General features: G+C 40.0%; 1 protein-coding gene, 1 long non-coding RNA gene and 2 pseudogenes across 2 annotated transcripts; 2 read left to right on the top strand and 2 right to left on the bottom strand.

Moving 5' to 3' along the window:
• The first annotated feature begins 22,869 nt into the window (after window positions 1-22,869).
• LOC131496464 (ankyrin repeat domain-containing protein 26-like) lies at window positions 22,870-117,522 on the top strand. Its single transcript, XM_058702023.1, has 21 exons — window positions 22,870-23,128; window positions 26,103-26,175; window positions 33,384-33,513; window positions 33,822-33,883; window positions 40,063-40,229; window positions 51,659-51,829; window positions 53,928-53,961; window positions 54,539-54,674; window positions 73,870-74,083; window positions 75,911-76,088; window positions 78,531-78,677; window positions 82,807-82,877; window positions 83,208-83,301; window positions 87,408-87,478; window positions 87,809-87,902; window positions 92,001-92,062; window positions 92,369-92,462; window positions 108,798-108,956; window positions 109,628-109,845; window positions 111,091-111,319; window positions 117,424-117,522. The coding sequence occupies exons 1-21, from the start codon at window positions 23,046-23,048 to the stop codon at window positions 117,511-117,513; spliced, it is 2,577 nt and encodes an 858-aa protein (XP_058558006.1). The 5' UTR covers window positions 22,870-23,045; the 3' UTR covers window positions 117,514-117,522.
• LOC131495919 (small ribosomal subunit protein uS8-like) lies at window positions 55,792-56,176 on the bottom strand (annotated as a pseudogene).
• Window positions 66,832-69,951, bottom strand: LOC131495880 (dnaJ homolog subfamily C member 10-like; annotated as a pseudogene).
• LOC131495977 (uncharacterized) lies at window positions 92,238-95,222 on the top strand. Its single transcript, XR_009254233.1, has 3 exons — window positions 92,238-92,462; window positions 94,734-94,786; window positions 95,134-95,222. It is a non-coding gene; the product is annotated as an uncharacterized LOC131495977 (long non-coding RNA).
• Window positions 117,523-126,388: the final 8,866 nt, after the last annotated feature.

The following is a 126,388-nucleotide window of genomic DNA, read 5'->3' on the forward strand; positions in this document are numbered from 1 at the left end:
ATGAACGAAGCAGGCAAAAATCTCTGCCATGAATGGAGCTTATTCTCCGTGGGGGGAGAGGGATATTTGATAAGTAAAATAACTAGTAGGGAGCATTGGCAGATGGGAAAGGGCAGCGGCTAGTCCGGACTGAGTGAAACACACCAGATTTCAAAGACTTATTACCAAAACAAAACAAACAAACAAACAAAGCGAACTATCTTATTATTGTCTTATATTGATTACATGTTGAAATGATATTTTGAATGTATTGGGTTCAATAAAATGTTCGTTTTCCTTTTTTAATTTTTTTTAATGTTTGTTTATTTTTGAGAGAGAGAGAGAGAGCATGAGCAGGGGAGGGGCAGACAGAGAGGGAGACCCAGAATCCCAAGCAGGCTCCAGGCTCCGAGCGTCAGCCCAGAGCCCTATGTGGGGCTCGAACCCACAGACCACAAGATCACGACCTGAGCCGCAGTCGGATGCTTAATTAACCAGCGCCCCTATACTCTTTAATGTGACTGTGGGAAAATTTCAGATTACGTGTGCGGCTCACGCAGCTTTTCTATCGGACGACGGTGGTCCCCAGAATACTCCGGCACCTTCTGTTTATTGAGCACCCACAAGCTGTCAAGCATTTACCTACAATCTTATTTAAGCCTCGGGAGCCGAGAACGGATAGGATCCCCATTTCGTGGCAGGTTTAGGGACCGGATGCTCGGAAAGTTTACGTAGCTCGTTTGAGAAAACGCTACTACAAGGTGGGAAAGGCAGGATTTGGTCCACCAGGGCCACACTTTGGGCCGACGCTTTCTGGCCAGTCAGCACGGCGGCAGCACTGAGGCAGCCCCAGCCGGCAAGATGCCCCTTCTGACAGGTCACTTTAGCTGGAGGCTCCTTCGTCGGTTTGGCCGAACCTTCCTGGGAAATGCGCTGCAGTCTGGGACTCCTCCTACACTGGCCTCCCTTCTTCCCTCGCCTTCCATGGGAGTCCTGCGTCTGGACCCTTCCTGCCCACTTCCGCACAGGCCCCCAGAGGATCTCCTGGACGTCTATCTCCTCCTAAAAGACCTCCATTCATGGACAGGTGGACATGTTAAACAAAAAAAAAGAGTATTTGCAAAGAGATCAACTTGAGGGATGAGAGGAAACGTGTCCCCATGAAAGAAACAAGATCTGGTTAAGCGTCTGACCAACTTCGGCTCAGGGCATGATCTCGCTGTTCGTGTGTTCTTGCCCCGCGTTGGGCTCTGTGCTGACAGCCTGGAGCCTGCTTCGGATTCTGGGTCTCCCTCTCTCTGCCCCTTCCCCACTCACATTCTGTCTCTCTCTCTCTCAAAAATAAATAAAAACATTTAAAATTTTAAATAAACATTTAAAAATTGAAAGAAAGAAAGAAAGAAAGAAAGAAAGAAAGAAAGAAGAAAGAAATAAAAAAAGAGATTCGCCAAGCCCAGCGTGTACGTGCACATTTATAAGACCAAAGCCAGCGTGACCAGGTCCGATCTGGAGGGAGAAAGATTTTCTACGGGAAAAATCTAACTGTTGAATCGACAAGGACATGAAGAGTGGTAAACGGCAGACTGGATGCGACAGAAAACTCAGGTTCCGTGGGAACAGAGCAGAGAAAAAAGCAACAATTGAGTAGTAGGAAAAAAATGGTCTAAAATAAGGCCAGTCTTGAAACCTCAAAAGGGTCACCCGATACTAAGAACTATTAAGGAAGAGACCACGCCTAGAAATAACCTGGCGACTTTTTAATGTTTTTTTCATTTTTGAGAGACAGAGCGCAAGTGGGGGAGGGGCAGAGAGAGAGGAAGACACAGAATCCGAAGCAGGCTCCAGGCTCCGAGCTGTCGGCACAGAGCCCGACGCGGGGCTCGAACCCACGAACCGCGAAATGGTGACCTGAGCCGAAGTTGGCCTGACGCTTAACCGACCGAGCCACCCAGGCGCCCCACCTGGTGACCTTTTTTGATTGAAGGAGAAAGAAAATATAGAAGTGTCTAAGGAGAAAAACTCACACCGTATGTAATGAAACAGAAATGACACTCAGAAACAGGCATAAAGCTTCTTCCTCTTCCCTGACACCGAAAAACAATAGCAAACATCTGGGCGTTTGAAAGCCAAGGTTTGGATGCCCCAGTCAAGGCCTTGCCTGTGCGAACCAACAGAATGCCGGCCATGTGAGGGTTCAGAAAATGCACCACTCACATACTGTTGATATTAAAAAAGAAAAATAAATTAGGAATACCAGAGGACCAAAGACAAAAATAAAGAATTAAAGACCTGGCCAGACTTCAGGCAGCCAAACGATGAACACTCATTTGGGCCCAAATAAAAACCCGAGCCATTACAAAAAAGGGAAGGGAGGGGAGTTCAGATATAGTAAAAATAATAATAAATAAATAAATAAATTAATTAATTAAAAGCAATTAACGGAAACCAGGAAAAACATAGTAAAACCTCTGGAAGGTTGTTTTCTATCACCATGAAACGAATACTCAAGACATGCTTGGAAATACCAAAAAACGCACTTCCTTTTGAAACTTCAGTCGATTCCCTCTGTAGACACCTGAGCTCAATCCCAAGATTTGTTTCGGCCTCGGAAACGTCGGGCCAGATGCTGGACGTACGTCTGCACCTCACTCCCCCTTGCAGACTCTCACCTGCCCCAGGGGGAATCTACAGATCACAGGGGATCGCAGAAAAGGGTTTTTCTTTCTCTGAAACTTGAAGCCCCGTGATCCCTCCGAAGTCATCTGATTCGGGGCCATCTGCTGTCCCGTTTTGCCCAACCATGTCGCGGAATGCCAACCAAGAATTCCTGCCCCCTCTGTGCAGGGCATCGTGGCAGTGACTTTCGTTCAGGAAAATCGTCTGCAAAATCAGATCACGTAGGGCGCCTGGGCGGCTCGGGTCATGATCCTGGTTCGTGATTTCGAGCCCGGGGTCGGGCTCCGAGCCTGCTAGGGATCCTCTGTCCCCCTCCCGCTGCCCCTCCCCCGCTCTGTCCCCTACTCTCTGTCTCTCTCTCAAAATAAATTTAAAAAAAGAAAGAAAGTTGGGGCGCCTGGGTGGCTTGGTTGGTTAAGTGTCCGACTTCAGCTCAGGTCACGATCTCACAGTCCGCGAGTTCGAGCCCTGCGTCGGGCTCTGGGCTGATGGCTCAGAGCCTGGAGCCTGCTTCTGATTCTGTGTCTCCCTCTCTCTCTGCCCCTCCCCCATTCATGCTCTGTCTCTCTCTGTCTCAAAAATAAATAAACGTTAAAAAAAATTAAAAAAAAAAAAGAAAGAAAGAAAAATCAGATAACACCAACAGCTTAGAGAGTGTCTTCTAAGTGCTGTGCAGGGTTTAGCGCTGGACATTTATACCTTGTGTACCCTCTACCACAACCCTACCCCTACTCCTTTTACAGGGGGCTGGCCTGATTCCAAGAGAGGCCAGTTCACGTGTCCAAAGCCACACGGCGAGTGAAGCCGCGCGAGAGCCAGGACCACAGGGTCTCCAGAATCCACACTCTCAACCGCGACACTAAGAGGCGTTGCTCTCCCCGGGACGAGAGCGCGTCCGCGCGAAACCAGGCACACCGTCTCATCCCACTGAGTTAAGACTCAGAACGGGTGTGTCCGAACGGTTCCGCCAAGTTCAAATGACCCCTTCGGATCTCAAAATCTACGCATCTCTTGGGAGTTTGCAGACCGATGCAGGCGCACACGCATCCGTAGTGCGATAGCAGAGGGTCGGCTTCTGGTACGCCGACCGGCCCTCCCGTGACTATGAACTATAGACCCTGGACGGGATATAAAAACCCAGCTGAATACACTGCCGAAAACCAGGAGCAGGCAGAGACCGGAGGGGCGCTGACACTTAGAAGAGGCAAGGGCTCTAGGGAAGTCTCCTACTCTTACAGCTTTGGCCCCACCCCTGGGCACCGTCCCCGGGGACTCGCACACCGAGGAAATCTGGGAGGCACAGGATAGAACCGATTCTCCGCATCATTTACCGCATCCAAGACTGAATCTGAAGCCGTCTCATGGGTGAGGAATTGGGAGAATGAGACCCCTTCTCAAGAGAGGCCACCAAGACTGACGCCGAGATAATCCAGTGTCAGGCTGAGCAAACAAGGGAGTCCGCGATCGTTAGGGGAGGACTCAGCTGTCCTAACCGTGCTCAGGGATGTGCCGGAAATCATGCGGGTAATGTGAAGGCAGGAAGTGCCAGCAGAGAGACAGAAACTTAAAAAAAAAAAAATCCATAAAATGGAAATTGTAGAACTGAAAAATATAAAATCACAAAATCCAGTCAGTTCCTTATACGGGCTTAGCAGAACGGAAAGGAGATCATCAGAGAACCTTCTACACAGCAGAAGTTGATAGGCACGTGTGCGTGGGAACGGGGTACAGAACACTCAGGCACGGAAGGGACCACACAGAGGCCTGCTGGCGCCCTTGTAGGCAAGGTCTCTGAAGGAGAGAAGAGAAAACATAGGACAGAAAAACAATCTGAAAAAACAATGGCCACAATTTTCCCAAATCTGATTAATGGTATTAAGTTTACAGATCCAAAGGGGCGCCTGGGTGGCTCAGTCAGTTAAGCGTCTGGCTCAGGTCATGATCTCACGGTCCGTGAGTTCGAGCCCCGCGTCGGGCTCTGTGCCGACAGCTCAGAGCCCGGAATCTGCTTTGGATTCAGGGTCTCCCTCTCTCTCTGCCCCTGCCCCTCTCATTCTGTCTCTCTCAAAAATAAACAAACATTAGAAAAATTAAAAAAAAAATTCTTCAGGCCAAAGGGAAATGATACCAGGTCTCTAAGTAGGAATGAAAAGCATCAGAAATGGTAAATATGTGCATAAATATAAAAGACTTTTCCTCTTAATTTGAAATACATAACAAGACCATAAAAGACAGAGATGGTAAACAGACCTATACAGTTGCAAGATTTCCACATAAAAAAAATTTTTTTAATACTTGTATTTGAGAGACAGAGACAGAGCGTAAGCAGGGGAAGGGCAGAGAGAGAGGGAGACACAGATTCCAAAGGAGGCTCCAGGCTCCGAGCTGTCGGCACAGAGCCCGACGCGGGGCTCGAACCCACGAACCGTGAGATCGTGACCTGAGCCGAAGTCGGACACCCAAACTGACTGAGCCCCCCAGGCACTTCTCAAGATTTCCACATTTTATGGGAAGTGATACATTAACTCTAGGTAGACTGAAAACCTGAGAATGTATATTGTGACTTCTAGAGCCTCCGCTAAAAAAATTATGTGAAGACAGTACAGCTAAAAAGCCAGTAAGTTAAAATGCAATTCTAAAATAAAAAACTAAGCCAAACAGAAAACAAGAAAATGATAAACTGAGGGACACCCGGGGGGCTCAGTCAGTTGAACATCAGACTTCGGCTCAGGTCATGATCTGGCGGTGCATGGGTTCGAGCTCCACCATCAGGATCCTCTGTCCCCCCCTCTCTGTCCCTCCCGGCTTGTGCTCTCTCACTCAAAGGTAAACAAACATTTTTAAAAAATAGAATAAAATGATACACCCAAATCGAACTATACCAATAATCACATCTAGTGTTAATAAACACACAAAAAAGGCTCAGCCTAGGGCATCGGGCTGGTTCAGTCGGTGGAGCATGCAACTCTTGATCTTGGGGTCGTGAGTTTGAACCTCATGTGGGGTATAGAGATTATTTTTTAAAAATCTGTCTGGGAATGCAGGCTGGTGCAGCCACTCCGGAAGACAGGATGGAGGTTCCTCAAAAAACTAAAAAGAGAACTACGCTACGACCCAGCAATTGCACTACTAGGCATTTATCCAAGGGATACAGGTGTGCTGTTTCGAAGGGATGCATGCACCCCCATGTTTATAGCAGCACTATCGACAAGAGCCAAAGTATGGAAAGAGCCCGAATGTCCACTGATGGATGAACGGATAAAGATGTGGTGTGCATACACACACACACACACACACACACACACACACACACACACAATGGAGTATTACTCGGCAATCAAAAAGAATGAAATCTTGCCATTTGCAACTACGTGGATGGAACTGGAAGGTATTATGCTAAGCGAAACTAGTCAGAGAAAGACAAAAATCGTATGACTTCACTCACATGAGGACTTTTGAGACAAAACAGATGAACATAAGGGAAGGGAAACAAAAATAATATAAAAACAGGGAGGGGGACAAAACAGAAGAGACTCATAAATATGGAGAACAAACCGAGGGTTACGGGAGGGGTTGGGGGGGGGGAAATGGGGTAAATGGGGGAGGGGCACTAAGGAATCTACTCCTGAAATCATTGTTGCACGATATGCGAACGAATTTGGGCGTAAATGAAAAAACAAATAAATGAAATTAAAAACTAAAAAAAAATCTGTAAGTGATAAGGACATAAATAACTAAGTAGCAGGGCCAGAACAGAGAAAAGTGTGAGATCCAAGTATACGGGGTCTACAGGAATTTCCCTTCTTTTAAATAGAAAGACACAGAGAGGTAAGAAGTGAGTGAACAGAAAAAGGTATGCAAACAGCATCAGAAGGCCGGAGAAGCTCTAATTCACATCAGATACAGCGGAGTTGGAAACAAAGGACGTCACCAGAGGTAGAGAGGGAAGTTTCGTAGAAACTCCAATGTAAGTCTGGAGGCCAGGATTCAAGGGGAGGTGAGGGGAGCGCTGAATTCTTTTAGGTAATTCAAATGATTCCTATACATTCATTAAATTAATTGGTTTCTCACATTTTAAAGAAGATGGCTAAGGAGATAGCAAGATGGAGAATTTAGATGATTAAACCATTACTGAGTGCCGACCATCCAATCCATGCCTGGCAACACGGATGTGGTTTTGTCACACACTGACTCTGGGTCTGGAGATTCCAGGCAGAGATGTGATTCTCAGTACTCAGTCTGACAAAGTGGATTATTTCATTATGTTCCTAAAGTATAGGCTAGGAGATCCTGAACAGTACCGTCCACTCTATTGCTGTGCTGTGAATGATCTCCATCTCCACTCTCCTCTACGGTAGCAACCAGCTCTGAGCGGCTCTCGAGCCCTTGAAATGTGGTCACGTTTCATGTGTCACAGTGGAAATCTTAACATTTTGGATGGATAGGATCAAAAATATGTTACTCACATTAGCTTCACTGTTTTACTGTTTTTGATTTTCCTTTTTCCAGTGTGTTTACTGGCAAAGCCAAAACTATGTATGTGCTTTGCATAATTTTTATCAGAGAACAGTGACCTGGAAGGTGGAGAATTGTGCCCTGTTGGAATCCTGAAAGTCACCCTTGTCCTGGGTTCATGTCTAGGCCAGGTAGTACATGCAGACAGAACGGGGGATCCTGCTAAGTCTGGGTCCTCCTTGCATCTCAGCTCAAAGCCCTGGACATTTTTTTTCTTTTTTTGCAATGTAAATACATATCTTTATTACTTAATTTTATACCTTTATAAAATCTATATTAATTTAATACCTTTCCTATTGTTTTTCTGATGAAAACATACATACAATGGCAGAGTAGAAAATCTTAAGATTTAGAACATATAAAATTAATAGAAGTCTCATTCTACCATTCAAAAAGAACACGATAACATTTCTGTTCACCTTTCCCATATTGACACAAGAAAATTTTCCCTTAGTTTTAGCTGAAAATTTTCTTTTTATTATCTTTTCTTAATGTAAATATTATTTTAATTACTATTTTTCATTTTATGACTTTTTCTATATGTACCATCCCTGATTCTAAACTCCTAGACTAATTTGGTAGAGAAAAGACATGTAATTAATGTAGCTGTTAGTGTTTTATCAAAAACACAGGCATGTGTGTTTCAGTGAAGAGCTAAAGGTAAACTCCTTGTCCCACACCTTTGCTAAGAAAATAAATATGCCTTCTGTGTAATTACTCTACATCAAATTGTGTTTATAATTAATGGGTCTATAACCTGACTAAATTACTTTAAGATATAATGATTACTTCTAATATTTCATCTGGGACAAAATTTAAACTTTGTTCTAGAGGTGTCCTGGGACTGAGGTTGGTAGAAATGGGTATGGATTGTGTTGCAAATAAAAAAATGGGACCTCTCTTTATTCTCAAAATATTCTCTTTTTCCCTCTTCACCCTGCAATTTTGACTAGTTATTATAATTGGTGTTGGAGGGGTCAGGTCATTTCCCTTCATGTAATTTATTTTCAAAACAGAGAATGACAATGTGTGAGACCAGGATTCAGCTTTTGAAACACAAGCACTTAATCTCCAATGGTGTCCCTGTCTCTGTAGAGACGCACCTGTCCACACAGCAGACGTTGGACGGTGTGCACCTGCATTCCCCATGAAAGCTCTGTTGCCATGGCGATGAAATGATGTAAGATGCCCGTTTTTCCAACTGCCAGTCTCTGAGCTGAGCACTTCAAATCTGATAGCGAGTGAGTTCTCAGATCTATACCTAGCGTCTTCGAAGATGGGCAATCTGATTTGTTGCTGCCGTGGTATGTTCATAAAGATCTTCTTAACACTGTCTGCTACTAACTGGACAGTTATCTGTTGCTCAAAATATTTTTCCATGGTTTAAAATCTCCTCTATCTGGTCGTTCGGAGTTATGAATATGTTTTATAGTTTTGTTTTATCTCTTGATTTTCGGTTATTCTATCAAGATAGCTCTCTTGATATTTTTTCTTCATTGAGAAAAGTGGCCTATATCCTGCACCCCTTTCTTGTCACCACTAGGTATTCCTAGGAGAAAACATATGGCAATGTCTATTGTAATGTAGGATCTTTTAAAACTCCAAAAGTATGTATTCAAATTATTCATTACAGAAATGTAGAGTGAATCCAGAATGGTTGATATGGAAGGTATCCATCATTGTTTTTAACATGCTTTCCCTATAAGCTTTATACCAAAAATGGGTACTGGGTTCAGTATTTGGGGAGATGTGTTCCTTCATTCACATAAAGAGTTGTCCAAGAGAGACCTTAACAATATGAGAGTTCCAACAATTTGTGGCCCCCAAACACACATTTACTTTTATCCTTTGGGTGTTATCCAGAATTACACTGTATACATTGGATCACTCTGGAGAAGAAATGATCACAGAGAGGGAAAGGAGAAGAGGAATAATTAGCAGGCCTCTGCAAAGTAATGGAGAAACCTGGGTAAAAGGGATGGCTGTCTACACCACCTTGCATAAAATCACATCAATTGCTCCCTCTCTGCTTCCTTCATGTTTCCCTCCCACACCTTGTTCCCACGCCTCTCCTGCCAGGAGATAGATCACATGCTACACGTTCCTACCCAAAGAAATAAATAACCACGAAAGAACACACATCCATTTCTGGAGGTGATGGGTATGTTTAGTACCTTGGTTATAGTGATGGTGTTACAGGGGAGTGCATAGGAGAAAAGTCATCGAGATGTATACAATGAATGTGTGCAATTTGTTGTAAAGAGAGGGAGACAGAGAACATAAAGTTAAGGCAGCAAATGTTAACAGTTGATGAATCGCAGTTAACAACTGATGAATTCGGTTGATCAATATATCAAGATGCTTTGTGCGGGGCTTGAATTCCTCCGCCCACCACCCCCACAGGTTTCAAACTGTATCAAAATTAAGAGGCCTAGAAGCTGTGAAGAAAGGATTTGTGCATTCCTACTTAGCGATGCAGGATGTAATCTGTCAACTGAGAGAAGAGGCAGAGCTGAAATAAAAACAAAGTTATTTATCTGGGGTCTCAGAATTGCAGTTTGGGAAAGACACATGTGGGCAGCAACCAAAAGAGTGCCTCTACCCTCCCCACCCCCATCCAGGGAAGAAAAGTAAGAGGTTTTTGAAGACAAAAGGGAATGCTTGTATATGTCATTTACTAAGAATTCTGATGACCAAGATTGGTGTTGGTGGCAGGAGAGTAAACTTGGTGACCGTACCTGGTTTCTAAGGCTATCACTAAGCGGGGTCTCTCACTATAGCAAGCTGCGGGTGTTTGGGCAGAGGCCCTGGAAGACATGCAGTTTGGCCCGGTTCCAACACTTGTGGTTCTCCTACCGGTGAGGATGTGCATAAGGCCCATCTCCTTACTGGCCTCTGGCTCCATTTGAAAACCTGTTGACATAAGTGACTCTTTCATTTCACCTTTCACAATGTAATATATTGAAGAAGATAGTATTAAGAGGCCAAAAGTGAAGCTTGGGCTCATGTCCGTGTTGTGTTGAAAGCAGGCAACCCAAACTCTAAAGCCCTTAATGCAGTGGCTGGCACACAGCGGGTCCTCAATATATGGTTCTAGTATATGGGGGGGGGGGTGTTGGCTACCAAGCAACCATTTCACATTCTCTGGGCTCCCCAGGGACTCTCACTGGAGATAGTGGGGTGGTGGGATTGTGGCTGAGACTCCCCTTGCCCAGCAAGAAGCAGGCGTAGGTCTCAGGCCAGGCCAGTAGGATGCTCCCTCCTTGGAACGGGAACCTCCAACCCCTGGAGCTCCTTCCACCTGAGTGGTGGCACCCTAACCACTCCGTCCTTGCCAGGCGACTATTCCCAAGGGTCTCTCTTTCTGGAGCTACCTTGCTTTCAGCCCAGTCCTCCAGGCCCCCCTTGGACTCTGGGAATGCCCATTATCCTTCCAGCTTCTTTTCTTTTCCCTAGGCTAGTGAAAATCATCTTCTCTGGCTTATGGCACTGACAAATGGAGACAAGGGACTCTGAATCTCCTCAGCAAGAGGGCTGCTCTGAGCTGTCCCCAGTCCTAGTGACCGGAGGGCTGAAACCCGGGGGGCTCTTGAGGGCAGGATGCAAGTCCTTTAAGTGGACTTCAAGGCCTTAACAGGACCTTGGAAGACTGCCAGTCCTTCTTGTTCATGCCACTCCAGCCCCACTGGCCTCCTAGCTATTTGTCCCACCCAGCGGCACCCTCCTACCTCAGGGCCTTTGCACTTGCTGTTCCCTTTGCCTGGAATGCTCTTCCTCCAGAAATCCCCCAATCTACTCTTCTCTTCTTTGCTCAATGGCATCTCCTCACGGGGCCTCCCTCAAGCACCCTACTTCAAAAATACACCTGTCTCCTTCGCCTACTTCAGTTTTCTCCAGAAACTTCCAACATACCACATCATCTGCTTATTTATTTTTCTGTCTACCTCCCACGCCCTGTGAGGGCAGGCTTTTGCCCATCTTGCTCACTTCCGTATCCTCAGTACAGTAACCTGGCATGTGGTAGGTGTCAATAAACGTTTGTAAACCCGAGTTGCCGTCTGGGTGGACGCGGTCAGGAACTTGGTGGAACGAGCGTTGGTCGCAAAGGGTCTTGGCTGACTCACTCCTGGCAGACAAGTGCCCTATTGGGGTCCTGGAAGGATCCCTCTCTGCCACTCTCGCAGTGACCTGCGTGTGGGGGAGGGAGCCACGTAAGGCCTGGCCAGTCTGGGTGGAGAGCCACTGTATCTTGGAAGACCCAATGATGATGATGATGATGATGATGATGATGGCAGCTTTTATGGTTGCTGGTGTTTTTTCCTAGGTCTCTGTTAAGTGCTTTATATTCACTATCTCGTTTATGTCTGGTATCGTTCCGAAGAGGCGGTCCTATTACATCCATTTTATACGTACACATATATTTTAATGTTTGTTTATTTTAGAGACAGACAAAGCACGAGCGGAGTCGGGGCAGAGGCAGAGGGAGACAGAATCGGAAACAGGCTCCAGGCTCTCAGCAGTCAGCACAGAGCCCGACGCGGGGCTCGAACCCGCGAACCATGAGATCATGACCTGAGCCGAAGTCGGACACTCAACCGACTGAGCCACCCAGGCGCCCCTATTACATCCATCTTAAAGATGGGAACCATGGGGCTTGGAGCGTGTCCGTAACAGGCTCCACCGCCTCAGGCCACTTCCCTGCAGCCCAGCCAGGAGCTGCTCCAGGAATGAAGGATACATTTCCTCCCTGCCCAAAGGAGGGGGAGTGGTAGCTGGGCCGCCGGGCGTGGGAGGCGGGGCTTCCCGCGGAGGCGGGGCTGCGGGTGGTAGGGGCCCAGAGCGTGCGTCGCCCCGAGGACCTTCCCGCCAGGGGCCAGGCTGCGCGGCAGCAGGGCAGGCGGCGGCTCCTCCTCCCCCCTCCTCCTCCCCCCTCCTCCCCCCTCCTCCTGCCCCCTCCTCCTCCCCCCTCCTCCCCCCTCCTCCTGCCCCCTCCTCATCCCCCCTCCTCCCCCCTCCTCCTCCCCCCTCCCCGCGGGCGGCGGCGCGGCGCGGCCTGACGTAACCGGGCGCTCGGCCCCGCCCCAACGCGGCTGAAGCCTCGCAGCCAGAGAGCCGGCACCGCCGCCGCCTGGGCTTGGAACGCAGCGCGAGCGGCCATGGCCTCCGGCGCCGCAGCTAAGCGGGCGCAGGGCGAGCGGGCGGCGGGACGGCAGCCCCGGCCCCGTCCCCAGCGCTCGGCTGACCGTGTGCCCCCTCGTCTCGTCCCACAGGCCGACACTCGACGGAGGCTGCTGCGCACCGTCAAGAAGGAGGTGGGTGCCGGGGGCGGGGGCGGGGGCTCGGGGCGCGATCCTGGGGGAGGGTGCTTCCAAGCCCCCCGGGGAAGGGTCTGGAAGGAGAGGTAGCCGGTTTCGGCGGCGGGACGGCCATTTCCGGTTTGGGGCTCACCTGGCTGGGTATGTACCTCCCGCGGAACTGAAGGCGGCCGAGTTTGGGGGTGGGGGTATAGGGGGACTCTGGATGTTTTTATGCTGCGTGCAGGGGCGGGTGCAGCGGGAGGGCCCCCCGCGTGTGGGGCACCCCTGGATATGTGTGGGTAGGACCTCCTCTTGTGGTTGGGTCTCAGTCAGGTGAGGCCAGCGCCTGGGGGTGCTGACTGGGCGTATTGGGTGGTGGGGGGCTGAATGGAGCTGCAGAAGGGAGACCAGACTTCGGAAGGGGGGAAAGGTTCACTGGAAAAATGCCCCTCATCCCAGATCTGCCCTTTCCCGCAAATTCTCAATGCTTGGAGCCACCCCCAGGAACCAAGAGACTCCCCCCGCCCCCATCCCTGAAAGCCCCTGGCAAGTGGGTTACTCCATTTGTGGGCTCGTCCCCTGCTGTTTTGGCAGCTGGGTGTCCCTTAGCCCCTACCCCACCCCCACATGCAGTAGAGTGAGAAGCAAGCAAGGTTCAGCTGTCCCTCTGCCCCTTCCCTCTCCTTGGGGCCAACTGGGAACCCAGTCCAGCCTTTAGCTTCTAGCCCTGGACTGCCCGCAGAGGGGAGAATCCATAGTGGTTGGTTCCTGGGAAGCATTTAGATGCTTGGACCGTGTGTGTGCGTGTGTGTAAAGCATGCACACGCCTGTGTGGGCGAGGACATGTGGCTGTGAGTGTGTGCCTCTGAGAATGTCTGTGCATCGGTCTGGAGATATCCAAGTACATCTTCTTATTGCGTGTACACGGGTCTGTGTGTTTATGTGTTTCCGCGAGTATGAGGTGCATCTGTGTGATGCATGAGTCTCTGTGTACATGGGAGAGGCCGTGACCGTGTACGTGTGATTGTGTGTGAGTCTGTTGCCTTCCTTACGTGACTTCACATCCTGGGACCCCGCCACTGCTGAGCTGCCCCAGCCCTGTATCCTGAGTCCTCAGCCTGAGACCACAAGTGCCCGCAGCCCTTGGGGGCTGGCCTCATTTCTGCGCCTGTGGATGTGTGTTGAGGGTGTCCACCTCTGGTGTCAGCACTGAGCACCAAGAAGCCCCTCCCCGCCTGGTGGCAGACAGCCACCAAAGGACAGCCTTGAAGCCGGGACCGGTTGCTGCCCCTCCCTGCGCAGAAAGCTCGGGCATATGTGTCTGCGTGTAGGTCTCTAGGTGTGGCGCGTCCCGCGTTGTTGAAAGAATCAGCTCCAGGGCTGACTGTACATTATAGCGTTTCTTCTTCTTTTTTTTTTGTTTTGTTTTTTTAACGTGTATGTATTTTTGAGACAGAGAGAGAGCATGAATGGGGGAGGGTCAGAGAGAGAGGGAGACACAGAATCCCAAGCAGGCTCCAGGCTGTGAGCTGTCAGCACAGAGCCCGACGCGGGGCTGGAACTCACAGACCGCGAGATCATGACCTGAGCCAAAGTCGGACGCTTAACCGACTGAGCCACCCAGGCACCCCTCATTCTCGCATTTCGGAATAAGGTGGGATGTGTGGAATTCCTCAGAAAGGCCCAGATGTTTCCAGTTTAGCCCTCTTAGAGGCCCTGTGGGGACCTGAAGAAAGCTCTGTGTAGATAGACCACCTTCCAACAAAACATACAGACCTACAATATTCTGATGACTATGTTAGGGGAGGGTGTCTCTAGCACCTCCCCGAAAAGCCTTCAGGTTAAAAACCTGCAGACTCTTTGCTCATTGTTTAACCAAACCTGGTTGTAATATGTGCTCTCCAGATGTTTGCAACTGGAATGGCTGTGTTTTCAAGGAAATGGTTGGCTGTTCAACTGGGAGTGGGGGCCACAGGCAGAAGAATGTGTGAACAAGGCATCTGCCTCTGGGCAGGGCTCCAGCTGGGACCCTGGTCCCAACTCTGCCAGCAGCTCCCTCGATGCCCTGGACAAGTCCTTTCCCCTCTCAAGGACTCAGTTTCCACACGTGGAGAAGGAGCGTCCTTGGAGGTCCCACCCATGTCAGTCTAGTTTGGATTATTGGCCACGGGGAGGGGGGGTGGGGTGGTGGGGTGGGTATACTTTGCCCCTGGTGACCAGAGGTGTGGGCGTGCATCCTGCCTCCTGGGAGCAGCCGAGTTTGGGGCATGGAATGAGCTTTCTGCCTGACAGGAGGCCAAGGCCATCGCCTGATCAGAGAGACTGTGTGGCATCCCCCTTGGTGCCTCAGGGGGGCAGGGAAAGAACCTCGCAGATTTGGGCAAAAGGCCTCTAGCGCCCATTCACTCCGGATCTGCAGTCAGAAGGCACGGCTTACAGTAGTGAGTTGGTGGCTGATTCTGAATCCTGTCTTTCTTGGGGCACATCGTTTCAGGAATCAGAACTTCCATTTACTGGAGGCTACTCTGTGCCGTACCTTGTGTGGACAGGTAACTTTCTGAGGTGAGTGCAACTGACCCCACTTTAGAGACAGAGAAACCGAGCTTGAAGGGGAGGCGTGAGTTGCTCAAGAGCATACGGCCGACAGGGTGCGGAGCCAGGGACTTCACCCCCAGGTCTGTCTGGCACAGAGCCAGGTTTTTACCTCTCATAACCCAAACGTGTCCATCCACGTGTCCGCAGCACTGCAATGTCAGCACGGGTGGTGGATGATTTCCATCGCACGGATGTGAAAACTGGCCCAGAGAGAATAAATGATGTCCCAAGGGCAGAGAACAAGTAAAGGACAAGTTCAGGTCTTCTGTTTGTCAGCCCTTTGTTCAGCCCGGGTGCCCCCTGAGGGCATGGCCACAAGCCCATGTCCCACCAAAGCCGACTTCCTCTCTCCTTCCCTTTCTCTGCCCACCTCTTTGGGGAACATCTCCCCCCCAGTATCAGAGAGCCAGGCTCCAGTGGAGTGGCATAGGGAAGCTCTTTGCCTAGAAATCGGGGAGTCAAGTCAACTCTTCCTTCTCCCATTTTCTGGGTTCAGAGGAGCCACATCCCTGCCTGTCACAGCCTTTCCCAGAGACACCTCCCACCCTTCTTTCTGGAACTGTTGGCGTAACAGTCAGTTGCTTTTTAATTTTTTCTATTTAAAAAATGTTGTACTGTTTTTATTTATTTTTGAAGGAGAAGGAGAGACAGAGCAGGAGTGGGGGAGGAGCAGAGAGAGAGGGAGACCCCGAATTCGAAGCAGGCTCCAGGCTCTAAGCTGTCAGCACAGAGCCCGATGCGGGGCTCAAACCCAGAAACCGTGAGATCATGACCTGAGCCGAAGCCGGACACTAGTGCACTGTACCATCTGAAAAGTAGGAAGAAAGCTTTAACTTGGTAGGCTGTTACCAAAGACCTTCTGTAAGTTAGTTTTGGAAGTTACAGGAAAGACAGAGATCGAGCAGACAGTGTTTGGATCATTAAGGTGCTCATAACAGAATAGAGCTGTCCCTGGGGTTTTTGAAACAGGAAACTTTCTGTGGTTTTTAAAAATAATTTTCAAAGGAATTCATTTTTATTCATGGCCATTTGTTCACTTCACAAGTAACTCTTCAGTGCCTGTTAGCTACTAAGTGTTATCCTGTTGTTGTAGAATACAAACGTTCCAAAACCATTCTCTGCACCCCAGGAGTTTGTTGTTACCACTGTCCTTTGTATTATTTACTCTATTTAGTGCTTTCTAGGTGCCAGAGTTTCGTAGAGCTTATAATTATCATTGTTATTTTGTATTGGCATTTGTTCCAGTTACCGTAAGTTCCCGGTGAGGAATCCGAGTTTTCAAAGACTGGGTAGAACCTACGGTAAGCGTGCAGAGTGAGTAGTTCAGTTTGCCAGGTAGAGAGGCAGAAGGACCAACATTGGTGTGTTTGACAGTGTTTGTAAACTATCACGATTACGTGTTTGGTGGAGTACACAGCAGTGCAGAGGCGAAGGTGTACGAGTGAACTTAGCAGGATTTAGGAGCAGCTGGGTTTTGCTGGTAGAAAACGTGTGCTATGGCAGTGGTTGGGAATGAGGTGAGTACCTAGGTAAGACAAGCTTATGGAAGTTTGTTAGTGCTATAGAAAGGAGTAGATCTTACCCGATAGGCCTTGGGAAATTTCTTCGGTAGAATGCTTTTAGCGGCAAATAATAGGTGACTTCTATCAGTGACTAAAGCAGTAGGAACCAGAAATGTTTTGATGGTTCAGTGATGTCATCAGGATGCCAGTCGTCTCTTGTTCAGTTTTGGAGTTGGTGGTATTTTTATTTCTCCTTTCTGGGGTGGCTAATTAGCAACGGTTCCAGGTATCATATTCTCATGGGAACACCCAGTGGGTGGGAAAGACTGCTTTTCTTTAGGTGTTTCTTTTCACTAGGAAGAGGCTTGCAGTAGACTTCCTCTAACATTTTAAAGACTAGGTTAGGTCACACACTCATTCCTCAACGGGTCCCTGGTAAATCAGGTACTGTGATTAGCTTAGAATAATCCTTTCTCTTTTTGAAGCCAGGGTGAGGCCACCTTCTCTGTGTATGGAGACAATAAATATCCAAATAAAGTTGTGATTCTCCAGCAAGAATGAAGAATACGGAATGGCTCTTAGAAGGAGGGAGCCAGCAGTATTTGATGCAGGGATTTTGGAGAATTTGAAGCAGAAGACTAATAAGATTAGATTTGAGTTAGGACACTCTGGTTGATGCATAAAATACAGATCACCAAGCCTTTTTCCTAAAGAGCCAGTGAATATTTTAGGTGATGTGGTCTCTCAGCTCTGCCCTTGTAGTGTGAAAGCAGCCATAGCAATATGTAAGTGAAGACATGGGACTATGCCCCAAGAAAACACTGTTTACAGAACCAGATGGCAGGTTGGATTTGGCCTGTGGCGGTAGTTTGCTGAAGCCTCATATGGAGGATCGCTTATAGGAAACCACATATAGAGACTGGGAGGCAGAGGAAGCTCCTGTTTTCTTATCCTAGTATTAGTCCATTATGAAACTTTCAGCTGTGTAGATTGAAAACGTCAGGGGGTTCAATTTACTCCGTTAATTTTTGTTTCTGGGCCTTGTGTCTTTCTCATTTGTTTTGGTTAACTTTTTTTAATCATTTAAGAAATACCAATAATATTTGGTGGCTTTTTTTTTCCCTGCGAAAATTATCAGTTAAGAACTCATGTTTGACTACGGCACTGGCAGGGGAAAGATAAAGCAGAGACCGAAACAGTATAGTTAATATGAATTTGTGATTCCTGAATATCAAAAGTTAGGGGGTGAGAGAGAACTCTCAGAAGATTCAGAGGTTTCCAGGTGGTGTGCAGGCATTTAAATTGGACGTGAAGAATGAGTAGAACTTTATCAGATGAACAGAGGAGAGCAGCAGGAATGAGGACACAGTAATTATGACTTCTGATTATTTTGGCAATAACTGCCTTTAATAGGTGAACTATATTTTTAATTTTCTAAGAAATTAAGGAAAAGAAACAAGCAAAACACTATAATCAGTAGTATGTTGTTATACTGGGTCTGATAGTTCTGTTTTTTTCTAGAACAATCCCTGTTACTTCTCTTGATTCCTATCTGCCAGAAAAAATGAACTAAGACCTAGTTAGTGGGAGAAGATTAACTGATTTTTCATATTTGAGAGGAACTTGTATATGGTAGAACATAGTGGCAACCACCAGGATTCTCTTTTGGTTTTTTTCTGAGTAAAATAGGATTGTTGCTTGTTTCACACTTTCTGACATGATTTCATCTATTCCTTTGAAACCTTTCTTCAAATGGGTATATAGGAATGTAGGAATTTTCAACAAATCCCAAGAAAAAGAGTTTCCAGGAAAAGTGTTCTGTGACATAACCTTCTGACTGTAACCACGTGTAAGACATCAACCCAAATAATAAAAATTTCATATAACACAGTTGTGTTGGAAGCACCCTAACGACACCCAGATTTGATTATTGACTAGAAGAGCTCACAGGACTCAGCATATACTTGTACTCGTGCCTGTGGTTTGGTACGGGGACAGGCTGAAAGGCCAATCACCACAGAGGAAAGGTGCATGGGGTGAAGGCCAGAGGAGACCAAGCGCAGGCTTCCAGGAACCCTTTCTCTATGGAGTTAGCAGGATGTGAATTCCTCCAGCATGCAATTAGGGCAGCACAAGTGAAATGTTGTCTGCCAGTACGAGGCTTATGGATACTCAGTGCCCGAGGTTTCATCAAATGCTAATCACATAGGCATCTTCTCCTTACATGTCCCCAAATTCCAGGTTTCCAGAAGGAAATCAAGTGTACGGCCTGAAGCACATTGATTGTACCAGCACTTAGGCAGAGTGAGCGACTCTTAACCAGCTAGGGAATGGTGGGAACCCTCCTGAGATCCAAGATCCCAGGGAACCACCAAGGGCCAGTCATTCAAGTAGGATGTTCGGAAGGTAGCCATCTTTGGCCCGCTGGATGAAACCTGTTCTGCATAGGAATTATAGCCCTGACTTAATTTTTGGTGCTGTCTTAAGATTTTATTTTGCTAGCAAGTAATATGATGGTTACCATGGTACTGGTTTCAGTTTCATCATCCATATGAGGTAGGTATTTGCACAAAAATTACTAGGGCAATATTAGTTCATTATAATCTTTTCTTATGTGGCTAAGCTTTCATTATGATTCTTAGATATGATCAACATAATGATTTTTGATTTAAAATTAGAATGAAATCTCGTAATTATATGGAAAACCCAGGTTTGATTCCTATATGCTGAATCCCTGTTCATAGTTATAAGATATTTGATCATATTCACCAAATGTTTTCTTGCCTAAGTATACAAATAACTTTTGTATTTTTGCATTTTGCTTTATGTATTTTCATATACTTCCATATGGGAGACAGTCCCCCTACTGTGTTACTTTGATCTCTATCTTCATTTTCAAGGTGACTGTATCATGCGTTAATATATGCTAAGAGTAGCTTCAGTGGATACCATGTCTTGTTGTTGGTGTTGTTCTATACATTTAATAAGCCTTACTTTTTACACAAGTTTTAAGTTCACAGCAAAATATAATAGAAAGTACAGAGAGTCTCCATATACCATACCCCCGTACACACCTAGCCTCCCCTGTTGTCAACATCTTGCACGACAGTGGTCCATTTTTCGTAGTATATTTTTTTCAGTTCCTTGGTTTAGTTTTGAGCGAGAGAGCATGCATGTGTGTGAGCAGCAAAAGGGCAGAGGGAGAGGGGAGAAAGAATCCTGTGGTGTCAGCACAGAGCCTGATGCAGGCCTTGATCCCATGAACTGTGAGATCATGACCTGAGCTCAGATCCAGACTTGGACGCTGAACCCACTGAGCCACCCAGGCACCCTGAGAACAGTCGTGCATTTTATATGGACACTAACTCATCATTTTCAGGCAAAATCTCTAATTTGCATTAGTGGTCATCCTTGGTGTTACACATTCTGTGAGTTTTAACAAATGTGTAATGATGTGAATCCACCTTTGTGGTATGGTGTGAAAGAGTTTCACTGTCTTAAAAGTCCTCTGTGCTGTGCCCCTTTATCCCTCCATTCACCCCAACCCTTACCTCCATAGCCTTGCTCTTTCCAGAGTGTCATATAGTTAGAATCATACAGTGGATATCTTTGAATGTTTAGAAAGTTAAAATTCCCTGGTAATTGAAGGTAGGCATTCAAGACATTCTTTGCCCTTTGTTTTGTTTTGTTGCTCACCAGGAGAGGATCTGATGACCTATGCCTTCCATGAAAAAAAGCATGATTGCTCTAGATGTGTGTCACCTAATGGGGAGGGTTGAGAAAAATGACCTCATGAACCACTACAGAGCACTCACATTGGGAGCATCCTCCTCTGTGATGTGCGGTGGGTGGAGATAGACTCTCTAGCAATGGAAAGAGACAGTCTCAAGAGGTTAGAACTTTACCTAACTGGAATAGCAATCTTTCCTTCTTACTTTGCCATTGGAAATAAGGCCAGGGAGAGTCTGTTTGCTGTGGTTTGGACATGCTGCAAAGGACAATAGCTATAGAGCCCACTTTGTGAGGGGGTGTTTCATCCTAAAACTGAACAGTCTCTACTGAAGGCTGGGGAATTCTGTTGATTTAACATGTATTTTGCTTTCTTCTTTAGGAACAGATAAGAATGCTGAGGAAGACTCTATAACCAGGTAGGATTTGTATGGATTTGTAAAAATGACATTTGTTGGGGCACCTGGGTGGCTCAGTCGGTTAAGGGTGTGACTCTTGATTTCACCTCAGGTTTGTGAGTTCAAGCCCCACGTCGGGTTTTGCGCGGACAGGCTCCGTGGGATATCTTTCCCTCTTTCTGTGTGCACTCACTCTGAAAGTATAAAGGAATGAAATGAAACGAAAAGGAAAAGGAAAGGAAAGGAAAGGAAATGAATGAACTGAAAATGATGTGTTTCTTAAGGGAATGCAGAGAACAAAAGCAGTTGTTGAGTGTTCTACCCTGGACTAGACACTATATCCTATGCGTCACATCCGTTCAGTTGTATAGTCATTGCATAGCTTTGCAAAGTAGCTGTGTTATTGTAGCCTACTTTTTATTTCTTTGGCAAGTGTGGTTTAGGGAAGTTGATTACTCGCCCCATGATTCCGTAGTTAATGGGTAGCTGAGGGGCTTTGCCCATCAGCCCGTGAAGCTTCCACATCCATTCCTTGGTTCCTCAGCAGCACTGAGATGAAGATCCGGATCCTAGGGCAGATCAACTCAGAATGTCAAAGGTAATGGTGTCGGAACTCTAATTTAGGGTTTTCTTAAGAACCCAGGTTAGTCCAAGCATTTGCCCTTATATATTTGACTACTAGTGCTAACAAAATAATTAGTGCAGTGGTAACTACTGCCATGTTTTTGCCATCAGAGATTTTAGGGTGGATGTCAGCTGTGGCCATGGTGTCACAGCTTTCACATAATAAGCAAGGTCTCTTCAGGCAGCGCCTTAGATATGGTGATATCTCCTCTTCTGAGACAAATCATTTTTCTGTAAGGGAAGGATATCTAGTTGTAGGCCATGTTATGTTAATTAAATTCAGCCTCTCTTTCAAGGATATTGCTATATGATTCTCTGTTGCCTAAGTTCCCAGTCTGGTTTCCCTTTGGGCTAGTACCCTTGACTAGTTCTAGGAAGCTTTTATTTTTTTTGGAGATGTTTTTCCCATGACTTTTCTGTACTGTGTTTTTGCCTTTTTACTTTCTCTCTGATTTTCTTGGTATTCCTTTTTTTTTTTCCATTAATTTTTCCACTTCTGCCAGCGAAGGACTCTCCATTTTTCCAGAGGTCAAAGCAAAAGCACTTAGAATCTCATGATTTAAGGAACCTCAGAGATTGATTCATCAAAATACCCTCTGGTACGTCAACCTACATTTAACCTCCTTGACCAATGGTTGTTTCCATGGAGAATTTGAAACTCAAAAGAGATTGAAGTGACCTATTTGGATATGATAAGTGACAGAAATGAGATTTCAATTTGGGTTCTTTTCTTTCTTTCTTTCTTTCTTTCTTTCTTTCTTTCTTTCTTTCTTTCTTTCTTTCTTTCTTTCTTTCTTTTCTTCGTTTTTTTTTCTTCACCTTGCAGGCAAAATTTAAATAATAGAAAGCTGGGGAGTGGGTCTAATGAATACAGTGAAGGAGGGTAAGCATCGAATTAGCAGAGGAGACCGGGTTTCAAGAAGAACAACACTGAGTTAGGTGGGAATAAGAGTTTTAGAAGAGATGTCAGAATATGGGGGTTTTTGCCCAGTGAGATATAGGTAAATGACAGAAATGAAGGACCCAGGATTCGGGGAGTTGTTTAGAAAGGCATATTCAAATAGAGAGTTCAAGAGGGTCCTGACCAGGTTTCTGCTCCTGTGTGTGTTGGTTTCATTGAAGGTGTGAGCATACCTCAGATTTTCTGATGAGAGAGATTAAAAATCATTTGCGCTGCTGGGACAGTCTGTTTACAGCAAATAGAAGTATGATATCATCGACTTCCACCCCAACTTAGGGAGGATGGCTTAGATCCTCTCAAGGAATTGGGGGTGGGTGGTGGAGATTCTGAACAACAGAGATGTATGGCCCAAGGCAAGCTGTCTCCTCACTCCACCTCTTTTCCTAAATCTGTGATGCCTTTCCCATGTACCTGTAGGGCTGGGCAGGGGTAGGACTGACTTGTCAAACCAGTAAGGGAGCTTCATCTGGATAGGTGATAACATGCCTATGTTGAGGTGACTGTGCGGATGACTGAGACTCCCAATTAGCTTGTTTTCCAGGAGCAGGACATGGCTCCTACCTTCGGTCATTTGAGCCCATCCTTGTTGTAGGAGTGTGTGCCTTCATAGGCTAAAGATTGAAAGGTTGGAGAATGCCACTGAACCGTGTCGAAGAGTGATGTAGGAGTGGGAGCTCATCGGGAAGAAAATATTCAGGCAGCATATAGAGAAATAGAGGCACAACTACCAGGACCATTTTGTTCGCAGTCTCTCTCCTTGGGTAGCTGAATGCCCCTGAAGGCTTGGAAGGTCTTGCTAGTTATTATGGACCTAAATAAGGCAAGACCAGTGGAGGAAAAGAGTTGGCCTTGGTAAGTTTTTGTCTTTTAATCTCTAGTTAGTACTTCCACTCATATCATAGAAACATTAACTTTGGTATATTTACTTAAACGGAGGTCTACCTGACACACAATGTAATATGTGATGCAACAACTCTGGATGTTCCACGATGCTTGCCATAAGCGTAGCTCCCATCTGTTAATGTATGATGCTATTACGATACCACTGACTAGATTCCCTATGCTGTACCTTTGAGCCTTGTGATTTATTCATTCTATAACTGGAATCCTGAACTTCCCTCTCCCCTTCACCCACTTTGTCCAACCCCCCACCAGCCCTCTCTTCTGGCAACAGCCAATTCTCTGCATTTATGGGTCTGTTTCTGCTTTTTCTCTATTTGCTCATTTGTTCCCTTTTTTAGATTCTACATAGAAGTGAAATCATAGGATTTGTCTTTCTCTGACTTATTTCACTTAGCCTCATACCGTCTAGGTATATCCATGATGTTGCAGATGGCAAGATCTCATTCTGTTTTATAGCTGTGTAATATTCCAGTGTGTGTGTGTGTGTGTGTGTGTGTGTGTGTGTGTGTGTGTATGTGTGTGTCTGTACGTGGTCTGTTCATGTATTGATGGACAATTGGGTTGCTTCCATATCTTGTCTATTGTAAATAATGCTATAATAAAGATAGGGGTGCATATATCTTTTCAAATTAGCATTCCATTTCCCTTGGGTAACGAAATACCCAGTAGTGGAATTACTGGATCCTATGGTATTTGTATTTTTAATTTGTTGAAGCCCCTCCGTACTGGCTTTCACTGTGGCGATACCAATTTACATCTCGACCAGTGCGCAAGGGTTGTTTTTTCTCCACACCCTGAGCAACCCTTGTTGTTTCCTGTATGGTGAAACTGAGCCAATCTGACAGATGTGAGGTGAGAAGTCATTGTGGTAACGTTTATAGATTTAATTTTCAACCATTTCAGAGAATTCCCTGCCTGTCACCCTTGGTTATGGAAACTCAGACTGGGTCTTTCCTGGAGATTTCACAGGTTAGCAGAGGTGGAGGCAAAATAGAGAACTGGAAGCTTTCTTAAAACAGGGTGCAAATTTTGAAAGACCTGTACTCTGGAAACCGTAAAACACAGATGAAAGAAATTGAAGGTGACGGAAAGAATGAGAAAGATATCCAATGCTCATAGATGGGAAGAATACATATTTTTCCCAAAAGCAATCTACAGATGTAATGCAATCCCTGTCAACATACCAACAGCATTTGCCACAGAGCTAGACAAACAATCCTATACATTGTATAGAACCACAAAAGACCTTGAATGGCCAAAGCAATATTGCAAAAGAGGAAAACTGGAGGTATCGCAATCTCAGCTTTCAATTTTATTCCAAAGCTGTAGTAATCCTAACAGTATGGTGGGTACTGGCGTACAAAATAGCCACATAGCTCAATGGAATAGAACCGAAAACCTAGAAATAAATCCACAAGTGCATGGTCAGTTAATCTTCCACAAACAGGAAAGACTATCCAGCGGGGAAAAGGCAGTCTCTTCACCAAATGGTGTTGGGAAAACTGGACAGGTCACATGCCAAAGAATGAACCTGGACCAATTTCTTTACCATACACACAAATAAACTCAAAATGAATTAAAGACCTAAGTGTGAGACCTGAAACCATAAAAAATCCTTGAATAGAGCGCAGGCCGTCATTTCTCTGACTTTGGCTGTAGCCACATTTTACTAGTTATGCCTCTTGAGCCAAGGGAAATAAAGCAAGAATAAAGTATGGGGACTATACCAACCTACGAAGCTTTTGCACAGGGAAGGAAACCGTCAAAACTGAAAGGCAACCTCTGGAATGGGAGAACAAATTTGGAAATGTTTTGCAAATCCAGTAAAGGGTTAGTATCCACAATGTCTAAAAAAATGATACATGTCAACATCACCCCCCTCCAAAAAAGCCCAGTTTACAAATGAGCAGTAGACATCACCAGACACTTTTCCAAAGACAACATACAGATGGTCAACAGACACATGAAAAGATGCTCCCCAAACTACAACGAGATACCACGTCACACCTGTCAGAATGGCTACACTCCAAGCCACAAGAAGCAAGTGTTTGCGAGGATGTGGAGACAAAGGAAACCTCTTGCACCGTTGGTGGAAATGCAAATGGGTGCGGCCCCTGTGGAAAACAGTATGGAGGTTCCTCAAAAAATTAAAAACAGAACTCTCCTATGATCCAGTAATTGCACTACTGGATACTACCCAAGAGAATACAAAAACACGAATTCCACGGGACACACGCACCCCTGTGTTTATTGCAGCATTATTTCCAATAGCCAGCACAAGGGTCCATTGACAAATGAGTGAATGAAAAAGAAGTCCTATATGTATGTACGTGTGTGTATATGTATATCCATACACACACACACGCACACACACACACACACACACACACACACACTGGAATATTACTCAACCATAAAACGATGAAATCTTGCCTTTTGAAATCACCTGGATGGAGCCTGAGAGTAGTATGTTAAGCAAAGTCAGGGAAAGACAAATACCATATGATTTTACTCATGTAGCACTTAAGAAACAGCGAATGAGCAAAGGGAGAAAAAAGGGGGGCACAAACCAAGAAACAGGCTCTTTACTGCCGAGAACAAACAGATGGTTCCCAGAGAGGAGGTGAGTGGTGGGCGGGGTGAAGGATGTGATGGGGATGATGGAGTGAGTGTCCTTGTCATGATGAGCATGGGGTGAGTATGGAGTTGATGAATCGCTGTATTGTACAACTTAAACTAATATAATACTGGATGTTACTATTACTGGAATTAAAATAAAACTTAGTAGAAAAAACAGAGGCCAACTTCTAATTATAACAAGAAACTTCGTTGAATAAACAGATAGCTGACCTTTCCCATAATTTTTGAAAATTTTGTTTTTAAAAAAATGAACATGTTTTTGTTGTATATTTTTGCTCTAAAGGCTTTCTGACAAACCTGGTCCTGATGATTCATGGCCTACATCAGCTAGCCAAGACTTAGATTTCGGTACCAAGGTAAAGTACCCTCCTGTGAAACTCACTTTCCTGCTCTGAATTTAGTTTTCTCCCTTATTTACTCGGAAAATTTAAGAGTAGCCTGTGCATCATCATTTTATGTGTGTAATGGAAATTTAGCAAGAACAAACCCCTTGACAGATACATGACACGTTGAATTTTTTGTTTTGTTTTGTTTTACTTTGGTAATTCCTAGAGGTGGAGGCTGAGAAAAGAATGGGCTGGAAAATATATAATGACTGTCAAATTATATTGGGAAAAGCTTTCCCATAATGGAGGAAATATGACATTTGGTTAAGGATAAGGATTCTTACTGTGATACTAACATGACTGATAATACTGAAGCCTAATGAAATCTTATTGGATCTAATTATCTATTGTAGGTTGCCCCTGCCCCGGGCAATTTTTATTTTGAGAGAGAGATACAGGATTTTCCTTTGTCTGTATCCTTTGTTCTACATTTAGACTAAAATAATATTAGAAAATGTAAAAACTTAGATGTTTACATTATTTCTCAACATTTACCTTACAAAGGTGTTTCCCTGTATTTTTGAAATAACTCCATGAAGAGTAAGTTAAAATTGTGCATCTCCCTGAAGAATACGTATTTTGCTGAGAAGAGTAGCTCTATGAGCAGAGGCTCTTCTTAGCCAAGTTGTCAAATTTCTAATTTCAGAAATCTTTGATATTCTAGCTTTTAAAAATATCTCCTCCTAATCGTTGTGTCAGATTCTAAAATTTAAGTTTCAGACACCTGATATTTAGTTAAATATTCATTTCAAAGCCCCTAAATCATTATAAGCTACTGGAGGTTAGGAAACACACTTGTTTGACTCCTGGAGCTCCTAGAATGAAGTCTTGCTTGTAAGAAGCAATGTCATAGTTGTTGAATGTGAATAAAGGAGTAGGGAAATGGAATTCCGTAGAATGGAATTTGAAAAGTAATGAAATACGCATGATATGTCACAATTAAATATGTGAATTTAAAAAGTAAGGTCAGTTTATATTCCGTTTTGGTGTTTCATACGTATAAACGCAAATGAATTCTATTGAGGAAATCAGGAGTTACATACGAAAGAAGATTACCGTATATTTTTAGTATCCTCCCATTGTGAGCTTAGAATTGCAAATAAAAATTCCTCAGCCTTTGTTTTTTTTTAACCCCATCTGTGTCCCATTACATACATCTTGTGAAGGTTCACATTTCTTTCTAGAATTCTCATTCCCAATTCTTTCTCCATAGTGACAGTTGATGTGTTAGAAACCTTTCTTTTTCTGTTTTTTCATTAGTCTAGTAATAATTTATAGCTTTTAGGAAGCAATAGATACCAGTAATTGAACAATTTATTTTATAATGACAGAACTTAAATATTAAAGTATTTATAACCAGATAACTGTAGAGTGATAAAAGTCAGTATTATTAGGGATATACTGTGAATCAAAGCCTCTGTTTTACGTATAGATTATATATATATATACCTTGAAAAGCTTTCAAAGAGTCTATTGTTCATAGTATATTCCCAATCCTACTTATGTACCTGCTGAAAAATGTATGTTGTTTCCACTTACCTTATTTTACTCACATTTCTCCTTTTCTTCCTTGTCTTAAGCTCATGCTTGATTGATTGGTCGTGTCTTCTATTGTTTCCTTTTTTCCTCTTATCCCCCCATACTTTTTAATGTAATTTTTATTTTTTAAAAGTTTATTTATATTGGGGGGAGAGAGAGAGAGAGAGCAAGTGGGGTAGGGGCAGAGACAGAGGGAGACACAGAATCCAAAGCAGGCTCCAGGCTCCGAGCTGTCAACACAGAGCTCAATGAAGGTCTCACACCCACAAACCGTGAGATCATGACTCATGAGCTGAAGTTGGAAGCTGAACTGACTGAGCCACCGACGTGTTCCCCCCCCCACCATGCTCTTTTTTAATGGTTTACCCCTACCCTAATATTTCCTTGCAGAAAACATTTCTTTAGTGTCTGTTCTCTTAGTACATCACTTTCTGTCAACTCCGTTGTCAACATATTGGTTATGGAATTCTCTCTGTGTGTGGTTTTCATCCATGACTCATTGCCCCACAAGGTTTATTCTTTTCTTCTCTTTCTTGAAAGAAGGTGAGCTAAATGTTTTTGTAATGTTTGTATTTCTCTTGGAAAGGGAGGGCGAGAGAGAAAGAATGAGCAAGTGCTCGTTGTTGTGATCTGAAAATATGCAAGGTACGATCTCAGTCCTTTTATATTTGTGGAGGGCTGTTTTGTGACCCAGGATGTCACTTATACTGGAGAATGTTCTATGTGCACTTAAGAAGAATGTGCATTCTGGGGCGCCTGGATGGCGCAGTCGGTTAAGCGTCCGACTTCAGCCAGGTCACGATCTCGCGGTCCATGAGTTCGAGCCCCGCGTCAGGCTCTGGGCTGATGGCTCGGAGCCTGGAGCCTGTTTCCGATTCTGTGTCTCCCTCTCTCTCTGCCCCTCCCCCGTTCATTCTCTGTCTCTCTCTGTCCCAAAAATAAATAAAAAACGTTGAAAAAAAATTAAAAAAAAAAAAGAAGAATGTGCATTCTACTGCTGTTGGATGAAAAGATCTCAATATATCGGTGTTGATATCAGTGTATGTAAATGTATATCTTAAGGCCAATATATATGTATGTATATCTGAATACATCTGGTCCAGTGACACATAGGATCTGTGTTTCCTTACTGATATTCTGCCTTGACGATCCGCCTATTGCCATGCGTGGAGTCTTAAAGTCGTCTACAATCATGGTATTTGTATGTATACATTTATTCATGTTTGTGATTCATCGATTCATATATGTGGGCGTTTCACTTTGGGGGCATAAACGTTTGCAATTGTTAGGTCCTCTTGATGGATAAACCCCTTAATTATGATAAAACGCCCTTCTGAATCTGTTACTACCGTCTTTGGTTTAAAATCTAGTCTGTCTGGTGGAAGTATGGCGACTCCAGCTTTCTTTTGACTTCTAGTAGCATGATAGGTTGTTCCCCACACCTTCACTTTGAATCTGGAGGTGTCCTGGGGTCTAAAATCAGTGTCTTGTTGACAGCATATAGATGGATCTTATTCTTTGGTTTTGTTTTGTGTCTTATCCATTCTGATTCCCTGTGTCTTTTGATTGGGGCATTGAGTCCATTGACATTCAGAGTGATTAGTGAAAGATATGGATTTCGTGTCATTGTGTTATCTGAAGGTTTCATGCTTTTGGTGAGGCCTCTGGTCCTTTGTCGTCTCTGCTGCTTTCCACTCACAGAGTCGCCCCTTAGGATCTCCTGCAGGGCTGGTTTAGTGGTCATGAACTCCATGAGGTGTTTTTTGTCTGGGGAAGCCTTTCTCTCTCTTTCTATTCATATGACAGCCTTGCTGGGGAAAGCGTTCTTCGCTGCATATGTTCCCGTTCAACACATTGACTGTTTCCTACCCCTCCCTTCTGCCCTGCCAAGTTTCATTGGACAGGTCTGCTGCTACCCTTATGTGTCTTCCCTTGCAGATTAAGCCCCGTTTGTCCCTAGCTGCTTTCAGAATTCTCTCTTGATCTTTGTATTTTTCCAGTTTCGCTATGACATGTCGTGGTGTTGACCGGGTTTTGTTGATTTGGAAGGGAATTCTCTGTGCCGCCAGGACTTGGATGCCTGTTTCCTTCCCCAGATGAGGGAAGCTCTCAGCTACAAGTTGTTCAAATAAACCTCTGCCCCTTTCTCTCACTCTTCTTCTTCTGGGACCCCTATGATGTGGCTGTTATTTCATCTCACCGAGTCAATTAGATCTCTAGTACCTGCCTCGTGGTCTAGTAATTTCCTTTCTTTCTTTCTCTGCTTCATCTTTGTCCACAATTGTATCTTCTGTTTCACCGATTCTCTCTTCTGCTTCTCCCATCCTTGCTGTCACTGCATCCCGTTTATTTTGTATCTCCTTGACAACATTTCGTTTTCAGCATTCAACGTGACAGTTCCAAAAACTTGATCAGATATATTGTTTCTGTCTCTTTTGAGCCCTTCTCTGGCTGTCCTTTCTTCCTGGAATTGTTTTTGAGGAGAATTCTTCCGTTTTGTCGTTTTGGCTAGTTTCTTGTCCTTTATGTGTTGTAATAGCTTGTTCTGTGTCCCACACCTGTGAGTACTACTATAATAAAAAGGGGTCATACACTGTCCAGGGCCTGGCGGTCGAACGAGTGTTTTTGGAGTGTGTTGTGTGCACTCTTTTGGTGCACCTTTGCTTGCTTCTCACACTACTTGGAGTGGTAGTTTGGGCCTTCCACCCGGTGTGCTTTGATTTGTTTGTTGATGTAATCTTGGGAAAAAGGAGAAGAGGGTGGTGAAGAATCCTTAGCCCAAACAAAGCGAGAAATGACAGGAGTGGAAAAAAAGACCAGGCAGTGACTCAAAGGAGCTCTAGGGCTTCATGCAGAAAGAGAAGGAGGAAAAGGAAGAAGGAGATCTGGAAAGGTATGGAGAAAATGCCCGATGAAACAAACAAACAATCAGAACAGAGGAACAAAGAGAAAAAAAAATATATATAATTAGCTTTGACTGAAAATCAACTCGAGACTACTAGGCTGATTCCAACGGGAGAAGAGGAAAGAGGAGAGTAGAAAGACAAAAAAGGGAAAAAGAGGAGAAAGGGACAGAAAAGGAAAGAAAAGATGGGCGCCTGGGCGGCTCATTTGATGAAGTGTCCGACTCTTGAATTTGGCTCAGGTCATGTTGTCGCTGTTGGTGGGTTCGATACCCCCACCAGCCTCTGCAGTGAGAGCATGGATCCTGCTCGGATTCTGTCTCTCTCTCCCTCTCTCTGTACCTCTCCTGCTTGATCACTCACTCTCTCTCTCAAAATGAAGAAATAAACATTAAAAAAGAAAAGATGAAAAGAACAATAATTCAAATGAAAACAAACAAACTCAGATACGAAACCAGAGGAGAGTTGTCTGTTGGTGCCTGGGACTGGTGGCTGTGCTGGTGTAGGGGAGGGGCTGTCTGGTCCCATCAGTGTCAGTGTCACTCCCATAGAGAAGCAGTTACCAGGCACAGAGAGGCAGGGTTTGGTGTAATGGGCCTGCCTCCACTGAGGCTCACTGTCCGTTCCCTGAAGCCCCACGATGTAGGTCATGGGGAGAGAAATGGCGACACCCCAATCTCTCCTGCCCACACGAGGTGTCTCAAAACTCACTGTTCAGGCCGTCCTCACGGAATAGCCTGGGGGGCCGGCTTGCCTTGCTGCACAGTCTCCTGTGCTCCCTGAGCACTGAGTTGGGATTCAAAACCCTGTAGGATCCCGCTTTGCTCGGACCTGGTTCTGGAGTAGCGCCACTCTGTGCAGTGGACAGAGGGCCTCTGGCTCGTGCCTGCAGGGTCTTTTTCCCTTGGGCAGGGCAATACCTCCCCTTTCCACCATACTCAAGGTGTTCTCTCCCAGGGTAGCCCTGAGATTGCTACCAAGCCTAGGGGCGGCTCCCTCCCCACCAGGCATGGGAGGTGGTAGCTCTTTTCTAGAGAAAGTCTGGCAACCTTGAAAATTCTGTTTTTTAGCCTCTAAGGCTGTTTTGCAAAGTAGAAACTGGCTCTCTGGACCTCTCCTTGGTCTGTGGTCCAGACAGGCTTTCTCATATCCAAATGCACTTCCCGCAGCCCCTCTCTCTATCTTCCTTTGGTTTCTCCACCAAAGGGCTTCCCCCACTCCATGCCTGTGCTGCCCATTTTATGTCTCCCAATTCGCATACACACCCTTCTGTCCTCCCGCCAAGCTGTCTGTTTGCACCTGTGGAGATTTTTCTGTCCCTCTGCAGCCTGTACTCCTGGTATTCCGAGTGTTGTGACCTCAATACTGCTGTGTTTGAGGGACAAGGGAAATTCTGATCCCCCTCCTCTGCCATCTTAGCTCCTCCCGCCTCCTTTTACTTTCCTTTTCACAACTTCAGAGTTCTGTGTAGGTTTGCATTATATCAGTTTAATATGTTTTATAGATATTTATGATGGGCTTTTTTCTTACTTGGACTGTATTGATCTGAATTTTCTGTCTTTTTCTTTTCTTAAAGTTTATTCATTTATTAATTGGAGAGAGAGACAGAGAGAGCACCAGTGGGGAGGGGCAGAGAGACAGAGGGAGAGAGAGAAAATCCCAAGCAGACCCTGCACTGTCAGCGCAGAACCAGATGGGGGGCTTGAACCCATGAACTGTGAGATCATGCCCGGAGCCAAAATCAAGAGTCAGGTGCTAACTGACTGAGGCATTCAGGCGGCCCTAACATGTTCTTCCTACGTCCCCTGGGTACTTTAAATTTAATACGCCCTAGTTTAAAGACATCGTTTCTGATGCTTTCCCTTTCCTCTTTCCTGACTCTTTGTAATCTGCTCTGTCATTTGTGTTCCCTAGTCTGATAAATAGCATCCCTGAAACAGGAAAAGTCCTGGACTCTGAACTTCCCTGAAATGACCGCATGCTGTCACTCACCACATTCGATAGTTTGTACCTGCTTACCATTTTTCATATGTTAGTCCTGTAATTCAGTCTCTCACCTATAATTTTGCAGTACTCTTCTGGTTTTGCTTCCTTGACATTCCTCCTACATTGCTTCCAGAGTGACCTTTCTAAAATATACTTGTGACAGTGTCATTCTTCTGCTTATTCAATGGATCCCCATTATCTGAAGGAGAAAATTCATGTTCTAGCATAACACTGCTCCCCCCCTTTTTTTTTTGTTTCGTCCTCATGTTCCAGTAATCTCTATCTATCCCATTGCCAAGAACTCTGTTCCAGTTTTGCCATATCACATAGGTGTTGTCACTTACTATGTTATTTCATACTTGATCCTTTTGCTCCTTCTAGAATGCCCTTCACACCCTCCCTGTGCACTTTGTGTGTCTTTTAAGATACAGCCCTATCTTCCCAGTGTTTGCTGAGCTTCCCAAATGTAAGTGTTTCTTCCTTTGTGCCTTCACTGTACGTTATTCACTTCCCTTGCAGAACTAGTGGATGGTATTTTTCTGTCCTTACCTGTTTTCATGCATCTCTACCGCTACTAGCATATAGAACAGACTCCGTGTTTTATTTCTGTTTCCAGCTCTGCCCCGGATCGTGGCTATGACTTGACAGATACAGGATGTGCCTGTCTTTCTGAGTGGGTGAGTGTGTGACCAAATGAATTAATGTGATATTTTTCTGAAGTTGGGTTTTTGTTTTGTGCTGTTTTTCTAGGAAGGAACAGCAAAGTCAGCAACGGAAGCAACGGAAGATGGTGTTGGTATTATTGAAAATGTGTCACCAGAGCAAACAGTTAATGGCAGTTTGACTTCTGCTGGTGGAGTGCATAAAAATGACAGAAGTGGTAAGCTAGTGAATCTCTGTGAGTTGTTTTCCTATGATTAAATTCTAGTTGAAAAAAATATGAAAGTATGTAGTTCCAAATATATTATCCTTTTTTAGTGAAGGTATTTTTCTGTTGCTATCTTTTTTTAGAAGTATCCCAAGTACTACCCCCTTTTACTTCCAGAAAATCTTGAACCCCCTGAACATCTTTTCTGCTATTGCTTTTATTTTATTGAAATATTCATGAATGGAGAAGGACTTGTGTATGTGTTTATAATTCATAGTAACACATGTTTTCATTAATTTATCTGTGACCCTATTCTGTAGATATCATGTCAGCATTAGAATTAGGAGAAGAGGAAGATGTAGAATCACCTTCTCTTCCTGAGGTACTTTCTTCTGCTTATTTTTAAGTATAGTCATGGAGCGATGTTAAAACATCCAAGAGATGCTTTGACTTTGACTTTTGAATGATTAAAATAACATCGCAGTCATACTTGTAGTGATATAAGTAAAGTAATGATGACCTGTTCTAAGATGACAACTAGGGAAGGAGGTAAAAAAGTCCTGATCTCTTAGGCCCAGGCTGCTGATGCATAATGCTACAAGCACTGTATTTGAAATCAAAGACATGGTAGCATCTTGGTTCCGTCACTTCCTAGCTGTGGGATCTTGGAAAAACTTGCCTCAAGGTCAATGACCTCCTTCCTAAAAATGGCACCAATACCCACCTCTTGGTTATGCGTAATGAACAAATGTGGCAACGTTTTGTAACCTGTAAAGGGTGGTATAGAAATAGAAGACAAAATGATCACAGTGGCTTTTAGTGACTTACTAAATATTGAGGATACTTTGTTTGGTGAATGTTTGTTTATTGTTGAGAGTGGGGTGGGGGGACAGAAGATCCGAAGTAGGCTCTGCACTGAGAGCAAAGAGCCCAATGCAGGACTTGAACTCATGAACCGTGAGAACATGTGCTGAGCCAAAGTTGGGCACCTAATCGACTAAGTCACCCAGACCCCCCAAGAATATTTGTTTTAAATGTGAAGATGTCTGAAGGCCAATAAAATGGTCGTAGGGTCCAGAAAAGAATGGGAAAGTAGGAATGGGTTTTTGATTTTCTAATTTGACACTATGTTAAGTTCTGGTAATCTCTTAGAGGAGACATCATATAGGTATACAGTTGACCCTTGAACCATGTGGGTTTGTACTGTGGGAATCAACTTACACACAAATTTTTTCAATAAATAGAGTACCATCATGTAAATGTATTTTCTGTTGCTTATGGTTTCTTTTTCTATTAATTCTTACTTTTGAGAGAGAGAGTGAGGACAGAGCACGTGGGTAAGTGAGGGCAGGGTGAGAGAGAGAATCTTAAGCTGATTCACACTGCCAGCATATTTCTTTCTCTTTGATATTGATTTGGCTGCTAATAATTTAAAGTTTTCTAATTCTCTAGTTATTAATCTTTAAAAAGCACTCAAATACACTTTAGTGCTCGTTATAAGGGATGGTAAGCTAAATAGTTTTTAAGATTTGTAACAGTAAAAATCATCTAACTTATTTTTTGGTCGATTTAACACGTAATGAATTGTTTAGTTCCAAAAACTGACAAGCTTAAGTTTATGAGTTCATATTTTTCTTCTGTCTTAGGCTAAGGCAAGTTAGTTTTCACTTCTTACAGGAAGTTACAATCCAGTGACTTGGGAACAGCTAAACATAGATGAAGAAAGTTAACAGTACAATTGTAATTATTTTCTCATTTTTCTTTGTCCGTACTTGATTACTTAAGGACAAGGTGTTTTTACAAACATGTATCCTGGCAGAAAAGACATGTGAAAATCAAAACAAGGAAATTACCATCCGTTTTTGCAACTGCAGAGAATGACTCAAGGACCAGAAATGAATAAGGAATGTGATAGGGAGCATGATATATGTCTATATTTAAGACATGCTTCTATGCAAAACTTTGAGGAAATGTGGATCAAATGAGGCAAATTAGACTGGAAAAATAGCTTAAAACTCATCACCAGTGAGTGAAAGCTGAAGTTTGGTGAAATTTGTTAACAATACAGCATTCCTACTCATCTTGAAGAAGAACCACCACGGGGTCACTCTAAGGAGGATCCAACTGAAAGGAAATACCTTCGAATTGGACAAATACTGTACTTGATTGTGAGGAATAAGATGCATTTGGAGTGTCTGTCTCGGTAGTATTTCAGGCATTTCCTGAACAAAAAGAGCCTAGTCTTGAAAATGTCATTCTCGGGGCGCCTGGGTGGCGCAGTCGGTTAAGCGTCCGACTTCAGCCAGGTCACGATCTCGCGGTCCGTGAGTTCGAGCCCCGCATCAGGCTCTGGGCTGATGGCTCGGAGCCTGGAGCCTGTTTCCGATTCTGTGTCTCCCTCTCTCTCTGCCCCTCCCCCGTTCATGCTCTGTCTCTCTCTGTCCCAAAAATAAATAAAAAACGTTGAAAAAAATTAAAAAAAAAAAAAAAAAAAAAAGAAAATGTCATTCTCTCTCATTCATACTCTGCGTCCCCAGAATATGCTTTCCAGTCATCTTCTAAGCTTTCTTTTTTTTTTTTTTTTTTAATTTATTTTTGGGACAGAGAGGGACAGAGAGAGACAGAGCATGAACAGGGGAGGGTCAGAGAGAGAGGGAGACACAGAATCGGAAACAGGCTCCAGGCTCCGAGCCATCAGCCCAGAGCTTGACGCGGGGCTCGAACTCACGGACCGCGAGATCGTGACCTGGCTGAAGTCGGACGCTTAACCGACTGCGCCACCCAGGCGCCCCTCTTCTAAGCTTTCTTTAAATGAAAGCAAATCATCCGGGACATATAAATCAAAACCACACTGAGATACCACCTCACACCAGTCAAGAGTGGCTAAATGATCAAATCAGGAGACTATGGATGCTGGGGAGGATGTGGAGAAACAAGAACCCTCTTGCATTGTTGGTGGGAATGCAAACTGGTGCAGCCACTCTGGAAAACAGTGTGAAGGTTCCTCAACAAATGAAAAATAGACCTAACCTATGACCCAGCAATAGCACTGCTAGGAATTTACCCAAGGGATACAGGAGTGCTGATGCGTAGGGGCACTTGTGCCCCAATGTTTATAGCAGCACTTTCAACAATCACCAAATTTATGGAAAGAGTCTAAATGTCCATCACCCGACGAATGGATAAAGAAATTGTGCTTTATATACACAATGGAATACTACTTAGCCATGAGAAAGAATGAAATATGGCCTTTTGTAGCAACATGGATGGAACTGGAGAGTGTGATGCTAAGTGAAATAAGTCATACAGAGAAAGATAGATACCATACGTTTTCACTCTTTTGTGGATCCTGAGAAATTTAACAGAAGACCATGGGGGAGGGGAAGTGAAAAAAAAAAACAACCTTAAAGAGGGAGAGAGCCAAACCATAAGAGACTCTTACAAACTGAGAATAAATTGAGGATTGATGGGGGATGGGAAGGAGGGGAGGCTGGGTGATGGGCATTGAGGAGGGCACCTGTTGGGATGAACACTGGGTGTTATATGGAAACCAATTTGACAATAAATTTCAAATAAAAGAAAGAAAGAAAGTAAGTAAATCAGACTATGGAAATGAGAACAAACCAGACATTGAGCACCTTTTTAACAACAATGAGGATTTTTAAAATGATATAGAAAATAAAAAAGCAAGGAACCCACTAGTTACATTTAAAGTGAAAGAAGGCCAAGAGAGTTTGACATGCAAATGGCAAAAAATATGGACCAAAATACCACCGATTGTAAATTAGACCTCAGTCTAGTGATTCAGAGAGCCTTTTTCATTTGTGGCTTGCCTGCTGCGATGTGATGAAGCACATGGTTCAGACAAAAAAGCATGATATTTGTGATGTCACAAACACGAGAAAACAAAACCAGTACAAGACTTTTTTCCAGAAGCCATTATATGCAGATAATGACAGTACTCATAACTATAAAAGTATTGATTCTGAATTAGAAATTGTGAGTTCTTCTTCAGCATCTAGTTTTCCAGCATCTGAAGTACATCTAAGTGAAGAATTACATCAAGATATGCAAAGGTTTAAGAATGAGATAGGCATGTCTCAAGTAGAGTTCCTGTCTTTGGAAAGAGAGAAAGTTCAACCTCCAAAAGAGAAGGAGGTCCGCCTTGCTGTTACTCTTGTTTTTTTTTTTTTTCTCTTTAACAATTATCTGATCGATTCCGATTTTCCATTCAAGAGAACAAGAGTGTGCATACAATGGAATTGTCTAAATAAGTAATTGTGTCTGGAAATAGATTATTTCTGCTATCTAACAAATAGGAGTTCAGGGAAACATTCTTGTGATTTGTTAACCTTAAAGTTTCTGTGTCAGTCTTCCAGGTAGTATAAGAACTGGGAAATTAGCTTAGCTATATAAGTACCATGTGACCTCACGAACCAGAATAACCATAAAGAAACTGCTTAAAAAACATAATTATCTCCAGGTTGTTGTTTTTGTTAATATATTGGCTTAAATATAAATTGCCTTTCCATAAACAATAAAATGAGAAAGAAGCAATAACTAAGAGAAGGAATACAAACACATTCCCAGCTAAAGCAATCTATGTATTGCTTCAGTATGTGTCTGTAGACTCTGGGTCTAGGGTTCTTGCTTGTCTAGCAAGACAGCAGTGGGATGCAGGATTACAATGGGAGAGACAGCTAATGTCCCGGAGAACACAGGAGCCCGGATTAAGGGTCCTTGCTCTGTTTTTAATAGGATCAGAAGGCTTCCAAACATGGTGATGGACGTGCACAAAGAGAAAATCAATCTGTGAACATGAACTCATGGGCATGAGGGAAAGGGGGTTTCAAGATATAGGGTGTTAGGTGTTAGGGTCAATATAAAACAAAATCCTGGTGCCTGGTAGATGGTTGTTAACAGCTGACCTGAGGCAGCTTCTCTGTTTATCTTAGCTAGTCTAGGGGAGAAGACAGATGCTACCTCAGGATCCACAAGGCACCTTTCTTTTGCTAATTAGCTCCCCTCTGGGCATCTTCACCCTGCAGCCTACAGCCTATAGCCCTACTTACCTGTTTACCTCATTTGGTCCTTCCTTCCTGGAAAGCAGCTTTCTGCCATAGTACTAAATTGGGGAGTGTGTCCTCCTGAATATCTAATCTTGTTTACCTCTCACACCTTGGTCTTGGAGACTTTGCCCCGCCCTCTCTATACCTAGATACCTAATATTGTTTACCGAAACTTGGGTGTGAGCATCCTATGGCTTTGTAATTTTCTATGCCTGGTTAACCCATCAGTGCAGGCTCAGGGAATTCCTAAGCTTATTGCCCACAAATATAGGCAGTCTTGTCTGCTTTACTCAAAATCTTGGAACTTAGAATTTCAACATGACCCCTTTGAGATAGGCTTAATAACAGCTATTTGTGTTATCACCCCTTTTTTCACATTTTTTAATCTCATTCTCAGATGTTTCTGTTGAGTCAAACCTTCACTTTATGTTCAATAGCGTATGATACCTTTTGGCCTGTATGATTTTTACCATGTAGGTAGCATAAGCCTTCAGCAAACCTTCAGTATTTAACTCTAAGGGAGAAAACTGAGTTTTGAGATGTGTGGACTTTGTCTATTTAGACAAAACCTAGAGATACCCTCCTTTAAAAAGAATAAGTAGCTAATCTCCTTGTCCCTTATCAAGGTATTAATTTACTGTGCCAAAGTCACACTTTTCGTGCATCTGACTAATTTAATGAATTTGTGGTCATTTCTCTGATTCAGCATTCAAGAATTATACCGTCTCTTTTGGTGCCATAAAATGCTAGCTAATGACACTTTAGGAACTTGGGACAAATCGTTTAACTTTTTTGAGTTTTACTCGCATTATCAGTAGCAAATGGGATTAAAGGTGATCATTACTTTTATACCCTCTCCCTATAAAGTTTTATGGTTATTGAATGTGAGATTTGGAGAGCATTACTAATTTCACAGAATTCCACCCTAACGTCCATTTCACTTTGTTCCTTTTGTGTTGTGGCAAACTTTGGTTCATAAATTTAGGGGACACTGTCACTTTTTTTGAGAACCTTAAGTTCCAAAAGAAAAAGAATTGTAAAAGGCATTCAGGGAAAGAATAGCTCCATGCAGAAAGGGGAAAGCTTCCTGGTATTGTTACAGGAGCACCTCCATGTCACATGTTTTAAATCTGGCTGTTGTGTTAAACCCAGGTGGTAAGGATAGAAAAGGACAAATTTTGTCTCTTGTCTTTTTATTTCTTTGTATCTTTTGGTCAGATGGGGTGGGGGTGGGTGGGGAATTCTCAGTAGCAACGTGTGGATATGAATAAGAGTACAAAATTAAGAAAGCCCTTTTAGAAATTTTGGTAACTTCTGCTTTTTTTAAATTCCATCAGAAATGAAGCCGAGTTTATAAAAATTACAATTACTTGTAATGATAAAGTAAACACAAAATATTTTCCTCCATTGAATTTATGACAAACTAAGTGTCAACTGATAAAGTTAATGAAAAAAATTTCTTTTTATTGACTAAAGTAACAATTACCTTTAGTATCAAGTTCCATTAAAGGTTGATGAAAAAAAGAAGCACAGAGGAAGTGACATAGAAGTATCAGAAAACATACATGATGCTGCGGCTGCTGGATTAATTCCACAAAGACAGAATGGAAAAACTGATAACCATCAATTGCCTATTACAGAAAATAAAGATTCTGATAGGTATGCCTATAGCAATATTTAAATAGTAGGTAATTGTTATTTTCCTGTGCAACAAACTTTCCTAGTTTGAGTTAATGTTCATGATGAACAAATTTTGTATTTTTCGTGGAGATATTTCATCCTACGTGCTAATGAGAAAAATGTAAATACCAGTGAGATAGTGATTTTTGCAGTCATAGTAATAATATTTTATTTTAAAAAATAACCCAAGTTAGGAAATGTGAGGAAAATGACCTTCTTAGACCCTGTGGCTGGATGAAATTGGTAACTCCTTTCTGAAAGGTGATTTAGCAGTGTATTTCAAAATTTCAAATATGTCGGGCACCTGGATGGCACCGATAGGTAAACATCCAACTTTGGCTCAGGTCATTATCTTGCACTTCACGAGCTTGAGCCTTGCATCACGTTCTGTGCTAACAGAGCAGAGCCTGGAGCCTGCTTCAGATTCTGTGTCTCCCTCTTTCTCTGCCCCTCCCCTGCTTGTGTTCTGTCTCTGTCACTGTCAGAAATAAATAATATAACGTGAGAAAAATATTTCAGGTAGGTCATCCGTTTATTCTAATGGTTTCATTGCCAGGACTGGGTCCTTCTGAAATACGTGATTTCTATAAGCAAGCACATGCTCCTGCACGTGCAAACACACACACACACACACACACACACCACACTCTAAGGGCATTTATTATATATTATTACATATACAAAATAGAACAGATATATTAAGGTTACTTATATAAATATGTTACATGTATATGTGAAGGATATTTATTATAGCATTCCCATATCAAACATTTGGAGATTGTCTAAATGTGTATTGACTTATTTTGAGAGACAGACGGAGAATGTGCACACTCGGGAGCCCAAGCATCGAGGGGGAGCAGAGACAGAGAGGGACAGAGAGAGAATCCCAAGCAGACTCCACGTTAACAGTGCAGAGGCCAACACAGGGCTCGATCTCACGACTACAAGATCATGACCTGAACCAACATCAACAGGCAGATGCTCACCAGACTGAGCCACCTAGGTGCCCCAGAGATAGGCTAAATATCAATTCATTAATAAGGAAGTAAAGTTTCACTTCTATAAAGTAATGGGGCATGTGACCATTTTAAAAAATGAATTTAGGGGCGCCTGGGTGGCTCAGTGGGTTAAGTGGCCGACTTCGGCTCAGGTCATGATCTCGCGGTCCGAGAGTTAAAGCCCCGCGTTGGGCTCTGTGCTGACAGCTCAGAGCCTGGAACCTGTTTCAGATTCTGTGTCTTCCTCTCTCTGACCCTCCCCCGTTCATGCTCTGTCTCTCTCTGTCTCAAAAATAAATAAACGATAAAAAAAATAAAAAATAAAAAATGATTTTAGGTCTATGTGTACTGATGGTTTAACAAAGTATATTTAAAGCATTTGGTTTGGTTTGGTGTCATGTCTTATGCACATTTTGTTAGAATACTTTTAATATCTACTGAATTGCAAACAGAAGTTCCCTGCTACACTGGCAGTCTACCAACAAAATTCCTAGTTCTTAGATTTTTGGTTTTGTTTCCCAGTGCATGAGTGCTCCAACGTCGGACCCTCAACTTAATCTGAATATTGTCAAGAGGATTCATGTGGCAACATGTCTCATATTCTATATAAACATTTCATGACCCCTGTGCTATAAACCAAGATGCTGGTAATGCAATGAATCGTTTTTATAAAGGTACCTTGCTTGCATGCCATTATCCTGCCTTTGTAGAGAATATATTTCAACATGAACCACACCAAATTTTTCAACAGTACCTTCATGTTATACAATTTGTACAATTCAGTTTACAAAGTAGGACTATTTTCTGCATTCCCAACCCCTTTTCTTCTGTGTATAAAATTTTAATATGACTCATTACTTTGGATAGTATAAAATATCCTAGAGTTGGGTGACTTTTTAAAAATGTTTGTTTATTTTGAGAGAGAGAGATAGAGCGAGCATGAACACATGAGTGGGGGACGAGCAAAGAGAGAGGGAGAGAGAGAATCCCAAGGAGGCTCCATGCTGTCAGTGCAGAACTCGATGCTAGAGAACATAGAGATCATGACCTGAGCCAAAATCAAGGGATGGATGTTTCGAGGACTGGGCCACCCAGGTGCCCTTAGAGTTCAATAATTTTTATCAAGCATGAAATACTGCCCTTGAAACTTAGTTTTTCTGTGGTCTTTCTAAGCATGAGAAAAATGGTAATCAGCTTATATAATATCATATATCTAGAAAATTTTTAAGGAGTCTTCTCAGTGTATAATTTTGTGAGTTATTTAGTACCTTGGTCTGGTATTTCAAAAAAGCAAAAAAAAAAAACAAAAAACAAAAAACAAAAAACTACTGTTACATATATGCAATTTTTAAGACTTCCAAATATTACAAAAATACTACCTAATCATTATGTAACAATTGAAAACTACAGCAATAATAGAAAATTAGATCAACCATGACCATTCCGCTTAGCTACGAAATCCTTCAAGAGCCTTCTTCACTCTTTGATCCTGATTTCCCTCCCTCCCATCCACTCTTGAATTCATTGTAGCAATTTTCCCTCTCCTCCAGAATTGTTTTTTCAAGGTTACCACCGATTTTCACTTTAATAAATCTAAACATAATTTCATACATCTCATTTTACTTAACCTTTCAGCAATATTTGACCCAATGGAAAACTCTCTCCTCCAAAATTCTGTCTCCATGTTGCTTGTAGGATATCACTCACTCACCTGATTTTCCCGCTGCCTTTCTAGTCTGTACACCTCAGCCTGATTTGCTTGTTTCTTCTCGTCCCCCACCTTTTAACCCATTGATGTCTTCCAGGAATTTGCCTTTGATTTTCCTTCTCTTGACTTTTACTATCTTGTATATTCTAATGATCCTCAAGTTTATATCTCCATCCCGGATCTCTCTCCATAATTCCAGGCCCGCATATCAAACTGCCTACTTGATATCTTTTTCTGGATAGCTATTGCAAACTTAACATGTCCCAAATTGAACTCCTGATATTCCTTCTTAATATTTGCCTTTCATGTCTTTCCTAATTGAGTTAATAACAGTTCTATGAGTTGCTCTGCTAAAAAACTTGGTGTCATCTTTGACTCCTGTCTTTTTTTCTTTTCCTTTCACTTTTTCCTTCTATTTTCTTTTTCTTTTTCATACACATCACATCTCATCTGTCAGCAAATCTTGTCACGTCTTCCTTCAAATATATCCAGAATCCAAACACATCTTCCATGACCAATAGACTGTCATCTGTTGTTTATATTGGTGTAATAGGTAACTAAATGGTCTTCTTGTTTGTTTGTTTCTTCCTTTTGTTTTTCCGATTTCTGTTAATTCTAAACACATTGGATCTAGTAAAACATAAGTCGGATTGTGTCCTTCCTCTGCTCCAAGCCGAATTGCCTCCCATTTCACTCAGAGTACATGCCCAAACTCTTCCTAATGCCGACAAGGCCTGTATATGATCAGGTGTCTCCTTCTCTCTCTCTGATTTGAACTCTTTTCTACCCCTTTCATTCTGTCCAGCCATACTGATTTCTCACTACTCTTTTTTTTTTCAATGTTTTATTTTTTTTTTATTTTTGGGACAGAGAGACACAAAGCATGAACGGGGGAGGGGCAGAGAGAGAGGGAGACACAGAATTGGAAACAGGCTCCAGGCTCCGAGCTGTCAGCACAGAGCCCGATGCGGGGCTCGAACTCACAGACGCGAGATCGTGACCTGGCTGAAGTCGGCCGCTTAACCGACTGCGCCACCCAGGCGCCCCACTACTCTTTAAGTACTTTGGACATACTTCTGTACTTGCTGTTGACTCTGTCTGGAATGCTTTCCCTCAGATACCTCATGGCTTGATTTTTCCTTTGTTGTTTGTTTTTCCTTTCAGGTTTTTGCTTAAAAGTCACTTTCTCAGCACGGCCTTTCTTGGCCATCCTGACTAGTACTTCAACTATAACACATCAAATGTGATTTCTCTGCTTTAGTTTTTCTCCTCTAATACTGTATATTTTGCCTGTGTAGCTTATTGTTATTGTATGTTTACTTCACTCATGAGTAGGATTGTTATCTGTTCATTGCCATGTCCCCAATGCCTAGAAAATGTTCTAGTCTATATAGTACTTATTCAATAATGTTTACTGAGTGAACGGAGTTTAACTTGTGTGTAATTTTTTTAACCTAATACTAGTCCCCACTTTGACAAAGTTTGGCGTGGGTTCATTCTGACAACTAAACCTGCCAGTTATATACAGTTTTTGGATTTTGGGGGACTCAATATTGTGTTTACTTGCTACTTATTCTTTTAGTTGTATTTATGTTAGTTTTCATTATGGTGAAATGTATCAAAGGAATAGCAAACTTCCTTTATATTTATTAAGGAAACTAAAATATGGTGGCAATTTTTTATAGGACTTTAAAAATTCTTGCCAAAGGATTATGAACCCTCAATATCTGAAATAAAAAGATGAAGTTGGAATTGATCACTTCCAAATAAGAGCGAGCTATGCTGGTTAGGTGTAGTCTTTTCTAACAGAGCAGTCTGCTATTCTTATACAGGGTTTGGGGAAGAGTGGAGTTTAAGGATTGGGGAACTTTCAGAAAATTAAATGGTTTGTCATCATCTGAAGCACCATGCTTATTTGGGTGAGACTGTTGTGGATTGGTTGGCACGCTGAAGCATGTGTATTGGAGTGATTTTTGTCCTTTATTCGCTGTCTTTCAGAAGGAAGGAGCTGAAATGGATTGGTTGGTGAGTAGGGCTGGTGCACATTGATTAACACATTTAAAACTGATTCTGGTGGCTTCTTGTTACCATAGCTACGTGTTAGGGTTTCTTTTTGTTTTGTTTTGTTTTGTTTTGTTTTTTCTAAGTTTGAGGTGGCTTTCACCAGATGTTTTCTACTTAAAGGTTGCTTCTATTGACTGGGTTCAAAATGAAAGCTATTTCAAATTCTATAATTACAGATTCATTTTTGAAGTTTGAGTCAAGAGGAATTGTTTGATAATTGCTTTCAGAAAGATTCTTCTTTTCTTGGATGTTATTTCCATGAGAAAAGTTATCTGTATAACAGTTTTTTTTGAAAAAAAAAAAAACAATTGTTAGTTTTGTTTTTGTTTTTGGTGCTCTTCGGGGCTCATGTTTAAGTCCTAAATAATCTGTGGGAAATTTCATTATTTTTTGGAAGTGTACATAGCTGTATGGTAATAATATTCTGTTGCATGCATTTAGTCCATGAAAACAGAATTATAATTTTCTTTTTGGGGAATCCCCCATTTTTTTCTATTAGGATTAGATATTAGGCTAAAAGTATACAAAAGTTAACAAATCATTTTTTAAAATTTTTTTAATGTTTATTCATTTGGAGAGAGACAAAGTGAGAGTTGGGGAGGGGCAGAGAGAGGGGGAGACAAAGATTCCAAATCAGGCTCCAGACTCTGGGCTGTCAGCACACAGCCCGATGTGGGGCTCGAAGCCACAAACCCTTAGATCACAAACTGAGCCAAAGTCATACACTTAATGAACTGAGCCATCCGGGCGCCGCAAACCATTTTTTTTTAAACAAAAGCATAACTAATCCGATGATTTTTATTTTTGAGCGATAGATAATGACATATGAGTACTTTTGAATTTTTGAAGTTTTTCCAGATTTATGAGATATAAGTAACACACATCTGTGTAACTGTAAGGTGTACCTGTATTAATTTGATACACTTTTATATTGTCAAATGCTTACCACAATAGTGTTAATACTTCCATCATCTCACATAAATATCATTTCTTGTTTGTGATGATCTAGTCTTGTAGCAACTTTCCAATGATAGGATACAGTATTGTTCACTGTAATCACCATCCTGCACATTAAATCCCCAGAATGTATTAATCTTGTAACAGGTAGTTTGTACCCTTTGACCAATATCTACCCATTTCTCAAAGCCTCCTAACCCCGGCAACCACCAGTCTGTTCTGTTTTTCACGCATTTTTTTCTTAATTCCACATATAAGTCAGATCATACAGTGTTTGACTTCCTGTGTCTGACTTATTTTCACTAAGCATAAAGCCCTCAAGTTTCACTCATGCTGCCACAAATGGCAGGATTTCCTTCTTGTTTGTGGCTGAAAATATTCCATTGTAAATGTATACCATATTTTTTAATCGATGGATCCACTGATGGATGCTTAGGTTGTTTCTTGACTATTGTAAATAATGCTGCAATAAACATAGGGCTGCAGATATTTCTCCAAGGTAAGGATGTCATGTCTTTAAGATATATACCCAGAAATGGGATTATTGGCTCATATGGAGGTTCTATTTTTAGTTTGTTGAGGAGCCACCATACTGTTTTACATGGCTGTCCCAATTTACAGTCCTACAGGAGTACAAGGAATTCCTTTCCTGTACATCCTTGCCAACGATATCTCTTGTCTTTTTGACAATAGCCATTTTAATAGGTCAAAGTGATATCTATATACTACAGTTTTGATTTGCATTTTCCTGATGAATAGTGATATCGAGCACTTTCTTGTGTACCCTTGGCCATTTGAATATGTTTTGAGGAGAGACGTCTTTTAAGGTGCCTTGCCCAGTTTTTAATTATATTTATTTTTAGCTGTTGAATTGTACGAATTCCTTACACATTTTTAGATATTGACGTTTTTCGTATTTGTAGCTTGCGAATGTTTCCATCCTTTCCATAGGTTGCCTTTCCGTCATGTTGCTTGTTTCTTTTGCTGTGCAGAAACATTGTTGATTGCATTGGTTGGTTTTGCTTTCATTGCTTGTACTTTGGATGTCCTATCCTAAATCACTGGTAAGATCTATGTCAAGGAGCCTTTATCCTGTGTTTTCTTCTACGAGTTTTATGATTTAAGACTTTATATAGAAGTCTTTATTTGCGTTTGGGTTGACTTTTGTGAGTGGTGTAAGGTAGAGGCACAGTTTTATTCTTTTGCATGTTAATATCCAGTTTTCTCACCATCATGTATTGAAGAGATTACCTTTTCTCTTTTGAGTATTCTTGGGTCTCTTAACAAAGAGACTTTATGCACGGGTTTTTAGTTGACTTTATGCATGGGTTTATTTCTGGGTTCTTGATTCTGTTTCATTCATCTTTGTGTTTTGTTTTGTGTGTGTGTGTGTGCAACTTCATACGGTTTTTATTACCATAACTTTGTAATAGTTTGACACCAGCAAGTGTGATGCTTCCAGATTTGTTCTTCTTTCTTAGGATTGTTTTGGCTATTTGGGGTCTTTCTTGTTCCTTGCACATTTGAGGAATGCTTTTCCTATTTCTGTGAAAAACGTCATTGGAATTTTGACAAGGATTGCATTGACTCTGTAGGTGGTTTCAGGTAATGTGGATATTTAATGATACTAATTTTTCGAATCCATAAACAACAGGGTATCTTCCCATTTGTTTGTGTCTCTGCTGTTTCTTTTACCAATGTCTTGTAGTTTTTACTGTACCTATCTTTCAGAAAGTCCTTGATTAAATTCATTCCAAAGTATTATGCTCTTTTTGATGCTTTGGGGAAGGGGATTTTTTCCTTATATTTCTTTTTCAGCTATTTCATTGTTATTGTTTAGAAATGCAACTGATCTCTTGATGCTGATTTTGTCATTTTTTTTTACTACATATAATCTATTGTCAAATTGGTTTCCATACAACACCCAGTGCTCATCCCAACAGGTGACTTCTCAATGCCCATCACCCACTTTCCCCTCTCCCCCACCTCCTATCAACCCTTAGTTTATTCTCAGTGTTTACGAGTCTCTTATTGTTTGCCTCCCTCCCTCTCTGTAACTTTTTCCCCTGACCCCCCCCACGCATGGTCTCCTGTCAAGTTTCTCAGGATCCACATGTGAGTGAAATCATATGGTATCTGTCTTTCTATGCCTGACTTATTTCACTTTGCATAATACCCTCCAGTTCCATCCACGTTGTTGCAAATGGCCAGATTTCACTCTTTCTCATTGCCAAGTATCATTCCACTGTATGTATAAACCACATCTTCTTTCTCTATTCGTCGGGCGATGGACTTTTAGGCTCTTTCCATAATTTGGCGATTGTTGAAAGTGCTACTGTATACATTGGGGTACATGTGCCCCTATGCATCAGCACTCCAGTATCCCTTGGGTAAATTCCCAGCAGTGCTATTGCTGGGTCATAGGGTTGTTCTATTTTTACTTAGTTGAGGAAGCTCCACGCTGTTTTCCAGAGTTTGCATTCCCACCAACAGTGCAAGAGGGTCCCTGTTTCTCCACATCCTCGCCAGCATCTGTAGTCTCCTGATTTTTTTCATTTTAGCCACTCTGACCAGTGTGAGGTGGTATCTCAGTGTGGTTTTGATTTGTATTTCCCTGATGAGGAGTGACGTTGAGCATCTTCCCATGTATCTGTTGTCCATCTGGATGTCTTCTTTGGAAAAGTATCTATTCATGTCTTCTGCCCATTTCTTCCCTGGATTATTTGTTTTGTGGGTGTGGAGTTTGGTGAGCTCTTTACAGGTTCTGGATATTAGCCCTTCCTTTATCCGATATGTCATTTGCAAATATCTTCTCTATTCTGTCCGTTGCCTTTCGGTTTTGTTGATTGATTCCTTTGCAGTGCAGAAGCTTTTTATCTTGACGAGGTCCCAATAGTTCATTTTTGCTTTCCATTCCCTTGCCTTTGGAGATGTGCCAAGTAGGAAATTGCTGCAGCGGAGGTCAAAGAGGTTTTTTTTCCTGCTTTCTCCTCTAGGGTTTTGATGGTTTCCTGTCTCACATTCAGGTCCTTCATCCATTTTGAGTTTATTTGTGTGTATGGTGTAAGAAAAGTCATCTAGTTTCATTCTTCTGCATGTTGCTGTCCAGTTCTCCCAGAAGAAAGAGACTGTCTTTTTTTCCCATGGGATACTATTTCCTGCTTTGTCAATGAGTAGTTGGCCATACATTTGTGGGTTCACCTCTGGGGTTTCTATTCTATTCCATTGGTCTGTGTGTCTGTTTTTGTGCCAATACCATACTGTCTTGATGATCACAGCTTTGTAGTAGAGGCTAAAGAGACAGAGTGTTAACAGGGGAGGGGTAGAGAGAGAGAGACAGAGACAGAGAGAGAATCCAAAGCAGGCTCCAGGCTCTGAACTGTCAGCACAGAGCCCAATAAGGCGCTTGAACCACAAACCACGAGATCATGAACTTAGCCGAAGTCAGAAGCTTAACTGACTGAGCCACCCAGGCACCCCTGCATCTTAATGTTGATTTTGTATCCTTCATCCTTGGAACAGCTTTTTGGTGGTATCTTCAGGATTTTCTATATATAAGAATATGTCATCTGCAAAAAAAGACAGTTTTATTTCTTCTTTTCTGATTTGGATGCCTTTTATTTCCTTTTCTTGCCTGACTGCTTTGGCTAGGACTTCCTCTATCCTGTTGAATAGGAGTGGTCAAGTGGGCAACTTTGCCTTGTTCTTGAACTTAGAGTAAAAGCTTTCCGTTTTTTACCACTGCATATGATGTTGGCTATGGGCTTATCATATTGGGCTTCATTATGTCCAGGTGTGATAATCCAGTACCCACTTTGTTGAGAGTTTTTATCCTGAAAAGATGTTGAATTTGGTCAAATGCTTTTTCCTCCCATGCTGGGATGATGATATGACTTTTTTTTATTCTGTTAATGCGGTGTATCAAATGTATTTATTTGATTTGATTCTGAAGGATAATTTTGCTGAGTAAAGTATTCTTGATTGGTAGTCTTTTTTCTCTTAGCACTTTGAATATGTAATCCCACTGCCTCCTGGAATGTAAGGTTTCTGCTGAGAAACTGCTAATAGCCTTATGAGGGTTCACTTGTAGTCACATAGTCTTTCCTCACTCTTTTTCATTCTTTTGACTTTGTTCTCTGCTGACTGGATAATCTGAGAGTTCCTGTCTTTCAATTCACATTTTTTTTTTGCTTGACCCATTTCCTGTCAGTGATCACTCTTGCTTTTTTCATCTCCTTCATTATACTCTTCAGCTCCAGGATTTTTGTTTAGTTAGCTTTTACTATTTCCAGCTCTTTGTTAAGCTTCTCATTTTATTCATAGAGTGTTTTTCTGATTTTATTGAATTGGCTTTTTGTGTTTTTCTTGTAACTCACTGAGTTTCCTTAAAACTGCTATTTTTGAATTCTCTTTTGATTAAATTACAGGTCTCCCTGTGTTTCCGATTGATTACTGGAATATTATTGTGATCCTTTGATGGTATAATATTTCCTTGATATTTTATATTCTTTGCAGTTTTGCATTGCTGTCTTTGCATTTGAAGTAGCAGTCACCTCCTCCAATCTTTAATGACTACCTCTTCAGTGTGTCCAAACCTGATTTTTTTGCTCCAGTGGGATGCTGGAAATTCTCTGTAGGACACCTGGTTTTCCAAAAAGGCTCTCTCATCCACGGGTGATTATCTTAGAGAGTGTTTTCTAGGGAGGGGCTCACCGATGTGGCTGAGAGGGAGGGGCTGGAGGCGCTTTATGGGCTATTGCTAGGTCCACAGATTAGACTGTAGTATGTCTGCCTGTTACCTGATGCACGGGTAGGCAAGACTTGTCCTCGGTCCCTTGGAATATAGTGCTAGATCCCCACAGCTCCTGCAAAGGCAGTTTTGCCCGTGGGTGGATGAGATGCCAGTTTGTTGTAGGTGGGGAGACGCAACAACGTACATCTTGTTCAGCTATGATACTGATATCGCTCTGACATATGGGTATTTTAAAAGTAGTTTTTCCCCTAAGATATTTCCCTGATTTCTTCTTTCATGTTATATGGACCTCCTGCTACTTTAAAACTTTGTTGAAATTAAGCATTCTTATATTTAAAAGCAAAGCCCAAAATAGAGCACACATCTAGTTATTACTCCCATGTCTCAGAGTCACTGCCTTTAGGAAATGAACTCTAACTTTTTAGTGTAACCTTCAAGTTCTTCAGAATTTCTTTCCTGACTGATCTCTTACTACTTGCTTCCATGTATTTTATGGTTTTTTTTCCAAGTTCCTATAAGCTTATACTTTTTCCTTTCAAGGCACCTGGATGCCATCTGTGTAATCTTTGTGCTCACATTCTAATCTCTAAGAAAATGGTTTTCTCCCGTTTCTTTCCCTGCTGACCTCTGCTGTTTATTTTCCCTCTTCAGTAAAGCCTTTCTCGTCCTCACTTACAGCTTTTCACATGTCAATTCTTACAAATCACATTGTATTCTAATTGTATATTTACCTGTGTTTGAAGCAACAGATGAGTATTTCCTTTTGTACGGTTGGTACTTCAGCACTGTTCTCTGAATTAATCAAATTAAGTCAGATGGGTAAAATTCAGAACTTGATGAAAATGGTCTTTTTATTCTTTATCAGTAAAATTATTAGAAAACATTGGCTTTTTTATGGCTTTTTAATGGCTTTGTTTTTTTTTTTAAGGAGGGAACCTGGTTTACATGTGAAGAAGTTAAAGAAAGGTGAAAATGAAAAAGGGACATCAAAAGGATCTGTGATCACACCAGTGTTGCAGAAGGCAGATTCTCTACCTGGTGGTCCACTACAAAAGAATGATGGCAGCCATTTCAGTGAAAAGGATCAGCATGAAAGCAGGTAAAATCTATAAATTCTTTATGTGCCTGTGAAGGAATTTTAGCAGTGATTACCTTTTGTGGAAATAAAATGCTGTAGTGCAGGTAGGTCCAAGCTAAAGCAAGAAATACTCAACATATCAAACACACTGCTTGAAAAGTTGTGATGAGGGTAAGTGACTTTGTCAAGGAGCAGTTTCAGTAGTCACCATGGAAGCATGGAAGATGAGTAAGTGTAAACAACTCCTTAGAGCATTTTAATTGGGAAAGGTAATAGAGAAATGGATGATAACTGAAAAAGAATGTGAATTGCAAAGGCATTTTCTTTCTCTTTTTATTTTAAGATGGGAGCTTTTAGAGTATGTATTCTGTTGGAAATGATCAATAGAGATAGACATGGTTAGTTAATTTAATATTGTTTGCATTTCCAAACATTAGGAAGTTTGTTGATTGTATTACATTATCTTTTAAAGATTATAGTAATTGTCTTTAGTACTCTTATTCATGTGATTTTGTGCAAGAAGTTGGTTTATTCTGAATTGGTTCCACAATGGGGTATTCTCATACAATTGAATATGCAGATTTAAAAATATATATGTATGTATGCAAGTGTATATATATATATATATATATATATATATATATATATTTACATATATATATTTATATATATATTTATATATATATGGCTATATAATTTCTTATATGTATGTATATGTATATTTATTATATGTATATTATATGTATAATATACATATGTATATGTATATGCATAATATACAAATTAGATGTATAATTTCTTATATATGTATATATAAGTATATGTGTATAAGTTCTATATGTATATATTTGTATACACACACACACACACACCCTTATCATAAATGTATGCAAACACTGAGGCCACTCTGAATAAAACTAATCCTTCCTTGATGCTTTTAGATATGCAGTGCCTTTGATAATATCACAAATAGCTATGATTTTGTTAGGGACTTTAAAGTATCTGGTTCTATTAAGTTAATATTATTTAGGTTCTGGGGAAAGGGGAAGATTTTGTTCATTTACAATTGGAAAAGAAACTAGTAATCCATAACAGATTATTCCTTTTGGACTAGAGAGCTCTAAATTACCAAAACCATGCTTCCTGTACCAACAGTGCCATTGACACAGATTGTATGCTCAATAAGTATGTGTTGAATGTGGGAATAAACAGTGGAATGAATGAATGAATGAATGAATGAATGCCTGTTGAGGAACTTCTCTAGAAGAAGCAAATCTTTAGTTTATTGAAAGTAGATTTCCCATCTTGCCAAGTATAAAGTCTCTTAAAAAATGTGTAAGATTCAGAAATTGTTATGTATCACTATGGCGAGAAATCGAATCATAATATAGATTCATTTGCTGTCATATTAGTTAGAAACACTGGAGTATTACTTTAACCACATAGTATAAAACACATGTTTGAAGGCACATTCCTGGGTTTGAATTCAGGGTCTGTTCTTGGCCAGCGACGAGGGCTTCTTGGGCAAGTCACTTCGACTTTCTGTGCCTCATTTTCTTCCTGTGTAAAATACCTAATATAATAACCTACTTCATAGGATTGTTGTGGGGCTTCAAATACCTTGAAGACATGTAAAGGGCTCATAGTAATGCCTAGAGAGTAGCTGCATAGTGAGTCTTCAACACGTTAGTATCATGATTGTTAAAAAGGGGTTCTTTCATATAGGGAGTTAACTTGCACTTTCCAAGTAGGTTTTAGTGCCAGTAAAAGCTTATTTTTAGTAAAATGACGACAACAACACAAACAATGGTATCATTCCTATCAAATAACGCAAGTAGCATTAGGATTTTCCTTTGCTTTTGTTAGTTATTACCTAACGTTAGTACTTTGTTGTGCTTGCTTCAGCAGCACATATACGAGAACTGGATACACCTAATCCTTTGTTAATATTAGCAGTAGAATGTTTTCTATGTTGTTTAATGTTACTCTGTTGTTTAATCCCCTTTGTAGAAAATTAGATTCAAATGCAGAGATTTTATATCAGAAACAATAGGTTTAGATACGCTTTGTATTTTAAGTATTTAATATTTGCCTGAAAAGAATTGTTGGGTTTTTTCAGACCTGCAAAGAAAATTTCTAAGAAAAAGAACAAGGTAAGCAAAAGAGACAATGTAATTTTATTGTATTTATTATTTATTTTATTTTTATTTTATTATATCATTTTGATACATATTTGTTAGGAATATTGTTCAGTGGCAAAAAATTACTTTATGAAAGATGTGAAAAAATAGAAAATCTTCCTTTGTTGTAGAGACATTTGCTGTGAAAAAGTTACTTAGAAATACTAGCTATGGATAACAGTGTCTTTTTGATAAAAATCCGTTCTTTTAAAAAGTCTCTATGGTTTCGCTTTTAAATGTTCATTCACTTATTTTTAAAATGTATTTTGAGAGAGAGCACGCACAAGTGGGGGGGGGGGCTGAGAGAGAGGGGGAGAGAGAATCCCCAGCAGGCTCCATGCTGTCATTGTGGAGGTCAACGTGGGAGTCAAACTCAGGAGCCCTGAGGTCATGACCTGAGCCAAAATGGAGTCGGATGCTCAACCGACTGAGCCACTCAGGTGCCCCTGTTTTTGCTTTTATAAAAAGATGGCTATTTATCACTTCTCTACACCTAGTATATTTTATAAATATGTGGGGGACATTTTGAAATGGTATTATTCATTGGTAGGTCAAAAAGCAAATTACCTCTATGGATGACCTTGTCGACTTCATTCAGTCATCTGAAACAGCTTCAGAGCATTGTGAGTTGCCTTACTCTAAGAATTTCATGTTGCTGATTGAACAACTTGGCATGGATTGTAAAGGTAGGAAGCCTTTTTACGTATATTGCTGTAGTAATATGTGCACACCTTGCCTACTACTGCACCATAGAGCACTGCTGTATTATAGAGCTGCTCATCTCAGAAATATGTTTTATATTAAAATAAAAGGAGCACTATTGTATCCTCTCAGCCAAAGAGCCATCATTTCTACTGTACCTTTCTTAGTGGGAATGGCACATCTAATGTGTTTGTTAACTCTGCTTCTCTTCTGTGCCTTCACCCAGGTCAGGTCATTATTTTTCTCCTAGATGAATGAAATAACCTCAGGACTGTTTTCCCTGCCGTTCTACCTCCCAGGACCTTGGTCTACACTGCAACCATAATTAGTATATGTTTTAAAAAATGTGTCTTTCATCATGGTACCCCCTTGCTTAAAGCATAGCTGTTACTTCTCATTGCTATTAGGTTAAAGGCCACAGTCCTCTGGCTTCATCTTGTATGGTTTTACATCCTTCTTTCCGTCTGTGTCTTATCCAGTGTTTTAGACGTTCTTCCTCTGAAAGAGCTTTTTGTTTCCAACAGCTTTAGTTAGGTAAACTGCACATATATGAAGTGTGTCATTTGATAGTTTTGGCATATGTTTACACGTATGAAACGATAACCATAATCCAGACAGTTAACATATTCATCACCCTTAAAAATCTCATGTCCCTTTATATTCCCTTATTATGAAGCTGCCAAATTGTTTTCTAAAGGAGTAGTATGGTTTTCCATTCCCTCCAGCAGTCTGTGTCAGCACCAATTCCTACATACATATTCATGGACACTTAGTATTGTCAGGTTTTTAAATCCTAGCCATTCGGATGGATATTTAGTATATATCTCACTATGGTTTCAATATACATTTCCCTAATAACGGATGATGGTGAGCATATTTTCATGTGCTTGTTTGCCATCTGTGTATCTTCTTTGAATTGTCCAAACCTTTGGTTGTTTTAAAAATTTGTTTGTTTGTGTTCTTAGTTGTTGAGTTTTCAGAATTCTTTGTATAATCTAGACACAGTTCCTTCTTATTTTGTTTTCTTTTTTTTTTGTGGTTGTTGTTGTTGTTGTTGTTGTTTCCACTGAGGCATTTTATTTGCACATATGTATTACATCCCTAGAAAAAGAATCCCAGGATTTCCCCTTCTGTGTGTTTTCATCTTGCTTCTTCATGGTCCATGACTGTAGCTGAGGTGGTCAGTATAATGAAACCAAACTGAGCAGATTATTCTGCCATTTTTCTGGATCTTTGCATTGTCCATCAATTCTGGGGCCAGTCACTCCATGCTTGCTTAACCTGCCTGTGAGTTTCACAACAATTTTCCCAACTCTGTGATCATCAATGATTTTAAATTCACCAGTGTAACCATGCTTCATCATCACAGTTAGAAAATGGACAATGTCTTTGGAGCATGGCCTAGTAAGAACCTGGAGTTTGCTTCTCTTTTCAGTATTGTTATGCTTTGGGAAGCATCTGCCACGACATTCACTTGCCTCATGATGGTGGCACAGAAAGATGGTGGAAAGAGCTAGGTACAGTTCCTTTCTCACCTCTCTTTTCTTTGCAAGGTTTTTCTTCTCCCACTCTGTGACTTTTCCTTCTCTCAACAGTGTTTTTGAAGAGCAGTTTTTCTTTTTGGTGAAGTCCAGTTTACACATTCATTTGTTCTTGTATGATTGTTGCTTTTGGTTTTCATATCTAAGAAATATTTGCATAGCACAAGGTCACAAAGCTTTTATCTCATGCTTTCTTTTAGAAGTTTTATAGTTTTAGGTCTTACATTTAGATCTATGACCCATTTTATATTCTTTTTTATTTGAGATACAGAGTATGGACACAAGTTAATTCTTTTGCATATGGATAGCTAGTTGTTCCAGCACCATTTATTGAAAAGGCTGTGTTTTCTCCACTTTATGCCATTGTTCCTTTGTCATAATCAGTTGGCCACATATGTGAGGGTTTAAGTATGTGCCCTATTCTGTCTCATTGATCTCTTTGTCCATCTTTGTACCAATATTATGCTGTTTTAATCACTGCCAGTTTATAAGGATTTTTGAAATCAGGTAGTGTTTGTCGTCCTGCTCTGTTCTTTTCAGGGTTCTTCCGCTACTCTGGATCCTTTGCATTTCCACGTGAATTTTAGATTCAGTTTGTCTGTTTCTTCAAACAAACAAACAAACAAACAAAAACCAACTCTGGTGGTCTTCTGGAATTTAAGTTTAGATTATGTTGAATCTACAGATTTATTTGGGGAGAATTGACTTCTTGACAATATTGAATCTTTTAACCCCTGAACAGAGTATATATCTCTCCCTTGATATAGGCCTTTTAAAATTTTCTCAGTAATATTTTGTAGTGTTTAATGTATAGGTCTTTCTTTCTTTTATGATATTAACTGTGATTGCTTTTTATTTTCAGTGCAGTTGTAAATAATATATCTTACATTTAATTTTTTTTAATGTTTACTCTTGAGAGAGAGACAGAGCATGAGTTGGGGAGGGGCGGAGAGAGAGGTAGACAGAATCTGAAGTTGGCTCCAGGCTCCAAGCTCTCAGTACAGAGCCCGACGTGGGGCTTGAACTCACCAACGGTGAGATCATGACCTGAGCCTGAGCCCAGTGCTTAACCAACTGAGCCACCCAGATACCCCAAAATTTTAATTTTTGATTCTTTATAGCTAATATATAGAAATATAGTTGATTTTTGTGTAATGATTCTGTATCCTCCAACCTTGATCAATTTATATGTATAGATATATTTAATATTAGAGAGAGTACATGAGCAGGGGAGAGGGGCAGAGAGAGAGAGAGAGATCGAGAGAGAGTGAGAAAGAGACAGAGAGAGAGAGGGGGGGAGAGAGAGAGAGAGAGAGAGCGAGAGAGAGAGAATCTTAAGTAGTCTCCATGCTCAGTGCGAGCCTGACATCAGGCTCCATCCCATGACTCTGGGATCATAGACTGAGCTGAAATCAAGAGACAGACACTAAACCGACTGAGTCATGCATGTGCCATGATTAATTCATTTATTAATTCTAGTAGCATTTTTCTTAATGCTGTCAGATTTTCTACATAAGCAAAGGTCATAAAAATTGATTTTTAACTATTTTACTAGCAATGATAAATACTGTAGACTTGTAGCCAATACATTCTCTGTCACAACTAATCAGCTTTTCCATTGTACTATAAGAGCAGCCAATAGATACTGCATAAATTAATGGACATGGCTGTATTTTGATAAAATTTAATTTACCGAAACAAGTAACGTGGCCCATAGGCTGGAGTTTGCCAACTTCTATTTTGTGACCATGTGATTGCTAATAGAGACAGTTTCACTTCATTTTCTATCTGGATGTCCTTTGTTGCTTTATCTTGTTTGATTGCATTGGCTAGAACTGCTAGTATAGTGCTGAACAAAAGAAGTCATTCAGTGAATGTCATTCCTGTCTTCTTCCTGATCTTATAGGAAATGCATTCAGTTTTTCACCATTATATATAACGTTAGCTGTAGAGTTATCAAGACTTGTTTTGTTTTGTTTTGTTTTGTTTTAAATCATATTGAAGTTCCCTTGTATTCCAGGATTGCCGAAAGTTTTTATCTGGAATGGATGTTGAATTTTGACAAGGAACATATTTTATCTACGGAGATAGATACGGTTTTTGAATCTTAAACCAACTCTGCATTTCTGGGATAAACCCCATTTGGTAACAACAAATTATCCCTTAGTGTATTGTTAGATTACCCCCCACACACACACATTGCTGTAGTTTAATTAATTAATTAATTAATTAATTAATGAAATATAATTTATTGTCAAGTTAGCTAACGTACAGTGTATACATCGTGCTCTTGGCTTTGGGAGTATATTCCCATGATTCATTACTTACATACCACACCCAGTGCTCATCCCAACAAGTGCCCTCCTCAATGCCCATCACCTACTCTCCCCTTTCCCCCACCCCTCCATGAACCTTCAGTTTGTTCTCTGTATTTAAGAGTTTCTTATGGTTTGCCTCCCTCTCTGTTTGAAACTATTTTCCCCCTTCTATTCCCCCATGTTCTTCTGTTAAGTTTCTCAAAATCCACATATGAGTGAAAACATATGATATCTGTTTTTCTCTGACTGACTTATTTCACTTCACATAGTACCCTCCAGTTCCATCCATGTTGTTGCAAATGGCACGATTTCATTCTTTCTCATTGCCAAGTAATATCCATTGTATATATAAACCACATCTTCTTTACCCATTCATCAGTTGATGGACATTTGGGTTCTTTCCATAATTTGGTGATTGTTGATAGTATAAACGTTGGGGCACATTTGCCCCTATGAATCAGCACTCCTGTATCCCTCGGATATATGCCTAGTAGTGCAATTGCAGGGTTGTAAGGTAATTCTATTTTTAATTTTTTGAGGAACCTCCGCACTGTTTTCTGGAGCAGCGGCACCAACCATGCATTCCCACCGACAGTGCAAGAGAATTCCCATTTCTGCACATCCTCACCAATGTCTGTTGTTTCCTCAGTTGTTAATTTTATCTACCCTGACCGGTGTGAGGTGGTATCTCAATGTGGTTTTGATTTGTATTTCCCTGATGATGAGCGACGTTGAACATCCTTTCATGTGCCTGTTGGACATCTGGATGTCTTCTTTGGAAAAGTGTCTATTCATGTCTTCTGCCCATTTCTTCCCTGGATTATTTGTTTTTCGGTGTTGAGTTTGGCCAATTCTTTCTAGAGTATGGGTACTAATCCTTTACCTGATATGTCATGTGCAGATATCTTCTCCCATTCCGTTGGTGCCTTTTAATTTTGTGGATTGTTTCCTTTGAAGTGCAGAAGCTTTCTACCTTGATGAGGTCCCAAGAGTCCAGTTTTGCTTTTATGTCCCTTGCCTTCAGAGATGTGTTGAGAAGAAGTTGCTGTAGCCAAGGTCAAAGAGGTTGTGGCCTGTGTTCTCCTCTAGGGTTTTGATGGTTTCCTCTCTCACATTGAGGTCTTTCATCCATTTTGAGTTTATGCACGGTGTAAGAAACTGGTCCTGTTTCATTCTTCCGCATGTTGCTGTCCAGCACTCCCAGCACCATTTGCTAAAGAGCCTATCTTTTTTTTTTTTTTTTAATTTAAAGGAGGATACCTTTGTTTATTGAAGAGTCAAATATGCACTTGGAGCAGCTGAATCAAAACATGAAAGTAAAGGTTAAAAATCAGACATTGGTAATATATTAAGCATTTTTTTTTTAGTTTTCTTTTTTAATTTTATTTTTTAATATATGAAATTTACTGTCAAATTGGTTTCCATACAACACCCAGTGCTCATCCCAAAAGGTGCCCTCCTCAATACCCATTACCCACCCTGCCCTCCCTCCCACCCCCCATCAACCCTCCGTTTGTTCTCAGTTTTTAACAGTCTCTTATGCTTTGGCTCTCTCCCACTCTAACCTTAAAGAGCCTATCTTTTTTCCATTGGATACTCTTTTCTGCTTTGCCAAGGTTTAGTTGGCCATACATTTGTGGGTCCATTTCTGGATTCTCTATTCTATGCCATTCGCCTTTGCGTCTCTTTTTGTGCCGATAGTATACTCCCTTGATGATCGCAGCTTTGTAGTAGAGGCTAACGTCTGGGATTGTGATGCCTCCAGCTTTGGTTTTCTTTTTCAACATTACTTTGGCTATCTGGGATCTTTTGTGGTTCCATACAAATTGTAAGATTGTTTGTTCTAGCTCTGAGAAGAATGCTGGTGCAACGTTGATTGGGATTGCACTGAATGTGTAGATTGCTTTGGGTCGTTATCGACATATTTACAATATTTCTTCTTCCAGTCCATGAGCATAGAATGTTTTTCCATTTCTTTGTGTCTTCTTTAATTTCTTTGATATGTTTTCTATAGTTTTCAGGATACAAATCTCTTATAGCTTTGGTTAGGTTGATTCCTAGGTATCTTATGGTTCTTGGTGTAATTGTAAATGAGCTCAGTTTCTTGATTTCTCTTTCTGTGGCTTCATTATTGGTATATAGAAGTGCAATCAATTTCTGTGTGTTGATTTTGTATCCTGTGACTTTTCTGAATTCATGTATCAGTTGGAGCAGCTTTTTGGTGGAGTCTTTTAGGTATTCCATGTAGAGTATCATGCCATCTACGAAAAGTGAAAGTTTAACTTCTTCTTTGCCAATTTGGATGTGTTTTATTTCATTTTGTTGTATGATTGCTGAGGCTAGGCCTTCCAACAGTATGTTCAACAACACTGGTGAGAGTGGACATCCCTTTTGTGTTCCTTATCTTCGGCGGGCAGGGTAGGGGGGAAGTTCTCTGTTTCTCCCCATTGAGGATATTCACAGCAGGCTTCTCATATATGGCTTTTATGATGTTAAGGTATGTTCCTTGTATCCCAACTTTCTTGAGGGTTTCTTATTAACAAAGGATGCTGTATTCAGTCAAATGTTTTTCTGTATTTATTGACAGGATCATATGAATGATCGTATCCTTTCTCCTATTAAGGTGATGTATCATTTTGATTGATTTGCGAATATTGAACCAGCCCTGTAGCCCAGGAATGAATCCCACTTGATCATGGTGAAGAATTCTTTCATATACTGTCGAATTGGATTTGCTAGTATCTTGTTAAGAATTTTGGCATCCATGTTCATCAGGAATATTGGCCTGTCATTCTCCTTTTTAGTGGGGTCTCTATCTGTGTTGGGAATCAAGGCAATGCTAGCTTCATAGAAAGAGTCCGGAAGCTTTTCTTCCATTTCTTTGTTCAACAGCTGGAAAAGAATCGGTATTAACTCTGCTTTAAATGTCTGGTAGAATTCCCCTGGGAAGACTTCTGGTCCAGGACTCATATTTGTTGGGAGATTTTTGATAACTGATTGAATTTCTTTGCTGGTTATGGGTCTGTTCAAATTTTCTATTTCTTCCCATTTAAGTTTGGGTAATGTGTGGTTGTCTAGGTTTGTGTCCATTTCTTCCAGGTTGTCCAGTTTGTTGGCATATACATTTTCGTAGTATTCTCTAATAGTTGTATTTCTGTGGTGTTGATTGTGACCTCTCCTTTTTCATTCGTGATTTTATCTATTCGGATTCTCTTTTCTTTTTGAGAAAGCTGGCTAGGGGGTTATCAAGTTTATTTATTCTTTAAAAAAAACAGCTCTTAGATTCATTGATCTGTTCTACTATTTTTTTTTCAGGTTTTTCTTTTGGATTCTATAGTGTTTATATATGCTCTAATCTTTATTATTTCTTCTAATGGCTGTAAGGTTTCTTTGCTGTTCTTCTTCTACTTTCTTTAGGTGTGAGGTTCGATTTTGTATTTCGGGTTGTTCTTATTTCTTGAGAAAGGCCTGGATGGCGATGTGTTTTCCTTTTAGGGCTGCCTTTGCTGCATCCCGAAGGGGTTGGACTGTCATGTTTTCATTTTCATTTGCCCGTATATATATTTTTTAATTTTGCCTTTCATCGTCTGGTTGACCCATTCTTTCTCCAGTAGGATGTTCTTCAACCTCCATGCATTTAGAGGCTTCCCAAACTTTTTCTTTTGTTTGATTTCAAGTTTCATAGTGTTGTGATCTGAAAATACGCATGGTATGATCTCAGTTCTTTTATATTTATGGAGGGCTGTTTTGTGACCCACTGTGTGATCTGTTTTGGAGAAGGTTCCACGTGCACTTGAGAAGAATGTGTATTCTGCTACTGTTGGATGAAAAGTTCTGAATAGATCTGTCAAATCCATCTGGTCCAGCGTATCATTCAGGGCCTTTGTTTCTTTACCGATTTTGTGCCTAGGTGATCTGTCCATTGTTGTTAGGGAGTATTTAAGTCACCTACAATCTCCATATGATTATCAATAAGATTGCTTCGGTTTGTGATTAATCAATGTATGTATTTGGGGGCTCTCAAGTTGGGAGCACCAACATTTACAATTGTTAGCTCTTCTTGATGGATAGATCCCTAAATTATGATATAATCCCCTTCGCCATCTCTTGTTAGAGTCTTTGGTTTAAAATCTCATTTGTCTGATCTAAGTATGGCTACCCCAGCTTTCTTTTGACTTCCAGTAGCATAATACATGGTACTGTATCCCCTAACCTTCAATCTAATGGTGTCCTCCTGTGTCAAATAAGTCTCTTGTAGACAGCATATAGATGGATTTTGTTTGTTTTTTAATCCATTCAGATACCCTATGTGTTTTGATAAGGGCATCTAGTCCCTTCACATTCAGAGTGATTATTTAAAGATATGGATTTCATGACATTGTGTTGTCTGGAGTTTTCATGCTTGTGGTGATGTTTCTGGTCCTTTGTAGCCTTGACAACATTCCACTCACAGAGTCTCTGATCTCCTGCAGGGCTGGTTTAGTGGTCATGAGCTCTTGTAGTTTTTGGTTTTCTGGGAAAGCCTATCTCTCCTTCTATTCTGAATGACATCCTTGCTGGAGAAAGGATTCTTAGCTGCATATTTTCCTATTCAGCACTTGGACTTTTTTCCTACCGTCACCTCCTGGCCTGCCAAGTTTCAGCGGGCAGGTCTGCTACTACCCATAAGTGTCTACCCTTGTAGGTTAAGGCCCGTTTGTCCCTTGCTGCTTTCAGAATTCTCTTTTCTCTTTGTAACTTGCCAGTTTCACTATGATATGCTGTGGAGAAGACCTATTCTTGTTGAATCTGAAGGGAGTTGTCTGTGCCTTCTGGATTTGGATGTCTGCTTCCTTCTCCAGATTAGGGAAGTTCTCACCTATAATTTGTTCAAGTAAACCATCTGCCCTTTTCTCTCTCTCTCTCTCTCTCTCTCTCTCTCTCTCTCTCTCTCTCTCTTACGCTGGAACTCTTATGATCCGGATATTATTACATTTCATTGAATCACTTAGTTTTCTAATACTCCCGTCATGGTCTAATATTTTCTTATCACCCCTTTTCTTGTCTTCGTCATTTTCCATACTTTCATCTTCTATGTCACTTATTCTCCCCTCTGTTTCCTCCATCTTTGCTGTTACTGCATCTAGTTTATTTTGCATCTTATTTACAGTATTTCTTAATTGCTGTGACTATTTCTTAGTTCCTTGATCCCTGCAGCAATAGATTCTCTGCTGTCTTCTATGCTTTTTTGTAAGCTCAGCTGTTAATCTTACAACTATTATTCTAAATTCTTGAACCATACATTGTTTATATCTGTTTTGAGCAATTCTCTAGCTCTAATTTCTTCCTGGAGTTTCTTTTGAGGAGAATTCTTCCATTTCTTCAGTGTTCGGTACTTTATGTGTTTTCCTAGTTGTCATGTGTCCTGCACCTGTGAGCACTACTATTTTTAAAAGGGGTCATATACTATCCAGGGCCTGGCCCTTCAACAGGTATCTTTGGAGTGTGTTTCATGCTCTCTGTTTTTGTGACTCTGGTTGCTTTATTTCCCTACTCATATTGGTGGGTTGGCCATTCCAGCAGGTGTGCTTAGATTTGTTCATAATGTAACCTTGGAAAAGAATTTAAACACGGGGGGTGGTGATGGAAGATGCCTTATCTCATACAAAGGGAGAAATGACAGGGGCAAAGGAAAAGAGAAGAAGACAAAAAATTGGCCAGGCAGGGGAGAGAGAGAGAGAGAGAGAGAGAGAGAGAGAGAGAGAGAGAGGAAGGAAAATAAGAAGGAGATACAGAAGAGGTACAGAAAGAATAGATTAAAAATCTCCATGACCTGGCAAGTTGTCCCCATGGGCCCCTGGAGATGTTTGTGTCACTCTGTAGCCCGGATTCCTAGATTTCCACATCTTCTTGCCTCACTGCTGTGTTTGAGGGATGTGGTCATTTCAGGTCCCCCTACTTCTCTGCCCTGTTGACACACCCCCCTCTTTAATGTAGTGTTAGACTTGATTTGTGGATGGTTTCTTCAGAAATTGGACTCCCATGCTTATGACAGAATTTTCTTTCTTATAGTATCTTTGTCTAGTTTTGGTCTCAGGTAATGCTAGCCTTATAGAATGAGGTGACAAATATTTCTCCTCTCCATTTTGGGGGGAGACTTTGTGTAGAATAGATAACATTTCTTCCTAAAGTGTTGGATGAATTTACTAGTGTAGCCCCTTGGCTCTGGAATTGCTTTCTGTGGAAAGATCTTTATCTAAGACTTTAGTTTCTTTTATACATATAGAGTTAGTTAGTTTATCTGTTCTTTTTTTCCTTTATTTTATTTTATTTTTTTATTTTATTTCATTTCACTTCATTTCATTTCATTTCATTTCATTTCATTTCAGTAATCTTTACACCCAACATGGGGCTTGAACTCACAATCCAGAGATCAAGAGTCACATGTTCTCCCAACTGAGCCAGCCAGGCACCCTTCACTCTTGATTGAGCTTTGATAATTTCTGTCTTTCACGGGATTTACCCACTGCATCTGAGTTGTCAAATTAATTATATAAAGTTGATAATATTACTTTGTGATTTTTTTAGTATCTGTGAATCTCCAGTAATGTTAGTTACATTACTAATCTCTGTTATATTGTTAATACTTCCCTTGTTTCTCTTCATTTTGGGATCAGTCTTGGTAGAAATTGATCCTTTTTTTTTCACCTCCTGAAAGCATTTGGTTTCATTGATTATTCTCTATCGTTTTTCTGCTTTTTTTCATGTGATTTTTGTCTTTATTAGTTCCTTTCTTCTGTTTGGTTTGGGTTTAATTTGTTTTGGTTTTCTATTTTCAAAAGGTGGAAATGTCATAGATTTCAGACCTTTCTTTTTCCTCATCCTCTTCTTCCTCTTCTTCTTTTTCCTCTCCTTCTTCTTCCTCTCCGTCTTCCTTCTCCTCCCTCCTCCTCCTCCTCTCCTCCTCCTCCTCCTCCTCCTCCTCCTCCGCCTTCTTCTTCTTCTTCTTCTTCTTCTTCTTCTTCTTCTTCTTCTTCTTCTTCTTCTTCTTCTTCTTCTTCTTCTTCTTCTCCCTTTCCCACTCTGTCTCCCTCTCCCTCTCCTCCTTCTCTCCACTTCCCCTTCCTCTTTCCTCCTCCTCCTCCTCTTCTTCTCCTCTTCTCCTCTTCTTCTCCTCTTCTCCTTCTCCCTTTCACTCTCCATCTCCCTGTCCTCCTTCCCACCTCTTACTCCTTCCTCTTCCTCCTCTGTCTTCTTCCGCTTCCTCTTTCCTCCTCCTCCTCCTCCTCCACCTCTTCTTCTGCTCCTCCTCCTTCCCTCCTCGTTCTCCTTGTTGTTGTTGTTGTTGTTGTTGTTGTTGTTGTTGTTGTTCTTCTTCTTCTTCTTCTTCTTCTTCTTCTTCTTCTTCTTCTTCTTCTTCTTCTTCTTCTTCTTCTTCTTCTTCCTTTCCCTCTCCATCTCCCTGTTCTCCTTCCCTCCTCTTCCTCCTTCCTCCTCCTCCTCTGTCTTCTTGTGCCTCCTCATTCCTCCTCCTCCTCCTCCTCCTCCTCCTCCACCACTTCTTCTTCTTCTTCTTCTTCTTCTTCTTCTAGATAGTGTAGAAATCTATTGGCATTATTTTACCAAAATTTTTCTCAATTGTGAAAAATTATAATCAGTTCTTCAACCTATAAAGAAAAAAGAAGAAAATCTCTTTAATATAATACACCATGAAAATAGGCTATCTGCTTGCCACATTGTGTGTGTGTGTGTGTGTGTGTGTGTGTGTGTGTGTGTTTAATTACACTATGGCCACAATCCATTTCACACAATTTTTAAGACAGGTAAATAAATACCAAATTATTTCCTTTCAGGCCAGCCACAAAACTTTAAGGAATAGACCCTAGACATGTATGTACTTGACAGTGCAGGCTCCTGGTTGAGCCAGGCAGGTTTAGTATCATTTCCAGGGGTCAGCAATCTATGGCCCGTGGACTGAATGTGGCTTGGCTTGTTTGTGTATGGCCCTGAGGTAAGAAAAGTTTTAGATTTTTTAAAGGGTTGTAAACAAAGCAAAAACAAAGTACTATGTGACAAAAGTACATGGTCTACAAAGCTTAAAATATTTACAGTTTGGCCTTTTACAGAAAAAGCTTGCAGACCCTTCATTTATACCAATGTTGTACAGAATTCAGATGGTGCAATTACAATTCCGAGATAGTGTTCCTTTATTCTGACCCAGAATGTAGCAACATCCTACAAAGATGTTCTTCTGATGTCATGGGTTAGAATTCCTTTTCTCTTTTTTCTTCATCTTCGCATCATTAAACTTCATCCTTATCTCTCTCTCCATGAGTGTGGAGATTTTTCAATTTTTCATTTAGTAAGGCAGCAATTGCTTTTGCATCTCTGGCATCTATTTGCTCTCTCCAAATGTTTCCCTTTGCTTTTTCATAGGGATAACATTTAACAGTCGGATAGGCTCTGATGCCAGCTTTCTGGCATGTTTGAGCCTAAGCCTGATGGTCTATTTTTCCAGCTTTCACTTTTCCTTTCATCATCTTAGCCAAGAGCTTAAACTCTGGAGAAAAATTTTGGCAAGGTCCACACCAAGGAGCATAGAATTCAATCACCCGGTGATTTTTCCCTTGTATAACTTTTTCATCGAAAGTCTGAGTCATTAGATTTGTGGATGCTTGAGGTGGGAATCCCGTACCCCAAATCTCTCTTCTAGCCATTGTAACTGTGATACTGAAAAGCTTTATTTGGTTTTGTGTGGGGGGGGAATCTTATCTCAGGGTATCTCTGAACATTTTCTTGGGCACAAAAAGAATGATACTGTTGGCAGTCTATACTGCCAAAAGTAACTGTCCAGTTAGTGTCCAGGCCATTCTTTTCCATTCTGGCATTAGGACTTGACATGGATGACACCATGGGAGTAGAAGTCAACCATCCAGACTTCATCACGGTTTCTTTGTTTAGCTAGTTCATTGAAAGTGGTGGGTGTCAGGGAGGTCACTGAAGGTTCCTAGGATCCTCTATGAATTCCAAGATCTGTTGTTCAGCAGAGTGATGTCCTTCTTATTCATGAACCTCGGATTGGTTGAATACCACTGTTGTTGGATCTGCCTGAATGTTATACATGTTACAGGGTCCCTCGTGAACCGTACCATCTAGTGTACCAAACTAAAGCTGACCACGCAGATGCTTTGATGCTTTTTATAACTCTGGCAATAAAGCTTGACATGGTGGACACCATGGCACAAACAAATCAACAAGCCACGGTTCCTGTCATCGGCAGGCACATTTTGAGGTCCAAGTGTGGCAACATGAGAATTACCACTTTCTTTGGCAAAGGCTAGTATATCATATAGAATCTTCTTGGGGCGCCTGGGTGGCGCAGTCGGTTAAGCGTCCGACTTCAGCCAGGTCACGATCTCGCGGTCCGTGAGTTCGAGCCCCGCGTCAGGCTCTGAGCTGATGGCTCAGAGCCTGGAGCCTGTTTCCGATTCTGTGTCTCCCTCTCTCTCTGCCCCTCCCCCGTTCATGCTCTGTCTCTCTCTGTCCCAAAAATAAATAAAAAACGTTGAAAAAAAATTTAAAAAAAAAAAAAAAGAATCTTCTTTCCATGATGAATTTCATATTCTTTGGTCCCTGGTCCTTTAATTTTTTTTAACGTTTATTTATTTTTGAGACGGAGAGAGACAGAGCATGAATAGGGGAGGGTCAGAGAGAGGGAGACACAGAATCCGAAACAGGCTCCGGGCTCCGAGCTGTCAGCACAGGGGCCCGATGCCGGGCTCGAACTCACAGACCGCGAGATCGTGACCTGAGCCGAAGTCGGCGCTCAACCGACTGAGCCACCCAGGCGCCCCTGGTTCCTTGTCCTTTAAATACTGCTAGACATGGCTGAAATACAGAGAGATTACTACAGATGTCTGGCGCAGAGGGACAGTCAGCCTTGCCAACTTGAATATGATCACTTTTGAGTAGAGTTTTTAGTTCCCTCAACTCAGGATCATTTCGATTTTCATGTTTTCCGAAACTAAATGATAAGAGCTACCGATGATGAGCCGATCGATCCGTTAGTGTATTTGCCAAAATTAGCTCAAAATCTGGAAGACTATGCACGATTTCCAAATATATTTCTCGAGCATCCAATGAATTAAGGAACAAAACGCTGCTTTTCTCTCTGTTATTTAATGTGTTCCAGAGGAAAATAGGCAGTGGTACTTGTCATAATATCCAGACTTTTACAAAGTTTGTCCTGGGTGGCACAGTCCATCCATCCTACATTAACCAGACCATCCAACATGCCCGGGAGCCTGAGTCATGTCTATGAAGTTAAACAATCTCCTCCTTTGCAACAAAAAGTGATCAGCTGGCCAATACCAGCAGCAAAAGCAGTTTCTATGGAGTGAACACAATTTCCTGTCCATAATTCCATCACTGTGTTTCTAACGCGCTGCATGGTGAAACTCACCAAACTTTCCTTTAATCTGTCCCTGTGATATTTCACTGTGGCCGTTCCAGACCTAAAAAGGAAGAGGCTGGGAGATCCGTTGACTCCTTTCATTCGGCAAAGCATTCTATCATCACCACAGTTAACAGCACCAATTTGAAGTAATCCATCTACTTCTTTAGCACAGTCTCTCCATGTGGGAGCTAATTCATGGCAGTGTGAACATCCTGGGGAGTAAAAGTTCACAAACCACAGTTCTCCAGAATGAACAGCAGCATCCAATTCTCTTCTATTCAATGTCATGCTTTCAAGATCATCATCATAAATACCAAAATCATAACAATCATAATCCCAGCTTTCATACGGGCCACCTTCTGGATCATCTGCAAGTCCCTTTTCTCCGTATTTGTCATACTTTTCCCACAGATCTTCATCTTTGAGTACTTCATATGCTCTATTTATTTTTGAAAATCACTCTGTACGTTAGGATTGTTCATTTGGTTGGTAGGTTGGTTGGTTGGTTGGTTATTTATTTATTTATTTATTTAGTGTTTATTTACTATTGGGAGAGACAGAGACGGAATGCAAGTGGGTTGGGGCAGAGAGAGTGGGAGACACAGAATCCAAAGCAGGCCCCTGGCTCCAAGCCATCAGCACAGAACCCGACGTGGGGCTCTAACACACGACCTGTGAGATCATGACCTGAGCGAGCGGAAGTTGGACGCTCAACTGACTGAGCCACCCAGGCGCCCCGGGTTATTCGTTTTTGTTTTTTGTTTTTTGTTTTTTATCAGGATGTAACTTCAATGCCAACTTCGTGAAAGCTTGCCTTATCTCTCTACTGCTTGCAGTCCTGGATACTCCAAGTAAACTGTAAAATTCCTGATCTGTGCCCACTAAAATGGTCATATACACTATTAGGAAACAGAATGACCCTTTTCAGGTCCCGGAGGTAGTCATTTTCGTTGAAGCAGACTCCCATTCTTTCTCTGATACATGTTCTGATGAAAGTGAACATTCAGATATACAGCTGGTTCCAACTGAGAGAACATGCAGGTTTGAGAACTTGTGTTCGCGTTACCCCAAGAGCGAATCAATCATCATGAAATTTTCCCAAAATGTCAATCTGTGTAGGCTCAGTAATCTCCACTTCCTCAGATCACAAAAGATATCAAAATACTTTCAGGAATCTAACCTTGTTAACATTCTGTTTCTCCTTTCTTCCTTTAATCCTAAATGTCTAAATCTTCTCCTTACCTGCGAATGGTCTCTGGCTCATTTCTAACTCCTTGTCATGCAACCAAAACATACGTTTGTAAAGTATAGAGGTGGAGGTAACAAATATTCAGACTAAACTAAGCAACCAGAGGAAAATTGAGAACATATTGTCCAATACCACCATGGGACAAGTGGTTCTCCTAGGGGTCGTTCTCAGCGTGGGTGTGGTGGACTTGATCTGCGCCACGCTTCAGGGCCAGGTAGAAACCGCCGGTAAACGCAATAGGAAGGATTTCTGGCTGCCATCAGCCCAGAATAGGATGTGGGGAGAGGGGAAGGATGGGGGCATCCCATGAAAGAGACTGCTGGCATATGAAGTCTCCGGCAGGACTAGGGTGAAAAGAGCCCGAGTAACTGAGGCTTAAGTAAGAGAAAGGGTCGCAAGAAGCTGGGAAGCGAAGTCAGAAGGCTGATGATGTAGGTAGTGAGAAAAAGGTGGGGAGCTAGAACACAAAACCCATGGCAGGGGCAGAGAGGAAGGGAGGGGAGACAGGTGCACAGGCATTGGGCTCTCCCTTCCAGAAGGGCCATGCCTCTGCCACCGCCGCCACCTCCCGCTCCAGCAGAGCCTGGGGCCCGGCCCATGCCCACCTCAGTCTAATGGGGTCGCCTCCTACAGCTACTCCCCCACCTTCAAATCCCGGCAGGTAGCGGACCCTGCCCCCACCCACCCAAGTCCTGCTGTGGGCGTGTGAACAAAGCACCTGCTCTCCAGCCACTGCCAGGGTGGGGCGGGGCAGGGCAGGGTGCCTTGGGAAGCTGGGGGAGGAGCCACAAAGGCAGCAAGGAGCACCGCACTTCCCTCTTCTTTTTTAATGTATACATTCAGTGCTATAAGTCTTCATGTGAGTGCTACTAAAGCAGGACTCTACAAATTCTACTATGTTTTCATTTTCATTCAGTTAAGAATCCTCTCTAATTTTTTTTTCTTTTTTCATTACTTCTTTGACCCAGGGGATATTTCGATGTGTTCTGTAGTTCACAAATAGTTGAGTATTTTCCAGAGATATTTTTGTGCTTGATTTCTGATTTGATTGCTTAGTGGTCAGGGAACACACTATTATGAGTTCAGGCCTCTTGACTTCTTCCTTTTATTAAGATTTATTTTTGACCCAGAACATAGTCTTTTTTGGTAAGTGTTCCATAGATCCTTGAGAAGAATAGTGGCGGCCAAGTCTACTATGCCCTTGCTGATGTTGAGCCTATTGAAATATCAGACTATAATTGTGAATTTGCCTGTTTCTCTTTTCAGTTGTATCAATTTTTGTTTCATGTACTTTGAAGCTATTAACAGATACATGAACATTTAAGATTGCTCTTAATTGACCCTTTTATGATTATACAATGACCTGTTGTTTATTGCTGGTAATAATTTTTTTGCTTGAAACTGTTTTGTCTGCTATTCATATAGCCACTCTAGCTCAGCCTTCTTTGGTCACGTGTTAGTGTGGGATATCATATTTCTGTCTTTCGAACAAATTTCTGTCTTGACATTTAAAGTGCATTTTGTATAGGTGGCATATAGTTGAGTCTTCCTTTTTTATCCATTCTGCCAGTCTGCGTTTTAGTTGAGGCTTTTAGACCGTTTTCATTTACTGTGATGTTTTTTTTTCAATATATGAAATTTATTGTCAAAGTGGTTTCCATACAACACCTAGTGCTCATCCCAAAATGTGCCCTCCTCAATACCAATCACCCACCCTCCCCTCCCTCCCACCCCCCATCAACCCTCAGTTTGTTCTCAGTTTTTAAGAGTGTCTTATGCTTCGGCTCTCTCCCACTCTAACCTCTTTTTTTCTTTTTTCCTTCCCCTCCCCCATGGGTTTCTGTTAAGTTTCTCAGGATCCACATAAGACTGAAAACATATGGTGTCTGTCTTTCTCTGTATGGTTTATTTCACTTAGCATCACACTCTCCAGTTCCATCCAGGTTGCTACAAAGGGCCATTTACTGTGATTTTTGAGATAGTTGATTTGAATATGTCATCATGCTGTTTGATTTGCATTTGTCCTATCTGCTCCTTGTTCCCGTTCTCTTCTTTTTCCGCTTTCTTTTAATCAAGTAATTTTTATGATTCAGTTTTATCTATTTATTTATTTATTCATTCATGTATTCATTTATTCATTTATTTATTTAGGCTTCCTAGCTAGAACTTTTCAGTTTTGCTGCTTTAGTGGTCGGTTTAGGGTTTATAGTCTATGGTTTCAGCATCACAGTCTCCCTTCCAGTAACGTTATACCACATCGCATAGAGTTTAGGCAAATCACAAGAGTTGACTTCCATTTCTTCTTTCCTAGACATATCCTTCCTGGGTCAGTGGGATTATAGTGTTCCTGAGGTTTAGGTAGATTTGGGCCATTTTTTTCCCCTGTCCTTGTCCCCTGCCTCTTTGGGCAATTGTATATTTCCCAGTTGAAGTTTTCTCCCAAGTTTCCTATGTTAAACTTCAGTCTTTTGTTTTGTGAGGTCTAATATGTGTTTATTCCTACCCATCGTATTGTTCATGGCTAACATAATTTACATCTCTGTAAGTGCTATTTGGTTTTTAAAACTATAGCTTCTATGCCTCTAGTTATCTTTTCATGCTTTGTTTGGAGATATAGTTAAGTTACTTACAAACAGTTGGATCCTTTAGTCTTGCTCTTACGAATTATTGGCTGAATCCAGAGTGGTGATCAGCCTATGGCAAATTATGAGTTTTTCTATCTTAGCTAATGTGAATAGATACTGTCCCTCGTGCTGTGGGAGCAGCAGGCAGTGTTTCCTCTACTCTTTTCAGATTTTTTTCCCCTTGATGACTTCCTTCCATGTATGCACTGGTTGTTACTCTGCCGAATAGCCAAAGGGGACCCTGTGCAGATGCCCAGGGTTCTTTCTGTGTCCTGCTTTCTCCTCTCTTGGATGCTGACCTGTCGTCTCTATCTGCCTTGACTTCACCAGACTCTCAGTTTTGCCACCTTGACTCAAGGACTCTGGTGAAATCTACTTAAATAATATATGTCTCTTGTGTCGTAGCCTGAAAACTCCCTCAAGGCAGTGAGCTTGGGCATACGTGTTAGGCTAACGTGTTTTGTTTTCAGGGATCATTGTCCTTCATTGTCTGAAGTTCTGTGTCTTGAAAATCATGTTAAAATTGTATTTTGTCTGTTTTGTTTTTGCTTGCTTCAGGTAGGAAGATCAATCAGTACGTGTTACCCCATCTTGGCCAGAAGCAGATTACAGTGGAACTTCGGCACATGCTCTAGACTGTCGAGAGTGCTTGTCTTCCTCCTTTGCTTAATTGTCTCCTGCTCATCCTTCATTCCTCAGTATAGTTATCTCTTCCTCAGGGACATCTATCTTCCTTGGGCCCAATCTAGATCAAGTTATGATCACAGAACTCTGTCTTCTAATAGGAACTATCTGAATTTAGAATTACCATTTGAGTTGTCTTTCTCCTTCACTAGACTTTAAGCTAATCGAGAGCCAGGGGTCTTCTCTATTGTATCTGTAGAGCTGAGTATAACATCTTCCACTGAAGGTATATATTTATTCAATGTGTGAATGAGTGAATTGAAGATGCACAGGCCTGTATATGCAAAAAGTACTCATCTATTTTATTTCTGTTTCTTCTCTGATGCAGATTATGCTGGCTTCTTGAAAATCCGAGATATATGTGTTTCTTATGAGAAATTAAGGAAACTTAACAAAAATCACTGTAAACTTCTTATGGGAAAAATGACAGAAATGGACAAAGTGGTTAGTGCACTACAGAACGAGCTACGAGAAGCCAAAGACATGATATCACGGTTAGAACATCAAAAAGTGGAATGGGAACGTGAATTCTGCAGTTTGAGGTACAGCATCTTGGCTTTAAGGAAATATTTCAACTGTTTCCTTTTATACTACAGATGTGTAGGGGCAGTTTTCTAATTGCTGACTTACCTTATGGGATTTTCCTGGAAAGAATACTTGTTTAGTGTTGTGAGGTGTGTGATTCTTGGCAATAACACAGCAAGTTCTTAACAGTGAATACTTCTAATACTTTAATGTATATTCCAAATCACAATTTTAATGGCCCTATAAAAGTCCACCATAGTCCAAGAAACATCATTATTTAAGAGATTGAATTATGCTTGTTTTTCATCTTTCAGTATTTTAATTAATGCTGTCAGGAATGTCTTTTATATAAATCTGTTTCTACATGTCTGCTTACTTACTTGGAATCAATTCTTCAATATAATGTAATCTGGTTAAAGTATAAACATTTTTAAAAAGGTCTTTGATCCATATTTTTAAGTTGTTCTCAGGAAAGTTTATATTACTTTCTGTACCTACTAACAGAGTATAAAATGGTCATTTTTCTCAAGAGAGTAAAATTTGCCAAAATTGAATCCGTTTTCTTCTTAACATGCAGGGGCTAAAAAGTAAAGTGGGGGTGCCTGGGTGGCTCAGCTGGTTAAGCATCTGGCTTTGACTCAGGTGATGATCTTGTGAGTTTGAGCCTTGCTTTGGGTGGGCTCGAGCCCTGCTTTGGGTGAGCAGGAGCCCCGCTTCGGGTGAGCTCCTCTTCTCTCACTCTGTCTCTCCCTCTCTGTCTGCCCCTCGTGGGATTCTGTCTCTCTTTGTCTCTCTCTGCCCTCGTTCACTTGAGTCATCTCTCTCTCAAAAAATTTAAACAAAGTAAAATGGGGGCCCCTGGGTGGCTCAGTCAGTCAAGCGTCCGACTTTGGCTCAGGTCATGATCTCAGGGTTCGTGAGTTTGAGCCCCACATCGAGCTGTGTGTTGTCAGTGCAGAGCCCACTTCGGATTTTCTGCTTCCCTCTCTCTCTCTCTCTGCCCCTCCTTTGTTTGCATGGGCTCTCCCTTTCTCTCTCAAAAATGAATAAACATTAAAAAAAAGTAATACGGAAAGTGATTACTGATAAGTTTTTTCAACATCTCTGTCATAGGTAGATAACATTAATTCAAGAGTGTATGCTGAAAGGTCATATTACTCTTTATTGTTTACTTAATCAATACGTATCCTGTGTTGTTCTAAAAGGGATGTTTAAGTGATTCGTAAAGTAGGTAATCACCCTCAACAAGGTAAGTTGCAAGTGTTGTGGAAGAAGAAACAAAAAGTATAGGCAACAGATATTAGACTCGTCAGCATAGTCTTGGACGACAGTAATCTGCACGTGTATGTTGTGTAAACAACATCCACAGATGCTCTCTTACACTGCACATCATTTTTGGAGGTACCTGTAAGGTTTCGTCAAGTGGAAATTTTATTTCCAGTGAATTGATAAACTTGCTTATAAACAGTAACTTCTCTTTTTAATGAGAAACTGAATTATCTGTCCTATGGAGGAATAATTATACCTGTGGGAAAGGGGGTAATTTTCAACTCTAACTTTCCTGAATAATTTCAAACTTCCTTTCCTACAACATCTACCAGAGTTATTACTGACTAAAACTAACGAAGTTGCATATTGCTTTCTCCTGGCTTTTTTTCAACTGTATATATGGTTTGGAAGAGATTGAAGTGACAAATTAAAAACATGAGCCCTACAAGGAAAACAATCGGAAAACATAGAAATTTTTCATTTGGATAATAAGCCAACTTATGTGGAACCAGATCATAAAATGAACTTTTTATGTCTAACAAAGCAAATTTTAAAAGAAGCACATGTAATTGCAGATGTACCTTAAAACAAGAAGAAGAAGAAGAAAGAAGAAATGCTGATATGTTATATGAAAATATTAGGGAAAAGTTAAGAAGAAAAGAAGACGAATATAAGAAAGAAGTTGAAACAAAACAACAAGTTGAACTCGCTCTTAGAACGCTAAACATGGAATTGAAGGCCACCAAAAATCAGGTAAATCAGTTTTTGATAAAAACTGTATTTCCATCCATATTACATAGTGTAATATTATACACATATATTTTATAGTATCCCTTTGACTCAAGATATATTATTTAGGTTTAAAATAAATTAAAACATGGGATTATGTTCTTTTGAACATTTTTTTAAAGTTCTCCACTTCAGCTTTTGACCTTTTTTTTTTTTTTAACGGTATGAGACCAGAATCATAATGAAATGTGTCTCCAGGTTGTAGAAGAGCGCAGTGACACTCAGTGGCAACTTTCTCCAGATCAGAAGGCCAGAGTCTTACAAGATGGAAGTCTAAACAATCACCTTTACAAGCAAAAGGAGCTAGAAATGGTTCATAAGTAAACTAGTTCTAAGGTATCTTCTTTAGTTATTTTGAAGTACATGTGTGTATGTATTTGTATACATTCTATGTTTTAGTTATTATTACTTTTACTCCGTGTGTGTTTATAAATATATATATATATATATGAAACTGAACTCTGTTCATCATGGAAACTATAGAGGATTTTAAAAGCACATATATTTTGCGGAGGGGCATGGGGGACGGTGGCATTTCTGCTTCGCTGGATAAAATAATACTCTTGATTAAATGCATTTGTCTGCAACAATTAGTGACATTCATAATGTCCTCATCCAAAGGAGAGGCTTTTATTACTTTCTGTAGGAATCGATGAGCTTTCCCTAATCTCAATACTATTGCTACTAGCAACATGTGTTTTAGTTTTGAACAGTTACTTCACTGCCTTGATATATTAATAGGTTAGTTGAACACTTCCGCTAATGGACAGGAGGACAAGTGTAGCCAGTTCACTGATCATATGTTCGGTATCAAGTCTCCTACTTTTGAGAAAAGTAACAGTTTTGCTTCAAGTAGCATCCTATTTCATTACAAGGAAATTTTGATAACAATGGTATGCTGTGGTATATACTTAATGATAATTTATTGATAGGTATTTTATTCCTAATAAAATAGCTGAGTGTATTTCCCCTCTTTTATATTTATTACTGTTTTCAACATGAAGAGGAAATGCAAGTTATTACAGCAGTAAATAATCTCATGGTTTTCTAAGAGATGTATAAATTTCACCTTATTTCCTATGAGTATTTTGAAATACAAGACTTCTTTCGTACTTGTGTATTTACACTAGAGAAGTGGCAGTGGTTGGTGCAAGAGCACTAGTTGTGGAGTGAGAAGACCTGGGGAGAGTCCTGCAGCTCACCGTTTTAATCTCTCCATTCTAGAATTGTGATAACCAAATGAGTTCATTGATGTATGTAGAAGTGTTTCTATTATAGTACAGTGCCTAGATTTTTCAGTTATCAATAGATATAATTCTTATAACTGACTATAGAAATGGTAGCAAAGTAGGTATCTATGAAATATTCTCAGGAAAGAAGAATTTTAGGAAATTTAATCTGTCCGAGTATATGCAGAGCTAAGGATTGTACTGTGGGGTCGCTGTGTTCGATACCTACTGTAAACTCAATTTTTAAGTATAGTCAGATTTATTAATCTTTTATTTTAGGCCTTCTGGTTTGTTGTAAATCAGAGAAAGGCTTTTCCAATTCTGAGATTCTGAACACTTTTCTCACAAAGACTTTTTAACTTTCATGCCTTCGTTATCTTCAGTTAAAATTCTGAACTTTTGGGAACTTATGCTTGTCTAAAATTTGAGATTTGGAGCCAACTTTATTTTTTTCCAGTTGGATATTCACTTACTGTAACCTTCCTTCCTTCCTTCCTTCTTTTCTTTCTTTCTTTCTTTCTTTCTTTCTTTCTTTCTTTCTTTCTTTCTTTCTTTGTTTTCATGTTTCTTTATTCATTAGAGAGAGAGAGAGAGAGAGAGAGAATGCAAGAAGGGGAGGGGCAGGGAGAGAGAGAGCGAGAATCCTGAGCAGGCTCCTGACTGTCAGCACAGAGCCTGATGCGGGGCTTGAACCCACAGAATGTGAGATCATTCCCTGAGCCAAAATCAAGAGTCAGACACTCAACCAACTGAACCACACTGGCACCCCCTGCAACCTTTTCATTGTTTAAACACAGATTATACTTTAATTTCAAAGAAAATCATGATACTGCCATTTTATTGAGTGCTATCTGAAAATGTGCTTGGTTTTACTTAGCTTTCTGATAATCAGGAGAAAACACAAGATCGGTTGCATAAAAACCACATGTTGCAGGATGAAATTGTCGTGCTAAGACTGGAAAGAGACACCATAAAAAAATCAGAACTAGGCAGGGAGATAATACCTTTTGTGTCTTTAACTGAATTCAGTGAACAGGAATGTGTATGTGTTACAAAAAGACGGTGAATTGATGTGTGTGTTGATATTTCTCAAAGTACGTATGTGAGAGTTGTCTATTATTAACATAATTTAATGATAAGATGATTTAGAAAATCAGTAACAGAAATGTCTTATTAGGTAGTTGCAAGACAACTTCAACAAGAACTGGCTGATACTCTGAAGAAACAGTCTATGTCAGAGGCTTCCCCAGAGGTTACATCATATCTTTGTCTGGAAGATGAAACACGGGATCTCAAGAAGAAATTAGCTCAAATCAGAAGTCAGGTATGTAGTAAATGTAACCTGTCAACAGCTAACTTATAGCTGGTTAAATAATATAAAGTGTTTTAGGATACCAATTTCCATGGACCGCTTTCTTTGGTATTTTCATTATAATTAATTTATTATGATTTTAGTATCTTTACAATGCATTTATTTTGTAAACTTCTGCCTTTCCTTCTCCTATTTGTGTTATACATTATTTTCTTATAATACTTTTAGGAAAGTTGAGGCTTTTGTATCCTTCCTCACAGAAATTGAAAGACTTTTTTCGTTCTTTCTTTAATTTAAATTTTTTTTTACATTTTATTTATTTATTTTGAGAGAAAAAGAGTGAGAGAGAGTGTGTGCGTGTGTGTTAACAGGGGAGGGGCAGAGAGAGGAGAGAGAGAGAATCCCAAGCAGGCTCCATGCTGTCAGTGTAGAGCCAGTGTGAGGCTCAGTCTCATGAACCATGAGATCATGACCTGAGCTGAAAGCAAGAATTGGACACTTAACTGACGTAGCCACCCAGGTGTCCCAAGAGACTTTTGTCCCCTACTAAACAATGTTTTTTAATGATATCTCTATTACGATGAGGCAAGCTGGATCAAATCAGAAGATAATGTTTAATGGAATGTTTCAGATAATTGTCTTAGTTCTCATCTTCACTTTTGAGAAGAATGCATATTGATTTCAGGATGACATGTACAGAAAGATCACTTAACAAACCACTTGAACTTCGGCATCTCCTTCATTTTCTTTGCCTTTTAGACATATTGTCAAAGCACGGAAATATTCAGATCATGTGTAGTATGGACACCCAAAAGCGAGAATTAAGAACATTCTCTGTGTCCTGCCATTGGGTTTTTTTAAAGCTATTTTGAGGTACAATACACATACCATAAAAATCACCCATTTGCCACGCACAGTTCACTGTCTCTGTGTACACTCGTGCAACCATCACTGCCATCAAGTAGAATGTTTTCCTCACCCTGAAAGGAAACCCTTCCCCGTTGCCCCCAGCCTCAGGCAACCACCAGTCTACTACTTGGTCTCTCAATGGCGTTGCCTCTTGTGAATATTTCATATAAATGGAGTCACACAACGTGTGGTCCTTTGGGACTAGCTACCTTTACTTAATGTTTTCTGGGTTCATCTGTGTTGATTACAGCTTATATCAGTGCTTCATTTCTTTTTATTGTCAACAGTACTCCATTGTGGGCTAAGGCCCTTGTTCATTCATCAGTTGATGGACCTTTGGGTTGTGTCCACTTCTTGCCTATTAATACTGCTGCTTATGAACATTTATGTAGTTCTTGTGTGGACATCCGTTTTTAATGTCTCTGCCATCAGATTTTATCCTCTGAGTTAATTGGGTTGATTTCACCATCTCTCAGCCATTACTCATGCTGTCCGTACTGTCTTTTTAGTTTCTGTTCCCCTTGAGTAAACCTATGTTATTCAGACTTGGCTCACAGTCTCCTTTCCAATGAACTTTCTCTGACTGTTCTAACTCCCATTAGCTTTAACTCTCTTGACACTTGTCATCTAGCCTGTGCAGAACAATTTAGTCCTTTATTTGACATTATTTTTATTTTTTCATGACAGGTAATTCCGTCTTCCTAAGTATAAATTTAAGGGATAGTAATATTTGATACGTGTGGTACTTATCCTTGTATAAATTGAAAATACTTTAACCTAACAGTTTTTCCGATAAAATTAAGTACTTTATGCCGTATCAATAAATTCTTCTTGGAAACATTGGTATAACAAAGCTTTTATTCTAAATGTATGCTAAGAAATGAAATACTAAATTGAGGGGTGCTGGCTGGCTCCAGTCCTATCAGAGTCTGCCTTTGGCTCAGGTCATGATCTCCATGTTCTTGAGATGGAGCCCTGCATCGGGCTTTCTGCTGTCAGCAGAGCCTGCATTGGATCCGTTGTGTCCCTCACGTTCTGAGCCACTCAGACTCGTGCTCTGTATCAAAAAATAAACGTTAAAAAATGTGTGTATATCTCTATACACACACACACACACACACACACACACACACACACACACTTATAGAAGTAAAACTATTAATGAAAGCACTTAATCAAATAGAGGAGAAATGTTCAATCAAATGTTTAGGTTTTTTTCCCCTCTCACTATGAAAAAGCATGCTAAATTTGTCTTTCTTTCTTACACAGCCAGAACTGTGATTTACAGATTTGTATCACTTTACCAATGCAAATATCTGGGGACAGCTTTTCTGATATGCTTTTACCACAAACCCTTAATCTCTTCATCAGAGTACATGCTAAAGCAGCCTAACGTAAAGAGTATGGACATGAAATGATGGAGGAACTTTAGTTTCTCAAGACTCGTTTGTTTCCATGTCATTGGCTTTCCCTTGCCTCTGATGGTCATGTAAAGGATCTACTACTCAGTCAAGGATGTGCTATTTGTACCGTAGTCTGTGAGCATTCTCCACTCAGTGGTATAGAGAGGAAGTAAGTTAAAATGATTATAAGTGGAAAAAAGTACTGTTGGCTAGTGGCATTGGCAAAGTTTTTTGAAGTACTGAGGAGAGATTCTGGGCCTCATGCTCCCCATTTGCTACCACTTGCGGTGGAATGAAGAATAGCCTCGGGGCGCCTGGGTGGCGCAGTCGGTTAAGCGTCCGACTTCAGCCAGGTCACGATCTCGCGGTCCATGAGTTCGAGCCCCGCGTCAGGCTCTGGGCTGATGGCTCGGAGCCTGGAGCCTGTTTCCGATTCTGTGTCTCCCTCTCTCTCTGCCCCTCCCCCGTTCATGCTCTGTCTCTCTCTGTCCCAAAAATAAATAAAAAATGTTGAAAAAAAAAAAAAAAAAAGAATAGCCTCAGTATAATTTGTATAGGGGAAAACTTGTTTTGGCAGGCCACCTGCCTAAACTGTCACATTGTATTGGAACACAAACTACAGCAACAATAATCATGCTACATGCAGACACTTAGAGCTGACCATGTGCCACGTACCCTTCTAAGTTGTTCATCTATTATTTCCTAATGTAATCTTCCCAACATCCCAGTGGGGTAGATACTATTATTTATTTTGAGATCACTTTTTTAAAGTCCTTTGTTTTGAGAGAGACAGAGAGACAGAGAGATTTTGGGGAAGGGCATGTAGGGAGAGAGAGAAAGGGAGAGAGAGAGAATCCCAAGCAGGCTCCTCACTGTCCATGCACAGCTCGATGTGGGGCTCAATCACATGACCCTGTGATCATGTCCTGAGCTGAAATCAAGAGCCAGACACTGAACCGACTGAGCCATTCAGGTGCCCCAGTAGGTGCTATTATTACCTTCATTTTACAGATGCAGAGATTGAGACATGGACGTTTTAGGTAGTGTGCTCAAGGTCATACAGCTCATAATGAGCAGAACTGGGAAATCAGACCCAGGCATTCTGGCCCCTACTAGGATATTGCTTCTCAAATTCTTCCATGAAATATCTTGTCACTGAAAACAGTGTGTTCAGTTTCACAATCACGAGAATAGGAACGTAATTCACCTATGTGAATATGTAAAATCATAGTTGATGTGGTGCTTGGAATATGAAAATAGAAATGTTTACCATAAGGTAAATTCCTATATTTCCTCCATTTGACCAATAGATACATTTGTACATTTATGTGACCATATATAATCTAAAAACATTAACAACGTTATGTTTTTGTAGGAGAGTAAGGTTGGTAAACTATTCTGTAAGAGTATTGAAACATTTCATCTTTGTAGGCCATAGTCTCTGTTGTAGAAGCTGAACTCTTTTGTTATGACCTCAAAGTAGCCATCAATCAGCATGTAGAGGAGAGGGTGGCTGGCTCCAAAAATATTTTACTTACAAGCGGCACTTGGGCGGGTTAGTTGGCTGAGGTCCTGACTCTTAATTTCCACTCAGGTCATGATCCCAAATCCCACATCATGAGACCGGTCATGAGACCGAGCCCCACATCAGGCTTTGCCCTGAGCTAGCAGCCTGCTTACCATTTTCTCTGTCTCTCCCTCTGTCTCTCTTCCCCACTTCTGCATGCTCTCTCTCTCTGTCTCTCTCTCAAGTCAAAAAAAATTAAAGACACAGATGATGGTGTTCTACTAGATTTTCAGTGGTTAAAATTATTTTGTCTCTATTTTAGTTGCAAGAAGAACAGGAACGACATGGAGAGGCCGTAAGATATGCTGCGGAGAAGAAAGATCATGTGCAAAAGTATAATTTAAGCCTCACAGAAAATAACTTGTTTATTTATAAAGCAGATAAACAGTGTAGTATGGGAAATGTATTAGTTATGCCAGTATATCATTGTTAAGCTGGATACAAATTCCAGCTTTGAGCTATTTTTAAATGCAGAATTGTGGCATATTATCTCTCAATTTTGCACCTTATCCACAAAACACGATGAGAAAAATGGCACAATTCCGAAATCTTCCTCTTGACAAAATTTTAAGGATTTCTGTAATACCCTCATTTGTTCAGAAAGTATGTGATGTTGTTTTAAATTTATGTGTGAGAATAATTATCTTAAGATCTGCATTTTAGGCTACAGGTTAAAAATGCCACACAAGAAGCAACCATCAAACATCAAGCGGCCCAAATTCAATATCTTGAGAGCAACGTGATAAAGACAAGTTTGGTAAGTCGATCTCTTAATGTCTATCCTACTGAAAAGGAATCCGTATTTCACTAGTAGTAGTACATAAGAATGTTTTGGATCCCATGGAAAATCTCACTGCTGCAAAGGTTTGGTTGATATTGTTCCTACTTGCTACTAGTGATGTAATTCTTCTATATAGATGAAGTTGATTGAACTCATAAAGTAATGATGTTTATAGTGAGATTTTCATAAAAAACATTGTGAGAATCTAAAAAAAGCAACATTTTATATATATCACATTGAGCATTTGTTTTAGTCCACCTTTGGCTACTGTTAATAATGCTGCTGTGAACGTTGGCATACAGATGTGTGAGAGTCCCTGCTACTATTTTTCAGCGTGTTTCAAACGTCCCCAATCTTTGAGTGATCATTTGATCTTGAATTCTGACATTCTCTTGTAATCTCATCCCTTCAGTGAGAGTTTGAAAACGGTTATTTTAATGATGATTTGTTGTAATTTGTAATTACAAGTTTGCAATTTATTCTCTTCATTAACAATGACTGGCAGATCATTATGCAAATGTCCTTCTCAAAGGAATGGACTTTTCTCCTTGTTGGATTTTGTAAAGGAAAAGAAATGCCATTGAAAAAGGAGAAATGGCTGCTCTGTCAGGGTCTTACCTAGTAACATAGTGCTCCTACCATTGCAAGTTCAGACTCATTTTTTTTTTCCATTCACGTGAGTTAATCAGACTTTCAGAGATTTCACAATTCAATCTCAGAAAAGACTAATGTGCCATTCAGGATTCTCATTAATTGATATGTAGTGAAACCACAACTGTTTTCCAAGCAGAACAGTTAATGTCATCCCACTCTCACCCTCGTTTGGAGGATGCTCATTGTAAATCGTAAGTGGGAGCAATGAGGTAGATACACTGACCAACTTGTTTCTGTCAGTCACAAAAGCTATGTAATATACATGCAAGTTTCATTAGGAAGCTATACCCATCAGGGGAACTAGAACATTCTGTTGACTGGTCCTTTTTGTGGCTGAAGAGACATTGAGAATTACTCCTTTTCTAGACGTCTTATTAATGAGTCACATTGTATTAGGGAACTTTTCATGCGAGTAACATGATACTGGGTTGATCAGTCTTCTATGAATGAGAGTGCTAGGCATTGTCCTGCTGTGTCCTAAAGAAATCATTAAGGTCTCAAAAACTAAAATCTGTAAGGATATCCGAAACTGATGAAGCTTATTAAAGAATAACGAGGGATTTTCTGTAGATCCCTATAGAAAGGAATTAGGGTTATGGCATGAAATTATCTGCCACTCTAAAGTGTTCCCTGTGAAACAAAAAGATAGCTTTCAGCCAACTCAGTCCATAGCTCTGACTTCTCTAGAAAGTCCTTATCTCCTGAATCCCCAAACCAGGGGCTACCTGGGTGAAGATATTTGATGCACACAGTTTTGAGGAGAAGAATCTGGATTGGGAAGAAGAGGTAGCTCTAGCCAACTTAACCTTCCTAACAATATAGTCAAGTGTGCGTCTGAAAGGAACTTCAGAAGACTTCCATAAGTTGAGATCTCTATGGACTAAGAAATTACTCAAAAGGAAACAAAGGCAAACCAGTGATCACCCAGCCCTTGTGATAAGTATCGTGTTATAAATGAAAAGCGAGACAAAGTATGCTGGTCAGCATCCTAAGGGTAAGGGTGCCTCCTAAGACTCAATAAGAAAAACACACTCAAAGTAACACCGAAAAGAGTCCAAATAAAATGTACACGATTAGCTGTCTACAAAGGTACTCCATGTCAAGTAATGATTTTTTGAGTGCGCGGTTGAGGATGTTGTCTATGAGCACCTAGATGGAAGAGCAAAAAGTACACATGGCCTAGGTAAAGGGGCCAAAGCTGGAAATGTGAATTAGAGAATCTGGTTTTGAAGCCTTAAGAGCAATTCAAAACACAGATAGCAAGGGGCAAGGACTTAATGTCAGGGGTTGCTGTCCTTCAGAAATAAGGTGTGGTTAAAAGAGCAGAGGGATGGCATGGTCATTTTTCTCACCTGCTGCTGAAAAGTGAAGCAGGCAGGATAGAGACCTTAATAAAATTAAAAAAAAAAAAAAAGATGTTCATGATGACCTTCAAAATGTCTTAGTGGAATGACAGGAGTGAAAGTTAGATTTTAGTGTAAAAGAAGGAAATAAGTGAAGAAAGCTTGAATCTGTGGATGAGACGATACATTAAGGAATGTTCGAGTCCACTGCAAGGGGAGAAGCAGCGTGATAGATGGACAAAGCTTCAAAAGTTAAGCAAATGGTTAATAGAAAAGGAGAAATTGAAATCTTTCTTCCTTATGCAGCTGGTGCTGTGATTTACAGATGTGTAGCACTTTACCAACTGCAAAGCTCTGGGGCCAGCTTTTCTGATATGTTGTTACAAAATCTTAATCTCCTCATCAGAGTACCTGTTAAAGCAGCCTAATGTAAACAGTGTGGGCATGAAATGATTGAGGAACTTTGGTTTAGCAAGACTCCATTATTTCCATGTCAGTGGCTTTCCCTTGCCTCTGATGGTCATGTAAAGCATCTATTACTCAATGTAAGAGGTGCTATTTGTACCGTAGTCCGTGAGTATTGTCCACTGAGTAGTATAGAGAGGGAGTTAGTTAAAAGTATTATAAGTGGGGAAAAAAAGTACTGTTTGCTAGTGGCATTGGTGAAAGTTGTGTGAAGTACTGAGGAGAGATTCTGGGCCTCATGCTCCCCATTTGCTGCCACTTGCAGTGGTATGAAGAATGACTTCAGTATAATTTGTCTAGGGGACCACTTGTATTGGCATGCCACCTGCCTTAACTATCTCATTGTATTGGAACACAAAATACAGCAACAGTAATCATGCTAAAGGCATACACTTAGAGCTATGTGCCACGTACCCTTCTAAGTTGTTCACATATTATTTCCTAATTTTATATTCCCAAGATCCCAGTGAGGTAGATCCTATTATTTTTTATTTTTCAGATCACTTTTATAAGATTCTTTATTTTGAGAGACAGAGAGAGATTGTGGGAAGAGCAGGTAGGGAGAGAGAGAGAGAGAGAGAGAGAGAGAGAGAGAGAGAGAGAATGCCAAGCAGGCTCCTCGCTATCCACGCAGAGCTGGATGTGGGGCTCAATCACGTGACTCTGAGGTCATGTCCTGAGCAGAAATCAAGAGCAACACGCTGAACCGACTGAGCCACTCAGGTACCCCAGTAGGTGCTGTTATTACTTTCATTTTACAGATTTAGAGACTGAGACACGGAAGTTTTAGGTAGTGTGCTTAAGGTCATACAGCTCATAACCAGCAGAATTGGGAATTCAGACCCAGGCTTTCTGGCTCCTACTAGGATACTGCTTGTCAGACTCTTCCATGAAATATCTCGTTGTCACTGAAAACAGCATGTTCAGTTTGATAATCACGAGAACAGCAATGTCATTCACCTATGTGAATATTGAAAATCATAGTTGATATGGTGCTTGAAATATGAAAACAGAAATGTTTACCATAAGGTAATTTCCTATATTTCCTCCATTTGACCAGTAGATACATTTGTGTTTTTATCTGATCATATATAATTTAAAAACATTAACAATGTTATGTTTTTGTAGGAGAGTAAGATTGGTAAACTGTTCTGTACCAGTATTGAAATGTTTTCGGCTTTGTAGGCCATAGTCTCTGTTGTAGAAGCTGAACTCTTTTGTTATGCCCTAAAAGTAGCCATCATTCAGCATGTAGAGGAGAGTGTGGCTGGGTCCAATAAGATTTTAGTTACAGGGGTGCTTAGGCGGCTTAGTTGGTTGAGCGTCCTGACTCTTAATTTCCACTCAGCTCATGATCCCAAACCCCACATCATGAGACTGGTCATGAGACCGAGCCCCACATCAGGCTTTGCCCTGAGCTTGCAGCCTGCTTCCCATTTTCTCTGTCTCTCCCTCTGACTCCCTTCCCACTTGTGTGTGCTCTCTCCCTCTCTGTCTCTCTTTCAAGTACAAAATAACAACAACAACAACAAAAAAAAAAACCATTTAGTTACAGAAACAGGTGATGGTGTTCAACTAGATTGACAGTATTTGAAAGTATTATTTTTTTCTTTATTTTAGTTACAAGAAGCACAGGAACGACATGCAGAGGCCGTAAGATACGCTGAGAAGATTAAAGATCATATGCTAAAGTATAATTTAAACCTCACAGAAAATAACTTGTTTATTTATAAAGCAGATAAGGAGTGTACTATGAGAAATGTATTAGTTATGCGAGTATATCATTGTTAAGCTGGATACGAATTCCAGCTTTGAGCTATTTTGAAATGCAAAATTTTGGCATCTTATCTCTCAATTTTGCACCATTACCACAAAACACAACGAGAAAATTGGCACAATTGCCAAATCATCCTCTTGATACAATTTTAAGAATTTCTGTAATACCCTCACTTGTTCAGAAATAACACGATACAGTTTTAAAATTATGTGTGAGAATAATTATCTTAAGATCTGCATTTTAGGCTAAAGGTTAAAAATGCCAGGCAAGAAGCAACCATCAAACATCAAGCGGCCCAAATTCAAGATCTTCAGAGCAACTTGCTAAAGGCAAGTTTGGTAAGTTGATCTCTTCATGATTGTCCTGAAAAGGAATCCTTATGTCACTAGTAGTAGTACATAAGAATGTTTTGGATCATATGGAAAATTTCACTGATCAAAATATTTGGTTGATATTGTTTCTTCTTGCTACTAGTGATGTAATTCTTCTATATAGATGAAGTTGATTGAATTCATAAAGTAATGATGTTTGTAGTGAGATTTAAATAAAAATATTGTGAGAATCTAAGAGCAACATTTTATATATACCACAGTGAGCATTTGATTTAGTCCTCCTTTTGGCTATTGTATATAAAGGCGCTGTGAACATTGGCATACAGATGTGTGAGTCCCTGCTAATATTTTTCAGCATGTTTCAAACGTCCCCAGTCTTTGAGAGATCATTTCATCTGGCATTCTGAGTTTCTGTTGTAAACCCAACCCTTTAGTGAGAGTTTCAGAAAGAGTTCTTTTAATGATGATATGTTGTAATTTATAATTACAAATTTGCAACTTATTCTCTTCATCAACAATGACTAGCAGGTCATTATGCAAACGTCCTTCCCAAAGAATATCCTTTTCTCTTTGTTGGATTTGGTAAAGGAAAAGAAATGCCAGTAAAAAAGGAGAAATGGCTGCTCTGTCAGGGTCTTACCTAGTAACATAGTGCTCCTACCATTGCAAGATCAGAAACTCATTTTTTTTTCCATTCACTTGAGTTAATCAGCCTTTCAGAGATTTCAGAATTCAATTTCAGAAAAGACTAATGTGCCATTCAAGATTCTCATTTATTGATATGTAGTGAAACCCCAACTGTTTTCCAAGCGGAACAGTGAATGTCATCCCACTCTCACCCTCTTTTGTAGGATTCTCATTGTAAATCGTAAGTGGGAGCAATGAGGTAGATACACTGACCAACTCGTTTCTGTCAGTCGCAAAAGCTATATAATATACATGCAAGTTTCATTAGACAGCTATACCCATCAGCAGAACTAGAACATTGTGTTGACTGGTCCTTTTTATGACTGAAGGGACATTGAAAATTACTTTCTTTTCTATACGTCTTATTAATGAGTCACATTGTAATAGGGAACTTTTCATGCGAGTAATAGGACACTCTGTTGATCAGTCTTCTATGAATGACAGTGCTAGGCATTGTCCTGCTGTGTCCTAAAGAAATCATTAAGGTCTCAAAAACTAAAATTTGTAAGGATATCCAAAACTGATGAAGCTTATTAAAGAATAACGGGGGATTTTCTCTACATCTCTATAGAAAGGAATTAGGGTTATGGCATGAAATTACCTGCCACTTTAAGGTCTCTGTGAATCAAAAACTGAAGATTGCATTTGGCCAACTCAGTCCATAGGTCTGACTTCTCTAGAAGGTCCTTATCTCCTGAATCCCCAAACCAGGGGCTACCTGGGTGAAGATATTTGATGCACACAATTTTGAGGTGAAGAATCTGGATTGGGAAGAAGAGGTAGCTCTAGCCAACTTAACCTTCCTAATAATATTGTCAAGTATGCGTCTGAAAGGAACTTCAGAAGACTTCCGTAAGTTGAAATCTCTATGGACGAAGAAATTACTCAAAAGGAAACAAAGGCAAACCAGTGATCATCCCGCCCTTGTGATAAATGTCGTGTTATAAAAAAAAGCGAGACAAAGTGTGCTCGTCAGCATCCTAAGGGTAAAGGTGTCCCGTAAGACTCAATAAGAAAGACACACTCAAAGTAACACCAAAAAGAGTCCAAATAAAATGTACACGGTTAGCCTTCTACAAAGGTACTCCATGTCAAGTAATGATTTTTGAGCGGACGGTTGAGGATGTTGTCTATGAGCACCTAGACGGAAGAGCGAAAAGTACACATGGCCTAGGTAAAGGCGCAAAGCTGGAAATGTGAATTAGAGAATCTGGTTTTGAAGCCTTAAGAGCAATTCAAAACACAGATAGCAAGGGGCAAGGATTTAATGTCAGGGGTTGCCGTCCTTCAGAAATAAGGTGGGGATAGAAGCGCAGAGGGATGGCATGATCATTTTTCTCAGCTGCTGCTGAGAAGTGAAGCAGAATAAAGACTTTAACAATTTTTTTTTAAAAAAAGGTCCTTTATGACCCTCAAATTTTCTTAGTGGAATGATGGGATTGAAAGTTAGATTTTAGTGTAAAAGAAGGAAATAAGTGAAGAAAACTTGAATCTGTAGATGAGATGATTCATTAAAGAATGTTCGAGTCCACTGCAAGGGGAGAAGCAGCGTGATAGATGGAGAAAGATTCCAACTTAAGCAAATGGTTAATAGAAAAGGAGAAATTGAAATCTTTCTTCCTTATACAGCTGGTGCTGGGATTTACAGATGTGTAGCACTTTACCATATGCAAAGTTCTGGGGCCAGCTTTTCTGATATGCTATCACCACAAAGCCTTAATCTCTTCACCAGAGTACCTGCTAAAGCAGCCTAATGTAAACAGTATGGGCATGAAATGATTGAGGAACTTTGGTTTAGCAAGACTCCATTATTTCCATATCAGTGGCTTTCCCTTGCCTCTGATGGTCATGTAAAGCATCTACTACTCAGTCTAGGCGGTGCTATTTGTACTTCGTGAGCATTGTCCACTGAGGGTATAGAGAGGATGTTAGTTGAAAGTATTATAAGAGGAAAAAAAAAGTACTGTTTGCTAGTGGCATTGGCGAAAGTTGTGTGAAGTACTGAGGAGAGATTCTGGGCCTCATCCTCCCCATTTGCTGCCACTTGCGGTGATATGAAGAAGAATAACTTCAGTATAATTTGTCTAGGGGACCACTTGTATTGGCATGCCACCTGCCTAAACTATCTCATTGTATTGGAACGCAAAATACAGCAACAGTAATCATGCTAAATGCATACACTTAGAGCTGACTATGTGCCACGTACCCTTCTAAGTTGTTCATGTATTATTTCCCAAATTTATATTACCAAGATCCCAGTTAGGTAGATACTATTATTATTTATTTTGAGATCACTTTTTTAAGGTTCCTTATTTTGAGAGAGAGAGAGAGAGAGAGAGAGAGAGATTGTGGGGAGGGGAAGGTAGGGAGAGTGAGAAAGAGGGAGAGAGACAGAGAGAGAGAGAGAGAGAGAGACAGAATTCCAAGCAGGCTCCTTGCTGTCCACGTAGAGCCCGATGTGGGGCTTAATCACATGACCCTGAGATCATGTCCTGAGCAGAAATCAAAAGCAACACGCTGAACCGACTGAGCCACTCAGGTGCCCCAGTAGGTGCTGTCATTACCTTCATTTTACAGATGCAAAGACTGAGACATGGAAATATTAGGGAGTGTGCTCAAGGTCATAGAGCTCATATCCAGCAGAATTGGGAATTCAGACCCAGGCTTTCTGGCTCCTACTAGGATACTGCTTGTCAAACTCCTCCCTGAAATATCTCGTTGTCACTGAAAATAGCATATTCAGTTTCATAATCACGAGAATAGAAATGTCATTCACCTATGTGAATATTTAAAATCATAGTTGATGCAGTGCTTGTAATGTGAGAACAGAAATGTTTACCATAAGGTAATTTCCTATATTTCCTCCACTTGACCAGTAGATACATTTGTATATTTATCTGATCATATATAATTTATAAACATTAACAACGTTATGTTTTTGTAAGAGAGTAAGTTTGGTAAACTATTCTGGAAGAGTATTGAAACATTTTCGGCTTTGTAGGCCACAGTCTCTGTTGTAGCAGCTCCACTCTGCTGTTATGACCTAAAAGTAGCCATCAATCAGCGTGTAGGGGAGAGTGTGGCTGGGTCCAATAAGATTTCAGTTACATGGGCACTTGGGTGACTTTGTTGGTTGAGCGTCCTGACTCTTAATTTCTGCTTAGGTCATGATCCCAAACTCCACATCATGAGACCGGTCATGAGACCGAGACCCACATCAGGCTTCACCCTGAGCTTGGAGCCTGCTTACGAGTTTCTCTGTCTCTCCCTATGACTCCCTTCCCCATTTGGGCGTTCTCTCTCTCTCTCTCTGTGCCCCACTAAGTAAAAAAAAAAAATAACATTTGGTTACAAAAACAGGTGATGGTGTTTTACTAGATTGTCAGTAGTTAAAATTATTTTTTTTCTTTATTCTAGTTGCAAGAAGCAAAGGATCGAGAGGCAAAGGACATAAGATATGCGGAGAAGACTAAACCTCACAGAAAATAACCTTATTTATACAGCAGATAAGCAGTGTAGTACGAGAAATATACTTGTTATGCCAGTATATTATTGTTAAGCTGGATACAAATTCCAGCTTTGAGCTATTTTGAAATGCAAAATTGTGGATATTATATCTCTATTTTGCACCTTATCCACAAAACACAAGAAAAATGGCACAATTGCCAAATCTTCCTCTTGATACAATTTAAAGAATTTCTGTAATCCCCTCATTTGTTCAGATATTATATGGTATTGTTTTACACTTATGTGTGAGAATAATTATCTTAAGATCTGCATTTTAGGCTAGAAGTGCAAAATGCCAGACAGGAAGAAACCATCAAACAACAAGCCGCCCAAATTCAAAACCTTCAGAGCAACTTGTTAAAGACAAGTTTGGTAAGTCGGTCTCTTAATGTCTGTCCCACTGAAAAGGAATCCGTATTTCACTAGGAGTAGTACATAAGAATGTTGTGGATCACATGGAAAGGCTCACTGATCCAAATATTTGGTTGATATTGTTGCTATTTGCTACTAGCGATGGAATTTTTCTATAGAGATGAAATTGATTGAACTCATAATGATGTTTATAGTGAGATTTTCATAAAAACATTGTGAAAGTCTAAAACAACATTTTATATATACCACAGTGAGCGTTTGGTTTAGTCCACCTTTTGGCTACTGTTAATAATGCTGCTGTGAACGTTGGCATACAAATGTGTGAGAGTCCCTGCTAATATTTTTCAGCGTGTTTCAAACTTCCGCACAATCTGAGTGATCATGTCATCTTGAATTCTGACTTTCTCTTGTAGTCTCAACCCTTCAGTGAGAGTTTGAGAACGGGTTATTTTAATGATGATTTGTTGTAATTTGTAATTACAAGTTTGCAATTTATTCTCTTCATCAAGAATGACTAGCAGGTCTTTATGCAAACGTCCTTCTCAAAGGAATGGACTTTTCTCTTTGTTGGATTTTGTAAAGGAAAAGAAATGCCAGTGAAAAAGGAGAAATGGCTGCTCTGTCAGGGTCTTACCTAGTAACATAGTGCTCCTACCATTGCAAGTTCAGAAGCTCATTTTCTTTCTCCACTCACTTGAGTTAATCAGCCTTTCAGAGATTTCACAATTCAATCTCAGAAAAGACTAATGTGCCACTCAGGATTCTCATTTATTGATATGTAGTGAAACCCCAACTGTTTTCCAAGAAGAACACTTAATGTCCTCGCACTCTCACCCTCCTTTGTAGGATTCTCATTGTAAATCGTAAGTGGGAGCAATGAGGTAGATACACTGACCAACTCGTTTCTGTCAGTCACAAAAGCTATATAATATACATGCAAGTTTCATTAGACAGCTATACCCGTCAGGGGAATTAGAACATTCTGTTGACTGGTCCTTTTTGTGGCTGAAGAGACATTGAAAATTATTTTCTTTTCTAGACGTCTTATAAATGAGTCACATAGTAACAGGGAACTTTTCATGCGAGTAACATGACTCTCTGTTGACCAGTCTTCTATGAATGAGAGTCCTAGGCATTGTCCTGCTACTGTGTCCTGAAGAAATCATTAGGGTCTCAAAAACTAAAATTTGTAAGGATATCTGAAACTGACGAAGCTTATTAAAGAATAACGAGGGATTTTCTGTAGATTCCCATAGAAAAGAATTAAGGTTATGGCATGAAATTGTCTGCCACTTTAAGGTGTTCCCTGTGAAACAAAAACTTAGATAGCTTTCAGCCAACTCAGTCCATAGCTCTGACTTGTCTAGAAGGTCCTTATCATCTCCTGAATCCCCATACCAGGGGATACCTGGGTGAAGACATTTGATGCACACAATTTTGAGGTGAAGAATCTGGATTGGGAAGAAGAGGTAGCTCTAGCCAACTTAACCTTCCTAACAATATAGTCAAGTATGCGTCTGAAAGGAACTTCAGAAGACTTCCATATGTTGAAATCTCTATGTACTAAGAAATTACTCAAAAGGAAACAAAGACAAACCAGTGATCATCCAGCCCTTGTGATAAATGTCGTGTTATAAAGAAAAGCGAGACAACGTATGCTGGTCAGCATCCTAAGGGTAAGGGTGCCCCCTAAGACTCAAAAAGAAAGACACACTCAAAGTAACACTGAAAAGACGTCAAATAAAATGTACACGATTAGCTGTCTACAAAGGTACTCCATGTCAAGTAATGATTTTTGAGTGTGCGGTTGAGGATGTTGTCTATGAGCATCTAGATGGAAGAGCGAAAAGTACACATGGCCTAGGTAAAGGGGCCAAACCTGGAAATGTGAATTAGAGAATCTGGTTTTGAAGGCTTAAGAGCAATTCAAAACACAGATAGCAAGGGGCAAGGACTTAATGTCAGAGGTTGCCGTGCTTTAGAATTACGGTGACCACTCAGGTCATGATCCTAAACCCCACATCATGAGAGCGGTCATGAGACCGAGCCCCACATCAGGCTTCACCCTGAGCTTGGAGCCTGCCTACAATTTTCTCTGTCTCTACCTCTGCCTCTATTCCCCACTTGTGCGTGTTCTCTCTCTCTCTCTCTCTCTCTCTCTCTCTCTCTCTCTTCTAAAGTAAAAAAAAAAAAACATTTAGTTACAGAAACAGGTGATGGTGGTCTACTAGATTGTCAGTAGTTAAAATTATATTTTCTTCCTTATTTTAGTTGCAAGAAGCAAAGGATCAACATGCAGAGGCCATAAGATATGCCGAGAAGACGTAAGATCATATGGAAAAGTATAATTTAATCCTCAAAGAAAATAGCTTGATTTTTATAAAGCAGATAAGGAATGTAGTATGATAAATGTATTAGTTATGCCAGTATATCCTTGTTAAACTGGATACTAATTCCAGCTTTGAGTTATTTGGAAATGCAGAATTGTGGCACATTTTATCTCAATGTTGCACCTTATCCACAAAAGACAACGAGAAAAATGGCTCAATTGCCAAATCTTCCTCTTGATACAATTTTAAGAATTTCTGTAATCCCCTCATTTGTTCAGAAATGGTATGCTATATTTGTAAATTTATGTATGATAATAATTACCTTAAGATCTGCATTTTAGGCTAGAAGTGCAACATGCCAGGCCAGAAGCAACCATCAATCAGCAAGCGGCCCAAATTCACAATCTTCCGAGAAACTTGTTAAGGACAAGTTCAGTAAGTCAGTCTCTTGATGTCTGTCCTACTGAAAAGGAATCCTTATTTCCATAGGTGTAGTACATAAGAATGTTTTGGATCATATGGAAAATCTCACTGATCAAAATATTAGGTTGATATTGTTCCTGCTGGCTACTAGCAATGGAATTTTTCTATAGAGATAAAGTTGATTGAACTCATAAAGTAATGATGTTTATAGTGAGATTTTCATAAAAACATTGTGAGAGTCTAAAAAAGCAACATTATATATATACTACAGTGAGCGTTTGGTTTAGTCCACCTTTTGGCTACTGTTAATAATGCTGCTGTGAACGTTGGCATACAAATGTGTGAGAGTCCCTGCTAATATTTTTCAGCGTGTTTCAAACTTCCGCACAATCTGAGTGATCATGTCATCTTGAATTCTGACTTTCTCTTGTAGTCTCAACCCTTCAGTGAGAGTTTGAGAACGGGTTATTTTAATGATGATTTGTTGTAATTTGTAATTACAAGTTTGCAATTTATTCTCTTCATCAAGAATGACTAGCAGGTCTTTATGCAAACGTCCTTCTCAAAGGAATGGACTTTTCTCTTTGTTGGATTTTGTAAAGGAAAAGAAATGCCAGTGAAAAAGGAGAAATGGCTGCTCTGTCAAGGTCTTACCTAGTAACATAGTGCTCCTACCATTGCAAGTTCAGAAGCTCATTTTCTTTTTCCACTCACTTGAGTTAATCAGCCTTTCAGAGATTTCACAATTCAATCTCAGAAAAGACTAATGTGCCACTCAGGATTCTCATTTATTGATATGTAGTGAAACCCCAACTGTTTTCCAAGAAGAACACTTAATGTCCTCGCACTCTCACCCTCCTTTGTAGGATTCTCATTGTAAATCGTAAGTGGGAGCAATGAGGTAGATACACTGACCAACTCGTTTCTGTCAGTCACAAAAGCTATATAATATACATGCAAGTTTCATTAGACAGCTATACCCGTCAGGGGAATTAGAACATTCTGTTGACTGGTCCTTTTTGTGGCTGAAGAGACATTGAAAATTATTTTCTTTTCTAGATGTCTTATAAATGAGTCACATAGTAACAGGGAACTTTTCATGCGAGTAACATGACTCTCTGTTGACCAGTCTTCTATGAATGAGAGTGCTAGGCGTTGTCCTGCTACTGTGTCCTAAAGAAATCTTTAAGGTCTCAAAAACTAAAATTTGTAAGGATATCCAAAACTGATGAAGCTTATTAAACAGTAACGAGGGATTTTCTGTGTATCCCTATAGAAAGAAATTAAGGTTATGGCATGAAATTATCTGCCATTTTAAGGTCTTCCCTGTGAAACAAAAACTTAGATAGCTTTCAGACAACTCAGTCCATAGCTCTGACTTCTCTAGAAGGTCCTTATCTCCTAAATCCCCAACCAGAGGCTTCCTGGGTTGAGAAAAGTTTTGGTGGGGTGGGGGGTGTTACTCTTTTTGTTGTATCTTTAGTTTTATTTTTTTTTAATTTGCATCCCAATTAGTTAGCATTTAGTGAAGCAATGATTTCAGGAGTAGATTCCTTAATGCCCCTTGCCCATTTAGGACATCCCCTCTCCCACAACCCCTCCAGCAACCCTCAGTTTTTTCTCCATATTTATGAGTCTCCTGTGTTTGTCCTCCTCCCTGTTTTTGTATTATTTTTGTTTCCCTTTCCTTTTGTTCATCTGTTTTGTCTCTTAAAGTCCTCATACGAGTGCAGTCATATGATTTTTGTCTTTCTCCGACTAATTTCACTTAGCATAATACGCTACAGTTCCATCCACGTAGTTGCAAATGGCAAGATTCCTTTTTTTTTTTTTTTTGATTGCTGAGTAATACTTCATGGAATGAATATATATATATATATATATATATATATATATATATATATCACATCTTCTTTTTTTATTTTTTTAACGTTTTACTCATTTTTGAGACAGGGGAGACAGGGGAGACAGAGCGTGAACAGGGGAGGGTCAGAGAGAGGGAGACACAGAATCTGAAACAGGCTCAAGGCTCCCAGCTGTCAGCACAGAGCTCAATGCGGGGCTCGAACCCTCGAACCGTGAGATCATGACCTGAGCCCAAGTCAGAAGCTTAACTGACTGAGCCACCCAGGAACCCCAAACATCTCCCTTTTAACATGATTATTATTCATTTCTGTATCGTCTTTAAAGAACTAATCCATTCTTTTGCCCGTTTTTATATTGGATTGTCTTTTCATTATTGGAAGAGTTATTTAAATGTCCTACATGCAAATCCCTTAGCAGATATGGGATTTTCAGGTATTTTCTCCTATTTAGTCACTTGCCTTTTCACTTTCTTGATGGTGATATTTGAAGCATAGTTTTTAATTTTGATGAAGTAAACTTAATCTGCTTTTGTCTTTTGGTGTCATGTGTAAGAAATCATTGTCAAATCCAGTCACAAACATATACACATAAGCTTTTTTCTAAGAGTTTTATCATTTTAGCTCTTAGATTTTAAGTTAATTTTGTATATATGCTATGGGGTAGAGGTCTCATTTTATTGCTTTGCATGTGGATATCCATTTGTCCCAGTACTGTTTGTTACAAAGACTAGTGTTATTCCATTTAATTTTCTGTCACCATTGTGGAAAATCGGTTCACTATAATGTGAGAGTTTATGTTTAGATTCTCAATGTTAATACATTGATCTATATGTCTGTCCTTATGCCAGTACCATAACAAATTTTATGAAAACGTTTTCTGTGTTATCTTGCAAATTACCAGTCACTTATGTAATAATAAAAAGTCAATGTAGTAGAACTGAACTTTGCTCCTATAGAGATTTTTGTTTCTTGAAGGACCCTTTCGCCAGCCTTTGCCTTGCTGACCCCATGACTCGATGTGAAGTCAGGCTCAAAAAGATAAAATGCTCTTTCTTTAGTGTGTTCAGACTTCTATTTATTTATTTATTTATTTATTTATTTATTTATTTTTTATTTATATTTATATATTTTTTAGAGCGGGCACAAGCAGGACGAGGGGGTGTGTAGGGAAAGAAAGAGAGAGAGAGGGAGAGAGACAGAGAGAGAGAGACGAGAGAATTTTTAGCAGGCTTCACACTTAGTGTGGAGGCTGACAGGGGTCTTGATCCCATGACCCTGGGATCATGACCTGAGAGGTTGAGGCTCAACTGACTGAGCCACCCAGGTTCCCCGCCTGTGCAAACTTTTAGTGTCTCAGTCAGTGCTGCCCACTTTCATTTCCATCAAATCTTGGCCATAGGATCTCTTGACTCAGTCTACCGTTTACTTCATTATACTTTATTATCTCATTATAATGCATAGACGCATCCATAGTTTTCACCATCTAGGAAGGAAAAGATTAACTCTAGGCTATTCCTCTTTCCTGTTAAGCAATCTTGCTAACCCAGCATCTTGCAATTCACAATGAGATCCTCTTCTGACCTGGTTCTTGTGTGTAACACTGGTGTTAATCCTGTTCTTGGCACAGATCCTACATTCTTGGAAAACACAGTAGCCTGTTTCCCCTTCTTTCAATTGAATAGAAAGATATGCTTAGCTATATGTTTTAGCTCAGCGTATAATTAATGGAATAAACATTATATCATTCAAATAATACAGCTGTACAAATTGCGGTAGTATTAAGTTGATTTATCAGAGACAAATACTAGATTGGTAGTTTGAATGACAACAAACTTTTGAAGCCATCTTGTATGATATGGAGAAGCATTGTGGGACAACACAAAGATGGAGTGATCTTACCTCCCCACACAAAGAAGGTTGGAGTAAGGTAAAGGAGAATGTGGAGTTAATTTAAGTAGTGCTAAAGGACAGTACATTTGTTTTGCTACTGAAAAGATGAAAAATGATTCCATGACATTCTCTTTATTTCCTCACTGAGGAAAGGAGAATGAAGATTGAGTATTCAATGGATTAAAAAATACTCAAAGCTGCCTATTTCCTTTAATTGAAATCAGACCAAAGGCCCAATTTTGGTTATCAAATTGACTCTTTCTAGTTTTTCAACTATTGTGCTTCAAATCGTATGTCTCTGTGCTTCTACCTTAACTTGAGGGGACATTCTAAAGAGGCATTCCTGCATACTTGTAAGAATTGTTGGAGTTGAAGGGAATCTTAGAAAAAGATCTTAGAGACAGGAAGAAGGCAGAGGAGTAGGAGGACTCTAGGCTTGCCTCATCCCACGAATACAACTAGATAACAATCAGCTCACCCTAAATACCGCAGAAATCGACCTGAAGACTGACAGAACAAACTCCACAACAAAAGGGAGAGAAGAGGCCACATCAAAGAAGGTCCTTGATGCAGAAATGTCATCTAGAAGAGAAACAGATCCTGGCTGCTGCAGAGGGGAGGGAGTCGAGGTTGTGGGTAAGGGTGAGAGAGAGAAACGAACAGGGGAATGCACAAAGAGAACATTTCCCCATAGCCACTGGCTTGGAAAATGAGGGGCTGCATTTCGTGAGTTCTTGCAATCAGTAGTGCGTAAAGTCTGGAGTTTTAAAGGGCATCCGGTTTAGCTGGTTTAGTGCCCTGAGGTACTGCACTGCTCTTGGGCAGAGGGCAGGCAAACAACGTGGGAGCATATAGCATGGGTACAGTGGTCTGAAGAGTGCCTGGGGCACACAGTAGGGAGATTATTTGCTCTTCTCAGAGCACGTCCCTCAGAGGCAAAGTTCAGAGAGACCTGTCTGTAGGAACAAAGCCGCTGGCTGGCACCATCTCCTTCTCCTGCCCCTCACCACAAACATAAAGCCACCCGTAAGAAGCAGTGTATTGCTAACACAGGTTACCTAACTTGCTTACACCAAACACCACCCCCTTGCACTCTGGTGGAACTACCTTTCCCAATCACTCTTGCTTGAGTCCCAGCACAGCTACCCCTCCCCCAGAAGACCAGGACAAATGCCTGCCCACACCACATCTCCCAACCAGAGAGTTTCCCTTGGCCTCAGTTCCAGGAGAGGTGGTGACAGGTCTCATTTCATAAGCAGACCAGAGCACACCTAGTTAAAACCCGCTTCATTCAGGCCAGGGATGAAACACTCACCAGACCAGGCAAGGAGAGCCTCTGCAGACGACTGGCCTGAAGGATAGCATAGCCAGAACACAACAGCAGAACGCATGCAGCACACACTGGTGACACTCCCTGAAGTGCTAGACCCTGGGCATTACATGACGTCTTTTTCCTAAGTCCATTACTTTCGGGAGCAGGTGACATAACTGGCTTCTCTAACACACAGAAGCTGGCAGATACTTAGACAAAATGAAAAGACAGAGGCATTTATCCCAAATGAAAGGACAGGATAAGGCCATGGCCAGAGACCTAAATGGGACAGACGTAAATAACACACCTAATGGAGAATTTAAAACCATGATCATAAGGATGTTCACTGGACTTGAGGAAAGAATGGAAGACATCCAAGAGACCCTTACCACAGACATAAAAGAGTTGAAGAATCAGAGATGAAGAGGGAGGTAAAATTGAACAAGTTGGAAGAAGCAGAGGAACAAATTAATGACCTAGAAGACAAAGTAATGGAACGTAGTGAAGCTGAAGAAACAAAGACGAATTATCCAATGCAAGAATAGACTTAAGGCACTCGGTGACTCCGTCAAATGTAAAAACATTCATATGATAGGAGTCCCAGAAGAAGAAGACAGAGAGAAGGGGACAGATAATTGATTTGAGGACACAGTAACTGAAAAAATCCATAATGTGGAGAAGAAAACAGACATCCAGATCCAGGAGGCACAAAGAACTTCCATCAAAGTCAATACCCAAGACATGTAATTAAATTTGCAAAATATACTGCTAACATCTTTTTTTTTTAGTGTTTTCTTTTTTGTTTTTGTTTTTTTTTTATTTCCATGACAGAACGCAGACACAAGCAGGGGAGGGGCAGAGAGAGAGAGACAGAGAGAGCGAGAATCCCAAGCACTCTCTGTGCTGTCAGTGCAGAGCCCACTGGAGGGCTTAAACCCACGAACTGCGAGGTCACGACTTAAGCTAAGATCAAGTCATGCTTCACCGACTGAGCCACGCAGGCACCCCACTGCTACAAATCTTAAAAGCAGCAAAACAAGTCATTCACTTCCAAGGGAAAACCCACAAGGCTAGCGGGAGATTTTTCAACAGAAACTTTGCAAGGCAGAAGGAAATGGCATGATATATTCAAAGTGCTGAATGAGAAGAATCTGCAGCCAAATATACTCTATCCAGTAAGATATCATTCATAATAGAAGGAGAGATAAAGAATTTCTCAGACAAACAAAAATGGAAGGAGTTTGTGACCACTAAATCAGCCTGTAAGAAATATTATCGGGGACTCTGAGTGGAAAGGAGAGATCAAAAGTGACAGTATAAAGGCAGGAAATGTAAAAGCAGTAAAAAAATGTATATTTCTGTTAAAAAAAATCGTCAAGGAATGCCCCCAAAAAAGGATATACAATATAATAGCTTATCAAAACATGGGGAGGAGAAAAAATGAGCTCTAACTTAAGTGACCATCAATTTAATATAGACCGCTACACGCAGAAGAGGTGATATACAAATTAATGCTTATCATATACCAAAACCCACCAATAACCATGCAAAGAATAAAGAGAAAGAAATCCAAATATATCATTAAAGCAAATTAGAAAGACATCAAAGGGAGAAAAACAATAAAGGATTTGAGAAAATCTCCAGAAACAACCACAAAACAAGTAGTAAAATGACAACAAATACATACCTGTCAATAATTATTTTGTATATTAATGGAATAAACACTCCAAACAAAAGACCTAGGGTGACAGGATGGATTAACAAACAAGACCCATCTCTATGCTGCCTATAAAAACCTCATTTTAGACATAAAGTCACCTGCACATTGAAAGTGAGGGGATGCTTGCACTGTTGGTGGTAATGCAAACTGGTGCAGCCGCTCTGGAAAACAGTGCGTAGGTTCCTCAAAACAATTGAAAATCGAACTACCCGACGACCCCTCAATAACAATACTGGGAATTTATGCAAAGGATACAGGAGTGCTGATTCGTAGGGGCACATGTACTCCAGTGTCTATAGCAGTGCTTTCAACAATAGCCAAATCGTGCAAAGAGCCTAAATGCCCATCAACTGATGAATGGATAAAGAGATGTGGTTTATATATACACTGAAATACTACCTGGCAAGGAGAAAGAGTGAAATCGTGCTATCTCTTGCAATGTGGATGGAACTAGAAGGTATTATGCTACGTGAAATAAGTCACAGAAAGACAGATATCATATGTTTTTGCTCCTATGTGGAACTTGAGAAACGTAACAGAAGACCGTGGGGGAAGGGAAGGGGAAAAATAGTTACAAACAGAGAAGGAGATGGGCAAAATAGGAGACTCTCAAATGCAGAGAACAAATAGAGGGTTGATGGGGGGCGGTGGGTAAGAAGGGAAAGTGGGTGGTGGGCATTGAGAAGGGCACTTGTTGGGATGAGCCCTGGGTGTTGTCTATAAGTGATGAACCACGGGAATCTATTCCCAAAACCAAGAGCACACTATACACACTGTATGTTAGCCAAGTTGACAATAAATTCTATTAAAAAAAAATGAAAGCGAGGGGATGGAGAAAAATTTATCACGTTAAAAGAAAAAATAGCGATACTTTTGTTAGACAAAAGAGTCCTTAAAACAAAGACTGTGGGGCACCTGGGTGTCTCAGTCATTTGAGCGACCGACTAGGTCTTGCCTCAGGTCATGATCTTCTGGCTGGTGGCTTTGAGCCCCATGTTGGGCTCCAGGCTGACAGCATGGAGGCTGCTTGAAATTTTCTCTCCCCCGTTCTATGTCCCTCCCCAACTCTGTCTCTCTCAAAATAAATAAAACAAAAACAAAGACTGTAGCAAGAGCCAAAGAATGCTACTGTATCATAATAAAGGGTACAATCCAATAGGAAGATCTAACAATTGTAAATATTTATGCACCCACCATGAGAGCACTCAAGTACATAAAACAATAACCAACATAAAGGAACTAATTGATAATAAGACAGTAATAGGGTACTTTAACACCCCATTTACATCAACAGATCTTAACAAAACAATCACCAAAAAATACATCTTAACAGAAAATCACCAAAGAAACAATGGCTTTGAGCCATACAGAGAAAGACAGATATCATATGTGTTCACTCTTATGTGGATCCTGAGAAAATTAACAGGAATCCATTGGGGAGGGGAAGGAAAAAAAAAGAGGTTAGAGTGGAAGAGAGCCAAAGCATAAGACACGCTTTAAAACTGAGAACAAACTGAGGGCTGATGGGGGGTGGGAAGGAGTGGAGGATGGGTGATGGGTATTGAGGAGGGCACCTGTTGAGATGAGCACTGGGTGTTCTATGGAAACCAATTTGACAATAAATTTAATATATTTAATTAAAAAAAAGAAAGAAACAATGGCTTTGAATGACAGAGCGGACCAGATTGGATTTAAGAGATTTTTTTCAGAACATTCCATCTTAAAACAGAATACACCTTGTTTTCAACTGTACATGGACTATTCTCAAGAATTGATAAAAAAAAAAATACATGCAGGTTAAATAACGTGCTACTACACTGGAATGGGTTAAGCAAGAGATACAAGAAGAAACTTAAAAAAATACGTGTATACAAATGGAAATGAAAAAAAAAAAAAAACAAAACAATGGTTTGAAACCTTTGATATGCTGCAAAAGTGGTCCTAAGAGGGAAGTGCATAGCAATATAAGCCTACTTCAAGAAGCAAGAAAAATTTCAAACAACCTAACCTTACACCTAAAGGAGCTAGAAAAAGAGCAACAAATGAAGCCTGAAGCCAGCATAAGAAAGCAAGTAATAATGATCAGAGCAGGGGGCCCTTGGGTGGCTTAACTGGTTAAGTATCTGACTCTCGATTTTGGCTCAGGTCATGATCTCACAGTTGTGAGATCGAGCCTCATGTTGGGCTCTCTGCTGGCAGCATGGAACCTGTCTGGGTTTCTCTTTTTCCCTCTCTCTCTCTCTCTCTCTCTGCCCATCCCCCACTCATGTGTGGTCTCTCTCAAAATAAAATTTTAAAAAAGAGATTAAAGCAGAAATGAATGATAGAGAAACAAAAAACAGATAATACTAAAACAGATCAATGAAACCTAGAGCTGGTTCTTTGTAAAAATTAATAAAACTGATAAGGTGTTAGCCAGAGTAATCAACAAGAAAATAGAAAAGACCAAAATAAATAAAACCACAAATGTGAGAGTAGAAATAAGAACCAACACCACAGAAATACAAACATTTATGAGAGAATATTGTGAAAAAATGTATGCCAACAAGTTGGACAACTTAGAAGAACTGAATAAATTCCTGGAAATATATAACTTACCAAAGTAAAACAAGAAGAAATAGAAAATTTGAAAAAAAAATCAATAACCAGCAAGGAAACTGAATCAGGAATAAAAAAAACTCTCAACAAACACAAGTCTAGGACCAGATGCCTTCAGACGTAAATTTTAACATGTAAAGAAGAGCTAATACAAAAAAAAAAAAAAAGTTTAACCTGTCCTTTTCAAATTGTTCCAGAAAAACATAAAAGGAAGGGAAACTTCCAAATTTATTCTATGCCAGCTTTACCCTGATACCAAAACCAGATAAAGACACCACAGAGAGAATTACAGGCCAGCATCTCTGATGAACATGCAAAAATCTTCAACAAAATAAGCAAACTGAACTTTTAAACACTACATTAAACTGAACATTTAAACACTACATTAAAAAATCATTCAGCGAGGGCAGAGGCAGCTGGGTGGCTTAGTGAGGCAAGCATCCAACTTCAGCTCAGGTTATGATCTCATGGTCCGTCGGTTTGAGCCCAGTGTCAGGCTCTGTTGACAGCTTGGACCCTGGAGCCTATTTCAGATTCTGTGTTTCCCTCTCTCTCTGTCCCTCCCCTGCTTGTGCTCCTTCTCCAAAATAAATAAACATTAAAAAAATCATTCAATCATTCACTATAACCAAATGGGATTTATCCTTGGTTTCCAGGGGTGGTTCAATATTTGCAAATCAATGAATGTGATATATCATATTAATTTTCAAAAAAGCATAAAGTCATATCATTGCAATAGATGCAGAAAAATAATTTGACAAACTATAACATCCATTTATGTTACAAACTTCAACAAAGTAGGCTTAGAGGAACCATACCTCAACATAATAAAGGCCATATATGGAAAATGAGCAGCTAATATGATCCTAGCTGGGGAAAAACTGAGAGAAAAACTTCTTAGATCTTGCTTCTAGTTATCTGCTTCTTCTCATTAGCACCATTGGTTGTTAGTAAATTAATCTTAACATTTATTACATCCTACTTTAATGGAGACCAATTTCTCCTATACAAGTTTATGTGTCTTATCTCTTTTTTTTTTTCATCCACATTTCAATTTATCATTTTTGTTTTTTTTCTTAACAAACTGCCCAAAGGTTAGATTTCTTTTGTTCACAAATCTGTTAGGAAAAGTGTGGCCAGGACAGCTAGTCTCTGCCCCGCTCAGCTTCAGGTGGGGCAACTGAAAGGTTTGGGGCTGGATCCACTTGAAGATTTGTTCACTAACGTCTGGTGGTTGATGCTGGCTGTTGCCTGGGACTTCAGTTCAGGAGGCAGCAGAAACACTTAAACTGACACACCTAGACCCTCTTTGTGGCCTAGGCTTCCTCACTAAATGGGGAGCTAGATTCCAAGTAAGCAGCCTGAGATACAGAGCAAGGCAGAATCGCCTTTTGTCACCTAGGCTTGGAATACACACAGGATCATAGTCACATATTCTGTTCATTAGGAGCAAGTCACTAAGGTTGTTCCATGGTCTTTTTTTTAGTGGAATTAATATTTAAAACCTATGGACACCTTGAAAAAGCAGTATAATTTACCCACTGGCCACAAATGTTTGTATTCCTCCCACCTGAAAAATACATTCACTCCCCTCCCCCTCCAATACCTCCTGCAAGTCTCAGTTATCATGGCCTCAGGTTCAGGGCTTGAGTCCGAGATCTTACCATCTTAATCAGGTGCAGTGGGGATAAGCTGCCTGGGTTATGGTATCTAAAATATAGCCCCTTGAGTGCAAGTGTTCTCAATATGAGGACTTGAGAATGAAAGCGACAGTTATTTACCACTCACAAATGCAACATTCTAGTCAACTGCTGAAGACTCACCCATTCAGAAAAAGAAGATGGGAAGCACCCTAGTCCATAAGAGTTTGGAAATATAGCCTGATGCCTGCTGTCAGTTCTTATGTTAGGACTTAATCCTAACCACGGGAATACTTTCTCCTGTCTCTTCCCTTTCTTTACTCCTTGAGCTCTTGGTTCCTTCCTTTTCATAAGGTGTATTTGTAGCCGTTTTTTTATCCTGCTTCCTCCCTGTGGGACTTCTAAGACCCAAAGGCCTCTTTTCATTTTGCACTATTTGGTCTCTTTTAGTCCAAGGTAGCAAATAGTATGTTTGCTACCATAAATCTCTTACCTTTTTTTAGTTTTCTGTAAATATTACTGGATTTCATGCCGTGTTTTAGCAAAGCGACCCTCCCAAGTCCTTTTGAGATAAGCTTTTTGCTTCAGGTTTCCTGTGAAGCTCTTTTAGGACAATGCCTTTAAAATTCGTCTACTCCTGGGGCTCCTGGCTGGCTCAGTTGGTAGAGCATGTGACACTTGATCTCTGGGTGCTGAGTTTAAGCCCCATGTTGGGTGTGGAACCCACTTTAAAAAAAAATCTTATACTCTTAAGATCCTTAAAGAAATTGGAGGCATACCTTAGATCTTTCTGTTTTCCTGGTAGCACCCTGGATTTTCTCTTAACCCAAAAGCCATTTCTTTATTTTAGCATTATTTGACAGTTCAACATGTAGAGAGGCTGTAAATGAGAAACAGATACTTGAACCCAGTCAGTCCTGGTTCCTTTCAGTTGCATAGTCTTTCTTTAGTTTCTCTTTCCTATCCGTTTTACTTTCAGGTATTTTGTAGCATGACTTCCCTTTCCTCCAGTGTCATTTTCTTCACTTGCTTAGAAACCCTTGCTGTCAGCCTCTTCACAGGCCATCAGGTTTCCACTAAGAGTCTTGTGGAGGCCCTTTTTGGGTCTCATTCTTATGCTTTTCTACATCTTTCCAGGTTCAGCCTACCTCCTGGTTCAAAGGAAGTTTACTTTTAGGGTTTTTTGAATAGCAGCACACCATTTTTAGTATCAGTATCTGTGGTAGCAATTTACTGCCGCATACTAAGCCACCTCAAAACCTAGTAGTTCAAAACAGCATTTCTCTTGTTCACCAATCTTATTTTAGGCAAAGCAGAGTAGGGCAACTCATTTCTTCTTCATTTGGCATCAGCTGGCATAACTGGAAGCTGGAGACTAGAATCATCTAAAGGCTTGTTCACGCATGTGTTTGGCTGTTGAGGCTGGCCTTTGGCTAGGACGTTGGCTAGTCTCAGCTGGAGTATCTACACGAAGACTCACTAGGTAGCCTGGGATTCCTCACAACGTGGTGGCTGCGTTCTAAGGGTGAGCTTCCCTAGAGAAAGAAAGTCAGATGGAGGCTGTATCACATTTTCTAAGCGGGCCTTTAAAATCACAGCAGTTCTGCATATTCTGTTCACTAGAAACCAGTTACTGAAGCCAGCATATATTTAAGGGGAGTGATTTTCACAGAAGTATCAACGAATTTATAAAACCACCACATCCACTCACCTTGTCTTACCAGTCATATAGAATGGATGGAAGTCCTTCCCAACTCAGCATCACTGAAACTCCAGCCAGTTTTGTTGTTGTTGTTTTTGTTTAGTATGATCTCTTATTTTCTAGAAAGTAACAAAGGATTACAAGATAACAGTATAGAATTAATTTTTTTGCCTCAAAAACATATGTGGATCATCCAATTAAAGTTTTATACTGGGAGATGTGATTTCTTAACACATCCTGGAGAATCATTTCTCCTGGGAATGCACTTCAAATTAGCATAAAACATTTGCAGTTCAGAAACAGGTCGTGGCATTAGAATCATTACTTCTAGATTCATGAATTAGAGTCTTATTTCCAGAGTCTTATCTTGGGACGTACTTTTTGACTTGGGCATACATAAGTCAATATTATATTGCTAAAAATTCTTTTAAAATTATAGAGTGCTAAGATGGGGGAAGGGCTAAGAGAATTTCTCCTAAGAGGGGACTTATTTTATGAAAGAAAGATATGAAAAAATCATAGAAAAATAAAAGTATAGAATCAAGTGCAAATGTTGTGTACAAAAGAGAATGATAGCAAAGATCTATTTCAGTAACACCTGATGGCTTTAACTTGGCCCTTGATTTTCTGAGTTGTTTAAGGTTCCACATTCTAAGACAAGTAACATTTCATTGCAAATGAGTTTATTTAAAAATTTGAGTGCCTGGCTGGCTCAGTTACTCTTGATCTTGAGATTGTGAGTTCAAGCCTCACACTGGGCGTAGAGATTACTTAAAATCTGAAAAAAAAATTCATAGTAGTTTTGAGTTAGACTCTTTTCACTCCCCTCAAAACTATAGTGTTTTATTCATGCAGGCTGATGTCCTTACAACAGAACTGGAAACTACATCTTCAAAATGTCTACACATGGATGCAAAAAATCAAGTTCTTCAACAAGAGTTATTATCAATGAAAGCTTTCGAAGAAGAACGTGAAAAACTAGAGAGCAACAACAAGAAGTTACAGCAAGAAGTAGTAAAATTGAAACAATTTATGGAAATGAATATGGTAGAACGCGGTCAAGTGGAACAGTATAAACGGGAGATTGAAGAAAGAGCACGACTGGACATAGAAGAAAAATGACACGAAGTCAACCTGTTTTTACAGGTTAATTAATTGATCTGTAATGTGCTGTAATTCATTTCACTGCAAATTACATTTTGGGTAGATGTATTGTAGGGGTTTCCTCTACTTGCTTTATGGTAATTTGTAGATTTCTGGAGGCATTTGTTCCTCCCTTTAAAGATTTCAGTTTTCATCATTATTCCTACAAAATCGAGAGGATAAGAAAAAATGATGATTTAAACAACTAGTCTCACTATTAAGAGGAAAAGAAAAATTATGATTTAAAAATTGCACTGTACTTGGATTATTCTTAAGTTTATTGTTGACTTTTAAAATTTTCTCATTGATTCTATTATTTGAATTATCAGATTGTGTGAATACTAATACAGGAATGATTGAACTTTAATTTTATAAATCATATTTAATTCAGTTGACATTAATGATAAATATTTTACACTTGAGCTTTTTTGCATTTAAAATTTCTCTCTGAAACATTGACTCCGAACTAAAGGAAACAGGTATAATTAATTATTCAGATTATACCTATTTTGAAACTATCCTGTAAATTTTTTTTTCATTAGGCACAAGCAGCAGCTCGAGAAAATTTGGACCAGGTAAGAGAAAATGCTCATGCTTCAACGAGAAGTCAAATGGAACTTAGAATTAAAGATCTGGAATCTCAGCTCTCTACAATGAAGATGTCTCAAGAAGATTCGACTAAAACAGAGTTGGAAACCTACAGGCAACTCTACCTAGAAGAATTAAAAGTTAGAAAGTCCTTGAGAAATAAGCTGAACAGGTAAGTCAAAACAGAATCATAGACAAGAAATTTAGCTTATTAATTTGCCTCTAAAGCATAATTTCTGTGGAGCCAAGATCATGAGATGAGTAGGAAGTGAAAGCCAACTAGATCGTGTCATTTTGGAAAATGAGGTTTCTAAGTGAACTTACCTTTGAAATGTTAGTCCAGGACAGTTTGCATCCCTCCTCTTTTTTTCGGGTTTACAGGACCTCTTCCCCCACCCCCACCCCCGCACTCCCCGCCTTGTATATTTTCCATTGATCGGATCTGCTAGTCTTTAAGTGGATTGTTCGAAGCTTTCTCATTTAGAAGTATATTATTATAAAATTGCTTGTCAGAATTACCCTAAATAGAAATGTCGATGAGTTTCTTTTTGGAAGATTACATCTTTAACCTAAAAGGTCAAGTACTACTACTACTCATCCTGGCAGCTTGGTACATTTATTCTCTTGATTGTGATCTTTGGTATGATTACTAGAGTGGGCCTTGAGGCAAACCATCCTTTATGCTTTTTATACTTTACATAAAGGCATCCAGGTGAAATACAGAAAGACTCACACAGGCCTGAAGGGTAGTATAATTCCCAAAATGGCTAAAAAGAGCACCATGGTGGGAGGGAGGCATGTGGAAGACGGAAGACACAAAGGGCAGATTCTGCCTCCAGTGCCTTGGTAACTGTTATAAGCTAATTGCCTCTGTAGCTGTTTTAGTTCTTTCTGATCACACGTCTGTCATCTACTATCTCCCCTAGAGATTGTTGGTCTCAATGATTCCTCAGTGTCAAATGCTCAGTTTCTTTGAGATAATAAGCGAAATGTACAAGAGTGGTGAAAGCAAACGCTTGAAAATGTCTTTGAGGGATGGTTTAGTTTTATATCTGTAAACAGGTTTACTAAATATAAGTATGTATATATAATGGCATCCTGAAGGATCCTGTCAGTACAGCCACTCCAGAAGACAGCAAGTATTATTTGTTAAGCCATGTACATCACTGATAACCACTTCTCTCCCTTCCCTAATTTGAATTGTTAGTAAGGAATCTCCCTGGAAACATAAGTATTTCTTTAGAACAATTTTAAAAGTATAATTTTAGATAGTAGGTGTGCTCCGTCACATGTTCGGTGTTAAAACACTATTCAATGGCAAATGCTATTTACTATTATGGAAACTTAAAAAAATGTATGTCATTTAGGAATGATTTAGGGAAAAAGAAAATGTATTCGTGTTTTTTACTCTTCACAGGACTAATGAGAGACTGTCAGAGAGCAATACAAAACTTCTTGTGGAGAGACAGCAGCACCAAACTTTACTCAGGACCCTTACTATGAGCCCAGGCCTGGAACCACCTTATTGTGGACATTTTGAAAATAATTTAGTGCTCAATGGAAACCTTACTCCAAGAGGAAACTTAGTGATTCCTACCTTAAACCCACGGCCGTCATATGACGACAGGGAGACTTCCTTGTGGAAGGTTAGTTATATTATCTGTTTTAGTTTGGGTTTCAGATATCTGATATAGTTGTTGCTTTTAATTTGGCGAAATTCTGAGTTATTTAAGTAACTAGCCCATACGAAGTAAAAGTCAGCATTATATGTGCTAAGAAAGAACTGAGGTAAATTATATATATATGTGTATATATATATATATATATATAGTATAATATATAATATTATATTTATATAATATTAATATAATTTTAATATAATAAAACAATATATATAATATAATATATTATATATAATATTTAATATAATATTAATATATAATATTAATTATATAATTATATAATATTAATATAATATTAATATATATAACATATATATTATATATATTATATATATATTAGTCCCTTGATCTCTCATTTCTAAGAGATACTTATTTTTATTTTATTTTAGCAAGAGAATGAATGAATGCATGAAGGGGAGGGGCAAAAGGAGAGGGAGAAAGAGAATCCCAAGCAGGTTTCATGCTCAGCACAGAGCCGAATGTGGGGCTCGGTCTCAAAACCATGAGATCATGACCTAAGTCAAAATCAAGATTTGGACACTAAAAACAACTGAGCCACCCAGGTGTGCCACAAGAGACACCTAGCATTAACTGTATTCAGTAAATATAACTAAACTTACCCATGTTAAATTTCTTGAAAAGCTTTCATTTAAACGTGATTTTAGAAAGTAAATGTTATTGCCTGCTAACCACAGGTACACTTAGATGCTTGGACTTATTTTCAGTTGGCAGTGGTTCATTAACATTTGAAAGTTTTGCTATAATCCAGTTTGTCCAACCCTGTATGTCAGTGAATGATCGTCCTCCAAACACTTAACGACATATGAATGTTTACTATTTAAAAGAATCCATGGGGGTGCCTGGGTGGCTCAGTCAGTTCAGTGTCTAACTCTTGATCTCAGCTCAGGTTTTGGTCTCAGGGTCATGAGTTCAAGTCCTGCATTGGGCTCTACGCTAAGCATGGAGGCTACTCTAAAAAAAAAAAAAGAATCCATGGTAAGTCCTTTTTATGAATTAAATCAACTTGTAACACTAAAAAGGTAAATTTCTCTTTTAAGTTAAAAGTGTTGCTACTTTCTTACACGAAAATACATCTTTAATTGCTTTCTTATGTATGGCACTCTTTTTTCTTTTTCCTTTTTTTTTGACTTATACCACCTTTGTTTCTATTTTTATAAACTATCTTGATGAGTGATTGTAGACCATTTTATAAATAGCTAAATCAAGCAAATATTTGAATTTTTTAAATGAAGCTTTTATTTCTTCAAATGGGTTCTTTGCCCCTTTGTCTTTTCTTTTTCTGGAACCCCTTGAAAGCAAGTATTATTACACTGGATGTTGTCCCACAGGTCCCTTAACCTAGCCTCATTTTTAAAATTCTTTTTTCTTTTTGTTTTTCGGCTTGGATGATTTCTACTACCCTGTCTTGCAAATTGTTGATCTGTTCTTCTGCATCTTCTTATCTGCTGTTGATTCCCTCTAGTGTATTTGTCATTTCTGTTATTGTATCCTTCAGCTCTGATTGGTTCTTTTTTATATTTTCTATCTCTTTCTGATGTTATCACTGGATCCATTCATTCTTCTCCCAAGTTCACTGAGCATCTTCATGACCGTTACCTTGAACTCTTATGAGGTACATTACTTATCTCTGTTTCACTTAGTTTTTTTTTCTTAGGTTTTTTCATGTTCTTTCATTTGGAATGTACTCCTCTGTGTCCTCAGTTTGTCTGACTTTCTATGTTTGTTCCTAAAATGGTTCCTTTCAACTTTTTCTCTCTTTCGAGTGGGCGTTGCTTTTGAACAATGTACGTTAGTTATGAAGTCAAGGAAGAAGAGAATGTTTCTGTAAGTGTTGTCTAGTCATTTTTCTCGGTGGAGCTGTGACAGGTGACACTGGGTAGGTGGCAAGTAACCCTGCTCTTCTCTTTCTAAATTCAGAACACAGGAGACAGGGAGATGGAGATAAACTTAGTAGCTTTATTACTAATACACACTAACAAATTGGAGGATATGATTTAGGTTATGTTAGCCACTTTGGGCTTCCTCCCAAATTGGGCACTTCCCCACACATTTGTAATTGAGGAAACAAATGCTTGACCCCCACCCCAGGGGCCGGGGCTTACCACAGAGCTGAGAGAAGACCCAAATTCATGTTACTGTGGGCAGGCACATCTTTTCAAAGAGGAGATTCAGAAACACATAAGCACTGCTTAGCTCCTTCTCCCAAATTCACCCGTTAGGTAAGTCTCCCTTCCCGTCGGGAGGGAGAGAGAGATAAGTCCACACGTGAGAAGTGAGGGTTCACCTATAAATTCCGACTGGATTTAAATTATAAATAAAGCGAATTGTGTCTTTTGTACATACCAACGAATGATGAGAGGTTAGGCAGAAGCATGCTAGAAGGGAAAGAGAAATCTGTGTTGGGTTTCAAATTTTGCTATAAATAACCACACCATGGGTTCACTCATTTGTTGATTGATTTTGATAAATCAAATTTTCTTTGGAAGGAATAAATAATCCTTTCAGGAAGAATTTACTCAGTTTTAGCTTGCTTGCTTCACCTAAAGATTTTCTCTTTAAAGTTCTCTGTCCTGTGGTTTAAAAAAGTTGTGCTTGTGGTGCCTGGGTGGCTCAGTCGGTTAAGCGGCCGACTTCGGCTCAGGTCATGATCTTGGGGTCCGTGAGTTTGAGCCCCGCATCGGGCTCGGTGCTGACAGCTCAGAGCCTGGACCCTGGTTCAGATTCTCTGTCTCCCTCTCTCTGACCCTCCCCCATTCATGCTCTGTCTCTCTCTGTCTCAAAAATAAATAAACGTTAAAAAAAATTAAAAAAAATAAAAAAGTTGTGCTTAAAAATTGACAGCTACTAAAAGGAGTTAACATAATTTCTGTTCCTTTATTTTCACTCATGACTTTAAAATTTGTAATTTAGTTAGAGAGCTACTATTGTGTGCTTCATACCTAAGCATTACTGAGCCACATGGCAACGTTTTATGCATTCATTTTCTCTGAGTTATACTTAAAATACACATATTTTTCCTGACTATGAGGAAGTAACTGGCATAGAACTCTAGGCTTGGTAAGACCACAAGTGTAGTCCTGGTCTGCATCTAGTTGGATTCATGACCTCAGGCAAAGTACATTCTCTCTGAGCCCTTTTTGTCTATTATGCAAAATTCGGGACTTTGACTAAATTGGTGACTTTTATACCTTCAAAATAATTTTTTTTTCAAAGAATAGAATGTATTTTTTTTGCATTAAACTGTATTGTGTAAAACAGAGAGAAGTAGAGCTGTCTAACTAAAGGAGAGATGGAGACTACGGCTGTGACTTCCTTGCCCCTCAATCCTGCAGTGTCCCCAACCGAACCTTAGATTTCTATGGGCCATATTTGAATGCTAACAGTTAATGAGAAAATCCTTCTAATTAAAAATCCTTTAAAAATGTTCTTTGAATTAAAATTTGCTGATATATAGTCATTCTGTGTGTAATTTTCTCACACTCTTATATTTCTGATCAGTGGAAAGGTATACATAAAAGTACACATGTGTTCTTATTCATGGACTTGAAAGCTATTTTCACCATCGAAACACAGTTTTTACCTAGATATAAAGATAAAGGTCACAGAGGTAAATATTTAGGAAAAGAGCTTTTGGGGAAAAGATGCAACATTACCTTGGTAGCTCCTTAAGTCATGTCATATAAAAAACGTGGTTTATATTTTATATCGTATTTATTAATGTAATATAAAATTGTTTGAATAAAGCCTTCCCCCATCATCTGGTATTGAGTTATTAATTTTATAAGTCTGGTATAGTCATGTTGTCCCATTCATTTTATAAGGCCTGAATATAATGCTATTGTCAAAAAAGTGCTATGGTTCCTCAAAAACTTAAAAATAGATATTCATTAATTCCACTGCTGCGTATTTACCCAAAGAAAATGAAAACACTAATTTGAAAAGTTGTATGCATCCCTATGTTTATGGAAATATTGTTTGCGATAACCAAAATAGGGAAGCAACCTAAGTGTCCATGGAGAGATGAATGGATAAAGACAATGTGTAATATGTATACAATGAAATATAGCTCAGCTATCACAAAGAATGAGATCTTGCCATTTGTGACAACATTGATAGACATAGAGGGTATTATGCTGGGTGAAATAAATCAGAGAAAGACAAATAAATACCATCTGATTTCACTTACATGTGGAATATAAAAAAAAATAAAACAAGTGAACAAACAGAATCATAACTACAGAGGACAAATTGGTGGTTGCTAGAGGGGAGGTGGGTAGAGAGGTATGGGCAAAATAGATGAAGGGGAGTAAGAGGTACAAATTCCCAGTTATAAAGTAAATAAGTCACAGGAATGAAGAATACAGCATATGGAATATCGTCAATAATACTGTATTAATGTTGTATGGTGACAGAGGGTAACTACACATATGGTAGCAAGCATAGCATAGTGTATACAATTGTCCAATCTGAATTTGTATACTGAAAAACTAGTGTAACATTGTTATGTCAACTATACTTCAATTAAAAAAAGGTATTAGGGAAAACAGTCTCTGAAAATATTGGGAAACATGTCAGCCAAAACATTTGTCCTCACACCCGAATTTGTAGACATTTGAATCCTTATCACCGCATTGTTGATTATGTCCTGTACACTATTTTGGAGCCCGTTTGGGGCATTCAGGGAGAGGCTACCTTGTCTAAGAAAGATCTAAATAAGACCATTCTCGACAGGAACAGTTGTAATATACAGTTGACCCTTGACCAGCATGGTTTTGCACTGTGCGGGTCTACTTTACTTACACATGGATTATTTTTGGATACTGTACAGTACTGTAAGTGTATTTCCTTTTCCTTCCATTTTTCTCAATGTCATTTTTTGCCCTAGCTTATTCTACTGTACAAAACATGTATGAATCGACTGTTTATGTTACCGGTAAGGCTTCCGGTCAACAGTAGGCTATTAGTAATAAGTTTTGGGGGGATGAAAAATTATATACAGGTTTTTGACTGTACCGCACCCCTGTGTTATTCATGGGTCACCTGTAGTTGGAAATATTCGTACACATTTCATAAGTGGATAACCATAACTTTAATAAGTCAAGTGTTTCAAAACTTGGTCCTAATTTGGAGAAAGGAAACAAAGTTACAATTGAAAATTGTATACTGTTTTCCTTATCTCTAATGGAGAAAGTTATAAATCAGAAGCTAAATTTGGAAACTGTTGTAACCCTCTATTTTTCCTTTCTTCAAAGAGATTTTCTGAAATCTTTGTGTGCATATGAAAGGAAATAAGTGTTTTAGTCATAATACAGATACCAAAACGTTTTTACTCAATTTTTGCCAGTAGAATTTCCACATGACAGTAAGACAGTCCCACTTTCTTCATTTTATATGTATTTAGGAGTCAGTCCTGAAAAATTAACAGCAAAAAGCATTCCTTCAAATTTTGTTTTTCTACAAGTGAAAAAATGGAAAGCCCATTTTAAGGAACAATTCATTAAGGTAAAAAACTGATTAAACTTTCATAAATGGCAGTTTTTCTAATCATTTCCAAGTAATAATTCAGTATACAATATGATTCTTATTTAAACTTTTTTGTACCAGTAATATCCAACATCACTTTTCAGAGATTATACATATTCAATAGATCAATATTAATTGTGCTTTTTATCAGACTCACTTAAATAGCATTATATATATATATATATATATATATATATAGTACACATATTATATATATTAATATAATACACATAATATATTATATATATAACATACACATTTTATACGTATACACACACACACGTATATATGTATACATATGTGTGTGCGTGTATGTGTGTATCTGTTCTCCGTTATCTAAAACTAAAATAAAATAGGTAGGAATTTATTTTATTCGTGTGATAGTTTTTCTGTTTAAGCAATCCCTAACTTTGGTTTAATCTCTACAAGTATTATTTCAAGACCACATGTCCTAAGCTATATATAATTCCTACCATGTCTTTTGCTTACCTTACACATTCTAAATAATATTTGGCTTATTTCAGACGCAGCGGGAGTTGGAGAAAAGAATAACCAGAGCATTAGAAGAAGGTATGTTGCCAAAATGTATGAAGTTAGATATCATTGATTTCTGAAATAAACTATAAATAGTAAATGGCTTCCCTTTCCATTGTTTGCATAATAGATACTACATTCACATTTTTTTGTACATAGCTAATAAAAAATGTAAAAGCATGAGCATAATGAAGAACACACTTCTTCCTCATTTAGTCCTCATGTGTCATAGCTCTTTTAAAATCTCCCACAAGTCTAGGGGCAAGCAGGTGGCTCAGTCGGTTGGGCGACTGATTTCAGCTCAGGTGGGTTCAGGCCCCACAGAGGGCTCTGTGCTGAAAGCTCGGAGCCTGGAGCCTGCTTCAGATTCTGTGTCTCCCTCTCTCTGTGCCCCTGCCCGCTTGTGGTTTGTCTCTCTCTCAAAAATAAATAAACGTTAAAGAAGTTTTTTCAATCTCCGTAAGTCTATATATCTGTTATTATTTCTGGCGATAATCTTCCTTCACTGGTGCCATCCCTATGGAACTGTCAACCTGCACAAGTCTCAGAAAAGGTGTGCTTTATCAAATTGTTGTTTCTGCTAGTGATAGAAGACCCAAAAGCCAAAGTAATCTTAGTAATGCTTGGTTAAGTAATTAGAGGTCATATAGCTGTCATTGACAGGTAACGGGTTTCAATCTTCACTCATTGATTTTGTCATTGCTCTTGCCCTTGGGTAAAACTTCAAATTCCTTAGCATGGAATGAAAACACCCAAATCAGTTTGCTTCTTGCCAGATGATTCAGCCTTGTCTCTCACTGTTTGCCCTACTCTGCTGCTTTGCTCTAGCACCTTGTCAAACTAAACTACTCATAATTAATTGCACAAGTGTTCTTCCTCACTTCTAGCTCTTTGTATGTGCTTCTTCCCTCTACCTAGCATACTTTTTCCTTATCCTTCGGGTATCAGCTGACATATCACCTTCACCAAAGAGCAGGCAATATTGACACAAAACTGGGATGTCCCTTCCGTATGTTCCAGTAGTGCTGTGTTTCATACCTGTCACTTATATCTGTATACTTGGCTCTGTTTGGAAATGCCTGTTTGATTTTTCGGTTTATAGTTTATGATTGTTCAGGGTGGACTGTGTCCTCATCTTGTACTTTCGTCTTGTAATGAAAAAAACAGAAACTCTGACATTTATCCACAATAGCAATTAATTCAGTGTGCAACCCTGAGCAAAATATATTTAATACTAATCTTGGGTTTCATATTGCAGTTGTACATAGGTATTTTTCATTTTTCTTAACACTCATAAAGGCCCCAACTTTTTTTTTCTATTTTCTTTTCTTTCCTTTCCTTTCCTTTCCTTTCCTTTTCTTTTCTTTTCTTTTCTTTTTTTTTAATCACTTGTAGTGAAAAGTATTTTGGAGAAAGAAGATAATTCTTTCTTTTCCTTTTCAGCTGCTACCAAATTTGAATGAGGATCCTGTAGAAATCCTTTAGTATCTACTGATGATTCAATTCTAAATCAAGATCCAGTATGGAAAGCGTCACGAGAATATGTACAGATTTTGAACAAAAATTATACAATTTGAAAAATAAATAGAAAAAATTTACTGGATGCTTACAAAACATTTTCATTGCTTCCCAATTGAACACACTATACGGCAAAATCTTGATTAAAGGAAAAAGTTTTTGTTTCATATGTGTGTAATGAAAATCTTTATAATATTTTAAACTATGTTTCTTGGCATCCCATTAACTTTTAAGCACATTTTGTACGTGGAAACCAGCACTAGAGGGTTTTACATACATCAGACCGCTCCACTACCAGCGGTTTGAACAGCACCCAAACAACCAAGTTGTCATTAATACTTCAGTAGTGTTCATGGATGGCTTTTTGTATTTTCCAATTTTTATGACTATATGTGGGCCTAAAGATTTAGACATTATTTTGATGTATTCCTGCTGTGGCTATTGACAATGTTTGTACATATTACATTTTTTTTATAGTGCCATAAAACCTATCTATGATTTTAATTGTAAACACTGATTTGTAGCTCTTTCCACATGGAGAAATAAGATTTGCCTAAGGCTTTTCAACTTTTCTATTTATTTATTTATTTATTTATTCATTTATTTATTTTTGATTTGCTTTTTGGAAACAAAGTTAGAGACAAGAAAAATTAGAGAAAACAAAACAAAAAAACCTCCCCCCGCCCCCCGCCCCAGAGCCATTTGCAAGTAAACTGCTAATGGGATGCCTGATTCCTGTAGCATTTAAATCCTACAAGTCAGTACATTCCACATAACTACCACACAACCTTCACAATCAGAACATTAACTCTAATACACTCGACTCTTAAACAACGGGGTTAAGGGCTCTGACCACGCCCCCCCACAGTCAAAAAGCCATGAACAACTTTTGACCCCCAAAGACTTAACCACTACTACTACCAGTAATCTTTTGTATATTATCGTATCATACTATATTCTTAAAGTAAGCTACAGAAAATAATACCATGAAGAAAATTATAAAAGAAATTACATTTCCAGTACTGAAAAAAAAAATCTGTGTGTAGTCAGTGCACCCATTAAAACTCTTTTGTTCAAGGGTTCAGTATAATTCTATCATTTATTCCTCATAATTCTTTTTAAGTTTGGTCACTTATCTGTAGTATACGTTATACCAAGGAAGGTCCTGTTTAGAGCCATGTATTGAATTGTGTGTCTTGGTCTCTTTCACTCCAGAACAGTTCCTTTGTCTTTCCTCGACTTTCATGACTTTTAACCTTTTGACGGGTAAATTCCAGTAATGTGGAATGTCTTTCAATGTGGATTTTTCTTAGGCTTCCTTATGGTAAAATTCAGACCATACATGTTTAGCAAGAGTATCACTACAACCTACTCTTTGCATCCTATCATGTGACCTACAATTTTGATTTGTCCCCATACTGGTGATGTTAATGTTGGCCACCGGAGGTAGTATCTGCCAGGTTTCTCGCCTGGAATGTTAACTTTCCACTTTCCAATTATTTAGTATTTTATGGGGAAGTACTTTGAGACATGTAAATATCTCCTTTCTCAGACACCCTGTGCCAGGCCACCTCTTCTGCAGATGACTTGCCCCCCTGCAGGTTCTGAAAACCCCCACTGGGCTATTCTTCCCCTGTGCAGATGCCTCCCTACCCTGTTGAGTCTGTGATACTTCATTATTCTATACCATTCACTTTTCAGGGATGCTCTCACTTGAGCTCCAACACTGTGCAGGGTGACTGTCCTACACATAATGCCTTCCCCATTCTAAGCTCTAACACCTCACTCTGGACCCCCACAACTCCATGCCTCTGTTTCTAGGACTGGGAACTAAAATGTTGGGGATGAGAAAGAAGAAAGGAAGAAGGGCTCCACGGGTCTTTTATAATCAACTTGGCAAGCTCTCCAAAGCCGGTTCTCATTGGAATTGCATCGAATCGGCCAACAGTTTGTAAGGAAAGACATTTCTTATACTGATTTTTCCAAACAACTAGTCTTTTAATTATCTAAGCTTATTCCCCACAATATATTGTTTCTTACTCGAGTGTTTTTTCTGCAGATTCTTTTGGATTTGGTACATGCAGTGACATATAATCTATAAATAGTGGCATTTTTGTTTCCAATTCCTAGAGCCTTCATTTTTTTCTTTCCTACTACAAGAATGACGTTGAGTAAATGTGAGGATAGTGAGTGTTCATGTCTTCTTGAAATTGCAACATGTAAAAGTAGTTTTCTATAACTATGTAGATAGTGGGGTTTTTAAAAGTGTGCGTCTTTTATTAGTCTCTTAGTTTGCTCTTGCCGTTTACAACAGATCACCATCCACACAGTGTCTTAAAGCCACACGCATTTATCTCACATTTTTATGGGCCAGAAGCTAAGCAATGGCTTAGCTGGGTCCTTTGTTCAGGTTCTCACAAGGCTGTACTCAAGGTGTCTGCTAGACTGCGCTTCCCCATTTGGGTGCTTCAACGGGGAAGAATCTGCTTCCAAGCCCATTGAGTTTGTTTATAAGAGAATTTCCTTGTGACCGTATGACTGGACTCATTTCCACAGCTCTTTGCCAGTTGGAGGCTAGTTGGAGGCTTAGGTCCTAAGCGTTCCCAGACACTTGTCTTAGTCTTTTTGGGCTGCTCTAACAAAATACCATAGGCTTATGAAAAAAAAAAAAAGTTTTATTTTTCACAGTTCTGGAGGCTGGGAAGTCCAAAGTGAAGGCACTGGCAGATTCAGTGTACAGCGACGGCCTGCTTCCTGGTTCATGGACGCTGGTCTTCCTGCTTGGCACAGGGCCAAGGGAGCTCTCACAGCCCTCCTTTATAAGGGCACTAATCCCATTCATGAGGGCTCCACCTTCGTGACTTCATCATTTCCCAAATCCCCCACTTCTAAATACTATCACGTTGAACATTAAGAGTTAACACATGAATTTGGGAATTTGTGGGGACACAAATATTCAGCCTAGAGCAAGGCTGTTCCTTGTTCTTGGCCACGCAGACTTCCTCAATACGGCCGCTTAGTTTAGGAGGCCAGCAAGGAGAATGTCACTTCAGCGAAGGCTCAGTCCTCCTTGAAGGGTGTTCACGTGATTAGATCAGGGTTGCCTAGCATAATCCTCCTTTGGATTAACTCTGAATTAACTGAATTAATTATGTCTGCAATTTTCCTTTACATGTGCCATATTCTAATAGCTAGAGTCAAGTCACAGATCTTAAGCGAAAAGATTTATAAAGAAAAGGTGACAACACTAAAGGGCAGATATTATGGGGTCACTTAGGGTCTTTCTGCTACAAGTATATTAAGGAAGTTCCCTTATAATACTAGTTTTCTAAGTTCTGTCATGAATGAATATTGAATGTTAAAAGATGTTTATTTCACATCTATTGAGATAATTTTTTTAACTGTTTATTTTTGAGAGAGACCAAGCAAGCCAGCAGGGGAGGGGCAGAGAGAGAGGGAGACAGGATCTGAAGCAAGCTCTGCGCTGACAGTGGCGAGCCCAATGTGAACCCCACGTGGGGCTTAAACTCACATACTGTGAGATCATGACCTGAGCCTAAGTTGGATGCTTAACCGACTGAGCTACCCAGGTACCCTGAGATAAGTTTTTAAAATATTTGTGAATGGGGGGAGGGGCCAAGATGGCGGAACAACATGGAAGTTTTGTGTGTGTGTCTCCCATCCATGAAATACAGCCAGGCCAACACGAAACCATCCTACACACCTAGAACACTGATCGGAGGACTAACACAACAATCTGCACAACCCGAACCACAGAATTCAGCAGGAATTTACCCCAAAAGAAAGAGCATGAAGAAACCACAGCCAGGGGTTTAACCAACACAGGTACAAGCAAGATGTCTGAACCAGAATTTAGAATCACGATAATAAGAATATTAGCTGGGGTCGAAAATAGATTAGAATCCCTTCCTGCAGAGATAAAAGAAGTAAAAAATAGCCAGAATGAAATTGAAAATAATATAACTGAGCTGCAATCCGGATGGATGCAGTGGCAGCAAGGGTGGACAAGGCAGAACAGAGAATCCATGATATACAGGACAAACTTATAGAGAATAACGAAGCAGGAAAAAAAAGAGGGAGATGAAGGCAAAAGAGCATGATGTAAGCATTAGAGAAACCAGTGACTCATTAAAAAGGAACAACATCAGAATCATAGGGGTCCCAGAAGCGGAAGAGAGAGAAATAGGGTTATTAAGGTTATGTGAGCAAATGATAGCGGAAAACATTTACAAAACCTGGGGAAAGACACAGACATCAAAATCCAGGAAGCACAGAGGACCCCCATTAGATTCAACAAAAACCGACCAACAAGGCATATCATAATCAAATTCACAAAATACCCAGGCAAGGAGAGAATCATGAAAGCAGCAAGGAAAAAAAAAAAAGTTCCCTAACCTAAAAGGGAAGACAGATCAGGTTTGCAGCAGACCTATCCACAGAAACTTGGCAGGCAAGAAAGCAGTGGCAGGATATATTCAGTGTGCTGAATCAGAAAAATATGCAGGGGCGCCTGGGTGGCTCAGTCGGTTAGGCGTCCAATTTTGGCTCTGGTCATGATCTCGCAGTTTGTGAGTTCGAGCCCCCTGTCGGGCTCTGTGCTGACAGGTCAGAGCCTGGAGCCTGCTTCGGATTCTCTGTCTCCCTCTCTCTCTGCCCCTCCTCTGCTCATGCTCTCTCTCTCTCTCTCTCTCTGTCAAAAATAAATAAACATTAAACAAATAAAAAAAATAAATGCAGCCAAGAATTCTTTATCCAGCAAGGCTGTCACTCAAAATAGGAGAGAGAAAAAGTTTCCCAGACAAACAAAAATTAAAGGAATTTGTGACCACTAAACCAGCCCTGCAAGAAATTTTAAGGGGGACTTTCTGAGGGAAGAAAAGATGAAAAAATATATATACATACATACATACATATATACATATACATATATGTATATATGTATATATATATATATATATATACTAAAAGCAACAAAGATTAGAAAGGAGCAGAGAACTCCACCAGAAACTCCAAGTGTACAAGCGTCATAATGGCAATAAATTCATATCTTTCAGTACTCACTCTAAATGTCAGTGGCCTCAATGCTCCAATCAAAAGGCATAGGGTAACAGAATGGATAAGAAAACAAGGTCCATCTATATGCTGTTTACAGGAGACCCAGTTTAGACCTAAAGACACCTTCAGATTGAAAATAAGGGGATGGAGAACCATCTATCATGCTAATGGTCAACAAAAGAAAGCTAGAGTAGCCATACTTATATCAGAAAATCTAGAGTTTAAAATAAAGACTGTATCAAGAGATGCAGAAGGGCATTATGTCATAATCAAGGTGTCTATCCACCAAGAAGACCTAACAATTGTAAACATTTATGCGCCAAATGTGACAGCACCTTAATATGTAAATCCATTAATCACGAACATAAAGAAACTCATCGATAGTAATACCATAATAGTAGGAGACTTCAACACCCCACTCACAGCAATGGACAGATCATCTAATCAAAAAAAAAAAATCAACAAGGGAACAATGGCTTTGAATGACACACTGGACCAGATGGACTTAACAGATATATTCAGAACATTTCATCCTAAACCAGCAGAATATACGTTCTTCTCCAGTGCACATGGAACGTTCTCCAGAATAGACCATATACTGGGACATAAATCAGCCCTAAGTAAGTACAAAAAGATTGAGATCATACCGTGCATATTTTCAGACCACAACACTATGAAACTCGAAATCAACCACAAGAAAATATTGGGAAAGGTAACACATACTTGGAGACTGAAGAACATCCTACTAAAAAATGAATGGGCCAACCAAGGAGTTAAAGAGGAAATTGAAAAGTACATGGAAGTCAATGAAAGGGATAACACCACAACCCAAAACCTCTGGGATGCAGCAAAGGTGGTTATAAGAGGAAAATATATAGCAATCCAGGCCTTCCTAAAGAAGGAAGAAAGATCTCAGATACACAACCTAACCTTACGCCTTAAGGAGCTGGAAAAAGAACAGCAAATAAAACCCCAAACCAGCAGAAGACAGGAAATAATAAAGATTACAGCAGAAATTAATGCTATCGAAACAAACAAACAAACCCACAAAAATACCAGTAGAACAGGTCAATCAAGCCAGAATCTGGTGCCTTGAAAGAATTAACAAAATTGATAAACCACTAGCCAGTCTGGTCAAAAAAGAAAAAAGGAAAGGACCGAAATAAATAAAATCAAGAATGAAAGAGGAGAGATCACAACCAACACAGCAGAAATAAAAACAATAATAAGATAATAGTACGAGCAATTATATGCCAATAAAATGGGTAACCTGGAAGAAATGGACAAATTCCTAGAAACATATACACTACCAACACTGAAACAGGAAGAAATAGAAAATTTGAACAGACCCATAACCAGTAAGGACATCGAATTAGTAATCAAAAATCTGCCAAAAAACAAGAGTCCAGGGCCAGATGGCTTTCCAGGGGGGAATTCTACCAAACATTTAAGGAAGAGTTAGCACCTATTCTCTTGAAACTGTTCCAAAACATAGAAATGGAAGGAAAACTTGCAAACTCTTTCTATGAAGCCAGCACTACCTTGATTCCAAAACCAGTCAGAGACCCCCACTACAAAGGAGAACTATAGACAACGTTCCCTGAGGAACATGGATGCAAAAATTCTCAACAAGATATTAGCCAACCAGATCCAACAATACATGAAAAGTATTACCACGACCAAGCGGGATTTATACCTGGGATGCGGGGCTGGTTCCATATCTGCAAAACAATTAACGTGATTCATCACATCAATAAAAGAAAGGGCAAGAACCATATGACCCTCTCAATAGATGCAGAGAAAGCATTTGAGGAAAGCATTTGAGAAAGCATTTGACAAAATACAGCATCCTTTCTTGACAGTCTCAAGACAGTCTCTTGAGCAAGCGGTGTCTTTATGCCACCCGATATTCTTCCCTGCTCTGTGAAAGATTAGTTGGCCATACGTGTGTGGGTCCATGTCTGGGTTCTCTATTCTGTTCCATTGATCTGACTGTCCGTCCAAGTGCCAGTACCACATTGTCTTGATGATTACAGCTTTGTAGTATAGGTTGAAGTCTGGGATTGTGATGCCTCCTGCTTTGGTTTTCTTTTTCGAGATTGCTTTGGCTCTTTGGGGCCTTTTCTGGTTCCATACACATTTTAGAATTGTAAGTTCTAGCTCTGTGAAGAATGCTGGTGTTACTTTGATAGGGATTGCATTGAATATGTAGATTGCTTTGGGTAGTATCGACATTTTAACAATATTTGTTCTAGCTATCCAGGAGCATGGAATCTTTTTTCCATTTTTTTGTGTCTTCTTCAATTTCTTTCATAAGCTTTCTATGGTTTTCAGTATATACATTTTTCACCTATTTGGTTA

Source organism: Neofelis nebulosa, chromosome 15 (assembly GCF_028018385.1).
Source record: "Neofelis nebulosa isolate mNeoNeb1 chromosome 15, mNeoNeb1.pri, whole genome shotgun sequence".
In the NCBI taxonomy this organism is placed as follows: Eukaryota; Metazoa; Chordata; class Mammalia; order Carnivora; family Felidae; genus Neofelis; species Neofelis nebulosa.

Excerpts from the sequence above, each read along its gene's own strand:
- LOC131496464 (XM_058702023.1), top strand. The coding sequence starts at position 23,046 with ATGCCCCTGAAGGCTTGGAAGGTCTTGCTAGTTATTATGGACCTAAAT. Across the intron at positions 51,830-53,927 it reads AAGGATCAGCATGAAAGCAG|ACCTGCAAAGAAAATTTCTA; the intron begins GTAAAATCTATA and ends GGGTTTTTTCAG. Across the intron at positions 54,675-73,869 it reads ACTTGGCATGGATTGTAAAG|ATTATGCTGGCTTCTTGAAA; the intron begins GTAGGAAGCCTT and ends TCTCTGATGCAG.